Source organism: Podarcis raffonei, chromosome W (assembly GCF_027172205.1).
Source record: "Podarcis raffonei isolate rPodRaf1 chromosome W, rPodRaf1.pri, whole genome shotgun sequence".
NCBI classification, from domain to species: domain Eukaryota; kingdom Metazoa; phylum Chordata; class Lepidosauria; order Squamata; family Lacertidae; genus Podarcis; species Podarcis raffonei.
The window spans coordinates 18,499,430-18,643,608 of NC_070620.1; positions in this window are offsets into that span (position 1 = coordinate 18,499,430).

The following is a 144,179-nucleotide window of genomic DNA, read 5'->3' on the forward strand; positions in this document are numbered from 1 at the left end:
TTTTTTTGATTTTTTTATTAAAGGATTTTTTTTTATAACAACAAAAACATAACAATACAATACAATAAACACAACAAACAAACAAAAACAGACAAAAAAACAAGTACAATTTCAGATCTTGTTTTCTTGTACCTTACTTCTCCGACTTCCTCATGCCTCCCCTTTCTGTATTCCAATTTCTAATCATTTATTCAGCAAATCTTCCCTTATTTTAATTTAGTTTGATCTTACTTATTCTCCTTATCTTATCCATTACTAATAGTAACCATTTATTTTCTAATCCAACATCATTTTAACTTTCATTAATTTTGTAATATTTCTTTAAATAGTCCTTAAATTTTTTCCATTCTTCTTCCGCTGCTTCTCTTCCCTGGTTTCGAATTCTGCACGTCATCTCTGCCAGGCCCATGTAGTCAATCACCTTCATCTGCCATTCTTCCAGGGTGGGTAGATCTTGTGTCTTCTAGTACTTTGCAATGAGTATTCTTGCTGCTGTTGTAGCATACATAAAAAAAGTTATATCCGTCTTTAACACCCCTTGGCCGACAATACCCAAGAGGAAGGCCTCTGGTTTCTTAGGGAAGGTATATTTAAATACCTTTTTCAGTTCATTATAGATCATTTCCCAGAATGCCTTAATCTTCGGGCACGTCCACCAGAGGTGAAAGAATGTGCCTTCCTTTTCCTTACATTTCCAACATTTATTATCAGGCAAATGGTAAATCTTTGCAAGCTTGACTGGGGTTATGTACCACCTATAGATCATCTTCATAATATTTTCTCTTAAGGCATTACATGCCGTAAATTTCATCCCGGTGGTCCATAACTTCTCCCAGTCAGCAAACATAATGTTATGACCAATGTCCTGAGCCCATTTAATCATACTTGATTTGACCGTTTCGTCCTGTGTATTCCATTTCAGCAGCAAATTATACATTTTTGACAAATTTCTAGTGCTGGATTCTAACAGTTCAGTCTCCAATTTTGATTTTTCCACCTGGAAGCCAATTTTACTGTCCATTTTAAACACTTCATTTATTTGATGATAGTGCAGCCAATCTCTCACTTTCCCTTTTAATTTCTCAAAACTCTGCAATCTCAGTCTGTCCCCTTCCTTTTCCAGAATTTCCCAATATCTTGGCCATTTAGACTCCATATTTAACTTTTTAACTGCCTTAGCTTCCATTGGCGACAACCACCTTGGGGTTTTGTTTTCCAACAAATCTTTATATCTAGTCCAGACATTAAATAGTGCTTTTCTGACAATATGGTTTTTAAAACCTTTGTGTGCTTTAACCTTGTCATACCACAAATATGCATGCCACCCAAAGATATTATTAAAACCTTCTAGATCCAAGATATCTGTATTCTCAAGAAGTAGCCAGTCTCTTAGCCAGCAGAAAGCTGCCGCTTCATAATAAAGTTTAAAGTCTGGCAGGGCAAATCCCCCCTTTCCTTTGCATCCGTTAGTATCTTAAATTTTATTCTGGGCTTCTTGCCCTGCCAGACAAATTTAGATATATCTTTTTGCCACTTCTTGAAACAATCTGTCTTGTCCATTATTTGCAATGCTTGGAACAAAAACAACATTCTTGGCAATACATTCATTTTTATAACCGCAATTCGACCTAACAAGGAAAGCTTCAAGTTTGACCAAATCTCCAAATCTTTTTTCACTTCTGTCCAAGTTTTTTCAGTTATCTTTAAATAAATTCACATTCTTAGCTGTCATATTTACCCCCCAAATATTTCACTTTTTTAACCACAGTTAACCCTGTCACATTCTGAAACCTTTCTTTTTCAAACAATGTTAGATTTTTCTCCAATACCTTAGTCTTTAACTTATTCAATTTAAATCCTGCCACTTGACCAAACTCTTGGATTAGTTCCAAAACTCTTTTCGTGCTAGCTTCTGGCTCTTGTAATGTAAGTACCAGGTCATCTGCAAATGCTCTCAATTTATATTGTTTAGCTCCGACCTGAACCCCTTTAACCAACTGGTCCATTTCTTCACCTAGCAGGGGGTTGACCTGGCTTGTGTGATGGAGACCTGGGTGTGCGAAGGGGAAACAGTTACCTTACGAGAGATGGCGCCCCCGGGTTTCTCCGTCCTCCACCAGTCGTGGACTGTGGGCCGGGGGGGGAGGGGTGGCATTATTAATCCGGGAAGATTGTTCTTTCAGGGCTCTACCATCGCCATCAATCCCCGGCACTGAATGTGTTGGCCTAGTGTGGGGCTCCGAGGTGAGCTTGGCTGTCTGAACTGAAGGAGGCAGTGGTGCGCCCGCTCTTAAAGAAAACATCATTAGATCCCTTAGATCTATCCAATTACCGCCCGGTTTCAAATCTTCCATTCCTTTGTAAGGTGATTGAGAGAGCGGTTGCTGAACAGCTTGGTAGGTTTCTGGATGAAACATCGGCTCTTGATCCATTCCAGTCCGGCTTCCGCGCTGGTCATGGGACCGAGACGGCTCTGGTCGCCCTAACAGATGATCTCCGCAGGCAGCTGGATCGAGGCGGGTCGGGGCTGCTGATTCTTCTAGACCTGTCAGCAGCCTTCGACATGGTCGATCACGAACTCCTGGACCACCGCCTTGCCGACGTGGGGATCCAGCGCACAGTCCTTCAATGGCTGCGCTCGTTTCTCTCTGGTCGGGGACAGAGGGTGGCGCTTGGGGGGAATTGTCATCGCGCCACTCCCTGGTGTGTGGAGCGCCTCAGGGTGCGATTCTCTCCCCAATGCTTTTTAACATCTTTATGCGCCCCCTCGCCCAGCTTGTCCGGAGTTTTGGGCTGGGTTGCCATCAGTATGCCGATGACACCCAACTCTATCTATTGATGGGTGGCCATCCTGACTCGGCCCCAGACACACTGACCAGATGTCTGGAAGCTGTGGCTGGATGGTTACGTGGGAGCCGGTTGAAGTTAAATCCTTTGAAGACAGAGGTCCTGGCTGGGACGGGGCGATATGGGATTGAGGGGGTCAACTCCCATCTCTTGTGGGGGTGCAATTAGTGCCAGCATCATCCGTTAAGAGTTTAGGTGTAATCTTCGATACCTCCCTCTCTATGGAGGCGCAGATTACAGCTATAACAAAGGCGGCATTTTTTCATCTCCGCCAAGCTAAGCAGTTATCTCTTATCTCTCTCGCCCTGACCTAGCCACTGTGATCCACGCGACGGTCACCTCCAGACTGGATTATTGTAACTTGTTCTACGTGGGGCTGCCCTTGAGACTGACCCAGAAACTCCAGCGGGTGCAGAATGCCGCGGCGAGACTCCTTATAGGGTCTTCGCTGCGAGATGACATTCATCCGGTACTATACCAGCTGCACTGGCTCCCGGTGGAGTACAGGATCAGGTTTAAGGTGCTGGTTTTAACCTTTAAAGCCCTATACGGCCTAGGACCCTCGTACCTATGGGACCGCCTCTCCTGGTATGTCCCACAGAAGAACTTACGGTCTGCAAATAAAAACAACCTGAAGATCCCAGGCCACAGAGAGGTTAGGGTGGCCTCAACTAGAGCCAGGGCTTTCTCGGCCGTGGCTCCAATCTGGTGGAACGCTCTGTCACAAGAGACTAGGGCCCTGCGGGACCTGACATCTTTCCACAGGGCCTGTAAGACAGAGCTGTTCCACCAGGCCTTTGGTCAGGGTGCAGCCTGAACCCCTCCTCTGGCAATCTGCACAGAATTTTGCTTAATGGTTGCCATCAATTTGATTTTAATTAATTTTTATAATGAACGGTTTTTAGAATGTTGGATTATTTTGATTGTTGTTAGCCGCCCTGAGCCAAGCTTCGGCTGGGGAGGGCGGGGTATAAATAAAATTTATTATTATTATTAAAGGACAGGGGTCTAAAATTATACAGATTTGGCCAGTGCCCTAAGAAGAAAGAACATTTTCTTCAGGTGGGAGTTTCCGGAAGGACTATCTTTTAAATTTCAAGGAAGGAAACAAAGAATAACAACTGTCGGAGAGAAAGATTTCTGGAGAAAAACACAAAAGAACTTGGATTAGAAAGTTCTTCATCAGGGGCAGGGCAGTGGGCCCCTAACAAATCAGGATGTCTTTGAAAATCTACTCCTGGAATGTGAATGGTCTAAATTCACGTTTTAAGAGGAATCAAGTTTATCATGTACTGGCAAGACAGAATTTGGATATAATTTGTTTACAAGAAACACATGTTATAAGACTCCATAGGAAAATTCTCCAAAATAAGAAACTTGGGCAGGAATTTATTTCATCTGACAAAGTGAAAAAAGAGGCGTGGTTTTTTACGTTAAAGAAAAATGGAACCCCAAATTGTTTAAAGATGAGGAAGGGAGGTACATTGCAGTTGAAATTACGGCACAAGGCGATAAATTTCTTTTGCTGGGAATTTATGCACCAAATGACGGCAAAGTGGAATTCTTTAAGAATCTGGACTTAAAACTCATGGATTATATGGATTACAAATTGATTTTAATGGGAGACCTGAATGGAGTAGCATCAACATTAATGGATAAAACACAGGGTCAGAAAAATCCAAGTTCCGGCAGACTACCAAAGATTTTCTTTGATATGACTGATAAATACGATTTGTCGGACATATGGAGGCTACGAAATCCAATGGAGAGAGATTTCACTTTTTTCTCAAATTTGAATCAATCTTTCTCGAGAACTGACTATTTATGGGTATCCAGAGATTTGGTTCCTAAGGTTACTAAAACAGAAATTTGCCCTAAGACTTGCTCAGATCATAATGCAGTGGTTTTGGAGATGAAATTATACCTGCAGTGTTCCTTTAGATGGAGGATGAATGATGAGTTGTTGAGGAATGAACAGATATTAGTAAGGCCCAAAAGACTCTAAAAGACTATTTTGAACTAAATATGAACACAGAGGTTGAAACAAGAGTCATTTGGGATGCAAGTAAGGCAGTAATGAGAGGTTTCCTCATACAACAGAACTCGATAAGGGAAAGATACAGAATGAGAAAAAAGAGAAAATTCTGGCTCAAATAAAAGACAAAGAGAAGAGTTTAAGATTAATGCCGAAGAGTCAACAGATTCCAAAAGAAATTAAAGCATTGCAGATTCAATTTTCTCAAATTATTAACCAGGAAATAGAATGGAAAATTAAAATGATGAAACAGAGATTTTGAATCTGCGAATATTGTTGTTGGCTTGGCAATTAAAAAAGAGACAGAAGCAAACTACTATTACAAACATTGTATCTGATGGAAAATCTATGGAAAACCCTGCAGATATAAGGAAATGTTTTCTTTTTTATTAAAAAAATGATATTTATTAATGTTTCAAAAAAGGTTACAAAAATAAGAAAAAGAAAAAAGAGAAAATACAAAATACAGAAAAAATAAAAACAATTAAAAACAGATCAATCTTTTCATGTCTTATCTTTCATTTGCTTGTTTCCCTGACCTCCTCACACCTCCCATTTTTGTATTCCGATTCAATTAGTTATTTCAGCAAATCCTTACCCTCTTTGTTTTTAACTTAGTCCAATATCTTAATATATTATAACTTTAGATTCTCACCTGTTAACAATCCATTTTTACATACTCCTTTATAACATTGCTGCTAAAACCACTTAACTTCATTCCAACATCATTCTAACATTCATTAATTTTGCAATATTTCTGTAGATAGTATTTAAATTTCTTCCAATCTTCTTCCACCGACTCTTCTCCCTGGTTTCGGATTCTGCCAGTCATTTCCGCCAGTTCCATATAGTCCATCACCTTCATCTGCCATTCTTCCAGGGTGGGTAGATCTTGTGTCTTCCAATACTTTGCGATAAGTATTCTTGCTGCTGTTGTAGCATACATAAAGAAAGTTCTATCCTTCTTTGGCACCAATTGGCCAACCATGCCCAGGAGAAAGGACTTCCGGGTTGGCGCCATCGGTAATGGCGGATTCCCTCTGACTCGGAGGGACCAGCTCTGCGGGAATCGGGTCTGTACCGCTACGGCGAAGCGGAGACCCTTCAAAAATCACAGGCGGGTGAAGCCTGTGAGCGTGGGACTCGGCGGGCACCTTTTGCGCCCCCCCCAACTCGCAAGGAAACCCGACTACGGGCTCCGGAGCGAAGCGGGGTGAGCGGCGCAGTGCTGTGAGTCAACTGCTTCTTCCGCGGAGCGAAGCCGCACAGCCGTTACCGGAGAGCGCTGACTTTTTCCTGTGACAATTCGACTACAAAAGCAACTACCCATGAGTAGGATAATTCAAAAAAGGGAAGGGGAAAAAAAGGTCTAATTTGGCACCAAAACGGGGAGGCATAAACAGGAAGTCCGCCTTCCGTTTTCTGTAAATAGACTAAAGCAAAGAAGTTGTAAGCTAAAGCCTCGGAGTTAATCAGAAAGGACCAAAATTCCAACATCAAAACAAAAACAAAACAAAACTCTCCTGGTTGCAGGAGAGGAGGGGGGAGAGGCTTGAACTATATTTGCCTGCAAGAGAGAGGGAAGGAAATTAAAATCTACTGCTTAAAACCTGGGAACAATGGACAATAAGACTGCCGCATTGTGAAATGCACTGTTTGTGAATAGAGTACTTTTTGACAGCTAGCTCTGCAAGGGAGATACATTGTTTCTGGCTGTCTCCTCCTGATCTTAGAAAGAAGGGGAAGCAATTGAAAAGTAACTGAAATTGAAATTATTTTAGAAGCCAAATTGTCCCAAGAAGAAGCCGTTGCTGGAGAACGCTGCCTTCTTCTTGGGACAATTTGGCTTCTAAAATAATCATCCATGAGTACTTAAACTTGGAACAATTGGACTTTAAATAAGGACTTGCGAGCAGAAAGGAATTGGTCTTAAAAATTTATTTCAATTTGGCACTGAGACGGGAAGGTCTAAACAGGAAGTCAGCCTTCCGTTTCTTTGTAGACTGAATAAAGCAAAGACAACGTAAACTAGAGCTCAGAAAATCATCTCTAAAGGATTGGCTTTCATCATCTAAAATTGTTGAACCCCTCTTCGGTAGCAGGACAACCTGCAGAAGTTAGTTTAAAGTAAAGTAACTTTCCATCGTCCTGATCCTGGAGCGGGGTGTCAGGACTGACGTTTGAAGCTCATTGACCAGAGACAATTTTTTTTTGACAGATAGCCAAAAGAAGAGAAACATAGTGATTCCACTGTTTCCTTCCGCATTTTAAAGGAACAAATATTGACAAAATATCTCCAAAAAAAAGAAACTTTGTTGTTAGATTTGTCCTCAAAAGAAAGAACAAATAGAAGTTTCCCCCCTAGAGGGAGACTGTGAAACTGTAACTAATTCCAGGGAGCTTACAGCTGTCACAGATTACAATCGTGGGAATAGACTTGTGACCTTGTAGGACAATGTATTCAGAAGCTCTGTTGTGCGCTTTTTATAAAACAAATGCCCTACTGGAACAATTACATGAGAAGATGAATTTGATGACTGACTCGATCAGAAATTTTAAACAGGCAGTGGGAAATTTTAAACAGGCAGTGGGAAATTTTGATCAGGCAGTGGGAAAATATATGGAGCCCACCCAGGAATTAAATCAGGAGTGTGTCCTGACAGAACAGATGAGAGAAGAGGATGCTGCTGAATCCTGGGCGCCAGAGATGGAGGGACCTGCGGACCTGCAGGAACATGAGCTTTTGGACTTGACAAATGAACTTGGAAAAAACCAGACTTGGGAAGATAAAGCTTGGACTGACTTGGAAATGGGGGGTTGGATTGATCCCCCTGTGCAGGGATGTTTGGACTTCCCGAGTCTGGCAATGGGCCGTGAGAGGTTTGGAGCTGTGGGGGCTCTCAATTTTGGAAGGATTTTGAAACATGTTTTTAAATACCACACGAAGTTTAGTTTGGACTATAGAAAAGGGGCTGATTTGTGGAAAAGGGTCAAAAACATTACCAAGCTGGAGTTCCCACGAGTGAAAGGAGAATATGAAGAAGAGCCGCGGAAGGGACATGGAAGAGACTTAAGGGCCTCGGATATAAGGTTACCAGGTTAATGCGCCAGATCAATGGGATAAAAAGGACTGACAAAACCCGGGACCAGGAGGAAGGGACGCTGGATGAAGATTGGATTGTCTTTATTTCTTGGATTGTCTTTATTTCTTTTTTTGGTTACTAGGATTGTTTTATAAAATTGATGAATGTTAGAAGGATGTTGAAATGAAATGGCTTGGCCCTAGCAAAAATGTTTAAAGAATTAGGAAAGAATATTATGGTTATCAGAAGTTGGTAAAAATAAGACTTAAGCTTTAAGTTTGAAGGTTTTCTACAAGATAAGATGATAATAGATTAAGGCAATGCAATGAAAGATTAGGATAAATAAAGAGGGAAAGGATTTGCTGAACTAATAAATTGAATTGGAATACAAAAGAGGGAGGTGTGAGGAGGTCCGGGAAATAAGCAAATGAAAGATAAGCAAAGGAAAGATGGAAGTGTTTTTAACTATTTTTATTTTTGTATTTTTCTTTTTTTCTTTTTTCATTTTGTAACACTTTAAAAACCTTAATATGGCAGATGGAAAAGAAAAAGTAGATTTGCTCCAAGACAAAACAACGAGGTCTGGGAAATCTTGGCAGCGAAGAGCATCAACATCTGGCCCTTCTGCCTCATCTGCGGCTGCATCTACACAATCTAAGTCAAAAGGTATGTCATCCGGAGACTTCCGGGTTGGCGCCATCGTCTAATGGCGGATTCCCTCCGAGCTCCAGAGGGAATCTGCTCAACAGGGGTCGGGTCCTGCCGCGGCGGCGACGCGGGGACCCTTAGAAACCACAGGCGCTGAAGCCTGTGGACCTGGTGACTCGGTGGGCACCATTTGCGCCCCCCCGACCCGCAAAGAAGCCTTTTTAAAGGCTTCGGAACGGGGGACGGGAGTGGCGTGGTGCTGAGAGTTCGACTGCTTCCCCTGCTGAGTGAAGCCACAAGCCATGGATGGAGAGCGCTAACTTCTTCCTTTGAACATTTGGATCAAAAGTAACGACCCGTGAGTAACATGGTAACTGGACTTAAAAGGGAAATTTATTTCTGGGAATTCGGCACGATCGGGCAAGGTGTTTAAAAGGAAGTCAGCCTACCCGCCTTGTAAACATCGTAAAGCAAGGATTTTATTACTAAGGTTGTGAGAATGCCTTTCTTTTTGTGGAAAAGAGCAATTAACTTTATATTGGGCCAATTTAAGTGACTGTGCTGGAGGATAAGAGCTAACATTGAGAACGGAATTCACCCCTCCCCCAAACCCGGGAGCGATCGGGGAGAGAGCCTGCGGAAGAGGTTTATAGATTTTGACAGCTGTCAAACTAGCTGTCAAAGTTGGGGGGAAAAAAGGAGAACTGTGTCTCTGCTGTCTTTGCTGGTTACATTTGATACGATTTGGTAACAAATTGTTAAAAATAAAGAAGAAAAAGTTAATTTGTCATTAAGTAACTAGAATCCCTCTAGAGGGGGTTCAGGACATTACAAAAATGGCTGTAAGTGGAAAAATACTGGCTGAACTGGAAAAGACCTTCCGTCTCTTGGGAAAACTACAGGAGCAGACAAATGTTTTGACTATGAATGTAATAACAATGAAGGGAACAGTAAATAAAATTGCTGAACCTGGAAAGGATATGATTCAAGCTCCTGCAGATGAACAGGGAAGTGTTGTTGCTGATCCAAAAGTCCTTACAGCCAAACAGGAGAAAGAATCTGAGTCATTTGAGGTGCCATTTAAAGAGGAACATGAGAAAGAAGGAGGCGCTGTGATGCTGCAGACTAAAGAGAGCCAGAGGCCTGTTAAGTTGGAAATAATGGAAAATAAGAACATGATGATGAAAGTTTGGTTGGAAGTGAAGAATGGAAATTGGAGAGATCTCCTCTTATGGGGATCTGAAGACATATGGAATATAAATATGGCCAATGTAGAATTTGGAGCCTTTGGGACATTTGGACTTATGAGAAGTAAGAAACAAGATTTTGGCTTCACTGTTAAATATGGAGGTCTGGCTGGAAGAAATATGGACCTTATTGGAACAGAGCCTCTTCGAGATTCGGAATTTAAAATAAAGGACTATCAAGAAAACCGGCAGAGAGAAATTGAGAGAGGGTTAAGTGCCTCGGATGTGAGATCGCCAGGCTGAGTTCGGATGGACTGATGGACTTTGGTTGGGGATCGAAACCGGGAAAGGGGGTGGTAGGGCTTCGGGAATCCAAAGGGTGTAAAAATATAATTCTGTTTTAATTAAGTTGGTTTTTGCCACTAACATAAAAATGGGGATTTTGGGGAGAGATTTGGGGCCGACCTTAGTAAAAGATTGTTAAGAATAAGTGTTGGTGTATAAAGACTGAGATTTTTAAGTTAAAATAGGTTAATTAAATTGATGGGGGAATTTAGGAAAAGTATTTTAAGAATAAGTTTTGAAATATAAAGATTGAGGTTTAGAAGTTAAAATTGATTAAGTAAATTGAATTAGAGGAAATAAGGTAAAGTGGGGGGGATAAAAATTGCTGAGCTAAAAATTGGAATTGGAATACAAGAAGGGCAGGTGTGGGGAAGTCAAGGAAATCGGGTATGGAATGTAATTAAGGTAAATGTTTTCAACTGTTGTTTTTTCTTCTTCTTTTCTTTTTTTCTTTCTTTTTTTTCTTTTCTGTTTTTCTTTTATACTTTTTTTTTGAAAATTTAATAAACATAATTTTTTTTAAAAAAGGTATGTCATCCGAAGAAGTTTTAGCACTTGCATTAGGTAAAATAAATGAATCACTGGAAAAGTTAAGTAAACAAGTGGTTGAAGCATCAACTAAAATTGATCAAAATACTATAAGCATTAATAATTTGGGACAAAAGGTGAATACTAATACAGAAACTATTGAGAAATTGCTACAGGAATCTACTTTGACTCGACAGACCGCTGAAGAAGCTAAGGAAAAAGCAGCTGCCGTAGAGGAGAAGATACCAGTCATACAAAGGCAATTTGAGGATCACAGGTCGACGCTTTCTATGATTGAACTTAAAGAGAAACAAACGAACTTGAGGATCAGGGCTGTGCCTGAATTAGAGAAGGGCAGCCTGACAGACTTTCTTATGCAGGAATTTGCAGACTTTTGGGATTTGGATTTGGAGAAAGAAGAATTCAAGATAGTGAGTGTTTTTAGGCTTGGAAGAGGGGGGAAGAAGAACAGGGTGAGAGACTGTCTGTTTACCCTCCGAACAAAAGAGGAGAGAGACAAAATTTTGAGCCTGCACTTTCAGAAGACCTTGGAAATACATCAGTCAAGAGTGGAAATATTTAAAGATATTCCGAAACACCTTTTGGATCTTAGGTCCAATTACGGAGACTTGGTTGCCCTGTTGAGAAGCAATAGAATTGTTTTTAGGTGGGAATTCCCCCAAGGCCTATCTTTTAGCTTTAAAGGAAGAAAGATAAAAATAAGATCAGTGGACGACAAAGAAAATTTTTTGAAAGATCACGGAGAAGATTTGCAGAAAGAATCTGGAGAAGAGCCAAGAGCATTGGACAGAGAACCGACAGAGGACCAGAACAAAAAGCATTGGACAGAGGATTATCAAAAAGAGGAATTCTAGACATAGCAAGATTACCCTTTGGATTGGACTGCCCAGAGAAAGTGACAATAACACCACCGACAGAACAAGAACAAACACTTGGTGCAGTTGGAGGAAAACCAGAGTAACTACATCATGGCTCTGCAACTATTAAGCTGGAATACTAATGGACTTAACTCCCCTCAAAAAAGGAAAAGAGTCTTTCATTTATTAAAAAAGGAACAATTGGACTTGATTTGTCTACAGGAAACACACGTGATAAGGCTACATAGAAAAGTATTGATTAATAAAAGACTAGGCCAAGGGTTTATTTCATCGGATAAAGTTAAAAAAAGGGGAGTAGTGATCTATGCAAAGGAGAGCCTATCACCGAAATTTATATTTAAAGATGACCAAGGAAGATTTGTGGCAATTGAAATTCAACTACAAGGAGAGAAATTCTTGATAGTAGGAGTTTATGCACCAAATGAGGGAAAATCAGATTTTTTAAAAAAGTTGCATGAGACTCTGATGGACTATTTAGACTACAATGTGATCATGATGGGGGATATGAATGGAGTGGTATTGTCAGGGAACTGCCATCGGAGCCTAGGGTGGAGGTAAGGCTCCCTGACGATGCAGGAGAAGGAACCAGCAGGGAGAGAGAGAGAGAGCTTCCTTGGAGGAAGGAAATAGGAGGGACACCAGGAAGAAAGAGGAGGCTGCGGAGGGAGGGCTCCAAGACTCTTCCACAGAGAGCAGCAGGGAGAGCCCAGGACCTCCGTTGGGTACACCCACTCTGCGCAGGAGACTTCCGCGCAGAGAGGCTAGGCGGAGACTTGGAGTGAAGGAATTTTTATGTTGGAAGAAGTTCAGAAAACGCCCACTAACGGATTCTGCCAGTGACTGAGACAGTCATGGAGAAAGGGCTGTCCAGCCAGGGAAAGGTTTATCCAGGCAACGCTGTCTAGAGCTGCAGCACCCTTTACGCACAAGCAACCCCCAATTCCCTTTACAGGTATCTACAAATATGGACAAGGCACAGAGACAGGTAGTTACTAAGGATGGCAGACTACCAAAAACCTTTTTTGAAATGACTGACAATCTGGATTTAGTTGATATCTGGAGAACAAAGAACCCCTTGGGTAGAGAGGGAACTTTCTTCTCTGAAGCCAAAATGACATGGACAAGAATTGACCAAATTGGGGTAACTAGAGGACTGGCTCCAAAGACAAGAAAAATGGAAATTTGCCCTAAAACTTGCTCCGACCATAATGCTGTGAAGATGGAGATGAAACTAACACCAATTGGCTCTTTTAGATGGAGGATGAATGACACCTTGTTTAGGGACGAAGAAGTGACTAAGAAGGCTCAAAAAACCTTGAGAGATTATTTTGAGATAAATATGAATACTACTGTTGAAAAAAGAGTAATTTGGGACGCAAGTAAAGCGGTTATGAGAGGGTTTCTGATTCAACAGAATGCAATAAAGAAGAGAACTCAAAACGAGAAGAAAGACAAAATTTTGGAGAAAATAAAGGAAGGTGAGAAGAAATTGAGAGCAAAACCAAAGTCGCAAGAGATCTTGAGAGAAATAAAGATATATCAAGTTCAATATATGAAAATGATGAATCAGGAAATAGAATGGAAGATTAGACAGATGAGACAAAAGACATTTGAATCGGCAAACAAGTGTGGGAAATTGTTGGCTTGGCAATTGAAAAAAAGACAAAAATTAAATACCATTACAAATTTGGAAGTGGAAGGAAAGAATATACAGAATCCAGTGGAAATTAGAAAATGTTTTCAGAGGTATTTTAAACAACTATATACACAATAAAAGCAGAATGAAATGGACATTGATAAATTTCTGAAATTAAATGGACTACAAAAAATTTCCCAAGAAAATAAATTAATGCTGGACTACAAAATAACAGAGCAGGAGGTAGAAGGGGCCATTCAGAATATGCAATTCAGTAAATCTCCAGGACCGGATGGACTGACTTCTAGATATTACAGAACTTTGAAAGATTGGTTAATACAACCTTTAAAGGAAGTCTGTAATGAAATACTGGAAGGGGAAAGGGCACCAGAGTCGTGGAAGGAAGCGTATATCACATTTATACCAAAATCAGAGACTGAAAAGACGCAGCTTAAGAACTACCGTCCCATATCATTGCTCAATGTGGATTACAAAATTTTTGCAGATATTTTGGCTAAAAGATTAAAAAAAGTATTAGTGGAAGAGATACATAAAGATCAAGCAGGCTTTCTCCCGGGCAGACACTTGTCTGATAATATGAGAAATATAATTAACATTTTAGAAAAATTACAAGTGAATATTAATACCAAGGCAGTTTTGATATTTGTGGACGCGGAGAAAGCTTTTGACAATATTTCCTGGAGTTTTATGAAGAAGAACCTACAGGGGATGGGGGTTGGTCAAGGTTTTGGAAATGGTATAAGTGCAATATATTCTGAGCAAAAGGCCAAACTAGTTGTTAATAATGTGGTGACGGAGGAATTTAAGATAGAGAAAGGGACACGACAAGGTTGCCCAATTTCCCCATTGCTTTTTATTTCGGTCCTAGAGGTCCTCTTAAATATGATGAGAAGGGACCAATTGGTTAAGGGTATACAAGTCGGATTTTTTTTTACAAGATGGCGACGGAGACAGCAGCCTAGTCAGACTCCTCTGCTTTTAACTAAGCTTTTAAGTAGTTTTTAGCCACCTCCTGGTTTTAAACTCTCAGTTTTAACGTTTTACTAGCTGTTTTACTACCTCCTCGCTTTGTTTCTAGTTTATTGTTTTATTGTTTTATTGTTTTATTGTTTTATTGTTTTATTGTTTTATTGTTTTATTGTTTTATTGTTTTATTGTTTTATTGTTTTATTGTTTTATTGTTTTATTGTTTTATTGTTTTATTGTTTTATTGTTTGACTGGAGAACGGCGGGGCGGAGCAGTGGGTCGAGGGAAGCCACTTTCTACCCCCGAATAGCGATGCCCCAAGCTCGCAGAGAAAGCACCTCGCTCTCAAGTTAAAGAAATCTGGAGCATAAAGTGAAGTCTGGGAGCAACAAGGAGAACCCGGAGAGAAAAAATTTCGTGGAGTTCAGCTGACAGCCGAAATCAGCACAGACGCAAAGCTATATGCAGAGAGGAAAAAGGAAAGTGAGTTGCCCTAGCGGCCATTGTTTCTTTCCCCCTACTAACTTTTTAAAAAGTAACTTTTTAAGAAGATACACTGAGTGTTTTATCATTGTTTTAAGTGATAAGGAAGGCTAATAGCTGAAGGAAACCTGCTGTGAACTTTTACTGCAGCTGAGCATTGTAGCATGTTTATTATAACAATAAAGAAATAATTTACAACTTTAAAGAAACAATGGTGATGACCAGAAGTGGTTGCAAAACCTCAGGCTTTTCTCTGAAGGCTGTAAGACCCACCTTTAAAAGAACCACTCTAAAGAATGCGCAAACAAAAATCACTCGCTTCTACATGAACAAAGCAAAATGTGGAACAAATGAGGAAACGACTGAAATGAGTGAGAACAAGAACGAGAAGGGAAGAGAAATTCTACTCTCTCCTACCAATCTCTCTTACAGCCATAGTGAAGGACTGGTTATGCAAAGAAAGGAGTGTACTAAAAGCAGTGATAAAAGCCTGAATATATTGGAAGCAACACAAAATATCCTCGATACAGCCGATGAGGCATCCCCGAAACTGAAAGCCAAATCCCAAGTTCCCCCCGAACCATCGTTAGATCAAAAAATGGAGGAACTAATGTTAAAACAAATTTCGGAATTGGCCTCGGGAAATATTAAACCTTCGAAAAACTCTTATCCTCATTCCCATGAGACAAATGAAGAGGGTCTCTCAATCATCAAATGGCTAGTGCTCCTTACTGAGGACATTGAATCCATAAAGTCCTACCTGGACATTTGCACAAAAATTCTTACCATCATGGCTGACTCCTGTAAAACTTTCTGGAGAAAACCCGTCGGAATGCCTGCAGAATCGGAAAGTAATCATGGCCTCGCCTCCACCCTCTGTAGGAGTGGCCCATTAAGGAAGGGTAAGAAAGCCTGCAGAGCTAATGATTGTGAAAGAAGATCCATAGTTGTAAAGAATGTTAAAAAAAGTAAAAACATAAAAAAATTTAAGACAGTGCATTATAAAAAAATGGTTTTTAAAAAGCTTTTTAACCTACTTGAGAGCACAACAGCCTCTGGGACTAGAGGGAACCTGGTGAAGTCTTTAGCCAAGAAGTCAGTTAAACAGGATTTGCCCCCAAACGTCCGTGCTGATAAAGCTCTGGATTGTCTAAAACCTTCAGCGCATGCTCCACCACCAAGCTCTAAGCAAGATTTATTGCCCCAAGACCCATGGTCCTACGTTTTAACCATAGACAACTCCAAATCCAAAAGGAGAGCATTCCAACAAATAAGAACTGGAAGCTGGTGTTGCTTCAAAACAAGCTTGTTTTTTCAAGCTATCCTAAGCCTCCAGGATTTATATCACAAGAGGATCGCAAAGTCCATTTACTGAACTTCCTTAAGGCATACATGCCAGGTACTTTGAGTAATCCCTCGGAGTTGGACAAAGTGGAATATCTATATTTTGATGGCTTGCTTGCCAGGGCGGTGGTTACATTCCATGATCGGAGATTGGCAAAACTGATATATAAACACAGAGAACACCTAAAGACAAGTGGTGTAAAAATATCAAGATACTTTAAAAATGAGGCCTCTCCTATCCCACTATTCCCCAGTCCTGCAACCTTGACTGCAGCACCTCATCAAAAGGCTGAATACCACACTTTAATTGATATAAAAGCCAATGAGGACTCGCCTAATCACCACCCAGAGTTACTTACTAATGATCTTCAAAGACCAGACTCTCCTGGGACTTTATATGAGGCGAACCAAGGTAACGGGTTCGAAAGTTTTGAAAATAACTTAATTAATTCCTACTGCGCTCTCCCCCAAGAAACTCAGAACAAAATACTCTATAGACTGAATAACCTTCATTCTTGTCTGACAAATCTGATGAAGGACCAACTGGGACCACACAACCAAAACATATCTGATTATGTCCCAGATCAGGCTTCATGCTTCTATCGTCACGAGCTGGATTTATGGGTCGGGAAACCCTCTGTCACCCCAGGCCAATTGGTTGTTGCGGAGATGAATCCATCCTCTCAGATCTTGGAATCGAAACGCCCCTCCTATAACCCAGCTCGCATGCAACCCATCTCAGAGGCAAACCTGGTCACTACATTAGCATGGGATAAAATGAGAGAATTAAATGAGACTGAATTGGGCCCCCCAAATAAAGTCCCCAGCATGGGTGCGCCAGGTTGCAATCTTAGCATTCCACCCTCCTCAAATGTGAGCATACTGAATACATCTTTAAACATCATTGAATTAGCATCTGAACTATCTGAACCCGCTGAAAGGGCTAATAGTAAGAATCAGAGGAACTTGGTGTGACATCCGGAATGCACCACGCATACCTCACTAGCACCCTTAAATCAAAGATCTCTCCAAACTCTTTCTATTATGTCCTGGAATGTAGCTGGACTCTCATGTAAATTAGCTGATTCTGATTTTATAAATTTTCTTGAGTCTTATGATATAATACTTCTGCAGGAAACCTGGTCTCTTAAACCTTTAAATATTCCTAATTTTATTACTTATAATTTACCTGCTACTAAAATGTCAACAAAAGGTCGCCCTAAAGCTGGTTTGATCTGTGGTATCAAACAGTCTTCTAACCTTAAAATTAATTATATCTGAAATATTGGACAGTATGCACAACTGTTATCATTTTCCATTGTTTACAGGGAAATTCTTCTTTTAAATATATATTTTCCTCCCTTAGAGTTAGAAATTAGACCAGATTATGGTTGGAATATAGTCTCTGAAGAGTTGTATTTAATACGTAGTAAATCTCCAAATATCCCCCTGATTGTAATGGGAGACACCAATGCTCGAATTGGATCAGATAATACAGCTCTCTATAAACACTATGTCTCAAATCTAGCTGAAGATGCCCCACTTCCATTGAGAATAGGGAGGAATTCAAAGGACATCATTATTAATAAAGCGGGAGGAAAACTCTTAAAATTGGTTTTAGAATTTAACCTCTCATTTTTGAATGGCTCAATGTGGCCGGATATTCCCAGAAATTTTACCTTCAGCTCCAAAAGGGGTAGGAGCGTAATCGACTATTCTCTAGTTTCCGTTGAAATGTTAAATGAAATTGCCTCTTTTACAGTTGTACCTCGCTCAGAAAGTGACCACTTCCCAATAGTTTTAGAGATGTACAGGAATCCTAGAAATAATGATATTAGTCCTCTTATTAGTATTGATAAGACTATGTATGCCAAAAGAGTTTATATAAGTGATAAAAATAGGGAGGATCTATTAGCAGTATTTGAAAATAACCCAGTTATTCTCGAACCCGTGGCTAACCAAAATTTGATGCCCTTGGAGGATAATGATTGTTATTATAAGACTATCCAGGAATTATTTTCTTCTTTTTTAGACCCTCAGTTCAGCAACAAACCTTCAAATAAGTATAACTGGTTTGATAAAGATTGTATTAACTATAAGAAAGAACTTAGAACTTGTCCAAAAGAAGCCTACATTACCAACTCTCAAGGTCTCTGGAAGACTTATTTTGAAATGAAAAAAGCTTTTAAGAACATGCTCCTGGAAAAAAAATCTGAGTTCGCACTACCCAAATGGTCTAAAATTGTTACTGCATTAGAAATTAAAGATACCAAAACTTTTTGGTCACTTCTCTCAATAAAAGATATCACTGATTTCCCTAATATAAGCGATGAGGCTTGGATTTCACATTTTACTGCTGTTTTTTATGATCACCAAGTTTGTAAAAAGGAAAATTTTAAATTTTCTCTGGCAAAAACCACACAATTTCAAATTACTGTTGAGGAGATGAAAAGGATAATCTTTTCGTTTAAGCAAGGGAAATCACCTGGTATGGATGGCATTCCAATAGACCTGTTGAGATTAGATGTAGAATGGTGGGCCAATAAACTTGTACCGCTTTTTAATTCTATCTATCACTCAGCTCTTGTACCTAAGTCGTGGAACAACTCAATAGTGGTACCGATCTTTAAAAAAGGTGATAGGAATTGCCAAGAGAACTACAGGCCTATAAGTTTGTTACCATGCATAAGTAAAATCTATGCCAAATCTCTGCTTATTAAATTGGAAGAATGGATGCTGACAAAAGGTCTACCTGGTAAAGAGCAGGCTGGTTTTAAGGCAGGCTCGTCAACTCTTGACCAGTGTCTAGTGTTAAATCATCTTGTGGATAAATATGTCATGAGAAATAAACGAAAACTCTTTGTGGCATTTGTGGATTTAAAAAGAGCCTTTGATTCGGTCGACCGCAATAAACTATGGACTAAACTAGAACACCTTGGTATCGACCCATACCTACTTACACTGATTCAAAGTTTACATTCTAATAACCAAATATATGTTAAAGTATCAAAAGAGGGTAGACTTGCAGGTCCTATTCTGAATAATCGAGGAGTTAGGCAAGGCTGTATCTTGGCCCCTACCCTATTTAATCTATTTCTATCTGACCTACCATTATTTCTTCAAAACGCAACCACTCATACTCCTTATTTAAACAATAGCCCACTCTTTTTATTACTTTATGCAGATGATGCTGTAATTATTTCACTCTCTGTTTTGGGTTTAAAAAAATTATTTAAGAGTTTCTCAAACTACTGCTCTCTCAATAATCTCAAAATTAATTATGATAAGACAAAGATTATGCAATTCAGAAAGAGAGGGAACCCAAAAGGCTGTATAATTAATGGACATCTAATACAGGAAGTTAAGCACTTCAATTACCTGGGAATCACATTCAAAAATAATATGAATTGGAATACACATATATGTGCTGCAATAGCTAAGGCCAAAGTGACAGCCCACCATATTAAATCCTATTTTTTTTCTCCAGTAGGAAACAGATTTATTCCAGCTGTATTGCAAGTGATTGACATGAAACTCTGTGCCCAACTTCTATACGGCACACCAGTGTGGATTTCAGGTGACCTCAAGAGGTTGGATAAATATCACGCATCCCTTTTGAGGTCATTATTAGGACTTGCAAACTCTGTAAAATATGAAACAATATGTTGTGAGCTGGGAATACTGCCTTTATCAGTAAGAGCATGGCTGAGGACCTTGAAATATTGGATCTTCCTCCATTATAGAGCCCTATCCCCTAATACTATACTTTACGATCTTTTAAGTGATAGTGCAATCTACAATCTATCAGTGATTTGTAGGAGAAAACTGGATTCGATAGGGCTCACTCTAACTGATTTTGAAATCTCTGATCCCAAAGATATATGGGAAATTATCAGGAAGACCCTCACAGAAAAAAGTGTTCTCGCCATGCTTGAGGTTGCAAAGCACAGCACCTGCTCTCCTATCCACCTAAATCTCCCTTTGTGTAGAGATTTCCAAAAGGGATACATGACAAATCTGAAGAAACATGAATCGTGTAGGCTGTTTATGTTGGCCAGATTTAACATGTTTCCCTCGGCGGTAGTGAGAGGAAGATACTTAGCTATCCCAGAATCAGAGCGTCTCTGTAAATGCAGAAAACAGGAACCCGATACTCTAGAGCATATATTCTTTTCCTGTGATTTTGGCAGCTATGCCAGAAGACAATTATTTGAGGCCCTAAAATTTAATAGACAGTTTTTTACACAACCAACTGTTCAGGACCTGCTGGCGGACAGCGATGATCAAATTACTTTAATAGCGGCTGAATTTTTAAGTGCTGTCCATGAAGAAAGAATGGGCCATGATAAAGAGACTTAGTGCTTTTTAATGGTAGGTGATGTTGCTGTGTTGTATTATATTATTTATGTACATTGATTTATTTTTTGGAGTTAAGAATAGGACTGAGATAAATTGTGTTCGCTGAGCCCGTATTTTATACAGTCTGTATATGATGTTTGTTTGTTAATGTGAGGTGTGATATGCCTAATAAAGGTATACAAGTCAGAGCCAAACAGTACAAATTGAAAGCATTTGCAGATGATTTAGTATTGACATTACAGGAGCCAGAATCTAGTACTAAAAGAGTATTGGAACTGATTCAAGAATTTGGTCAGGTCGCAGGATTTAAGCTGAATAAGTTAAAAACCAAGGTTTTCGAGAAAAATTTAACAGTGATTGAGAGAGAGAGGTTTCAGAAGGAGACAGGTTTAACATTGGTTAAGAAAGTGAAATACCTGGGGGTTAATATGACAGCTAAGAATGTGATTTTTTAAAAAGATAACTATGAAAAATGCTGGACGGAAGTGAAAAAAGATTTAGAAATATGGTCAAATTGGAAGCTTTCATTGCTAGGCCGTATCGCTGTAATAAAGATGAATGTATTGCCAAGAATGTTGTTTTTGTTTCAAACACTGCAAATTCAGGATAAAATGGATTGTTTCAAGAAGTGGCAGAGAGATATTTCTAGATTTGTCTGGCAGGGCAAGAAGCCCAGAATAAAATTTAAAATATTAACGGATGCAAAAGAAAGAGGTGGATTTGCCCTGCCAGACCTTAAACTTTACTATGAATCAGCCGCATTTTACTGGCTGAGAGATTGGCTGCTTCTTGAAAACACAGACATTTTGGATTTAGAAGGTTTCAATAATGTATTTGGGTGGCATGCATATTTGTTGTATGATAAGGTCAAAGCACATAAAGCATTTAAAAACCATATTGTCAGGAAAGCATTGTTTAATGTTTGGATAAGATATAAGGACCTACTTGAAAATAAAACCCCAAGGTGGTTGTGGATCGAGGGCCCGACCCCCGCTATGTGAAATAAACACACAAGGACACGTGATATAAGGTTAATGGGCAAGAAAAGGCCACAACTTTATTGATTACAGCAGTGAAAAGGTATTGGCTTAGGCATTGGATGACTATAGGAGGTGGGTTTATTCAACAGTAGGTGGAGCCTGTTGATGCTAATCCAACTATAGGCTCACCCCCTGATGTCACCGAGGGTCGTGCCATGGCCTCCCGCCAAGCAGGCATCGGACGGAATACACGACCGCCAGATTCCTTTAACGGAATAACCCACGGTAGATAGCATAGGCGATGGCCACACCTAGCCCTTGACACACATGAATCCAATGCCTAACCGCCACCCGAGCCGCAAAGGGGCTCGCCGCCAATACCCTCACAGCTGCAACCAATCCCTAATGCTACTAATGACGCTGTCCAACCAGATGTCATTCCCAATGTCTGTTAGATGAACTCAGTCATTCCGGTACATGGCTTGTTCGCCGATCCGGATACGGTCATGATAAATGACTTGGCCATACATAAAGCGTACACAACGGGCTACCGCCTGGTTCAAGAGTTTCCTGGTTTTTTCAATGGCCATACAGCTCTGCGCACCGCGCCAAGAAGGAGGACCAGAACACCATTGTTCTGGGGCACCAGGCCGCGATCGCCTCCAAGTCTCTCTTTATATTCCACAACAAGTCCACGCTTCTCCTATTAGCAAGGTCATTCTCTCACAAGTGAATGATAAGGATGTCAGGAGGGCCAAACGTGGCTACTCTGTCAATCCGCAATGGTATAAGCTCTTCCCAACGCATGCCGCGTCTCGAAAACCAGGAAACTCGCATCCCAGGTGGCAAACCAAAATGATGGGTAAGGCCGCAGCTGACCGCCCGAACGCGGGCCCAATGGACTATACTGTGGCCACAAATCCACACACTTCACCTGGGAACAGCTGAGGACGAAAGGAAAAGGGGAAAACGGGTAAGTAGATTCAACATAGCGGAGGATATACTAGCGGATATACCCTTTATAAGCATTGGATTTCCATCGGCCCATTTCTTTAAACTTGTCCGCAGGCGAGCCCAAGCGCGCAGCAGTTGAGGCAGCGCCGTCCTAAAGGAGTGGGCAGCACAATCCCGGGAAGCTAAACCGCAAGCATCAATAGCTTTGCGGAGTACTCTTGTGAATTGGTGTCTCAATAAGGGGGACCCGTCTTCGTGAATCAAAAGCGGACCTTGGCCAGGCGGTCTGAGGCAAAGATACCGCCTAGTGTCCTTTACCGGGCATGGGCCCTGCTCCCCCAGACGCTGTGAGTTTAAGAAGGACACCCCTACCGGCCTGATCAGTTTTGGATTGACATTTCCGTACCATCATGCTCGTCTCGGACAGCTGCACGTCTTCCGTAAGGAGGCCACGCATTAAACCATTTGCACCACCTTCAACTACAACCTCGCCCACTCTTAGGGCGGCAAAAAAGCGATGGCATATGCCGAGGAAAAGAGGCGGGCCTCAAACCGGGACCAACAGATTGACCTAAGTTTTTTTTTTTTGTTTTGTTTTGTTTTTGCGTATTTGAGAGAGCAACCCGTAAGAAATTGGCTTACGGCCCTCGGCCGGTTGTAACCTGCCCCAGCCTTCGATAGCTCTGCGGATCAGGAAGTCACTGCATGGATCGGAGGAGAACGTGGCCTTAGCGAAGAAGCTAATGGCAGCTACATGTATTTTTAAGGTTTTAGGCGCACGTCCTAAGTCATCGAGGTGTGAAAGGTATTGCAGAACGTAGTCAGTGGTGGGCGACACGTTAGGCGAAAGCCCAGATGTCCCAGACCTGAAGCCCAAGAAATCGCACCAGGCCTTCTTGTAAAACCTGAGGGTGGAGGGTGCGACAGACGCTAATACTCCCTTAATCACCTTGCGTCTCCAACGTTCCACAGGTGCTCCGGAAAGGGTTCGGGCAACAGCTGTGCTCGAGGTGCCAGCGACCGGAAGCGAGACATAACCGCAGGAGGGAGGAGACCCTCTCAGACCGGGATGACTGCCTCGCTAGAATGTTCACCACTGCCAGGTTGTTGGTTCTGAAGCACACTCTGCGATTTTGGAACTCCTCCGTCCAGATATGCACGGCCACTACTATTGGAAAAAACTCGAGAAAAGTGAGATCCCGCGTGATGCCCTTGCCCTGCCACCCCGTTGGCCAATGTTGGGCGCATCATCGACCCTTGAAATACAAGCCAAATCCCAGAGAGCCTGCTGCATCCAATTGGACCTGAAAATCTGAGGACAAGTTAAGGACATCCTGCCATAGGGACACTCCATTATAGTGTTCCCAAAAATGTCGCCCAAACCTCCAGGTCGGCCTTAACTGTCTTTGAAAGACGGACTCTGTGGTGTGGGTGCTTGAGACCCACCGAGAGCCTGGCTAGGCGGGCACAGAAAGGGCGTCCAGGGGAAACCCCTCTACAAGCAAAATTGAAACGGCCTAACAGGGGTTGTATCTGTCTGATTGTATCTGTCTGAAATGACCTAACAGGGATTGTATCTTTCCTAAGTGTGAGGGTAGCATGAATTAATTCCTTAAGGGTGTCAATCTTCTCTTCCGGTAAGCGGAATGATTGGGCAACTGTATCCAGCTCAATACCCAAATACGTGAGGCACGTAGTCGGACCTTCCATTTTTTTCCGGCTGCTAGGGGAACACCCTGGTCCTGAAAAGGCCCCAAGCAGAGAGGCGCATTCCCCAGTGTTTGGTTTCCCCACGAAAAGAAGTGTGTGACCCCATTGGCGTTAGTTCGGAATCGTAGGGCCCAATCCAAGAAGGTGCTAAATGATTCAAATGCCGAGCAAGCTACTGAGCAGCCCATTGGCATAGCCTTGTCAATGTAATACTTCTCTTGGAATTTGAAACCCAGCAGCCAAAAGTCCTTGGGGTGCACTGGCAAAAGGCGAAAAGCCGATTCTATATCACTTCAATTGAGCAAATTGGTCAAGCAGGCCAGGCACTGTTTAGAACCGCCAGCCTGTGTCTTTCCCTTTTAACTTAAGCCTTTATTACCAGAGGACACTTTAGCCCAGCCGGCCTAGTTCCGTATTGATTAAACCGACCACACTTGGAAAGAAATCAGATTCAAACCACTAATCCCTAATGGCAAATGAAACTGGGATCAATTGTTTATTATTTATGTATTTTAAAAGGGGTCCTCTAGTCCAGCCCCCTACAAGGCAGGAATCTTTTCCCCAATGTGGGGCTCGAACCCACAACTGTGAGATTAAGAGCCTGATGCTCTACTAACTGAGTTAACCCCGCTGCTTCAAATCTATAACAACTCAATAATGGACAGAGTTGTATTACCTTTCCGCCCCAAAAAAGGACGTGAAAGATACTAAACAAACACCGGCCTTTATGAACAAATAACCCAAATCACTTACCATGAATTAATGTATTCAAGTAAACTGTGCTGGGCGTAAGGCAACAAAATTGCAATGAAATAATTAAATTATTATTATTATTATTATTATTAATGAATTCAATTTATTCTATTCTATTCTATTTATTTATTATTTGTTTGTTTGTTTATTTATTTATTTTTGGTGTGCAGTCAACTGCGTTCGGTTCAATAGACTTGCCCCTAATGACTACGCCCAACTTCGGAAATAAATTGTAGAAAACAAGCTAATTAAAATGACCGTGCCAACATCAATTAATGAATGTATTAGATTAGCTTTGGTTAGTGATTGCTTTGAATTGCAATGAAATAATGCACCAAGCAACACTTGTGCTGTGCTGAGCTGTACCCAGACCAGTGTAACTTCAGTGCAATAAAGCCAAAAAGTACAGAAAAGCTGTGAAAACTCACGAAGACAAGGTTCCTAGTTCAAATATACAACCCCCCCCCACTGGTCACGAGGTCACGAGGTTACCATAAAGGGGCACGCCGCCTTTTACTAATATACCCGAAAACTTAAATAAGCTGTATGAAACGTCAGTTGGCTACTATGAAATGATAGATGTATGAGCAGCCACTTGGTTTCCGAAGCACTATATAAATCTTGCCGCAAAGTAACAAACCGAGGAGTGGATGCTGCGAAAAGTAACTGGGACCTAGTCCGGACTGGCTCTGCCCTGGTGCTTACACCCGCCCTTGTTGGTTGAGAGTCACCAGAGAGTGCAACCGAGGTGCCGGGAAGGTCATCCCACTGAGAAGGAGGAGGGCTCTCTGGAACAACCTGAGAATAGGCTCCACTCTCTGGATTGTATCAGGAATGGCATCAGCGGATGGGGGTGGGCTGGGCTTTTGATCGGGAAAACGTTGCTCATAATCATCCATAATTGACCTAAATGCCTTGAGAAAATGGGAAATGGGCTTTTGGTTATAATTCCTTCCACGTAGCCCCCCGTGATGGATTTCCCGTCGCATTACGTGCTGTTTCTGATGCGTGCTTTCTTTAGGGCACCATGAGCTGTGTTGTGCTGTGATAAAGTGTAGTTGTTATTTAACGAGTTGGGTTGTTATTTAATATTTATTTATTTATTTTACTTTTTTGTTATTTTATTATTTATTTTATTATTATTATTCATTAATATTTATTACTTATTATTGTTATTTATCATTATTAATATTTATTTATTACTTTTGTTATTATTATTTGTTCTATTATTTATTTATTTTATTATTACTATCGTTAAAATGATCAATATTATTACCAGCAATCAATTAATCACTTGATTGTAATGTTAATATGTAATTACTGTACAACCAATAGCGTCCACAGCAAGGTAGATGAATTCAATATTAAACAATTGTTATTAGTTCCTCAAGTAACCCCCAATGAAATTGTATCTATAACTTAGTTTTAATATTACTGTTATCAATAGCTCACTGCCACTGGAGGCAAATGATTAAGCTGAATGTCAGTGAACTGCACTGTTGAAGCTATTTAAAATATAATAAATTGTATTTGCTTCCTCCCTCCTTTATTTATACTGTATATAAATTGCCACTGAGGCAGATGTGCTCAGAAGCTTACTTAATACAATAAATTGAATGATCTGAAGGCATTGAGGAACTGCGAAATGGGTTTGGGTTTATTATTACGACGGTTGCCATCTGCAATGTGTGCTGGTACTGCACCCGTGCGCTTCCTCTTGTAAAATGTGCCTACTATTTATTTCGTCACTAATTATTTTATTTTATTTTAAATTTAATTTTCATTTATTTATCTATATTTTTAATATTAATTATTATAATTTTTTATTTTTTATAATTATAATTACTTATTATTATTTATTATTATTGTTTTATTTTATTTTATTATTGTGGTTATTTTTAATTAGTATTAATATCACCAATCAATTAATAGCTTGACTGTAATTAAATGTCAGTATACAATTATTGTGCATCAATAAAGTTCAAAGCACGGTTGATGAATTAATTATTAATCGATAGTATCTCAATTAATAGCCAATGTATTTATAGCTATGAGTAGAAATTACTATTATCAATTGCTCCACGTAACTGCTGACAAAATGAACAAGCTATACGTCACTTAACTGCACCGCTTGTATTTATTTATATTTGTTAAATCACAACCCAGCAAGAGTTCAAGCAGCAGCGCTCAGCACCTGGCTCCAAGGAACAATCCCATACACAAAGCAACCCCAACTGCAGTCAAACAGAATTAGAAGATAATTGCCTACAATAAAAAGTTGCCCCTTTTAAATGATAGGCAAATCTAGGTGCAAAGCATTGCCAAGTAATCAAACAGAATTGAAAATAACTGCTTACAAGGGGATGCTCAGAAGCTGCAGCCAAATTAAGAGAAAAGGAAATCAATAAGATTCCAGGCCCACACCAGCGGCCCTCTGAAAAGGAGGGGTGAGGTTGCTCTTAAGGGGAAACTTACACCAAACAAAAGAAACTTTGCCAAACAAAGAAAGTAAATTTTTTGCCCACAAGGTCGGCTCCAGACCAGTTGATGGAAATAAAGGTGCTTAAATAGACAAAAGACTGTAATTGGTCAAACTGCTGGTTAGTTAAACTGACAATGCAACTAGAGCTGCTGAACTGCCCGGTGCTTAAAGACAATGCCTCACAATCTGCCGGTCACTCAAAGAACAATCAAGCCTGCCCAGCATTTGAAAAAACCTGTCTGGTAACTGTGATGACTCAGGCAAGAAGCAAAGGGAAATCCAAAAATGCCTTATTATTTATTTATTTATTTATTTATTTATTAAGGTTAATGTGATGTATCTCTTTCCTGAAAGGGTGGGGGGTGTAGGGAGGGAGGAGGGGTGGAGGGAGGAGAAGGAAAGCGTGGGGGGGGGAGTTTGGAGGGAGGAGGGGTGGAGGGAGTAAAATGAAGGAAAAAGTTTGAAGAAAATGAAAATAGCTGTCCTTTACAGTGAGCCAAAAAGGAAGTGGAAATATAAACCGTGAGTTAACCTGGACTTTTTAGTAAGGTACTATAAGCCAAAACCTTTTTTGTTGTTGTTGCTTAAAAGCAGTTTTCTTTAGGGAGCCTGTACTGGCAAATGCAGCCAATGACAAGAACCAGGCAAAGGCACACCTTCAAAGGTTCTAAACGTATAAACATGCAGTGCTGAGGAATGGTTCCCTGATCATAAACCCTGAATTGTCCACCCCAAGCCCTGCCGTATTTCTTCCCCCAAACATCAAGCGATGGCTTAGAGGGGTGGCTTAGAGAAACCAAGAGGGGTGAGGTTTAAGTGCACAATGTATTCCAAGCCCCAGCAGCCTTTAAATTTTACAGTGGGCTCCCGATTTAAGTGGTACCAATGGAAGGGATGGCAGGGTAAATTAAACCCACGCTAGAAGAGTAATAATCAATAAACGGCAGGCACAAACACACGCTGCAAACACACACACACGACTTAAAATTGGAGAGGAGCCCTGAGGATCATCTAGTCCAACCCAAGCAATGCAGAAATATTTAGCTGTCCCATACAGGCTCTCAAGGACAATGGAGGGGAAAAACACATAAGCACCCTGGCCAACAAATTAAATGTAAGGCAAACCCACTCAGTCACCCAGACCAGCCATGCAATTGGACAGGCAAGGGCAATAGAGGGGAAAACATACAAGAATCCTGGCCAAAATGGAAGGAAAGCGAGGAGACGAGGGAGAAAGAAAGATGGAGCCACACTCACACTCAGACCTTGCTGGGGGCACGTGCTGGGCACAAACAAATCAAGCACCAGGAGTGGGGGGAAATAGAAGGTTAAATGTAGGTTTTTACACGGAAAAGAGAACACAGCAAGGCAAACCTGGATGCCTGGGTTTTTAAAAGCAGTAAAGCAATGAGCGCATGCAAGCCTCTTAAAGTTAAAAGGCATGCAAGGAACCAGACCCCCCTCCCCCGACTCCAAACCTCATGGCTCTTCTCTGCTAGCTGATGACTCGCTGCGGGACGACAACGACTGAGGAGGCGGAGGAGCTGGAGCCGCAGCATTAAGCTGCTAAACACGCCCCCCGGAGACACCTGGTTGGCTGCCTCCGGTGGGCGTGGGCACCAGCCAGGTGAGGAGGGGCGGGGGCTAAGGCCCCCGGCCAGGGGCGGAGCTCGGGCTCCCGCCCACAACCACTCCCCTCTCTTCCAGGGAGGAGAGTCTTTGTCACCGATGGAAGCGAAGGCTCAAAAAAAGCTCAATATGGAGGCCAAATGGCCGAAATATTGGGAAATGCTGGAACAAGAGCGAGATAAATTGAAGTTGCAGAGCTTTGAGAAACTAAAAAACAAAGTACGAGATTGGCTTCATTATTATCAAATAATGGAGGCATTCAATGCGGATAAGAAAATAGGCTTCCAGGTGGAAAAATCAAAATTGGAAACAGAACTGTTAGATCCCAAAACCAAGATTTTGTCAAAGATGTATAACTTGCTGTTGAAATGGAATACTCAGGATGAAATGGTGAAATCTGCTATGATTAAATGGGCACAAGATGTTGGAAATGTTTTCAGAAATACTTTAAACAGCTGTATAAAAAAGGTAAAGAAGATAAGGATAAAACTGAGCAATTTCTTGTGGCAAATGAAATGCAGAAAATTCCTGAGGATAAAGGTTCCTACTAAATGGCATGATTACAAGATAGGAGGTTGAGATGGCAATAAATAAGATGCAGTCAGGCAAAGCCCTGGGACCGGATGGTCTTTCTGCAAAATATTATAAAATATTGAAATATTGGCTAATTCATCCATTGGCAGATGTGTGTAATAAGATTCTAAGAGGGGACAAAGCTCCCAAAACCTGGAAAGATGCATTTATCACTCTGATTCCAAAAATAGATCAAGATAGATCCGATGTAAAAAATTATAGACCAATCTCATTACTTAATGTGGTTTATAAAATCTTCGCAAACATTTTGGCCAATAGATTAAAAAAGGTTCTATCAAATTATATACATAAGGACCAGGCAGGATTTCTGCCTGGGAGACATATGAAAGATAACATTAGAAATATAATTGATATAATAGAAAGGTTGGAAGTGAAAAGAAATTGTAAAGCAATGTTAATGTTTATTGATGCTGAAAAGGCCTTTGATCATGTTTCTTGGTTATTTATGATGAAAAACCTAGAAAGAATTGAGGTTGGCAAGGAATTTTTTAATGGTATTAATGCTATTTTGAACAAAAAGCAAAAATCATAGGTAATAATGTGGTCTCAGAGGAAATCAGAATTGAGAAAGGAACCAGGCAAGGGTGCCCGCTTTCCCCTCTGCTATTTATTTCTGTTCTGGAGGTTTTGTTAAACATGTTGAGGAAAGAGGAGGAGGTTAAAGGCTTTGTAGTAGGATCCAAGCAATATAAATTAAAAGCCTTTGCTGATGACTTGGTTTTAACTTTACAAAATCCAGAAACCAGTGCAGTAAAAGCACTGGAGCTGATTCAAGAGTTTGGGCAGGTAGCAGGATTTAAATTAAACAAGAACAAAACCAAAGTTTTAGAAAAAAAACTTAGATAATGAGGAAAGAAAAACCCTTTCTGAAAGGACAAGCCTTGTTTCTGTGAAAAAAGTTAAATATTTGGGTGTGAATTTATCGGTAAAGAATTTGAATCTTTATAAAGATAACTATGAAAAATTATGGAATGAAATCAAGAGAGATCTTGAGGTATGGTCAAACCTAAAACTCTCATTGATGGGCCGAATATCAGTGGTTAAGATGACTGTATTGCCGAAGATGTTGTTCTTATTTCAAGTTTTACCAATCATTGATAATGTTAAATGTTTTAAAGAATGGCAGAAGGTATTGTCTAAATTTATCTGGCAGGGGGGGAAACCTAGAATTAAATATAAATTACTTACAGATATAAAAGAAAAAGGGGGCTTTTCCCTGCCAGATTTGAAGATATACTTTGAAGCTGCTGCCTTCTGCTGGATCAAGGATTGGATTCAATTAGAGAATGATGATGTGTTAGACTTGGAGGGACTGGATAATCAATTTGGATGGCATGTATATCTATGGTATGACAAGATAAAGGCCCACAGGGGTTTTAAGAATCATGTAATTAGAAAGGCATTATACAATGTATGGACTAGATACAAAGATCTCTTAGTAAGAAAAACACCAAAATGGATTTCACCAATGGAAGCACAGGCCCAAAAAAAGTTAAATATGGAAAACAAATGGTTGAGGTATTCAGATTTGTTGTTAAAGAATCAGGAAGGTTTTAAATTAAAACCATTTGAATAAATTAAAGATAAAGTGAATTGGTTGCAATATTATCAAATTAACGAATTATATAAGATGGATAAGAGAAATGGTTTTGCAACAGAAAAAACCAAATTGGAAACGGAGTTGTTAGATACTAATGATAAGAATATGTCTAAAATGTACAGTTTGTTGTTGGAGTGGCATACAAAGGATGAACAAATTAAATCGGTCATGATTGATTGGGCAAGGGATGTGGGACATAATATAATGATGGAGGACTGGGAGAGGCTATGGAGGAAAGGGGTTAAGTTCACTGCATGTACGATGTTAAAGGAAAACATTATGAAGATGATGTATAGATGGTACTTGACCCCTGTAAAACTAGCAAAGATTTATCACAAAAGTGATAATCTTTGTTGGAAATGTAAAGAAAAGGAAGGTACTTTTTTCCATATGTGGTGGACTTGTCCCAAGGTGAAAGACTTATGGGAGAAGATTTATAATGAACTGAAAAAAATGTTGAAATATACATTTATTAAGAAAACAGAGGCCTTTCTCCTTGGAATAACAGGTTTAGAATTGCCCAAGAAAGATGTTAAATTATTTTTGTATGCCACAACGGCTGCTCGAATATTACTTGCTAAAAATTGGAAAACACAAGAACTACCAACAGTGGAAAATTGGCAGATGAAGATGATGGACTTTTTGGAGCTAGCTGACCTGACTGGAAGAATCCGTGACCAGAAAGAAGAGGAGTTTCAAGAGGACTGGAGGAAATTCAAGGACTATTTGAACAAATATTGTAATATAAAAAATTATAAATTACTTGAAAGAAACGAATAGGCCTAGGACAAATTAAGTTATAATTAAATAAATGGGATTCAGAATGTCAAGAAAAGTGAGTAAGATGACTATACTTGGAAATTGTTTTAGTTTAATAATGATATTGGAAAGCTGTTACTTTTAAGTTACAAGGAAACTCAGAAGGGAGGGATTTGAGGAAGTCAATTAAGATGTTTAGAAAGTTGGATTTGTGAAGAATTAAGTTTGTTATTATTGTCTATTTGTTTATTGTTCCACCCTTTTCCCCCTCCCTTTTTTTTCTCCTTCTCCTTTTCCTTTTCTGTTTTTGTGCATCATTTTGCTTTGTGGTTTGTGTTATTACGGTGGAAAGTTTAATAAAAAATTATTCAAAAAAAAAAGAAAAAAGATTCTGCACTGGTTCAGAGCTCAAGTCCCAGCCCAACTGATGCACAAGCATCGCAAATTGCGACCAGTAATTGCAGACAGTCAAACTGCCTTGTTTCAAAGCTGGTAATTGCTGCTGAGTCACATCAGTCTGGCTTTCATTAGTAAACATGGCATCCATAGCCTCATAAAACTTCCCCAGGTCCCAGAGTGCATCCTTATCGGTGGCAATAAGGGGCCTCACCCATTCTCTAGCCGCCCCTTCCAAGTGACTGACCACAAAAGCAATTCTCTGTGCATCGCTGGCAAATTCACTTCTCTGCAAATCCAGGGCATATCTAATCTCAGTCTTAAAGCCCAAATACTTCTCGGGGTTGCCATTGAACCTACTGATCAAGGAAAGTACCTTTCTCCCCACCGGAGCAGTCCTCCCCTCCTGGTCCTGGCTCCTGCGCTCCTCCAGTCTAATTCTCAATTCCTGTGTGTGCTGTTCCAACTCCTCATTCCTCTTCTTTAGAGCTGTGAACTGCCTCTTTGCCTCCTCATCCATCACGCCACTGTCTCTCTCCCTCGCAAGCAGCCGGCAATGACTTCTGAATAGCTGTCAGAACGGAATGTGGATGCTTGCGAATATAACAGCCCGGGACCCCAGCCTGTCTTTTACAGGATTTATTGAGTGCAAAACTTATGTACAGTGCAGAGGTTTAAAAGCATGTATGCCTCAATCACTAGCAGTATCCGGAAGTGGTCCTAGCCTGTTCCCCCTCCAGCAGAAAACCCCCAGAAGCCCCCCTCTTCTTTTCCTTACGTGGAAAACTAAGCGACAGAAACTGCTTTTTTCTCTTTGGTAGCAGCCTTTGGGCTTCTCTCTTCTCTCTCATCTTCCATGTCTCCTGAAAGTTTCTCCTCCCCCGACTCTGACGAAGTGCAGCTGCTCAGCAGAGGGGGAGGCTCTCTGTACATTCCTGTCTCTCCCCCCTCCCTTGCAAACCGATCCCTGACATGTGCTCTTTTAAGTATGACCAACATTTGATGCAACCCATTATGAACATGCTGCCAACACTTTCACTGGGAGTCCCCCCCCTTGATCCACCAAAAGCAACTGCAAGAAAAAGGGTGGGCCACAGAAAAATAAACTTTAAATGAAACTTCAAACTCACTTTGTAGAACTTCCTGAGGTTTTCCTTCTGGGTCTGTGGTTAATGACTGTCAGCACTCTGGCAATGGATTTGCGAACCACCCGGCTGCAAGGGGCAGAAAGAGAGACTTATGGTTCAGTGCAAAGCAGAAGTTTTTCCAACACACTGGACACTTAAAATTCTTTAAAAAAAAAAAGATTTATTAGAGTTTAACAGATACAAAAAAAAGAAAGCACACAATCAAAGGTTACAAAGTTTCAAAAATAAATGAAAAAAGAAAGAATACAATAAAAAACACCAACAATACATCAGAACATTAAAAAAGAAAAAAAAGAAAAACATTTAAAAGGCAAAAACATTTAAAAAATGAAAAAGAGGGGGAAAAAGAAATCAGTATTTTCATGTCCTTATCTTTTCTTTACTTATTTCCTTGACTTCCTCACACCTCCCTTTTTTGTATTCTAGTTCAATTAGTTGTTTCAGCAAGTCCTTTCCCTCTTTCTCAAATTTAGCTCCATAATTTGTTTTAATGCAATTTAGCTTTGCATTTTACACCTTTACCCATTATCAATCTATACTTACTTAATTCTTTATAACATTTCTGCTAAAGCCATATAACTTCTTTCCAGCATCCTTCTAACATTCATTAATTTTACAGTATTTCTGTAAATATACTTTAAATTTTTTCCAGTCTTCTTCCACCAACTCTTCTCCCTGGTCTCGGATTCTGCCCGTCATTTCCGCCAACTCCATGTAGTCCATCAGCTTCATCTGCCATTCTTCCCTGGTGGGTAGATCTTGTATCTTCCAGTACTTTGCAATAAGTATTCTTGCTGCTGTCGTAGCATACATGAAAAAATTTCTATCCTTCCTTGGCACCAATTGGCCGACCATGCCCAGGAGAAAGGCCTCTGGTTTCTTCAGGAAGGTATATTTGAATACCTTTTTCATTTCATTATAGATCATTTCCCAGAATGCCTTAATCTTCGGGCATGTCCACCAAAAGGTGAAAGAAAGTACCTTCAGTCTCCTTACATTTCCAACATTTATTATCAGGCAAATGATAGATTTTTGCAAACTTGACTGGTGTTATGTACCACCTATAGATCATTTTCATTAAGTTCTCTTTTAAGGCATTACATGCCGTAAATTTCATACCAGTGGTCCATAACTGTTCCCAGTCAGCCATCATAATGTTATGTCCAACATCTTGTGCCCATTTAATCATAGCAGATTTCACTGTTTCATCTATAGTATTCCATTTCAACAGCAAGTTATACATTCTTGACAAATTCTTAACTTTAGAATCTAACAATTCTGTTTCCAATTTTTATTTTTCCACTTGGAAGCCTATTTTTTTATCCACATTATATACCTCCATTATTTGATAATAATGGAGCCAGTCTCGCACTTTATTTTTTAGTTTTTCAAAACTCTGCAATTTTAGTTTGTCTCCCTCTTGTTCCAAAATTTCACAATACTTCGGCCATTTGGCCTCCATATTGAGTTTTTTCTGGGCCTTTGCTTCCATTGGTGACAACCATCTTGGGGTTTTTCTTTCTAACAGATCCTTATATCTTACCCAAACGTTAAACAGTGCTTTTCTAACAATAGGGTTTTTGAACGCTTTATGTGCTTTAACCTTGTCATACCACAGATATGCATGCCAACCAAAAACATTGTTAAAACCTTCCAAATCCAACACGTCCGTGTTTTCAAGAAGCATCCATTCTCTCAGCCAACAAAATGCGGCTGATTCATAATAAAGTTTAAGGTCTGGCAGGGCAAATCCACCTCTTTCTTTGACATCTGTTATTATTTTAAATTTTATATGAGGCTTCTTGCCCTGCCAAACAAATCTGGAAATATCCTTCTGCCACTTCTTGAAACAATCCATCTTATCCAAAATTTGCAATGGACACTTAAAATTCATTTCTGCTGAAGGATAACACACAGTCAGACGAGTATCTACTTATTTTTCCTCTTTCCAACCTCTTCCATGGCAACACTAGGGCTCTCCCAGTTTGTTTTGGGCCCCACTCATCAAGCAGGCCACACGCTGGATCTGATCTTTGGTGTTGGCATAGATGTGATCATGCTCCCCCCCTGTGGAAGTGCCATGGTCTAATCACTATGCTCTGAAAGCCAAGAATGACTTCTCGCTCCTCCCCTGCGAAGGCTGATGGATCCTGATAGATTCCGTTAGGCCTTGCAGGTCCCTGCTCCTCCTGGCAACTCATTAGATGACCTTGTCGAGGACTGGAATAACCGGCTCTTGGCGGCCATCGATAAGATCACGCCTAAGCACCCTCTGCGACCCCATCAAAACCAGACCCCTGTTGGGATACTGCCAGGGAGACAAAGTCCATCAGGGCCCCCAAGCCGGCTGCCGGACGTTCCATCGATCTCCCGTAGTCACGCAGTATCAGCAATTAGTGACACGAGCTCCAGAAAATAGCTTGCCACATTCCAGGGCTGGTGCACACTCTTATCAGCAGATAATGCACAGCAGAAGTTGCACGCAGGAGAGCATATTTACAAGTTTATTCAGCATTGGTCAGAACAAAGAAAAAACATGACCGCCTGCTTCAACGTTCAGGCACGAAGAGAGAACGAAAGCAAAGACACAATAGAAACATCCTGTGAAACAGGAAATACACAGGCTGTGACACAAACATCCTGCTCCCTTTTAAGGTGGAACGGAAATATCCTAACAGCCCCTTGGTTTACTGAGGAGCTCCGGAAAATGAAGCGGGATCTCAGATGGCTAGTGCAAGTATTGTTGGCTATTTGCAGTTTAGTTGCGCTGCAGAAAGCTTGCTGGGGAGACCACGCATTAAAAGAAACTCAAAAATAACTTTAACAAGGTTTTAATAATAAAAACAAAAACTCCTTTTACACTAAATATATCAACAAGCATGACCCAACCACCAACCCATCCCCCAGGGTACTGAGAGAGCTAGGTGCTGCTCTTTATATACTATACCCAATTGCTGACACAGCTTAATTAACACAACTTAGCAGCACCTGCTATACTGTTCCACAGCTGTAAACCTGGGTCTCGTTATTTGCTCTGGCCCTTAAAGACATACACATCTTGTGGAACAATAATGAACCTTCACATTTAAAGAGACCATTCAACATTTCCCCTGCGGTTCATTATTGTGGAACAAAAACATAAAGCATATTTTGTACATGTCTTTCATGTGTAACCTTTGGAAGTGCTTTAGTAAAAATGTTGGCAATTTGATTGTCACCTGGAACATATTGAAATACAATTATTTTGTCAGCAATTAGCTTCTTTACAAACTGTAAACATAATCTTAAGACTCTAGTGCGCTGTGTATTGGTCTCTGAACATTTCATTTATTCATTTATTACGGCCATAGGCCCATACAGGTAAAAACAACGCATAAATGACAGCTTGTGCCGTAGGGGGGGGGAAAAAAAGCAATCGCTAAAACACCACTATAACAATAAAATACTATAAGATGGAAAGGCATACTACGCCTTAATTAGCTTGTAGTGCTCCTTGGCGTCGCTTTTGGGAAAGGACAGCGACCAGGAACCTAGCCACCTTCAGGGTCGTGTGGGTATCCTTGTCCTGCAAGATTTGGGCAAGGTGGAATTTTGGTGGGGTACCCTCTAGTTTCTGTATGATTGATCCCAACAAATTTGCCCGTGGCACATTGAACAAGGGGCAAGTGAACATAATGTGCTGGAGCGACTCCGGCGTCACCTTATCACATTCACACACGGCGGGGGCTTGGCCCTTTGAGAATCTATGTCTCAGGACATTGGAGGGAAAAACGTTAAACCTCGCTTTGGTGAAGGCCAGTCTATGGGCAACAGTCGAAAGGGAGGAGAGGTATGATGGAACGCTGTAAGTTAAAGTGATACCAATGTTCTGGGGCGAGCAAACACCTCCCCCCAGCGTATAATTTCGCTGTAAGTCGATGTCATCCAGTCTTTGGCGGATCAATCTTTGAGCAGTGATTTGGTCTAGTTTTAGGGAATCTGAGGGAGAGATTCCATAACTCAGGAGTTTAGCATGAATTCTACTAGTCCAAAGGCTAGAGAATTCATCTCGCCATAAGCATTGGACAAGGTAATGGTTTGGTAATCTATGCCACAATGATAACCAGTAATTGAAGACTTGCTTCCACAGACAAGTTTCTAAGGATGCAATCTTCAATTCTAGTCGCATGGCTGCGTTGCTTACGCACAGGGGGAGCATTAGGAGCCGACGTAGGAATTGGCTTTGCAGAGTCTCAAGGGGAGCAAGATCTGTCATCACGGCCCAGAGCGGGGCAGCATAAGCAAGCACGGCAACCACTTTTGCCTTGAACACCTTTAGGGCCGAGGGAACATGTAAAGCTCCGTCTGAAAAGAAGAATCGGAGGAGCGCATATGACAAGGTTTTGGCCTTGTTAAGTAGGTGTTGAATTTGAGCTTTCCACCCCAAATTGTATTGAAAAATAACTCCTAGGTATTGAAATTTTAGGACTTGCTCTATTTTTGCTCCACCAAGCTTCCATTTGTATAATCTCCGGCTTCTGGAGAAAATCAGAATCTTGGACTTAGCATGGTTGATTGTTAATTGATTGAGTTGACAATACGTGGCAAAGATCTTCAGAGCTCTGGTTAGTCCAACACGTGTATAAGATAGAATTACCGCGTCGTCCGCATATAAAAGGAGTGGGCAGCAGTAATCCGCTAGTCTAGGCGCGTGTGTACTTGGAGATGAGTTAACTAGGGGTGCTCGCACGTCGCTGATGAATAGGTTGAATAGGCAGGGAGCCAATATACATCCTTGGCGCACTCCCTTGTTTATTGGTATCGAATTTGTGAGGTCGCCCGCAGGAGTGAGTCTCACTCTGGCAAGGGTACCTTCGTGGAGCTGGCTTATGAGCCATAAGAGTCTTCTATCAATGCCCTGTTTCGCAAGTTTCTCCCAAAGAATATTTCTAGGAACGCTGTCAAAGGCTGCCTTTAGATCTAAGAAGGCAGCACAGAGGTAGCCCCGGGGAGGAGAGGAGTACTTCCGTGCCAGGTGATAAAGAACTATCGCATGATCGGTTGTAGAGCGTTTAGTTCTGAACCCTGCTTGTTCGTGGCCAATCTGGTTAGTCTCGTCTACCCATTGCAATAATTTAGTCAGCAAAAAGCTGGCATAAATTTTCCCTATGATCGAAAGGAGGCTGATGTTACGGTAGTTTTCCAGCTCCGTTGGAGAACCTTTTTTATGAATTGGTACTATTATGGCCTCCTTCCATATTTTGGGGATGAGACCAGAAGCATTGATTGCATCGAAGGTTTTGGCCAAGATGCCGGCCCACCATTTTGGGTGTAGTTTGATGGCTTCAGCAGGGATCAGGTCGGGCCCAGGGACTTTGCCCGGTTTCAGCTGAGCTATTAACTTGGCTATTTCGTCAGGATCGGTGGGAGGCCAAATAGGTAGGTGGGTAAACAGGTGCATCAGATGGTCGGAGGGAGCATCTGCCTGTGAGAAGCATTTCTTCAGGAACAGTTCCCATGTCGGTGCAGAGATGACTGCCCTTGGGGAATTCCTCCCCCTTCTGTTAATCAAAGACCAGAATTCCCTGGATCTGTGTGGTTTTGAAGCAGTAATCAAAGCCTGCCAACGATTATGTTGCCACTCACGCTTGGCAATTTTCTGCGTGCGTTTGTAAACTTGCTTGGCTTGTGCATAGCTAGCTGGCAGAGTAGATGCATCGGAGGTCTTGTATACATTATATATAGCACGGAGGCGCTGTCTTGCTTGTTTGCACTGAGAATTATACCAGGGGGCACCGTAAGTATACTCGTTTCGATTTAAATTTTTGGGTGGTAACCTGAAGAAGGACGTAAGCTCAGTCATATGATGGTAGAAGCGCTTCAACACTATGCTATGCTCGTCTGAGGCAGAGCCTATGTTGGGATGGGGCCCGAGGATTTCTTTTTGAAAGAATTCCAGAAACCTTTGAGCCTGTGTCTCCGACCATTTGATTCCTCTTACTTGGAAAGATTCGTTGGTTACCATCTGAGTCGCATGTCTATGAGCCTCCAGCTGCCAGTTCAGGGAAAGCTTAGCAACAAGGGGAAGATGATCACTAAATTGTACATTCTCGATCTTAAAAGTGGAAATACACTTAAGTAGATCCCTGGAGACCAACAGGTAATCGAGGACGCTGTTTGATTTAACGCTCAGGTGAGTGAAATCCTCTGGAATATCGGGGAGGCATGTGCCATTTAAGGGGACCAAATTCAAACGGATGGCCATTTGATAGAGGAGTACTCCAGCCTCATTTGCTCTGTGGTCTTTAGAAGTTCTCTTCATGGTGTGTTCCAGGTCATAATTATCAAGGTTTGGGGTAACCCACCATTTAGCTTTGGTCAGCGAGTCCCAGTTTGCTGCTGTACGGGCATTAAAATCGCCACCTATTATGGCCGGGGTGTTAGGAAACTTAACATAGCATGAGAGCAAATGCTCTTCTAGCGAGCCCCATTTAGAGCCCAGTTCGAGGGAAGAACCCCCAGGTGGCAAATAGACATTTGTAACTAGGAGCGAGATCTTTTCCCCCGCAATCAGCCCGGTAAGGGCGTAGGGAGGCAAGGCCTGTACTAGAGTAAATTTAGAATGTAGGTTGAGGGAGATGCCTATTATTAGGCCCCCTTTAGGGCGGCCTCCTTTCAGGGAGGGGCAGGCAGGGAGTTCTAGAAGCTCAAAGCCATTTAGGACAATTTTCTCTACTTCCCACGATTCTTGGAACAAGATGATATGAAACAGGTTGATATACTCCAAGAATTCTGGCTCATGTTTTTTTCCCCTCCAGCCCGCAATGTTCCAGCTGAGGACTGATAGGGGGGGAGTTCCTGTTGTGTTCAATTCGCTGTCATTTCAGGGAGAGAAGTGGGTCCTTTGGAGGCAGGGCAGACCCCACAAAAAAGTCAGTTATTTTACTTTGCATGGCAGGCACCTGCTGGAGGTACCTAATCTTGAAGTTGGTAGTAAGGTGTTCAGACTGGGGCAACAAAGCGGGTCTCTCGCTGGCTAACCCAAGGGTAGCCACTTCAGTAGGAGACTCCACAAGATTTGCTGAGACTGCCCCACCGCGAGGTCTAAAGGTCGCCAATGAAACCATTTGATTTATATGTCCGGCCGGGTCTTCAGTCAAATCCGGGTCATTTTTTGATGTAGGTGGAACACTCCCCTGACCTGATGCTAGCGAAGGTACTGGGGATGCTCGACGTACAGATACCGTTTGTATGTCGGGTCTATGCCGCTCAGGGGAATATGAGGACTCCAATTCTGGCATTGATGGATTAGATGGTAAGGAATTGTTTTGGTGGAAGGGACTCTGAATTACACTCTTCAGCGGGGGACTCTTGGAGGGCGAGTCAAAATTTATCAAGAGTTGGGATGAGAGGCCAACTTGTGAGGCAGAACCTGGGTCTGCCAAGCGTCGATGGGCTTTGCCCACAAGTGGGGGAGGCATGGGTTTAGGAGCTGGACTGAGATATGGAAGACTTCCTGCTTCCTTAAAACACGACTCCGAAAAGCTGGCAAGGTTATCCTGAAAAGTGGGCAGGGCTTTTCCGTTCTTCTGGACATATATGAGCTGGTGATTAAGTACTTCTAATCTATCAATTATTTCTTGTTGTTCCCTCGGTGGAAGGTCGCCAAAGGTGGCTAAAAGCTCTCTTTCCTCCGGCGGGGTCAGAGAATTACTTGCGCCAGTGGATTCCTTTAGAGCTCGTGGGGACGTAGGGTAACTCCAGTTTCGGTACGAATGGATATCCTCCGGAAAAGGAGGCTCAATATCCCGAGGTGCTCCCGACCTCTCCGACAGGGTCCGCTCCGTGTCGTAGCCGGCAAGTAGAAGGGGATGGATCATGCTGTCCATAAAAACTCTTGTTGGGATGATATCATACCTAGCTAAGAGTGATTTCTGCCTGATGATAGCTGAAGGGATCCTTGGAGAGTAAAACGCAAGCATCACTCTCTGTTGCCTGAGGTGCTGGTTCAAAGGTAATACTGCAATGAGATCGCATTGTGTGATTTCTATGTTTAGGAGATTGCTTAGTTGCTTTTTAACCCCACCCAGGGTGAGCCACCTTGCTGACCCTACCCCGATATTTAGGCAGATTTTCTTAGGTTGCAGGGACAATGCTTGATATTTCAGTGCAGGATTTGGTTTATATTTAGGGATCTCACTTCCTTTTTTGGTTGAGGGTAAGGTCCTCTGGCACTTCATTTCCCCCGTATCTACAGTTGGTTTAGACTTTGACCAGAGGTTATCAATTTTCTGTTCAAGGTTACATAGCTGGGAGGATAGCACATCAATCTTCTTGAATATGCAATTAAGGGTTCTGACCACAAGATGGAGATGTTCATGTTTTTCTTGTCTAGCGCAGTCCTCGGCTCCAGCGTCCTGCACCACCCCCAGTGGGAAACTCCCTCTTCCTCCGAGCTTGCCGTCCGCAGTTTTAGTCTGGGGTAAAAATAATTCCTCTGGAGTTGACGTTGTTTCTGGAGACATTAGAGGGTAGAAACGGTTCTGAGTTTTCACCCTATAGCAGTGATCAGTGGGGACACTCCATTTGCCAGACGCGGGGGGGTCGGTTTTTTATTGTTTAGTTCTTGGGGAGGGCGAAGCCTCGTCACAATCCCTTCGGCGTTTGCCTTGGCCCATCGTTGTGAGTCTTTTAAAATAGCAGTGCTTAGAAGGTAATAAAAGTGGTAAAAATAGAAATACAACCGGATGTGGGCCGACGGAAAGCCAGTGAGTCGAAGGCTGCTTCCAAGGCTGCCGGAGAATACAGTTATCTGCTCATTAAAGCTGATTTACGATGCAGGCTTTACAGTTATCGGTAATGTGAACTCCTGGCATGGGCTCCAACACCCTGGTACAATCTTCAGCAAGAGCTTGAAAGGCTGGGAGCCGCAACACAAAGTTTAGGGCGGATTCGAAATGAACTCCGGCAAATGCGTCTTACCTCGTCGCCATTTTCCCACAATGGTCTCTGAACACAGGATAGCGAGTCCGCTCTGGGAATCAAGGTAAACTTTTACTGGTAGTGTTACTTGCATCTGTAGATCTGCAAATACTTGCAGATACCATTCTATATCATAAGTGGCCTGAATGCATGCACATAATTCACTCTCCGTTGTGGAGAGACAAATAATGGTTTGCGTCTGGGACTTCCATTCAAATGGACACCCGTTATAACAAAACACCATACCAGACACATCCCTGCAATTATTTTGTTCCACTGCATGAGATGCATCACAGAAAATTTCAAAACCTTTGTCAATACTTGACGTAAACTGTAACCTATAATGTTTGGTATGTTTAAGGTACATTACCACTCTCTTAAGAGCAGAGAAACATTGCATAGTGGGCTTTTCCACAAATTTTGCCAGAAAGTGAAAAGCATAAGTTATATCTGGTCTCGAGATTCTTTGAATGAAATTTAGCTTGCCTATAGCAGAACGATACAAAGTTTTGTTAGGAAATGGCTTATCTTCACCTGTAAAGGTGAAACCACACGCCATAGGCGTTTCCTTCCCATTTGCATTTTCTAAACATAGCATTTCAACAAGATCATCAATTTTTGCAGTTTGATGAACCAGAAAAGATCCATTTTTGCCTTTCTCAATTTGCATGGATAAGTAATTTTTAGCTACCTAATTCCACCACATCAAATTTCTTCTGTAACTGTGATACTACCTGTTCATATTCCTGTTTAGTTTTTGTAGAAATTAACACGTCATCTACATACACACATATTTTTGTTACAGAGTTTGCCCTTTCTTTTATAAACACACAATTGTCTGCCTTTCCTTGCCAAAAACCAATATCCAGCAATTCTTTTGCTAAAGTTTGGTGCCAATTCCTTCCACTTTGGTGCAGACCATAAAGGGATTTATTTAATTTGCATACCAAACCTTCAGCGGCTTCTATGCCTTCAGGGACACACATAAAAAATTGTTCTTTTAAATCTGCAAACAAATATGCAGTTTTTATATCTAAATGATAAACAGAATGTCCACGTTGTGATGCATCTTTTAACAAAAGCTTAACTGTTTCATATTTTACACTTGGTGAATAGCACAAATCATAATCTTCGCCTGGAATTTGTTGAAAACCCCTAGCAACTAATCTAGCCTTGTACTTTATGACTTCATTTTTGTCATTCATTTTAACTCTATAAACCCATTTTGAATCTATAAGTCTCAGATCTGGGGTTTGTGGTACAAGAGACCAAGTGTTATGCTCTTTTAAAGAAGCTATCTCAGAGTTCATAGCTTTATACCAATTTACAGCTTGGTGCTTACGTAAATTCCGAACATCATTGTAGCTTTTTGGCTCAAAAACCACCTAATTGGCATACACAGTATTAAAATGTTCATCTGCAAAACGTTGTGGCTTCTGTCTCTTTCTTTCTGAACATCTCAGTCCGGAAGGAGAGTCAGATTCCTCAGACTTAATGGGACTAAGTAAACTACTAGTTTCAGGTTGTAAATCATTATTGTCAGACTGAAGAGATGCCTGTAGGCTAAGCTCACGGTCAGAAAACTCAAGAGAACTTAACCTCCCCTCGGGTGTCTGTAACTTTAAATCATCAAACAAATTATCAGATTCAACAGGCTTTTCGTCTTCTTCCATTAATTCAGAATCACTATTATTCCCTGCTGCTGCTGCTTCTTCCTCATTATTATCTATACCGTTAGTATCTTGGAAAACAGCAACCCCATTCCAATTTACAGTTTGTATCATGCTTCTGGTAATATGAAATTTGCCAGTTGCTGGGACGTAAATTCTGTACGCCCCCTGCTGGTAGCCCATTAATTTTCCCTGAACACTACGCTCACCCAGTTTCTGCTTAGTGGGATAATGCATAATTACATCTGAACCCCAAATGCGTAGGTATTTCAGATTAGGGCGCTTTTTAAACAACATATCATAGGGGGTGACATCTAAACCAGAATGATAACTACGATTTTTAACATAGCAAAAAGCATTGAGCGCTTCAGCCCAAAAAACCTCGGGCAGATTAGCATCGTGCAGATATGTTTTAACCCCTGCCTGCAAGTCACGCTGCACAACTTCAACAAGCCCATTTTGCCAGGGACTTCGGGGGCAAGATAACTCATGAGTAGTCCCCTGCGCTTCCAGGAATTTCTCAAAATCCTCAGAAACAAATTCCCTGCCCCGGTCAGAAAACAGGTTCTTAATAGGTTTGTTAAAATGCGTTTTTACCCAGCTGCAAAAAAACTTTGTACTTCTCAAATGCTTGTGACTTTTCAGCTATTGCACAAGTCCAACAATATCTACTATATTGGTCTATCAGTGTAAGCCAGTACTTAGAACCTCCTAATGATGATGGGAGTGGCCCAACTAAATCACAATGTACACGCTCAAATGGCTCAGTTACTTTCCTATCTGAGCACCTACCCTTGCGTGCAACCTTAATCTTATTCTTGCAACAGGATAGACATTGCATAAAGAATTTACATGGTTTTAAGTTGAGGCCATTAACAATATTCTTTGTCTTAATTACATCAGCAAAATTCATATGTCCTAGAAGTATGTGTGCCTCATGGACGCATCCGGAATGTGGCCTTACATTCCTCAACCCCTGGCTTGACTGTGCTGCTCTGCAATTTATAGGCGATTGTGAGTAGGTGCAAAAATACAGTCTATATAAACCATCAGAGTCCCGGGCATACAATAGACGTTTGTTCCCATCAAAAAATTCACACATTGACTTTAAGAAACGCACAGTTATGCCTTGACGAGCAGAACACCTTACTGACAATAAATTATCTACTGACGGGCAGTAAATGCAGTTCGCTATTGTAATGTTTAAAGAGTCAAGTTTAACAGTACCCCTGCCAAGCGACTGCAAGACTTGTGAACTGGCTAAATGTACATTACCAATTTCCTCTTTGAAAGAAATAAACAATCTTCAATCGTTGCAAATATGCTGGGATGCTCCAGAGTCCACAATAAAAGAATTCCACTTGGCACCTTTAATTCTTTTACGATCTGTTGTCCGAGCGTAAAAAGCTCGTGGCTTATTTCTGTCTTTACGATACGATGTCGGCTGCTGGGCTGACGACTGTGATTGACGAACAGAAACAGACTTGGGGGGGGGGCCGCTAGGGGGCACATTGGAAGATGGCCGACAATACCATCTCTCCGGCTCACACGAGATAATTAAGAGGCTGTAATGGGAGTATGCAGCCTCCCTCGTTACCCCAAGAGAATGGGGAACGCTGCCTTGCCTGCTGTGCCCATATTTCACCCCCAGATTCGAAAGGGGGTGAGGGCATTAGGCAAGCGATGATCAGGAATAAGGACTGCTAACTAAAGGGATCTCTGGGAAGAGGAGCGACGGGCTGGACTAAATAATAAATCAAGAAGAGGAATAAATCAAGAAGATCGGTATGTTGGAGCGAGACTGAAAAGGAGGGGGGGAACCTTCTTTTTTTGTCTTATGTGAGTACCCAATAATCCCCCCCAAAAAAAAGAATCGTTGCAATTACTGATCACAAGCAGGAGAAATAAGAACTGTGTGGAAATTAGTTACTATGCAAGGACATGGCTTATGGGAGCACTGGGAAACGAAAGTAAGTCCTTTGTGCTATAAAAAGAGATTTATCATGGCAGGCTTGCCTGCAGGAATCCAGGGGGAGGAGGACTATGGCTGTTACTATGTTGGAGTGTGGGTTCGGCCTTAGCAGGGCCCCCTGAGAAAATTTATGAGGGAGCGGCGAGCCTGGGGAGATCAGGACAGACTGTTGGAATGTTTTGTACAGAGGTGTTGAAATGGCGTCTGTCTACTTTTATGGCTCTTGGACGAGTGTAAAACCCACACAGGAAATAACGATGTTTGTCTTCAACCCGCTTGTGGAGATTATCAGAGATCACAAAGAAAGGGGATAACAACAAGAAGATGAGGAAAACAACAAAGAGAAGATTGAACAGAACTGTGAATATTATTTTGACAGAACTGTGTAATTAAAGCAGAAACAAGAGAGATGATTGGATCCCTTTCAGAGCTTTGAAGCATGGGTACCCCCAACAAAAATTTAAAAAAATTTGGCTGTGTAATTTGGAATTATTGTTATTTGGAATTAATGTGCTGTGATTGGCCTGTTAATAAAAATTATTAAAAAAAGAAAAGAAACAGACTTGGGAGTACTTTGCTTTCTTTTGGATCTGCAGTCCTTTGCAAAATGTCCTTGCTTATTGCAGAACCAACAACGCTTGGCAGCTTTAAATGCCGTTGTATCACCACAAGTTTGCATATTGTGTTCCTCATTCTTTCTGGAAATAGGAGTGCTTATCGCGCAAGCCTCCCTTCTATCCAAATCGCCCATTAATCTTGCCGTTACCCCTTCCACAGTTAATTGTGCTGGTGGAACGGCAGATATCTGGCTAGCTACACCATCAAAGTCCTCATTAAGGGAACAAAGAATGATAAAAACATACTGAATATCAGGTATCTCCATGTCCCTTCGAATCAATTCACCGCTTATCGCCTCCAGACGTCTCAAGTGTGCCTCCAAATCACCACCAGGCTGCAACTTCGTCTGGTACAGCTGCTTGAAAAACATCAATGCAGCCGCTGACTCTTTTCTAATATGTACTGCTGCAATACTGTCCCACATTTCTTTGGCAGTTTTCTTATTCCTTATATGGACTACTTGCTGGTCGCTGACTGCCAAATTAATTATCGCCCTGGCTTTCGCATCTCCTTTTGACCAAGCATTAGTCACAGGGTCAGGAGGGTCATCAGTTACATAGGTCCACACTTCTCTAGAGGTCAAAAGCGCCTCCACCCGAAACGACCATAAACTATAGTTCTCATCTGTCAGCTGTGGGAAGGTCAGAGCTTTCTCAGCATCTGGAACTCTTCCAGACCCACAGTAACATGCCAACAGGAGAAGGAGTTTTCAAACCTTTCTCAAAGTCCAAAAATATGCAGTCATCCACTCAGCAGCTGGGCCCATAACTGATAGATTCCGTGAGGCCTTGCAGGACCCTGCTCCTCTTGGCGACTCATTAGATGACCTTGTCGAGGACTAGAATAACCGGCTCTTGGCAGCCATCAATGAGATTGCGCCTAAGCGCCCTCTGCGACCCCATCGAAACCAGGCCCCTTGGTTTACTGAGGAGCTCCGGAAAATGAAGCGGAATCTCAGATGGCTAGAGCGAGTATGGCGACGGACTCATGACAGAGCTTCAAGAACATCATATAGGATGTTTATGAAAGAAATCTTACTTCGCAGCTTCTATTGCATCCACTAGCTCTCGCCCGGCACAACTTTTTAGAATAATTAGGTCGATAATGTCCTTAGGAGGACAACCAAATTTAAGCACAAATTCGACTCACAGCTGTGAGGCATTCGCAAGCTTTTTTGCGGAGAAAGTCCTGTTGCTCTGCCGTGGCCTCCCTGCCAATTTATCGTATTTTTCGCTCTATAGGACACACTTTTTCCCCTTCAAAAATGAAGGGGAAATGTGTGTGCATCCTATGGAGCGAAGACGCCATAGCCCCGAGACCCTCTCCCGGCTGGAGCCTCTCCCGGCTGGAGCCTCTCCCGGCAGGAGCCTCTATAGCCGCGCGTCACCTCTCCAGCCGGGAGAGCGCGCGTGGGGCTAAAGAAGCACCCCGCGACCCTCTCCCGGCTGGAGAGGTGACGCGCGGCTATGGCAGGAGCCTCTATAGCCGCGCGTCACCTCTCCAGCCGGGATTGCGTGTGAGGGGCTAAAGAAGCACCCCGCGACCCTCTCCCGGCTGGAGAGGGGACGCGCGGCTATGGCAGGAGCCTCTATAGTCGCGTGTCACCTCTCCAGCTGGGAGAGCGCACGCGGGGCTAAAGAAGCACCCCGCGACCCTCTCCCGGCTGGAGAGGTGACGCGCGGCTATGGCAGGAGCCTCTATAGCCGCGCGTCACCTCTCCAGCCGGGAGAGCGCGCGCAGGGCTAAAGCAGCCCCCCACGACCCTCTCCCAGCTGCAGAAGTGACGCGCGGCTATGGCAGGAGCCTCTCCGCTGTGCCTTTCCGCTGCTACCTGACCTGCTCTTTGGGGCTGGTGGTGGGCTTCCCCCCGCCAGCCCCAAAGAGCAGGTCGAAAGGAACCTGAAGCCTGGAGAGCGAGAGGGGTCGTTGCCCTCTCGCTCTCCAGGCTTCCAAGGTAGCCGCCTGAACGCACCTTAAACGGCACTTTGTTTTAGAGCGGGGAAAAAAAAAGGGGGAAAATTCTCCCCCTCTGCGCAGCACCTCCTGCCACTTCGCTGAAGGGGAGCTGGGCAGAGAGGGGGAGATTTTTTTTTTCTTGTTCTCCCCCCTCTAAAACAGGGTGCGTCCTATTGTCCGGTGCATCCTATGGTGCGAAAAATACGGTAGATACAGTGACAGAACTGGAGGCCCCTCGACTGTCTTCGGGTCCAGTGTTGGACCATTTCGATCAGATACTCCCTGCTGATGTGGATAGATTCCTCCAAGCTGGCAGGCCCACCACTTGCCTCCTCGATCCGTGCCCATCTTGGCTGATTAGGGTGTGCCCAGATGTCGCGCGGACCCCCCTGCTTGAAATTATTGATTTGTCCCTTGGCATGGGGACATTCCCAGGGGAGCTGAAGGAAGCAGTGGTCTGTCCACTCTTAAAGAAAACTTCACTAGATCCTTTAGACCTATCCAATTACCACCCAGTTTCAAATCTTCCATATCTGGGTAAGGTAATTGAGACAGTGGTTGCTGAACAGCTTGGTAGGTTTCTGGAGGAAACATCGGCTTTAGATCCATTTCAGTCCGGGTTCTGTCCTGGTTTTGGGATGGAGACGGCTCTGGTTGCCCTAACAGATTATCTCCGTAGACAACTGGATCGAGGCGGATTGGGATTGCTGATTCTTTTAGATTTATCAGCAGCCTTTGACATGGTCGATCATGATCTTCTGGACCACCGCCTCGCCGACGTGGGGATACAGGGCATAGCCCATAAATGGCTGTGCTCTTTTATCTCTGGCCGGGACAGAGGGTGGCGCTAGGGAGGGAGATGTCATTGCGCCACTCCTTGGTGTGTGGAGTGCCGCAGGGCGCAATCCTCTCCCCGAAGCTTTTAACATCTTTATGCGCCCCCTTGCCCAGATTGTCCAGAGCTTTGGGCTGGGTTGTCACCAATATGCTGATGACACTCAGCTCTATCTGCTGATGGATGGCCACACTGACTCAGCCTCGGACACACTGACCAGATGTTTGGAAGCTGTGGCTGGATAGTTTCGTGGGAGCCGATTGAAACTAAATCCTTCAAAGACAGAGGTCCTTTGGCTGAGTCAGGATGGTATGGGGATGAGGGACCAACTCCCTTGTCTTGCGGGGGCCCAATTAGTGCCATTGTCTTCTGTTAAGAGTTTGGGTGTAATCCTTGACGCCTCCCTTTCCATGGAGGCACAGGTTACAGCAACAGCCAAGATGACATTTTTCCACCTTCGCCACGTCACGCAGTTGGTGTCAGAGCCTCCGCTACAACAGAGCTGATAAAGCTCATGCTCCGGTCGAGTACTTCGGAATCGCCTCCGACAATACACTAGGTAACAATTTTTTACTTTTTGAATGTTGTCTAGATTTCTACAAGTGATTTAGGGTATTTTTGCACTGCTGAATCAGGAAATGGCATCCGTTTCTCTCCATCAGGTCAGGTTTACTGTAAACTGAATGGTGGGCATTGATAAAGGTAAGTACACGTAAATTGCATGTTGCTTCATCATTTTTCAAACTTCAGGGCTTGAACTTCCATTTCTTGGAACTCCTGGAATGCTCAGCGGCAGGGAGGTCTCTCTTCAGAGTCCAACAGTAGTCAGCCATCATGACTGCGTCCCAGCGACCCTGATACCTGGTCTCCATCTCTTTCATGTCCTGATGGAATCTCTCCCCCTGCTCGTCACTCATTGAACCCAGGTTCTCAGGAAACCGGTCCAGATGTGAAAATAGGTAGTGCATCTTGACGCTCATGTTGCAGCCCAGGTTTCTGAAAGCAGTCAGCATGTTGTTGACAAGTTCTGCGTAGTTTCTGGCCTTATTGTTGCCAAGAAAGTTCTTCACTACCAGAACAAATGCCTTCCACGCTTCCAGTTCCACTTCGTTCATTGAGTTTCTGAACTCTGAATCTCTGATGAGCTGACGGATCTGAGGACCGTCAAAGATGCCAGCTTTCATTTTCTCCATGATCAATCCTGGAAAAGCCTGGCACAAGTAAGTGAAGCAGTCACCATCCTTGTCCAGAGCCTTGGTGAACTGCTTGATTAAGCCGAGCTTGATGTGCAGCGGTGGGAAGAGTATTCTGTCTCTGTCCACCAGAGGGTCATTGATGACGTTCCTTTCTTTGTAAGGCACCAATTCCTCCCGCACAGGCCAGTCCTTCTTCGTGTAATGCTGAGCACGGTCCCTACTATCCCACAGGCACAGAAAACATGGGTACTTGGTGAAGCCAGACTGTTGTCCCAACAAAAAGTTCACCATCTTCAGGTCAGCACAAATAAACCACTTATGCTGATTATAACCAATTTTCTCCAGCACATACTTCACCGCTTCCTAGTTCTCCTTCAGTGGACTCGAGTGAGCCAGGGGTATAGAGGCAAACTGGTTGCCGTTGTGTAGCAGAACACATTTCAGTGATCGCTTGCTGCTGTCAATGAACAGTCTCCAATCTTTGGGTTCGTACTGTGGCACTCCAAGCTTGAGCAGAAGCTGCGCAATATCTGCACAGTACACCAAGTCCTTCTCTTCCGAGAAAAAACGGAGGTACTCTTGATGCCTGTTGCGGAAGAAGCTGACGCGAGCACTGTCAGAGAGGAGGTTTTTTCCCTTCAATCTGGATGCCAACAGTTCAGCAGAGTCCTTTGACAAGCTGAGGTTGCGAACTAGATCATTCAACTCCTTTTGGGAAAATGGATGTGGAGCATCATCTTCAAGAACCACTTCTTCTTCTTCTTCATGTCCTTCAACACTGGAGGCATCTTTGTCACTAATGTCAGGAAGTTCTCTGAAGATAGGCACTGGAATTTCATCACAATGAGCTACAGGACGACGTGCTGATTGAAGATCAGGATACTTGAGGCTGCTCCGGTTCTTTCTGTTGGTCCCAGCCGCACCAATTTATGGAAGATTTCGAGGTTTTATGACTTCAAACTGATCGCTTTTCGACATAATCACCCAGAACTATCGGACCTGAATACTTCTTGTCATTAAAATAATCATTTCCAATCAAAACAATTATTCGAAATGGCATTTTACCCCCACCAACTTCTTCTAAAATGCTCCACACAAGCGTACATGTGAACAAAAACGTAAAAAAACAACATGTGGCCATAGCTCAAAAACTTGACCTGATTGAGGAAAACTGATGTGATTTTTGGATTCAGCGCATCAGATTCGTCCTAAATCAACTGAAAAAACGCAGACAGCAAATTTGTTGTTGACCAGTGTTACGACCTGAGCCTCTGATGGGCCTCTAGGGACATTTCCCTATTCAGTAGAGAATCAAAGCAGCAGAAGTGACGTGATTTATGAGCTACATCGCTATGCTTTATTTTCCTAACTACGCAGACAGAAAAGAAAACATCCTCTCTCTGTGAAAGGCAGAGAGCAACTGGAAAACAAAGGAACAGGAAAAAATAACATCACATCCGTCTCCCATCTTCCATGAGACTTCCGACAGTATGGAATGTCTGGAATGCAAACAGAGTCTCGCGACTCCAAAGCAACTGCACAGTGGCACAAAAAGAAACTAATAGTTGGTCCCTTACCTTTCCCGCCCCGACCTGGCCACAGTGATCCATGCGACGGTCACCTCCAGGCTTGACTACTCTAATTCACTCTACGCGGGGCTGCCCTTGAAGCTGTCCCAGAAACTCCAGCCGGTGTAGAATGCTGCAGCAAGGCTCCTCACGGGGTCTCTGCCATGGGAGCATATTCACCCAGTGCTTTTCCAGCTGCACTGGCTCCCGGTGGAGTACAGGGTCAGATTTAAGGTGCTGGTTTTGACCTTTAAAACCCTTCACGGCCTAGGACCCTCGTACCTATGGGACCGCCTCTCCCGCTATGCCCCACAGAGGACCTTAAGGTCCATAAATAGCAACACCCTAGAGGTCCCGGGCCCTAAGGAAGTTAGATTAGCCTCAACCAGAGCCAGGGCTTTTTCAACACTGGCTCCGGCCTGGTGGAACAGTCTGTCTCATGAGACCAGGGCCCTGCGGGATCCGATTTCTTTCCGCAGGGCCTGTAAGACAGAGTTGTTCCGCCTGGCCTTTGGCTTGGAGTCAATTTGATTCCCTCCCCCTCTTTCTTTTTTCCTTTCTCCTCCTGTGATGAGGCTGCATTTTAATGTTTTAATGTTTTAATGTTGTATTTTAATCTTGTTTTCTAAGTTGTATTCATTCAACTTGTTTTTATTATTGGTTGTTAGCTGCCCTGAGTCCGGCCTTGGCTGGGGAGGGCAGGGTATAAATAAAAATTATTATTATTATTATTATTATTATTATTATTATTATTATTATTATTATTATCCATTTTTCTTTCGTGTTGTGTCTTTTAGACTGTAAGCCTGGGGCAGGGACTTCTATAAACCCATGTGTTAGCCTTGTCAGCTAAAAAGGTAAGTGGGTAAAATGGCTTCAAAGTAGTGCTGTACTAATGAGTTGTGGTGTCAGTTACTTGGGTGGGCCAACCCAACCTATTCAGCTTAAGAAACGGGTGAATCCAATGGTCCATTTAGCAATCTCCTATATTCAGCAGTGACCAACCCAACTTCATAGGGAGAAATCAAAAGCAAGATGAGTCTTTGCCCTCAACACCTGGTAATCAAAGGTGTACTGCTCCTGAATACAGAAGCTAAATTTAGCAGTCAGAGCTACTCACTGAGCAGAGGTCTGCCTCCATGGGTGCAGATACATCATACATATAATGCCACTTTAATTGTCATCGCTTCCCTTTCCCCAAATAATCCTGGGAACAGTAGTCTGTTGTGGATACTGAGAGTTGCTGGAAGAGCCTTAGTAAACTACAGTTTCCAGGATTCTTTTTTTTTATAATAATATTTATTAGTTTTCCAACAAATTAAACACAACACTACAAAAAACCAAAAAAGAAAAAAACATACAAGAATACAATACAAAAACAAAACAAAACTGCAAAACACTAACATACAACTAACAAAACAAAACAAAAACCATTTAAAACACAGTCCAATTTCAACATTTTATCCTTCTTTCACTAATTTCCACGACCTCCTCACACCTCCCTTTTTGTATTCCACTTCTATTAATTGTTTCAGCAATTCCTTTCCATCTTCCTCTATTTTCTATCCTATAATTGTCTTAACACATTCTAACCTTATTTTTCCCTTTAATGCTCTGATAATCTATTTATACTTAATTCTTTATAACATTTCTACTAAAGCCGTATAACTTCATTCCAACATTTTTCTAACATTCATTAATTTTACAGTATTTCTGTAAATAGTCTTTAAACTTTTTCCAGTCTTCTTCCACCGACTCTTCTCCCTGGTCTCGGATTCTGCCAGTCATTTCCGCCAATTCCATGTAGTCCATCAACTTCATCTGCCATTCTTCCCTGGTGGGTAAATCTTGTGTCTTCCAATATTTCGCGATGAGTATTCTTGCTGCTGTTGTTGCATACATAAAGAAAGTTCTATCCTTCTTTAACACCAATTGGCCAACCATGCCCAGGAGAAAGGCCTCTGGTTTCTTCAGGAAGGTATATTTAAATACCTTCTTCATTTCATTATAAATCATCTCCCAGAATGCCTTAATCCTTGGGCATGTCCACCAAAGGTGAAAGAATGTACCTTCAGTCTCATTACATTTCCAACATTTATTATCGGGCAAATGATAGATTTTTTGAAGCTTAACTGGTGTCATGTACCACCTATAAATCATTTTCATTACATTTTCTCTTAGGGCATTACATGCCGTAAATTTCATACCTGTGGTCCATAACCGTTCCCAGTCAGCCATCATTATGTTATGTCCAACATCTTGTGCCCATTTAATCATAGCTGATTTCACCGTTTCATCCTCACTGTTCCATTTCAACAGCAAGTTATACATTCTTGACAAATTCTTAGATTTTGGATCTAACAATTCTGTTTCCAATTTTGATTTTTCCACCTGGAAACCAACTTTTTATCCAATTTGTATGCCTCCATTATTTGATAGTAATGGAGCCGATCTCGCACTTTGTTTTTCAATTTTTCAAAGCTCTGCAATTTTATTCTCTCTCCATCTTGTTCCAGAATTTCCCAATATTTCGGCCATTTGGCTTCCATATTGAGTTTTTTCTGTGCCTTTGCTTCCATTGGTGACAACCATCTTGGGGTTTTCCCCCCTAACAAATCCTTATATCTTATCCAAACATTAAACAATGCTTTTCTAACAATGTGATTTTTAAATGCTTTATGTGCTTTTACCTTATCATACCACAAATATGCATGCCATCCGAATACATTGTTGAAACCTTCTAAATCCAACACTTCAGTATTTTCAAGAAGCATCCATTCTCTCAGCCAACAAAAAGCAGCTGATTCATAATAAAGTTTAAGGTCTGGCAGGGCAAATCCACCTCTTTCTTTCTTTTCTTTTTTTAAAGGATATTTATTAAGGTTTTCAATTTTTTATACAAACAAAAAGCAAACAAAAAGATTAAAAAAGACATATAGTTCATAATACAATCTTTTCAGTAACATATTTCTCTGACCTCCTCATACCTCCCCTTCTTGTATTCCCTTTCAAATTATTTGTTCAGCAAATCCTTAACTTAAAGCATTACAGCTTATAATATCACCTTATTTTCTATCCAAACCCTTTTTTTCCTTCCATGTTCCTTTATATCATTACAGCTAGAAACCACTCAATTTCAATCCAACATCATTCAACATTCCTTAATTTTACAATATTTCTGTAAATAGTCCTTAAATTTTTTCCAGCCTTCTTCTGCCGACTCTTCTCCTTGGTCACGGATTCTGCTCGTCATTTCTGCCAATCCCATACAGTCAATCAGTTTCATCTGCCATTCTTCCAGAGTGGGTAGATCTTGCGTCTTCCAATACTTTGCGATGAGTATTCTTGCTGCTGTTGTAGCATACATAAAAAAAGTTCTGTCCTTCTTTGGCACCACTTGGCCGGCCATGCCCAAGAGAAAGGCCTCTGGTTTCTTCAAGAAGGTATATTTAAATACCTTTTTCAATTCATTATATATCATTTCCCAGAAAGCCTTAATCCTAGGGCACGTCCACCAAAGGTGAAAGAATGTACCTTCATTTTCCTTACATTTCCAACATTTATTATCGGGCAAATGATAGATTTTTGCAAGCTTGACTGGGGTCATGTGCCACCTATATATCATTTTCATAATATTCTCTCTTAAGGCATTACATGCCGTAAATTTAATCCCGGTGGTCCACAACTGTTCCCAGTCAGCAAACATAATATTGTGTCCAACGTCTTGTGCCCACTTAATCATTACAGATTTAACCGCCTCATCCTGGGTATTCCATTTCAGCAGCAAGTTATACATTTTTGACAAAGTCTTAGTTTTGGATTCTAACAATTCTGTTTCCAATTTAGATTTTTCCACCTGGAAACCAACTTTCTTGTCCGAATTGTAAACCTCCATTATCTGGTAATAATGAAGCCAATCTCGCACTTTATCTTTCAATTTCTCAAAACTCTGCAATTTCAGTCTGTCCCCTTCTTGTTCCAAAATTTCCCAATATTTTGGCCATTTGGCCTCCATGTTAAGTTTTTTCTGAGCCTTAGCCTCCATTGGTGACAACCACCTTGGAGTTTTATTTTCCAATAGATCCTTATATCTAATCCAAACATTAAACAGTGCTCTCCTGACAATATGGTTTTTGAAAGCTTTGTGTGCTTTAACCTTGTCGTACCACAAATATGCATGCCACCCAAATACATTGTTAAAACCTTCAAGATCCAAAATGTCTGTATTCTCAAGAAGCAGCCAGTCTTTCAACCAGCAGAATGCTGCTGATTCATAATAAAGTTTGAAGTCTGGCAGGGCAAATCCACCCCTTTCCTTTACATCAGTTAATATCTTAAATTTTATTCTAGGCTTCTTGCCCTGCCAGACAAATTTAGAAATGTCTTTCTGCCACTTCTTGAAACAGTCCATTTTGTCCAAAATTTGCAATGTTTGAAACAAAAACAACATTCTAGGCAATACATTCATCTTTATAGCTGCAATTCGACCCAACAAGGAAAGCTTCAAATTTGACCAAATTTCTAAATCTTTTTTCACTTCAGCCCAACATTTTTCATAATTATCTTTAAACAAATTCCCATTTTTAGCTGTCATATTAATCCCCAGGTATTTCACTTTCTTAACCACAGTCAGTCCTGTTTCATTCTGAAACTTCTCTCTTTCAATCGGTGTTAAGTTTTTCTCAAGAACCTTAGTTTTTAACTTGTTCAATTTAAACCCTGCAACCTGACCAAATTCTTGAATTAATTCTAAAACTCTTTTGGTACTAGATTCTGGCTCCTGTAGTGTCAAAACTAGATCATCTGCAAATGCTCTCAATTTGAACTGTTTAGCTCCGACCTGTATGCCTTTAACCATCCGGTCCCTTCTAATCATATTCAGCAAAACCTCCAGGACCGATATAAAGAGCAGAGGGGAAATTGGGCATCCCTGTCGTGTCCCTTTTTCTATCTTGAATTGTTCCGTAACCACATTATTTACAATTAATTTGGCCGTTTGTTCTGAATATATTGCACCTATACCATTCTCAAAACCATGGCCTACCCCCATACCCTGTAGGTTCTTTTTCATAAAACTCCAAGAAATATTGTCAAAGGCTTTCTCCGCGTCCACAAATATCAAAACTGCCTTAGTATTTATGTTCACTTCTAGCTTTTCCAAAATGTCAATTATATTCCTCAAGTTATCAGAAAGATGTCTTCCCGGAAGAAAGCCCGCTTGGTCCTTATGAATCTCCTCAATCAGTACTTTTTTCAGTCTCTTAGCCAAAATGTCAGCAAAGATTTTGTAATCCACATTTAATAAGGATATGGGACGGTAGTTCCTAAGTTGAGTCTTTTCAGTCTCTGTTTTTGGTATTAGTGTAATATAGGCCTCTTTCCACGATTCTGGTGCCCTTTTCCCTTCCAAGATTTCATTGCAGACTTCCTTCAATGGTTGTAATAGCCACTCTTTCAAGGATCTGTAATAGCTGGAAGTCAACCCATCCGGTCCTGGAGACTTGCCTACTTGCATATTTTGAATGGCACCTTCTATCTCCTGGTCAGATATTTTACAGTTCAACATAAGTTTGCTTTCTTGTGAAATTTTTTGTAATCCATTTATCTTCAAAAATCGGTCTATGTCCATGTCATTCTGTGGCCCTTGTGCATATAATTGTTTAAAATATTTCTGGAAGCAGTTTCTAATCTCAATTGGGTTATGTATATCTTTTCCTTCTACTTCTAAATTTGTAATAGTATTTAATTTTTGTCTTTTTTTCAGTTGCCAAGCTAGTAGTTTCCCACATTTGTTCGCTGATTCAAATGTCTTCTGTCTCATTTGTTTAATTTTCCATTCTGTTTCCTGATTCATCAATTCCATGTATTGTACCTGAAATAACTTTATTTCTTTCAAGATCTCCTGTGACTTTGGCTTTACTCTCAGTTTTTTCTCTCCTTCTTTTATTTTCTCCAGAATTTTATCCTTTTTCTCATTTCGGCTTCTCTTCTTTATTACATTCTGTTGAATCAGGAACCCTCTCATCACGGCTTTACTGGCATCCCAGATTACTCTTTTTTCAACATTAGTAGTCATATTTATTTCAAAATAATCTCTCAAAGTTTTTTGGGCCTTTTTATATACTTCTTCATCTCTAAATAGAGTGTCATTCATCCTCCATCTAAAGGAGCCGGGTGTCATTTGCTTCATCTCCATCTTTACTGCATTATGGTCTGAGCAAGTTTTAGGGCAGATTTCCACTTTTTTTCTCTTTGGTGCCATTCCTCTAGTAATCCAAATTTGGTCAATTCTAGTCCAAGTCATTTTAGCTTCAGAGAAGAAAGTTCCCTCTCTCCCTAGGGGGTTCTTAGTTCTCCAAATGTCAATCAGGTCCATATTGTCAGTCAATTCAAAAAAAGTCTTTGGTAATCTACCATCTTTGGTGATTACCTGTCTTTGTGCCTTGTCCATATTTGTGGAAACAACTCCATTCATATCCCCCATTAAGATTATATTATAGTCCATATAGTCCAGAAGAACTTCATGCAACTTCTTAAAAAATTCAGATTTCCCCTCGTTCGGTGCATACACCCCTACAATCAGAAATTTCTCTCCTTGAAGTTGAATTTCAATAGCCAAATATCTTCCTTGTTCATCCTTAAAGATTTGTTTCGGTGAAAGTTTCTCCTTTGCATATATCACAACTCCTCTTTTTTTGACCTTGTCAGATGAAATAAATTCTTGTCCCAATCTCTTATTAATAAGTATTTTCCTGTGTAGCCTCATTACATGTGTTTCCTGTAGACAGATCAAATCCAATTGTTCTTTTCTTAATATGTGAAAAACACTTTTTCTCTTTCGATGGGAATTAAGTCCATTACAATTCCAACTTAGAAGTTGCAGAGCCATAGTGAGTTACTTGCTCTTCCCACCAACTGCACCAAGTTGTTCTTCTTCTGTCGGTGGTGTATCTTTCCCTGGTTCAGGAAGTCCAAATGATAAGTTTGCTATGTCCCCAATTCCTTTTTCTGATGCAGTTGGCTCCTCTCCAGCTTCCACCCCCTTCTGTAGATCCTCCTCGTGGTCGTTCAAAAATTTGTCTTTATCATTCACTGTCCTTATTCTTATTTTCCTTCCTTTGAATTTGAAAGATAGGCCTTGGGGGAATTCCCATCTAAAGAGAATTCTATTTAGATAGATAGATAGATATCATTTATTACGGCCATAGGCCCATACAGGTAAAAACAACACATAAGTGACAGCTTATGCCGTAGGGGGGGGAAAACAAAAACAAAAAACAGTCGCTAAAACACCACTATAACAATAAAATACTATAAGATGGAAAGGCATACTACGCCTTAGTTAGCTTGTAGTGCTCCTTGTCGTCGCTTTTGGGAAAGGACAGCGACCAGGAATCTAGCCACCTTCAGGGTCGTGTGGGTATCCTTGTCCTGCAAGATTTGGGCAAGGTGGAATTTTGGTGGGGTACCCTCTAGTTTCTGAATGATTGGTCCCAGCAAATTTGCCCGTGGCACATTGAACAAGGGGCAAAAGAACATAATGTGCTGGAGCGACTCCGGTGTCACCTTATCACATTCGCACACGGCGGGGGCTTGGCCCTTTGAGAATCTATGTCTCAGGACATTGGAGGGAAAAACGTTAAACCTCGCTTTGGTAAAGGCCAGTCTATGGGCAACAGTCGAAAGGGAGGAGAGGTATGATGGAACACAGTAAGTTAAAGTGATACCAATGTTCTGGGGCGAGCAAACACCTCCCCCCAGCATATAATTTCGCTGTAAGTCGATGTCATCCAGTCTTTGGCAGATCAGTCTTTGAGCAGTGATTTGGTCTAGTTTTAGGGAATCTGAGGGAGAGATTCCATAACTCAGGAGTTTGGCATGAATTCTACTAGTCCAAAGGCTGGAGAATTCATCTCGCCATAAGCATTGGACAAGGTAATGGTTTGGTAATCTATGCCACAATGATAACCAGTAATTGAAGACTTGCTTCCACAGACAAGTTTCTAAGGATGCGATCTTCAATTCTAGTCGCATGGCTGCGTTGCTTACGCACAGGGGGAGCATTAGGAGCCGACGTAGGAATTGGCTTTGCAGAGTCTCAAGGGGAGCAAGATCTGTCATCACGGCCCAGAGCGGGGCAGCATAAGCAAGCACGGCAACCACTTTTGCCTTGAACACCTTTAGGGCCGAGGGAACATGCAAAGCTCCGTCTGAAAAGAAGAATCGGAGGAGCGCATATGACAAGGTTTTGGCCTTGTTAAGTAGGTGTTGAATTTGAGCTTTCCACCCCAAATTGTATTGAAAAATAACTCCTAGGTATTGAAATTTTAGGACTTGCTCTATTTTTGCTCCACCAAGCTTCCATTTGTATAATCTCCGGCTTCTGGAGAAAATCAGAATCTTGGACTTAGCATGGTTGATGGTTAATTGATTGAGTTGACAATACGTGGCAAAGATCTTCAGAGCTCTGGTTAGTCCAACACGTGTATAAGATAGAATTACCGCGTCGTCCGCATATAAGAGGAGTGGACAGCGGTAATCCGCTAGTCTAGGCGCGTGTATACTTGGAGATGAGTTAACTAGGGGTGCTCGCATGTCACTGATGAATAGGTTGAATAGGCAGGGAGCCAATATGCATCCTTGGCGCACTCCCTTGTTTATTGGTATCGAATTTGTGAGGTCGCCCGCAGGAGTGAGTCTCACTCTGGCAAGGGTACCTTCGTGGAGCTGGCTTATGAGCCATAAGAGTCTTCTATCAATGCCCTGTTTCGCAAGTTTCTCCCAAAGAATATTTCTAGGAACGCTATCAAAGGCTGCCTTTAGATCTAAGAAGGCGGCACAGAGGTAGCCCCGGGGAGGGGAGGAGTACTTCCATGCCAGGTGATAAAGAACTATCGCATGATCGATTGTAGAGCGTTTAGTTCTGAACCCTGCTTGTTCGTGACCAATCTGGTTAGTCTCGTCTACCCATTGCAATAATTTAGTCAGCAAAAAGCTGGCATAAATTTTCCCTATGATCGAAAGGAGGCTGATGTTACGGTAGTTTTCCAGCTCCGTTGGAGAACCTTTTTTATGAATTGGTACTATTATGGCCTCCTTCCATGTTTTGGGGATGAGACCGGAAGCATTGATTGCATCGAAGGTTTTGGCCAAGATGCCGGCCCACCATTTTGGGTGTAGTTTGATGGCTTCAGCAGGGATCAGGTCGGGCCCAGGGACTTTGCCCGGTTTCAGCTGAGCTATTAACTTGGCTATTTCGTCAGGATCGGTGGGAGGCCAAATAGGTAGGTGGGTAAACAGGTGCATCAGATGGTCGGAGGGAGCATCTGCCTGTGAGAAGCATCTCTTCAGGAACAGTTCCCATGTCGGTGCAGAGATGACTGCTCTTGGGGAATTCCTCCCCCTTCTGTTAATCAAAGACCAGAATTGCCTGGATCTGTGTGGTTTTGAAGCAGTGATCAAAGCCTGCCAACGATTATGTTGCCACTCACACTTGGCAATTTTCTGCGTGCATTTGTAAACTTGCTTGGCATGTGCATAGCTAGCTGGCAGAGTAGATGCATTGGAGGTCTTGTATTCGTTATATATAGCACGGAGGCGCTGTCTTGCTTGTTTGCACTGAGAATTATACCAGGGGGCACCGTAAGTATACTCGTTTCGATTTAAATTTTTGGGTGGTAACCTGAAGAAGGACGTAAGATCAGTCATATGATGGTGGAAGCGCTTCAACACTGTGCTAAGCTCGTCTGAGGCAGGGCCTATGTTGGGATGGGGCCCGAGGATTTCTTTTTGAAAGAATTCCAGGTACCTTTGGGCCTGTGTCTCCGACCATTTGATTCCTCTTACTTGGAGAGATTCGTTGGTTACTATCTGAGTCGGATGTCTATGAGCCTCCAGCTGCCAGTTCAAGGAAAGCTTAGCAACAAGGGGAAGATGATCACTAAATTGTACATTCTCGATCTTAAAAGTGGAAATACACTTAAGTAGATCCCTAGAGACCAACAAGTAATCGAGGACGCTGTTTGATTTAACGCTCAGGTGAGTGAAATCCCCTGGAATGTCGGGGAGGCATGTGCCATTTAAGGGGACCAAATTCAAACGGATGGCCATTTGATAGAGGAGTACTCCAGCCTCATTTACTCTGTGGTCTTTAGAAGTTCTCTTCATGATGTGTTCCAGGTCATAATTATCAAGGTTTGGGGAAACCCACCATTTGGCTTTGGTCAGCGAGTCCCAGTTTGCTGCTGTACGGGCATTAAAATCTCCACCTATTATGGCCGGGGTGTTAGGAAACTTAACATAGCATGAGAGCAAATGCTCTTCTAGCGAGCCCCATTTAGAGCCCAGTTCGAGGGAAGAACCCCCAGGTGGCAAATAGACATTTGTAACTAGGAGCGAGATCTTTTCCCCCGCAATCAGCCCGGTAAGGGCGTAGGGAGGCAAGGCCTGTACTAGAGTAAATTTAGAATGCAGGTTGAGGGAGATGCCTATTATTAGGCCCCCTTTAGGGCGACCTCCTTTCAGGGAGGGGCAGGCAGGGAGTTCTAGAAGCTCAAAGCCATTTAGGACAATTTTCTCTACTTCCCACGATTCTTGGAACAAGATGATATGAAACCGGTTGATATACTCCAAGAATTCTGGCTCATGTTTTTTTCCCCTCCAGCCCGCAATGTTCCAGCTGAGGACTGATAGGGGGGAGTTCCTGTTGTGTTCAATTCGCTGTCATTTCAGGGAGAGAAGTGGGTCCTTTGGAGGCGGGGCAGACCCCACAAAAAAGTCAGTTATTTTACTTTGCGTGGCGGGCACCTGCTGGAGGTACCTAATCTTGAAGTTGGTAGTGGGGTGTTCAGACTGGGGCAACAAAGCGGGTCTCCCGCTGGCTACCCCAAGGGTAGCCACTTCATTAGGAGACTCCACAGGATTAGCTGAGACTGCCCCACCGCGAGGTCTAAAGGTCGCCAATGAAACCATTTGATTTATATGTCCGGCCGGGTCTTCAGTCAAATCCGGGTCATTTTTTGATGTAGGTGGAGCACTCCCCTGACCTGATGCTAGCGAAGGTACTGGGGGTGCTCGACGTACAGGTACCGTTTGTATGTCGGGTCTATGCCGCTCAGGGGAATATGAGGACTCCAATTCCGGCATTGATGAATTAGATGGTAAGGAATTGTCTTGGTGGAAGGGACTCTGAATTACACTCTTCAACGGGGGACTCTTGGAGGGCGAGTCAAAATTTATCAAGAGTTGGGATGGGAGGCCAACTTGTGAGGCAAAACCTGGGTCTGCCATCCGTCGATGGGTTTTGCCCACAAGTGGGGGAGGCATGGGTTTAGGAGTTGGACTGAGATATGGAAGACTTCCTGCTTCCTTAAAACACGACTCCGAAAAACTGGCAAGATTATCCTGAAAAGTGGGCGGGGCTTTTCCGTTCTTCTGGACATGTATGAGCTGATGATTAAGTACTTCTAATCTATCAATTATTTCTTGTTGTTCCCTCGGTGGAAGGTCGCCAAAGGTGGCTAAAAGCTCTCTTTCCTCCGGCGGGGTCAGAGAATTACTTGCGCCAGTGGATTCCTTTAGAGCTCGTGGGGACGTAGGGTAAGTCCAGTTTCGGTACGGATGGATATCCTCCGGAAAAGGAGGCTCAATATCCCGAGGTGCTCCCGACCTCTCCGACAGGGTCCGCTCCGTGTCGTAGCCGGCAAGTAGAAGGGGATGGATCATGCTGTCCATAAAAACTCTTGTTGGGATGATATCATACCTAGCTAAGAGTGATTTCTGCCTGATGATAGCTGAAGGGATCCTTGGAGAGTAAAACGCAAGCATCACTCTCTGTTGCCTGAGGTGCTGGTTCAAAGGTAATACTGCAATGAGATCGCATTGTGTGATTTCTATATTTAGGAGATTGCTTAGTTGCTTTTTAACCCCACCCAGGGTGAGCCACCTTGCTGACCCTACCCCGATATTTAGGCAGATTTTCTTAGGTTGCAGGGACAATGCTTGATGTTTCAGTGCAGGATTTGGTTTATATTTAGGGATCTCACTTCCTTTTTTGGTTGAAGGTAAGGTCCTCTGGCACTTCATTTCCCCCGTATCTACAGTTGGTTTAGACTTTGACCAGAGGTTATCAATTTTCTGTTCAAGGTTACATAGCTGGGAGGATAGCACATCAATCTTCTTGAATATGCAATTAAGGGTTCTGACCACAAGGTGGAGATGTTCGTGTTGTTCATGTCTAACGCAGTCCTCGGCTCCGGCGTTCTGCACCACCCCCAGTGGGAAACTCCCTCTTCCTCCAAGCTTGCCGTCCGCAGTTTTAGTCTGGGGTAAAAATAATTCCTCTGGAGTTGACGTTGTTTCTGGAGACATTAGAGGGTAGAAACGGTTCTGAGTTTTCACCCTATAGCAATGATCAGTGGGGACACTCCATTTGCCAGACGCGGGGGGGGTCGGTTTTTGATTGTTTAGTTCTTGGGGAGGGCGAAGCCTCGTCACAATCCCTTCGGCGTTTGCCATGGCCCATCGTTGTGAGTCTTTTAAAATAGCAGAGCTTAGAAGGTAATAAAAATGGTAAAAATAGAAATACAACCGGATGTGGGCCGACGGAAAGCCAGTGAGTTGGAGGCTGCTTCCAAGACTGCCGGAGAATACAGTTATCTGCTCATAAAGCTGATTTACGATGCAGGCTTTACAATTATCGGTAATGTGAACTCCTGGCATGGGCTCCAACTCCCTGATACAATCTTCAGCAAGAGCTTGAAAGGCTGGGAGCCGCAACACAAAGTTTAGGGCGGATTCGAAATGAACTCCGGCAAATGCGTCTTACCTCGTCGCCGCTGTAAATCAGAGCCGCTTTTGCTTGATTGATTTAAACTTCAGTCTCCTCTCTCTTCACCCCTCTCTGCCGAAAACTTCTTCTTCACCTCTCGGAGTGTAGTTACAGCAACCCGAAGCCTCGCAGCCTCGCAGCTTTCCACTCTCGCCGCTTTCTTTCAGCCTCAGGTGGACGTGAGACTGTGGAGAGACCTGGCGAGCGAGTGACGGGCGGACAGGGCAGCGTCAAGGCTGCTGCTGCTCTAGGCAAGTAATTAAAACCAATTTGCCGTAGGAGTCACAGGCTTTCAAGATTAATGGTGTCGTCTATTATTCCTTATTTGCAAAGCGCTGACTCATCCGGCACTTTCTCTGCCCTCAGCTCAACATTCTTCTGCTCGCAAGCTCCAAGTTAAAAGAAACAGTTGTGATTAAGAAAAATAAGATTAAGAAAAATAAAATACTTGGTCTAAAGCAAGTTAAAACGAGATAAAATCAATTAAAACTCAGTTAAAATTTGTGGAGCTCTGGAGCTGACTGCCTAGCCTGCCGCCATCTTGACCGGAAGCCCAGAATTCTATTTCTTCTCAATAGGCCCGCAAGATCTCTGTAGTGGGCCCTAACATCCAATATAAGTTTGGGTATGTCCTTGAAAATCTCCACAAAAGAATCTTCAATTTCCAAGGTTCTTTGATACTGTAGATTCAAAATTTTGTCTCTTTCTTCTTTTGTTCTTAAGGTAATCAGACAGTCCCTTGCTCTGTTCTTTCTTTGTCTTCTGCCAATCCTAAATGCACTCACTATCTTAAATTCTTCCTTCCCCAGGTCTTTTTGCCAGAAGTCTGTAAATTCCTTTGTAAGGTAGTCCTCCAAATTGTCCTTCTCCTTTTCCGGTACTGCCCTGAGTCTTAAATTCCTCTCTTTTCCTTGCAATTCGATCATAGACAATGTCAAATCATGGTCCTCAAGTTTCTTGTATACCGGTGGTATCTTCTCCTGGGCAGCAGTTGCAATCTCCTTAGCTTCCACAGCTAACTTCCGAGACGAGGCCGATTCCTCCAATAATTTTTCAATGGTCTGTGTATTAGAATTGACTTTCTTTCCCAGTTCATTTATACTTGTAGTGTTCAAATCAATTTTTACTGAGGCCTCAGCTACTTGTTTGTTTGTCTCTGCCACCTGTTTATTTGTCTCTGCAACCTGTTTAGCTAGATTTTCCAGAGATGCATTAATTTTACTAAGTGCCTGGGCCAATAGATCTTGTGATGACATAGCCTTTGGCTTTAGTTGCGAAGCCGCAGCTCCTACTGAACTTACTGCTCCGGATGTTGAGGCCCTTCTCTGCTGAGCGATATCTGTTTTGTATTGTCTACCAGACCTGAGAGTCTTTTCCTGCGTCTGTTCTATCTTGCCCTTCTCATCTGCCATAGCACTTCCATAAACAGTCCAAGGTCAGTCTCACGCCTAGTCACTTTGTTTTGGAAAGGAATTTTCCAGGCTCAGTTGTTTAGTAGCTTGGTACTTGCTACAACATAATCTCCTCTAGGGGGACACACTTCCAATTTCAATTGCAACAAATAAAGTCCTAGTAGATCCCCTTTGTTCTCTAAAAATACATAGTTTCAATCAAAAGTTACTTTTTAGTCCAAATCCGTTCTGAAAGCAATTGTATCCTTTCACAGAGTATCAATATTCTTTACCCTTAACACTTTGACAGCTGTCAAACGCAGTCCGTTCCCAGGTTTTAGAGGCAGCAGATAAAACTTTACTTCTCACCGTCCTTGCAGGTAATTAATGCTCAAAATTCTCCCCTCCACCCCTGCTAACAGGAGGGGGATACTTCTTTTTTGGTGGTGGATTTAAGATCTTTAAAAAACGTCTTTCAAAGTTACAGCTTTACAATCTCTTTGCTTTGCTCTATCTACAAGCTGGGAGAAGCAGACTTCCTGTTTATACTTCTCCCGTTTCGGTACCAAATTTAAATCGTTTTTTTTTAATTTTAGCTTCTTGCTCTACTCACGGGTAGTTGCTTTCAGTCCCAATTGTCCAGAAAGGAATCGGTGCTCTCCGACCATGGCTTGCGGCTTCACCCCGCGAAGAGGGTAGATGACTCTCAGCTCCGCGCCGCTCACCCCCGCTCCGTTCAGAAGCCTTTAAAAAGGCTCCTTTGCAGTTGGGGGGGGCGCAAATGGAGCCCGCCGAGTCTCCAAGCTCACAGGCTTCACCGCCTGTGATTTCTTCGGGTCTCCGCTTCGCCGCAGCGGCCAGACCCAAGCTTCGCGGAGCCGGTTCCCTCCGGAGCTCAGAGGGAACCCGCCATTAGTCGCTGGCGCCGACCGGAAGTCTCTAAAATCCACCTCTTTCTTTAGCATCAGTTAATATTTATTCGAGGCTTCTTGCCCTGCCAAACAAATCTGGAAATATCCTTCTGCCACTTCTTGAAACAATCCATCTTATCCAAAATTTGCAATGTTTGAAACAAAAATAACATCCTTGGCAGCACATTCATTTTTATCACAGCAATTCGGCCTAGCAACGATAACTTCAAATTTGTCCATACTTCTAAATCCTTTTTCACTTCGGGACTTCCGGTCAGCGCCAGCGCTTAATGGCGGATTTCTCTCGGAGCTCCCGAGAGAGATCTGCTTCGTGGGTTCGGGTCCGGCAGCTACGGTGGAGCGGGGACCCTCAAAAATCACAGGCGCGTAGCCTGTGAATCGGAGACTCGGCGGGCACCTTTGCGCCCCCCCCGATGCTGTGAAGGAGCCTTTTTAAAGGCTACGGAACAGCGGAGGGTGTGTGGAGCGGTGCTGAGAGTCGCTTTCACCCAGCCTGCGAAGTGAAGCCGCGTCGCCATTAGCGGAGACCGCTGATTTCTTCCGGTGAATTGGACTAACAAGAACCAACTTTCCGTGAGTAGGATTGAACTTTAAAGATTAATTGGACGTTAAAATTAAGGAAATTGGGCACCGAGACGGACAAGCACTAAAAAGGAAGTCTGCTTTCCGTTCTGTAGCAAGATCAAAGCAAAAGGCATTCAAGCTGTAACTTTTGAAAGGAGATCTTGGGAATTAAGGAATCCACCACCAAAGTAAAGAGAGCTCCCTCCCCGAAGGCAGGAGGGGGGGGAAAGAAAATTTTACAGTATCTTCCTGCCCTTTTAAAAAAAAGAATTTGGACTGTTTACCGCTGCTCTTAAACCTGGGATCGGACTGCCGGAGAAAAGGAAACCGGCTAAGGACTGTTGCTACATGAAGGTAAAAAAGTAACTGAGATATTGACTTTGGTTACTCTCAACTTAGAAACATTTTACTTTGTTGCACTGCAAAGTTATACGCAGGACACTATTGACTTGGATCTTTTAAAAATATTTGAAAGGGACTCGGAGGGCTTTTGTTTGTTTTTGGAAAGTGTGGGACTGATTTGAAGGTAAAGAATTTGTTCTGCGCCCTCTAGAGGACTTGTGAATAGTTTCAGCAACAAGTGGATTTTAAAACTTGAGAACTTTTGCTTGACAGCTTAGAAGTGTGGGAATGACCTTGAGTGAAAGATTTTGTTATGGCAGATGGTAAAGAGAAAGAGGACTCACAAGAAACAACTCTGAGATCTGGCAGACAATACAAAGTTGATCTTTCTATGCAAAGAAGGGCCTCTGTATCAGGAGCCTCTGGAACTGCAGCTGTCCCAAAGGCAAAAGTGAAAACTATGTCTTCAGAAGAAGCACTTGCTAAAGTTTTGGGGAAAATAAATGACTCTTTGGAGGAACTAAAAAAGCAAGGAGCAGAAACTAAAGTACAAGTTGCTGAAACAAATAAGAAAATTGAAGAAATCTCTGGGAAAATTGATTTAAACACAAAAAGTATAACTGACCTTGGAAATAAAGTGAACTCTAATGCAGAAGCAATTGGGAAACTATTGGAGGAATCATCTACAACACGAAAGATAGCTGAGGAAGCTAAAGAAATTGCAACGGCTGCTGAGGAAAAGTTTCCACCGGTGTTTAAGAAACTTGATGAGCATGATTTGGCACTTTCTATGCAGGATATGCAACGGAAGGAGAGGAACTTAAGGATTAGACTTGTGCCGGAAAAGGAAGGAGATAACTTGGTGGACTTTTTGACAAAAGAATTCTCTGACTTTTGGAAGCAGGAGTTGGACAAGGAAGAATTTAAGATAGAGAGCGCATTTAGATTGGGAACAAGGCAGAGGAAGAATAGACCCAGAGACTGTCTAATAACTTTGAGATCAAAGGAGGAGAGAGATAAAATACTGAACCTGCACTACCAAACAACCCTTCAAATTGAAGATTTTCATATTGAGATTTTTAAAGATATTCCCAAAAACATTCTAGATGCAAGAGGTTTTTACAAGGACTTGGTGATACTGCTGAAAAGGAACTACATACCATTCAGGTGGGAGTTTCCTCAAGGCTTGTCTTTTAAATACAAGGGGAAGAAAAGAAGAATAAAGACAGTGAGTGATAAAGACAAGTTTTTAGGAGAACACGAAGAAGACCTACAGAAGGAGGCGTTTCCGGGACAAGGGCATCCTTCAAGCAAGGGACCACTAGATACGGATACGGAATCACTGACAAAAGAGGAAGAGCAATTGGGAGCTGTAGGAGGAAAGAGTAAATAGCCCCATCATGGCTCTGCAACTTCATCTGGAATTGTAATGGACTAAATATCCCCAGAAAAAGAAAAAATATATTTCATACCTTAAGGAAAGACCAATTGGACTTGATTTGTTTACAAGAGACCCACGTGACAAGAGCACATAGAAAATTATTGATAAATAAAAGATTGGGACAAGAATTTATATCTTCAGACAGAGTAAAAAAGAGAGGAGTGGTGATCTGTGCAAAGGAAAGACTGCAACCGAAACAAATCTTTAAAGATGATCAAGGAAGATATTTGGCAATTGAAATTCAATCTCAAGGAGAAAAGTTTTTGATAGTGGGAATCTATGCACCAAATGAGGGGAAAGCTGAATTTTTTAAGAAGTTGCATGAGACTTTGATGAACTACATGGATTACAACTTAATTGTGATGGGAGACATGAATGGAGTAGTTTCAACAAATATGGACAAAGCACAAAGACAGGTAGTTACAAAAGACGGAAGACTGCCAAAAACTTTCTTTGAAATGACTGACAATATGGACTTGATTGACATTTGGAGAACAAAACACCCATTAGAAAGAGAGGGAACCTTCTTTTCTGAAGCCAAAATGACATGGACACGGATTGACCAAATTTGGGTGACTAGCAGTATGGCGTCGAACATAAAGAAAGTGGAAATCTGCCCAAAAACCTTCTCCGACCATAACGCAGTAAAGATGGTGATGAAGCAAACAACAACTGGTTCCTTCAGATGGAGAATGAATGACACCTTACTTGGAGATGAGGAGATCTGTAAGAGGGCCCAAAAAACTTTGAAAGATTATTTTGAAATCAACTTGAGGACTAAAGTAGAAAAAAGAATAGTATGGGACGCAAGTAAAGCCGTGATGAGAGGATTTTTGATACAACAAAATACACTAAAGAAAAGAAGCCAAAATGAGAGGAAAGAGAAAATCTTGGAAAAGATAAAAGAAGGGGAAAGGAAACTAAGATCGAAACCAAAATCGCAAGAGATTTTAAGAGAAATCAAATTATATCAAACACAATTTATGGAATTGATGAATCAAGAAATAGAATGGAAAATTAAACAAATGAGACAAAAGACTTTTGAATCTGCAGATAAATGTGGCAAGTTATTGGCTTGGCAAATAAAGAAGAGACAAAAACTCAACACGGTAATAAACTTAGAAGTGGATGGAAAGAACATATTCAATCCAGTGGAGATCAGGAACTGTTTTCAGACCTACTTTAGACAATTGTATACACAAGGGCCGCAGAAAGAAAGGGATATACAACAATTCCTCGAGAAAAATGGGCTGAAAAAGATTTCTCTGAAAGTAAGACAATTTTGAATCAGGAGATATCAGCACAAGAAATAGAAGGTGCCATCCAAAGTATGACGCTGGGCAAATCTCCCGGACCGGACGGACTGACTTCCAAATATTACAAAGTTTTGAAGGAAGGGTTAATACAACCTTTGAAGGAAGTCTGTAATGAGATTATGGAGGGGAGAAGGGCACCCGATACGTGGAGGGAGGCCTACATTACACTTATACCAAGGACAGAGACTGAAAAGACCCAACTTAAGAACTACCGACCCATCTCGTTACTAAATGTGGATTACAAAATCTTTGCTGATATTTTAGCAAAGAGATTGAAAAGAGTTTTGATGGAGGAGATTCATGGGGACCAAGCGGGCTTTCTCCCGAAAAGACATTTGTCGGATAATGTAAGGAATATAATTGACATTTTGGAAAAGTTGGAAGTGAATATAAACACTAAGGCAGTTTTGATATTTGTGGATGCCGAGAAAGCCTTTGACAATATATCTTGGAGTTTTATGCTGAAGAACCTCCGGGGGATGGGGGTAGGCCAAGGGTTTGAAAATGGTATAGGTGCAATATACTCTGAACAGAAAGCAAAATTAATTGTAAATAATGTGGTTACAGAAGAGTTCAAGATTGAAAAAGGGACACGTCAGGGGTGCCCTATCTCCCCACTACTTTTTATATCGGTCCTGGAGGTTTTGCTTAACATGATTAGGAAGGACCAGTTGGTCAAGGGGGTTCAGGTCGGAGCTAAACAATATAAATTGAGAGCATTTGCAGATGACCTGGTACTTACATTACAAGAGCCAGAAGCTAGCACGAAAAGAGTGTTGGAAATAATTCAAGAGTTTGGTCAATTGGCAGGATTTAAATTGAATAAGTTAAAGACTAAGGTATTGGAGAAAAATCTAACACAGTTTGAAAAAGAAAGGTTTCAGAATGAGACAGGGTTGACTGTGGTTAAAAAAGTGAAATATTTGGGAATAAACATGACAGCTAAGAATGTGAACTTATTCAAAGATAATTATGAAAAAACTTGGACAGAAGTGAAAAAAGATTTGGAGATTTGGTCAAACTTGAAGCTTTCCTTGTTAGGTCGAATTGCAGTTATAAAAATGAATGTATTGCCAAGAATGTTGTTTTTGTTCCAAGCATTACAAATAATGGATAAGACGGATTGTTTCAAGAAGTGGCAGAAAGATGTATCTAAATTTGTCTGGCAGGGCAAGAAGCCCAGAATTAAATTTAAGATACTAACGGATTCAAAGGAAAGAGGGGGATTTGCCCTGCCAGACTTTAAATTGTACTATGAAGCGGCAGCTTTTTGCTGGCTAAGAGATTGGCTACTTCTTGAGAATACAGATATTTTGGATTTGGAAGGTTTTGATAATATTTTTGGGTGGCATGCATATTTGTGGTATGACAAGGTTAAAGCACATAAAGGTTTTAAAAACCATATTGTCAGAAAAGCATTATTAAATGTCTGGATTAGATATAAAGATTTGCTGGAAAGTAAAACCCCAAGGTGGTTGTCGCCAATGGAAGCTAAGGCAGTTAAAAAGTTAAATATGGAGTCTAAATGGCCAAGATACTGGGAAATTTTGGAAAAGGAAGGGGACAGACTGAGACTGCAGAGTTTTGAGAAATTAAAAGGGAAGGTGAGAGATTGGTTGCACTATCATCAAATAAATGAAGTGTTTAAAATGGACAGTAAAATTGGCTTCCAGGTGGAAAAATCAAAATTGGAGACTGAACTGTTAGAATCCAGCACTAGAAATTTGTCAAAAATGTATAACTTGCTGCTGAAATGGAATACACAAGATGAAACGGTTAAATCAAGCATGATTAAATGGGCTCAGGACATTGGTCATAACATTTTGTTTGCTGATTGGGAAAAGTTGTGGACCACCGGGATGAAATTTACGGCATGTAATGCCTTAAGAGAAAATATTATGAAAATGATCTATAGGTGGTACATAACTCCAGTCAAGCTTGCAAAGATTTACCATTTGCCTGATAATAAATGTTGGAAATGTAAGGAAAAGGAAGGTTCATTCTTTCACCTCTGGTGGACGTGCCCGAAGATTAAGGCATTCTGGGAAATGATCTATAATGAACTGAAAAAGGTATTTAAATATACCTTCCCTAAGAAACCAGAGGCCTTTCTCTTGGGTATTGTCGGCCAAGGGGTGTTAAAGACGGATATAACTTTTTTTATGTATGCTACAACAGCAGCAAGAATACTCATTGCGAAGTACTGGAAGACACAAGATCTACCCACTCTGGAAGAATGGCAGATGAAGGTGATTGACTACATGGGCCTGGCAGAAATGACGAGCAGAATCCGAAACCAGGGAAGAGAAGCAGCGGAAGAAGAATGGAAAAAATTTAAGGACTATTTAAAGAAATATTACAAAATTAATGAGAGTTAGAATGATGTTGGACCAGAAAATAAACGGTTACTATTAGTAACGGTTAAGACAAGGAGAATAAGGAAGATTAAATTAAATTAAATTAAGGGAAGATTTGCTGAATAATTGATTAGAAATTGGAATACAGAAAAGGGAGGCATGAGGAAGTCGGAGAAGAAAGGTATAAGAAATTAGGATAGGAAATTGTACTTGTTTCTTTGTTTTTGTTTTTGTTTGTTTGTGTATTTGTTGTGTGTATTGTACTGTAATGTTTATGTTTTTGTGGTTATAAAAATTCTTCAATAATAAAAAAATAAATAAATCCTTTTTCACTTCAATCCAACATTTTTCATAATTATCCTTAAATAAATTCAAATTTTTAGCAGTCATGTTAACCCCTAAATATTTTACTTTTTAAACCAATGTTAGCCCTGTCTCCTCCTGAAACTTCTCTCTCTCATTCACAGTTAAGTTTTTCTCTAAAACCTTGGTTTTCATCTTATTCAACTTGAAACCTGCAACCTGTCCAAATTCTTGAATCAGTTCCAATACCCTTTTAGTACTAGGTTCTGGCTCCTGTAAGGTCAATACTAAATCATCAGCAAATGCTTTCAATTTATACTGTTTAGCTCCCACCTGTATACCTTTAACCTCTTGGTCCTTTCTGATCATATTTAGTAGAACCTCTAGGACCGATATAAAAAGCAATGGAGAAATTGGGCAACCTTGTTGTGTCCCTTTTTCAATCTTAAACTCTTCTGTCATCACATTATTCACAATTAATTTTGCCTTTTGTTCTGAATAAATTGCACCTATACCATTTTCAAAACCTTGTCCTACCCCTATCCCCTGTAAATTCTGTTATGATATTTCCGTTCCACCTTAAAAGGGAGCAGGATGTTTGTGTCACAGCCTGCATATTTCCTGTCTCGCAGGATGTTTCTGTTGTGTCGTTGCTTTCGTTTCTTCTTGTTGCCTGAACATACCGATGCAGGCGGTCATGGTTTCTTTGTTCTGACCAACGCTGAATAAACTGTAAATATGCTCTCCTGCTGTGCATCTTTCGCTGTGTGAATTCTGCTGATAGAGTGTGCACCAGCCTAAGAATGTGGTTATGTTTTCTGAGGCTTCGTGTCGCTAATTGCTGATACTGCGTTTCTACGGGAGATCGATGGATCGTCCGGCAGCCGGCTTGGGGGCTATGATGGACTTTGTCTCCCTGGCAGCATCCCAACAACAGGTTATGGGCCCAGATTCACGGCACTTACAGGAGAGTAAGACTGCGACAGACTGCTGAAAGGTATGTGTTGGAAAAGCGAAAGCAGAGGCTTTTCTGAATGCCGGCAAGAGTCTCTGATGTCCGGCTGGTCTAATTGGCCTGGGAGCCGAGCCACAGGCATCGTGATTAATGAGCTGCCGAGATAAGACGGCTTTGAAGGCATAAAGGCTCATGGCTAAAGCAAAAAAGCTGGAATGGAGTTTTTCCAAGCTTCTGAGGCCACTGAGTGCCCAAAGTTAAATCGGCACAATTATCAGACCTGGGCAAAATGGTGTGAGAGTTTGCTGCGTCAGTTTGGAGTCTGGCATACTGTGTCTGAAGCCCTTCCAGTTCCTCTGACAGAGAAATGGAGAGCCCAGAATTTGAGGGCCATAGACGTAATAGTCTTGTCCGTCTCTCTGGAGGACATAAAAATGCTAGCTAGAAATACGACGGCACGTGAGATGTGGAATGCTTTGAAAGCTGCCCATCTGCCAATCATCCCAGCCCAGAGTTTGACTGCATCGGAGGTCCTGGCTGTTTCCCAGAATGCAAGTGAATGCAGGGATGCTGAGGGCACCGGTTGCAAGCTGCAGGGGGAGCAGACTGTCACATCATCCCAGGCAGCATTCCAGCCTCCAGGGGGAGCCAAGGAGTCGGCAGCTGAGAGCTCTGTTTCTCGTGAGAACCAAGGTCATCGCCTTTGCAGAAGCAGGAAGGCCAGAGGTAAACAGAGCAAGATGCCTGCAGATGGCCCGAAGCAGAGGGAGGGTGAAGAGCCCACGCGAATGGAAAACAAGGCTTTGTTTGCTGGCACAGCTTCACCAAAGGCTAAAGGCAACTCTGATGGCCAGGAGCAGGGGGGCAAGCTGCAAAAGCCCACGCCGGTGGAAAACAAGGTTTTGCTTGCTGGAAAACCTGCTCCAAAGGCCAAGGCCAGGTTTGTTGTTGACTCTGGTGCCAGTCGCCATCTTTCAAAAGACCGCCACCTGTTTATCTCCTTCACACCTCAAGATGGTGAGATCCACCTGGCTGATGGAAGGACTTTGCAAGTTGCAGGAGTTGGGACTGTGAAACTTGCAAGTCTGCAAACTACCATCAGAGATGTACTTTTTGTTCCAGGTGCTGCGGACAATTTGCTTAGTGTCCCACAGCTTACTGGGCGTGGTTTTGAGATATCCTTCAAGAGGAGCGTCTGTGTCATCAGGAAAGGCAAAGAGGACATTTTGCATGCAAAGTTTATGGATGGCTTATTCTGTATAACTTATGATGACAGTGCTGTTGCTGTGTCTAATGCTGATTCTTGTTGTGTTGCACAAACTAACAAAGTTCTTCATGCAGGATGCATTCACGATGCACATCGAAGATTTTGTCACTTGTCTTGGCAGGCGCTGGCCAAGATGTCTGGGTTGGTTGAAGGTTTGAACATCAAACCCTGTAAATTTCACATGAAATGTGTACCTTGTGCAGAGAACAAGGTGAAGGTTGCTCCAAAAGGCAAGGAGTCTAGCAGGCAGGCTTCCAAACCCTACCAGCTAGTGCACGCAGACCTGGTTGGTCCTCTTGCGCCCTCTTTGGGTGGAGCAAGGTACTTCATGATTCTAATTGATTCTTTTTCCAGGTACATTCATGTGTTTATGCTCGAGCAGAAATCGCAAGCATTTCCTAGGTTCAAGGCATTCTGTGCTTGGTTGGAGAATGCTCACGGTAAACGTATCGGCTGTCTGTTTACTGATCGAGGCGGGGAGTTCACTTCTCAGCAGTTTGAAGCTTTCCTGACTGAGAAGGGAATCCAGCATGACTTGTCAACGCCTAGATCGCCATGGATGAATGGGCTTGCGGAGCGAGCAAATCAAACGTTGCTGCAAGGACTAAAAACCTTGTTGCATGATGCCAACCTCCCTGAGAAGTTTTGGGGGGAGGCTCTATCGAGTTTTGTTTATTCTTTTAACAGGAGACTGTCATCACCTATTGGTTGTACTCCCTATGAGAAGATGTTTGGTAAGAAACCTAACGTCAAGCACATGAGAATCTTTGGTTCTGACATGTGGGTACACACCCCACAAAGCAACAAGCTTGGGAAGCATGGGGCACATGGTTTGTTCATGGGGTACGAAAAAGGTGCATACAGAGTATGGATGACTGACTCTAAATCCATAAAGTTCACAAGGAGTGTTGAGTACAATCCTAAGTGGGGGGGGAAATGTGGGAATTTTCCAGAGTTACCCAGAGGAAGATGTAGGTGATGTGAAGAAAGCAGATCATGCTGAGAAAGCTGAGGAAACTGAGGATGATGATGATGATGATGATCAGAGTTCGGATTCCAGTTCAGTGGGCGGCGCTGCTGCTGGTGTCAGTGACAGTGATGACACAGCAGACTACAAGAGCGCAAAGGCCTCAGTCAGACCATCTGATGCGTCTGACAATGAACTGGAAGAACCACTGTTCACCATTGGTCACTTTTCTCCTAAGAATGAGGAGATGAGTCCAGAAGACTTGCGTCTGGTTCGCAGGTCTGAAAGGGCGACCAAAGGCAGACCTCCAAAGAGATTTGCTGATGAGTTTGCTAAGATGGCAACTGCTGTTCTTAGTAGCTCAGAGAAGGTGTGGTAACCTTCAAGCTTCAAAGAGGTTCAAGAGTTAACCTCTAAAGATGCTGAGCCTTGGCTTAATGCCGTGAAGGCTGAAGTTGATTCCTTGAACAGGAACCAAACTTGGGAGCTGGTACCGGTAGTCCCAGGAATGAGACTGGTTGGCAGCAAATGGGTCTTCAAGGCCAAGACAGACCAGAATGGCAAGGTTGTCAGACACAAAGCCAGATTGGTTGCCAGAGGTTTTTCACAGGCACCAGGACAGGATTACCACGAGACCTACTCGCCCACCCTCAAATATGAGAGCATTCGGCTGATGCTCAAGATCGCTGCGGAGGAGAAAATGCATGTTTACCATCATGACATTAATACAGCTTTTTTGTACGGGATTTTGGGGGAGGAGCTGTACATGCTTCCACCTGATGGAATGCAGATACAGAAGGGAATGGTCTGTAAACTGCGGAAATCCTTATATGGTCTCAAGCAGAGTGCCAGGTGTTGGAACACAAAACTCACTAAGACGTTGCTTTCTCTAGGTTTTCACCAGGGCAAAGCTGATCCGTGTGTGTTTGTCAAGGAGGAGGGGCAAAACAAACTGTATTGTTTATGTTTTGTTGATGATCTTCTGATGTTTTGGAAGAATCAGGCTTTCTACCAAAGCACCCTAGCTCAGCTGAAGGATCACTTTGACATGAAGGATCTTGGTGAGGTATCCAACTATCTTTCTCTGCAGGTGGAGAGGGACCAAGCAGGTAATTTTCTGGTACACCAAACACAGAAAATTGCTGATGTATTAACCAGGTTGAATTTGGTTGAAGCAAACCCAGCAGACACACCGATGGTGACAGGTTACCAGGTAGATAGTACTGCTGAAGCGTTTTCTGACACAATGCTGTACAGATGCATTCTAGGCAAGTTGAATTTCATTGCTAGATGTTCAAGACCTGACATAGCTGTAAGCACTAACCTGCTTAGCAGACATGCTAACAATCCTACTGTTCAGGATTGGGAAGCTCTGAAGCGCATAGCCCGCTATTTGAAAGGGACTATGCACTACAGGCTGAGGTTCACCAGTCAGAAGACTGGAGGTCTTGAAATCTTTGCAGATGCGAGTTTTGGAAGTGACACCACGGATGGTACAAGCACTTCTGGAGTATGCTACATGTACAACCACTGCCTGTTTGACTGGCTGTGCAAGAAGCAGACGACAGTTAGCCTAAGTTCCTGTGAAGCAGAACTCAATGCTCTGTCATTTTCACTCATGGATTGTGAATGGTTGATGCAACTGTTTAAGGACATCGGGGTTTCTGTGAAATGTCCTATACAAGTGTATCAAGACAATAGATCTTGTTTGGCTTTGCTGAACTCGGAGAGTTGCAAGCAAAGAACTAAGTACTTGCAGATTAAGCTACATCGTGCAAGAGAGTGTATTCAGAAAGGACTCATTCAGGTGTCCTACATGCCAGGAAATGAAATTCCTGCTGATCTGTTGTCTAAGGTTGTTAACAGAGAACAACTTAAGGTTTACGTACAAAGGTTGCAATTGGGTTGAACCACAGGTACTACAGGTTACACGGAAAGGGGGAGGATGTTATGATATTTCCGTTCCACCTTAAAAGGGAGCAGGATGTTTGTGTCACAGCCTGCGTATTTCCTGTCTCGCAGGATGTTTCTGTTGTGTCGTTGCTTTCGTTTCTTCTTGTTGCCTGAACATACCGATGCAGGCGGTCATGGTTTCTTTGTTCTGACCAACGCTGAATAAACTGTAAATATGCTCTCCTGCTGTGCATCTTTCGCTGTGTGAATTCTGCTGATAGAGTGTGCACCAGCCTAAGAATGTGGTTATGTTTTCTGAGGCTTCGTGTCGCTAATTGCTGATACTGCGTGTCTACAGGAGATCGATGGATCGTCCGGCAGCCGGCTTGGGGGCTATGATGGACTTTGTCTCCCTGGCAGTATCCCAACAAATTCTTCTTCATAAAACTCCAAGAGATATTGTCGAAGGCTTTCTCTGCATCCACGAATATCAAGACTGCTTTAGTATTGATAGTCACTTGTAGTTTTTCTAGAATATTAATTATATTCCTCGTATTGTCAGACAAATGTCTGCCCGGGAGAAAGCCCGCTTGGTCTGTATGAATTTCTTCTGCTAACACCTTTTTTAATCTTTTAGCCAAAATATCTGCGAAGATTTTGTAATCCACATTAAGCAGCGATATAGGGCGGTAGTTCTTGAGCTGTGTCTTTTCAGAATCTGTTTTCGGTATAAGTGTAATGTAAGCTTCTTTCCACGACTCTGGTGCCTGTCTTCCTTCCATTATTTCATTGCAGACTTCCTTCAATGGTTGTATTAACCATTCTTTCAAAGATCTGTAGTATCTTGAAGTCAAACCATCTGGTCCTGGAGATTTGCCTAATTGCATCTTTTGAATTGCCCCTTCCACCTCCTGATCCGTTAGCTTATAGTTCAACATTCTGTTTTTCCTGAGAGATTTTACGTAGTCCATTCATTTTTTAAAATCGGTCAATATCCATTTCTTTTTGCTTCTCCTGTGTATAAAGTTGCTTGAAGTATCTCTGAAAACACTTCCTGATCTCCACTGGGTTCTGTATATTCTTTCCTTCCACTTCCAAATTCGTAATGGTATTGAGTTTTTGTCTTTTTTCATCTGCCAGGCCAACAATTTTCCACACTTATTTGCCGATTCAAAAGTCTTTTGCCTCATCTGTTTGATTTTCTATTCTATTTCCTGGTTCATCAACTTCATATATTGTGTTTGATATAACTTTATCTCTTTCAGGATCTCTTGTGACTTTGGTTTTGCTCTCAGTTTTTTCTCTCCTTCCTTTATTTTCTCCAGAATTTTATCCTTTTTTTCATTCTGAGTTCTCTTCTTGATTGCATTTTGTTGTATTAGGAATCCTCTCATAACCGCCTTACTTGCGTCCCAAATTACTCTTTTTTCCACTGTGGTATTCATATATATCTCAAAATAATCTCTTAGAGTTTTTTGGGCCTTCTTGGTCACCTCTTCATTCCTAAGCAATGTATCATTCATCCTCAATCTAAAGGAACCAATTGACGTCAATTTCAATTCCATCTTCACAGCATTATGATCAGAGCAGGTTTTAGGGCAAATCTCCGTTTTGCAGATCTTCGGGACCAGTCCCCTGGTAACCCAAATTTGGTTGATTCTTGTCCAAGTCATTTTAGCCTCAGAGAAAAAAGTTCCCTCTCTTCCCAGAGGGTTCCTCATTCTCCAAATATCAACTAAATCCATACTTTCAGTCATATCAAAAAAGGTTTTTGGTAGTCTACTGTCAGGGAACTGCCATCGGAGAAACAGGAGGTGAAAGGGCTCACAGAGGCTGAGAGAGACTTATCCGCTGAGGAGGGGACCAGCAGGGGGAGAGGAAGAGCTCCAAGGGAAAGTGAGTCGGAGGGAGGGCTCAGAGACACTTCCAGCGAAAATAGCGGGGAGGTTTCAGGACCTCCCATAGGGACACCCACTCCTCGCCGGAAACTGTCACGCCGAGAGTCCAGAAGATGCGTTTCCGTTAAGGAACTTTTATGCTGGAAGAAGTTCCGTAAACGCCCACTGATGCCAGGATTGGTGCAGAAGTTTGGGGGGGACCCCAGGAACTATCAAGCCTTTAGGACAGAGATGCAGTATGCTCTCAATCTGCAGTTTGACGACTTTCCCGACGAGGCATCGCGAGTGGCGTTTGTGGTTGGCCATCTCGAAGGGGGGGTTGAGAGACTGGGTTAGACCCCTGATGGCAGGGAATAGTGAAATGCTGAAGGACACGAGGAAGTTTTTTCGCGCCATGGATTTGATGTTTTCCAGCGAGATTGAGCAGGGACTGGTGCGCAGACAGTTGATGGCTTGTAAACAGGGGAGCCGATCGATTCGTGAGTACTGGACTGAGTTTACCATGCTGATACATAAATTGGGGTGGGACCTATCGGCGGAACCCATTCAAATGCTTTTCGAAGAGGGGCTTTCTTCGGCGGTGAAAGACGAACTTTCCCGGGCGCCCAGGGCGGAGTCTATGGACCAGCTGACCAAATCAGCGCTGACCATTGGAGCGCGCCAGGAGGCGAGAGCCTTGGAGAAGCGGGAGGGGAAAGGAGAGCGTTGGAGGGATTTCCGCATTCCAGAGATTCCGGAGCCAAATTTCCCGCCAGGAGAGCCGATGGAAATTGGAACAGCGCGCGCGCGCGCAGTTTCAAATCCCAGTGAAGGGCGGAAGAAGGAGGGGAAGAGCACCAAGAAATGTTATCTCTGCCAGCAGCCAGGTCACTTTGCCAGATTCTGCCCGCAAAGAAAGGAATGGCAAGGGATGGCGGGAGCTGTTGGGGGGAAGGAGGAGGGAGTCCAGGAGCCAGTAAAAACCAACGCCTGGCTGCCATCGTCAGGGCACAGCAGCCAGGCCAAGGAGCAGTAAAAGTGCCCACGCCGGAACCTCCAAGACCAGCCCTAGTGATAGAGGTGTTGCTAGAGCTGGCAAACGGACACCCACTAAAGACAAAGGCGCTATTGGACTCAGGCAGCTCCTGTAATTTTATGAGTAAGGAGTTTGCAGCTGAACACCAGATACAGATACTCCCTTTAAGTAACCCCCTGCAGGTGACCACGATCGATGGGAGGGAGCTGTTGGGAGGAGAAGTTAGCCTACAGACCGTCCCAATGGTTATGAGGGTGGCCAGGCACACCGAAAGGATAGCGTTCAATGTGGCCACCCTGGGAGGGGCTCCCGTTATTTTGGGAATGAGCTGGCTAGCGTTGCATGATCCGCTAGTGGGCTGGCATCAGAGAGTGGTCTCCTTTGGGTCAGCACATTGCCTGGAACACTGCAAAGAGGGAAAGGCAAAAGCCTTTCTAGCAGGGACGGAAGTAACGGACAAAGGGAAGGTGCCCAAACAATACGCTGACCTGAGCAAGGTCTTCAGCGAAAGGGAAGCAGATAAACTACCACCGCATAGAGCCTTTGACTGCCAAATCAACCTGGTCCCTGGAGCCCAGCTCCCAGTGGGCAAGCTGTACGCCATGTCAGACAGGGAAATGCAGGAGTTAAGGGAGTTTATTGATAAAAACCTGAAGAGAGGCTTCATCAGAGAGTCCAGAGCGGTGGGGGGCAGCCCAGTGTTTTTTGTGGACAAAAAACACACGGATAAACCCAGACTTGTAGTGGACTTTAGAGCCTTGAATGCAGTGTCAGAACCAGTGGCTTTCCCCATGCCCAGAATTGATGACATTTTGACCAGGGTGAGGAAGGGAAAGATATTCACTAAACTGGACCTGAGAGGGGCATACAACCTGATACGGATAAGGAAAGGGGATGAATGGAAAACCACCATGTTCACCCCTTTGGGGGCTTTTGAATATTTAGTTATGCCCTTCGGATTACAAGGAGGCTCAGCATGTTTTCAATCGTTCATGAACCACGTCCTGGGACCTCTGCTCTACAAGAATTGCGTGGCCTTCCTAGATGACGTGTTGATATATTCAGAGAATGAGGAGCAGCATGTAAAGGATGTCAGGGAAGTGCTGAGCCAACTGCAAGCAAACCAGCTGTGGGTGAAATTGGAGAAGTGTCAGTTTCACACCAAGGAGGTGGAATTCCTGGGGTACCGCTTGTCGGACAAGGGATTAGCCATGGATCCAGGCAAGGTCCAGGCGGTGCTGGAATGGAAGACACCGAAAACGAAAAAGGATGTGCAAAGATTCTTAGGGTTTGGGAACTTTTACCATAAGTTCATCAAGAACTTTGCCCACTTAACGGCTCCCATCACGGACTGTCTCAGCAGCAAGAAGAAAGTTGTTTGGACGGCAGAGGCGGAGCAAGCATTTGAGGAATTGAAAAGGGCATTCGCTTCGGAAGAACAGCTCCTGCATGTGGATTTACAAAAACCAATGAGAGTGGAAACTGATGCATCAGACCGGGCGGTGGGGGCGGTGCTTCTTCAGCTGGGGAAGAATAAGTCGGAGTGGAGACCGTGTGCCTTCTTTTCGCGTAAGCTAAACAAATCCGAGAGGAACTACACCGTATATGACCGAGAACTACTCGCCATTCACGAAGCGTTCCGGAGATGGAGACATTTACTAATTGGTGCACAGCATAAGGTGCAAGTGTGCACGGACCACAAGAATTTGGAATATTGGAGAACGGCACGAGTGCTCAACCAACGACAAGTGAGGTGGGCCCAAGAGTTCTCCAAATTCCATTTTGAAATTTGCTATGTGCCAGGTCCAGAAAACATCAGAGCGGACGCTCTCTCACGCAAACCTGAATATTTGGAGGGGGAGGGAGCACCTGAAGAGAGACATATCATCCCAGAGGACCGCTGGGTGTGTGGGGCGGCCTGGGTGGGGCAAAGGGAACTGGTAGAGGGAACGGTGAATGATGAATACGCCCAGAATAAGCTCAGAGGTTTAAGGAGAGAGGGAGAAGACCCCAGAGGTTTTGAAGAAAGAAACGGGGTATTGTATTACAAAGGGGCACTTTATATACCCGAAGGGGAATTGAGGGGGAGAGTACTCAAACAGCTGCACGACAACCCCACAGCGGGGCATTTTGGGCAACACAAGACCATGTGGTTGGTGACCAGGGAATTTTGGTGGCCCAAGGTGAGGGAGGATGTACGGGAGTATGTAAGAGGGTGTGACCAATGCCAGAGAGCCAAGGGAGAAAGGCGGGCGCCGGCGGGGTTATTAGAACCGTTACCCACACCAGAACGACCGTGGGAGGCGGTATCGATAGATTTTATGACTGATCTGCCGAAATCCCAGGGGAAAACCGCCATACTGGTCGTAGTAGACCTGTTAACTAAGATGGGCCACTTTGTAGCTTGCTCACATGCAGTCACGGCGGAAGAGACAGCGAAATTGTTTGTAGAACACATTTTTAGGCTCCATGGCACCCCCTTGAGGGTGGTCTCCGACAGAGGGAAACAGTTCACGTCCAGGTTCTGGAGGAAACTTATGAGCTTACTGCACGTAGAGGTCAATTTTTCGACTGCCAGGCACCCTGAGACCAATGGGCAGGCGGAGAGAGCAAACGGTATCCTCCAACAATACCTGAGGTGTTATGTCAATGACAGAGAGAACGATTGGGTCGAAAAGTTGGCGCTAGCGGAATTTGCCTACAATAATGCGGAGAATGTGTCCACCGGGATGAGCCCCTTTTTGGCTAATTATGGGTGCCACCCCAGGGCGTTTCCAGGGGGAGGAGGGGAGAGATGGAGTGTCCCGGCCGCCGAACATTTTGTAGAAGAAATGGAAGCGATCCATCGTCAACTCCAACTCAACTTAGAAAGGGCCAAAGAAGAATATAAGAGGCAGGCAGACAAGAGCAGAAGGGAAGGTGAAACCATTAGGGTGGGGAGTCAGGTCTGGCTGTCAACCCAAGGGTTGCCGTTCAAGGGGGGTTGCAAGAAATTGAGACCCAAAAGATTGGGACCATTTGAGGTCATTCAACAGGTCAACCCAGTGGCTTTCAGACTCCGGTTACCGAACCACATGAAACTGCACCCAGTATTCCACAGGTCATTACTGTCACCATATAGGGGGGAAGGTGAAGGGGTCTCCACACGGGGGCCAGTCTTAGAAGAAAGGGAAAGCAGCAACCATGTGGCGGAGATCATCGACTCCAGGTGGAAGGGTAATCAGGTGGAGTATTTGGTCGCGTGGGAAGGGGAACCGGAGTCGGAAAACACCTGGGTGACGGCAGAGGAGGTCAGTGACGAGATCTTGATCGAAACTTTCCACCAAAGGTTCCCCAGGAAACCTCAGCCAGTAGCGAGGTTCCGGAGGGAGTACTTTGGCACCACCGACGAGGAGGAGGAGCTGGAAGGATTCAGGGAATCAGAGTTGGAAGAAGGTACAGACTCCGATGAGGAGGAGTACTTAGAAACCGGAAACAGCAACCGGTGGAGGGAACTGTTCGAAACTTCGGAAGATGAGGGAGGTTCTTTCAGGGGTTTTGCTCCCTCGCCTCCCGCAGAGGAGGGAAGGGGAGGTGGATGTCAGGGAACTGCCATCGGAGAAACAGGAGGTGAAAGGGCTCACAGAGGCTGAGAGAGACTTATCCGCTGAGGAGGGGACCAGCAGGGGGAGAGGAAGAGCTCCAAGGGAAAGTGAGTCGGAGGGAGGGCTCAGAGACACTTCCAGCGAAAATAGCGGGGAGGTTTCAGGACCTCCCATAGGGACACCCACTCCTCGCCGGAAACTGTCACGCCGAGAGTCCAGAAGACGCGTTTCCGTTAAGGAACTTTTATGCTGGAAGAAGTTCCGTAAATGCCCACTGTCCGATTCTACGAGCGACTGATGGAGCCATGCTTAAGGAGCTCCGTCACAGACATAGGTTTGTGGACTTAGCCAAACTCTGAGGGACTAGGACTTTATGCACAAGCAGCTCATCATCCCATCACATCTACCATCTTTGGTGACTACCTGTCTCTGTGCCTTGTCCATATTTGTAGACACCACTCCATTCATGTCTCCCATCAAGATCATATTATAGTCCATATAGTCCATCAAAGTCTCATGTAGCTTCTTAAAGAACTCTGATTTTCCTTCATTTGGTGCATAAATACCTACAATCAGAAATTTTTCTCCTTGTAATTGAATTTCAATTGCAACGAATCTTCCTTGATCATCTTTAAATATGAATTTTGGTGATAGGCTCTCCTTTGCATAGAGAACCACTCCTCTTTTTTTAACTTTATCCGATGAAATAAATTCTTGGCCTAATCTTTTATTATTCAATATCTTCCTGTGTAGCCTTATCACATGTGTTTCTTGTAAAGAAATCAAGTCCAAATGCTCTTTTTTCAATAAATGAAGTACTCTCCGCCTTTTTTCGGGGGAGTTCAGTCCATTAACATTCCAACTCAAGACCTGCAGCGCCATCATGTGGTTACTTTGGTGCCCCCCCCAACTGCACCCAATGCTTGCTCCTCTTCTGTTGGTAGTGATGATGGCACGTTCACTGGGGGGTCCAATCCAAAGGATAATGTCGATATATCCAATGTTCCCCTTTTTGGTGATCTTCTCTCCAATACTCTTTGCTCTGGTCCTCTATCTGGTGATCTTCTGTCCAATGCTGTTGGCTCTTTTCCGATTCCCTTCTGCAGATCTTCTTCGTATTTAGTCAGAAACTTTATTTTATCTTCTATTGATCTTATTTTTATTTTCCTTCCTTTGAAGCTGAAAGATATTTTGGGACGTCTTTAAGAATTTCCACTCTTGACTGATGTATTTCTAGATTCTTCTGGTAGTGCCAACCCAAAATTTTGTCTCTCTCTTCTTTGGTCCGGAGGGAAATCAAACAGTCTCTTATTCTATTCTTCTCTTTCTTCCCTGCTCTTCCAAGTCTAAATGCCTTCACAATTCTAAACTCTTCTTGATCCAAATCCAATTCCCAAAAATCAGCAAATTCCTGTGTAAGAAAATCTATCAAACTGTCCTTCTCCAATTCCGGTATGGCTCTAATCCTCAAATTTGTCTGTTTTTCTTTAAGTTCAATCATAGCAAGCTTCACCTTATGTTCATCAAGTTGACTCTGCAGGATTGGCACTACCTCTTTCTCCAATTGAGTTATTTTGCAATCAGCTGCTGCTGCCTTCTCCTTAGCTTCCTCCGCAGTCTGTCGTGTCAAAGTGGATTCCTGTATCAATTTCTGAATGGATTCTGTATTAGTGTTCACTTTTTGTCCCAGGTTATTTATACTTTCAGTTGCAGTATCCACTTTCTTATTAAGTTGTTCCAACGCGGCATTTATCTTACTTAATGCAACTGCTAGAGTCTCTTCTGTCGACATTCCTTTTGGTTTAAAATGTGCTGATGCAGAAGCAGCAGTGGCAGAAGTGGCTGAGGGGCCTGATGTTGAAGCTCTCCTGGGTTGCTGCCAAGTCTTACCGGATCTCAATGTTCCCCCAGCTGCTGGCTGTTCTGTTTTTCCCTTTTCATCTGCCATAACACTTGACAAATTCAAGGTCAGCTCCAAAGTCTCACAGTTTCTTATCTTGTGACTGGAAAATCCCCTGGCCCAGCACTTTTAAAGTAACCAGTTTAAAAAGCTTCCACTAGGGGGAAACAGTTTCTATTTGTAATAGTCAGTTAGTATCCTCTTTCAAACACCAGTCCGGAATTAGTTTCAATTTTTCGATACTTTAACTCCTTTTTAGTAACAGCCGGAGACAATAGAAACAGTGTATTTCTCTTACTTTGCTAGCTGTCAAAGAACGTTCTAAGCGCTGTCAATGAACATTCCAAACATCGGTCCTGCTAGCAGCCCGTTTCCAGGGTCAGAGTGGCAGTATTTTTACTCTCCTCACTCACTCTCGCAGGTATACTCTGTCTTCAACTCCCCCCCCCTTCTCCTGCCACCAAGGGGGGGTTTTATACTCTTTTCTGATGGAAATTTAGTCTTTTACAGAAGGCTTTCCAAGACTTTAGCTTGCAGCCTTATTGCTTCCGTCTATTTACAAATGGTGAAGGCGGACTTCCTGTGTTAGACCTCCCCCGTTTTCGATGCCAAATTAAAACTTTTAAAGTCCAATTCTCCCTCTTCCGCTCTACTCACGGATAGCTCTTTGAAGTCAAATTGTCCACAGGAAAAGGTCAGTGCTCTCCGGCAACAGCTATGCGGCTTCGCTCCGTGGAAGAAGCAGACGATACAAAGCACCGCGCCGCTCACCCCACTTCACTCCGGATCCCCAAAACCGGGTTTCCCCGCGAGTAGGGGAGGCACAAAAGGTGCCCACCGAATCCCACGCTCACAGGCTTCTCCCGCCTGTTATTTTTTGCGGGTCTCCGCCTTCGCTGTGGCGGTCAGACCCAATTCCCACGGGGCAAATTCCTCCTGATCAGAGGAATTCCGCCATTATCCAGAGGCACCTCCCCGGAAGTCCCAGTTTCCAGGATTCTTTGGAGTGGTGTAAGAGTGCTTTATATGTATTGTGTGGATGTGACCCATCAATTTGTACCAGTCTGAAACAGACACTCTCCCTGCTGCTCTGAGAGGCTGCCAGTTATGCATAGAAACATTAAAAGCTTGGCAGTTAGGGTTGGGGGGAGGCAGCAAATTTAATCTCTGTGTGAAAACGACAAAGGGAGGGCTGCAAGCTTCCAACGCTGAAAGGCTCTGCTTACAAATATCAGGCACCCAGGTCCCCAAAATGTCAGGGCTTGTAGCACAGCTGTGGTGGTGAACTCACATCTTTGAAAGTTTGGAGGTTGCTCCACCAGTCACCTTGGCGACCCGCAGCTGAGAGAGTTCCACCTTGAGGTCATCTAGCTGCTTCAGCAGCTCTTCCTTCTTCTTCCCTTGTAGGTCACGGGCTTTGATTTTGGCCTAGGAACAAGATTAAACATGGAATCAGAGCAAGACAAATGAGTTCACTGGGTTGTACCCAGTTCTACTCAGAGCAGAATGTGTTTAACTAAGGTCCATTCATTTCAATGATCTACTGTAAGTAAATGCAGTCAATTAAGGCCGCTCTCAGTTCTGTCCTTGAAATACCACTGTATAAAATCTTCTTGAGGACCAAAGTTAAACTGCATACCACAATAAAAACAGTTTTTTAAAAGCCCTTTCAAGTTTAAAAAACCCTCAAGTTGTTGGGAATTATCTGAGATACGTGGTGCTATTTCCATGGAGTTGTAGGAAAATGCCTATTCCCATCACAGAGCTAAAACTCTCTCTGCTCCCCAGGGCAAGAGGGACTGACTGTTAAACCACTCTGGGAATTGTAGCTCCAAGAGGAAACAGGCCTAACAACTCTCATAACACTTAACATACTACAGCTTCCAGGGTTCTTTGGGGAAAGGCATGACTGTTTAAAGTGGCTTTAAAAGTATACTGCATATGGGGCCAAACTACACACTAGTATTACTGATCCCTGCCATCCAAATCAGCGAGGGGCTTTCAAGGCGGCTCATTCTGCTGTCTCAGGCATACAGGACATGAATTCTGTGGTCACCCCTGTATATGGGGTGGTGAAATACATGCATTTCCAAAGGAAGCATTCTGTGCTCCCAGTTACACATTATGGTGCCCTCCAGATGTTCCACTACCACCAACCCTAGCAAACATGCCCAATGGCCTGGCATTTCAGGAGTTGCCCCAGAATATCTTCAGGGCATCATAGTGGCTACAGCTGCATTAGAAGGTCTAGCTTAGGATAACTGGCACAGCACACACTTAGATACACCAGATAAGATGTGGAACAATATTCTCTTAACATGAATTAGTAACACACAGTAAGGAACAAAGTTTGGATAAGAGATGTGCGAAAAACAGAAAGGCATTAACTATAAAAAAAACCACAACGGCAGAACATGGATATACTCTAAGCTACCTATAACATTACACAATACATCCTGCTCTTACATCTCAGCCAGAGTGAAAATCAGCCCACAGATGTGGCAGAACTGTGTAACAGACTACCTTGGAAAGTGATGGAATCTCTCTGGTGGCTACCTGGTGTCTATACAGACACCAGGTAGCCACCAGAGACCTGGAAAAGCTGGAAATGTTGGGTAACTGAACCTGAGACCACCTGCAAGTGTGATAAGAATTTTAAAGTTACAGAAAGGTAGCCGTGTTGGTCTGCCATAGTCAAAACAAAAAAATTTTTTTTCCTTCCAGTAGCACCTTAAAGACCAACTAAGTTAGTTCTTGGTATGAGCTTTCGTGTGCATGCACACTTCTTCAGATACCTGAAGAAGTATCTGAAGTATCTGAAGTGGTATCTGAAGAAGTGTGCATGCACACGAAAGCTCATACCAAGAACTAACTTAGTTGGTCTTTAAGGTGCTACTGGAAGGAAAAAAATTTTTTTGTTTTAAGAATTTTAAAGTCTTAGATATATAAGAAATGTTCATAAATGTACCAACCAAGCACATACATAGATCAGCACAGGAAGACCGACCTAAAACCACTTTTGATTCCCAAACTGACCAAATGTTTTCTCTGCAAGGTCAAAGGAAAATGGAAAAGCCTCCCCATTGTCTTTTCCTTCACAAATTCTGTCTTAAGGGTATGTCTGTCTGTGTTTGAATAGGGTGTGAGCCTGTGACCTGGCTCAGGAACTAAGTATTTATCATTACAAAAGACTGGCCAGGCTCCCCAGGCAATCCAATCAAGTGACCATTAAAGAGGTAACCTGCCAGACAGGAGATAAACAACGACAGGAGATAAACAAGGGACTCAGATTTCTGCTGTAGACCGCCCTTTCTGTGATGTATGTATGATGTTTGTGGGGGTGGTCTTGCGCTCCAGGGCAGGGAATTTAAAATGTCTATATAAGGGCAGGCACACATTGGTTCTGGGGTCCTCCTCCTTTCCTGCATGTGAGGGGAGCACCCTGTTGACAACAGATCAATAAAGATCAGGCTTGCTAGCAGCTTTGCTTCTCAATATTTTCTGGTTGGCCTCTGTTATTTTCTCCTACCAATAGGGAACCCATGTAAGTGTCGGGAATCAAGCCTTTATCAGGAGAAACTGGCAACTCTCCCATGCACCCGGCTTGATCTCCTGTTGACCTCCCTGTCTGCATTTCCCCAGCAAGATCCAGGCAGAGGTCGCGATAGGCGATCCTCCTCAGCGTGAGAAGGATACACCCCTCTTTCCTGCCCCCCAGGCAGGGGAAAGAGATAGACAGAAACGTATTTACATGCCTTTATTTCTGTCTTTGCAGCGTTACAAAAAACATGACTGCTCTCTTCAAATTCCGTCAGTCGAGAGAGAAACTCCTCCTGTACTTCCTGTACAGCTCATATTACACTCTGAGCTAATTCCGGTGCTTCGCACTGTGAATAGACTGTCCCTCTGTTTCCCACGGAACAGTCCCAACATTCCCATTATGTTTTGCTTTCAAGCTACCAGCAGCTCACGGGTACATTGCTTCTATATCGTAACAGTAAGGACTCTATACGGGCTCTTGGATACCCCATAAGAGGAAAAGGGCAGGTGGATTTTTGTTTACAACACAAATAGCACCTCTGTTCCACCACTCAGTTTTGGGCCACACATGCTTTGAATTGATGCTGCAGACATGCAAACTAAAATAAACTACTAAAGACAATCGGAGACGCTGGACGGCATGAGTGTTACAGTTGCTTGAGCAGTCACCTTACAGATAACACTCAGACTCCTACAGGCTGGAGCAGAAGAAGCGATGGGCAAATTCCATCCCCTCCTTTCTGAAACACTGTCAGCAGATTCTTGCAATGGGAGGTGTCAGGGATCGTTTTGCAGGGGAGGGGGGGAAGACAGGAATGTACAGTGAGCCTCCTCCTCTGTTGAGCAGCTGTACTTTGTCAGAGTCGGGGGAGGAAAGGCCATCGGGAGACACGGAAGATGAGAAAGGGAGGAATCCAAAGGCTGCTATCAGAGAGCGAAAAGAGCAGTCTGCGTCACTTAGTTTGTCACGGAAGGAAAAGAAAAGAAGGGGGGGGCTTCCGGGGTTTCTCTGCTGGAGGGGGAACAGGCGTGGGGCACTTCCGGATTCTGCTAGTGATTGAGACAGACATGCTTTGAAAACCTCCGCACTGTACATAGTTTTGCACTCAATAAATCCTGTAAAAGACAGGCTGGACTCCCGAACTGTTATCTCCGCAAGCAGCCATTAATCTTTCTGACAGGAGGGGTGAAATATCCACATCCTCCCCCTTTTCATGCCAACCATTGCAGAATCTAACATAACTGCAATTTATATACATACACCGAAAGTTGTTCCTTTTTAACAACTTTGGTTAAAATATCTGCAGGAATCTCTTTCCCTGGCATATAAGACACTTTTACAATACCGTTTTGGATACATTCCCTAGCTCGATGAAGTTTGATCTGCAGATACTTCGTCCTCTGCTTGCATCCTTCTGAGTGGAGCAACGTTATACACGCTTTATTGTCCTGATAACCTTGAACAGGACAAGTGACCTTTACTTTTATATCATCAAACAGTAGCTGTAACCACTCTATGTCCATGAGGGAAAGAGTTAAGGCGTTAAGTTCTGCTTCGCAAGAACTTACTGTTGCCTGCTTCCTACAAGACCAATCAAATAGGCATTGATTGTACAGATAGCACACACCTGATGTGCTTTTGCCATTAATTGTGTCACTGCCAAAACTGGTGTCGGCATAGATTTCAAGACCTCCAGATTTTTGACTAGTAAGTCTCAGTCTGTAATCCACAGTTCCTTTTAAATATCTCGCTATTCATTTCAGCACTTTCCAATCATGAACTGTGGGTTGGTTCGCATGTCTGCTGAGCAGATATACACTCACAGCAATATCTGGTCTTGTACACCTTGCTATAAAACTGAGTTTGCCTAATACACTCCTGAAAAGTGTTGTATCAGGAAAAACATCAGCATCAGCATCATGTTGATAACCTGAGAGAATGGGGGTGTCTACAGCATTGGCATCGCTCAGGTTCAACTTTTCAATGACATCAGTGATTTTACGTGTCTGACGCAGCAAAACATCACCTTGTGCATTTCTCTCTACCTCTAGTGAGAGATAATTGCTGACTTCTCCGAGATCTTTCATATCAAAATGCTTCTGCAGCTTTTCTAGAGTGCTTTTGTATATATTCTCATTCTTCCACAAAAATAATATATAATCTACAAAGCAAATGCAGTAGAGCTTGTGCTGATTGGACTCTTTCACAAAAACACAAGAATCAGCCTTCCCTTGCTGAAAACCTAGGGAAAACAGCACTTCAGTCAGCTTGGTGTGCCAGCATCATGCACTCTGTTTTAAACCATACAGGGATTTTTTCAGCTTACAAACCATTTCCTGTTTTATCTGCACACCATCTGGCGGTGACATGTAGATATTCTCAGTGAGAGCTCCATACAAAAATGCAGTATTTACATCATGATGAGAAATGGTCATACCTTCCTCAGCAGCAATTTTCATCAACAGCCTAACACTCTCAAACTTTACTGTTGGTGAATATGTCTCATGATAGTCCTGATCAGGTATTTGAGAAAAACCTCGTGCCACTAGTCTGGCTTTGTATCTGACTATTTTTCCATTCTGATCAGTTTTTGTCTTGTAGACCCACCTGCTATCAACACACTTCATGCCTGGTTCTGCTGGAACCAATTCCCAAGGTATCATTTTGCTTTAGGGAATTTAACTCGGCTTTCATGGCATTCAGCCAAGGTTTGGCATCCTTTGCGGACAGATTTTGAATCTCTTTGTAGTTGGCTGGTTCAAAAACTGCACCAGAGTTGCTAGTAACAGCAGCTTTAGCAAACTCTTTGGAGAACCGCTTAAGTGGTATGGCCTTAGTAGTTCTTTCAGATCTATGCAAAACTCTCTGATCCTCTGGGTCTGGTGTCTCCTCCTCCTTGGGAGAATGACGACCTAATGTAAATGAAGGTGCTATGTCTGAATCAGTGTCAGACTCATCTGAGGCTTTTGGACTTTGATAATCTGTGTCATCATCAGAATCTATGTTGCCATCAGCATTATCATCAGCAACAACAGAATCTACCTCTTTCTTAACTGCTTTTGCACCATCATCATCTGAGATGGGATGACATTGAAAAATGCCAACTCTGTCCCATTTTGGATTACAATCCATGCTTCTGGTCAACCTAATCGCCTTTGTGTCAGTGATTAGCACACGATAGGAACCTTTTTCATAACCCAGAAAAATACCGTGTTCACCACGTTTCCTCAATTTGTTGTCCTGCAAAGTGTGCACCCATACCTCTGACCCAAATTTTTTGAAATGTTTTACATATGGCTTCCTTTTGTAAAGCATTTCATATGGGGTGCAATCAATAGCGGACTGATATCTACAATTGTACACATAAGAAAAACAGGATAAAGCCTCGACCCAAAAGGGATTGGGTAGGCCCGAATCGTGCAACAGAGTTCTTATACCTTGTTGCAAGGTTTGGTTCACTCGTTCACACAAACCATTTTGCCATGGAGATCTGGGCATGGCAGTAATGTGCTCTATGCCCTGTTCAGTAAGAAAACTCTCAAATTCTTCTGAACAAAATTCTCCACCCCTATCAGTAAACAAACAATGTATGTTCTCATTGTGTACATTCCTAAGCCATGCACAAAATTGTCGAACCTTAGGGAAAGCTTCAGATTTCTTTTGCAGCACATAGACCCAAACATATCTTGAATGGGAATCTATCAGCACCATGAAAAAATGTGAGTTGCCTCTAGAGAGCGCTAGAGGTCCCACCAAGTCAGCATGTATGACTTCATAAGGTTTCTTGGCTTCTCTCCCAGATTTTACACCTTTGGGAGCTTGCTTAGCCTTATTTTCAGCGCAAGAAACACATTTCATGTGGTAAGGACAATTTTTCAGTTTCATGCCCTCAACCATACTTGGCATTTTAGCTACTGCCTGGAAATGCAAATGACCATAAAGACGGTGGTACTCATGAATACATTGATCATGCAGATTCTTATTCTTATCTACAGAAATGTTACAGCATGTCTTCTCAGTTGCTTCAGCAGCTGTACCTGTAACAATAGGCAGTTGATATAAACCATTAACACATTTGGCATACAGAATGAGCTTGCCATCTCGACGAATTTCACAACGAGATCCAGCAAAAAAAACATTGAACCCTTGATAATCAAGCTGAGAAACACTCAAAAGATTGTCCTGAAGATGAGGATACAGGACATTCTTAATTGTTGCATTAAGGCTCTTTAAAAACACAGTTCCTTGAGCCAAACTTCTGAAAACAGTTCCATCTGCCTGATGAATTGCTTTCTCTTGCTTCTCAAGATGAACAAAGATATCCTTATCTTTAGCCATGTGGTTGGTACAGCCAGAGTCTATGACAAAAAAAACTCCACCCACGTTGATTGGAGCAGCGTGAGATCAAAGCCTTTGATGTAGCTGGCCCTTGGGGATTTCGTCCTCCTCCCCCTCTGCCTTTGAAGTTGCCCTTCTTCTTTGAAGTTTTCTTACACTGGAAACTCATATGGCCTTGAGCTCCACATGAAAAGCAACGCCGCAATTTTAGAGCTTTAGCAGCACTTTCACTTTCCCCTGCTGGAGACTTAGGCACATTTTCAACAGCATTGTCCCAGCTTTCTCTAACAGCCTGTCTGCGACCCCACTCATTCAAGAGCACGCTATACACATAATTTTCTGTTAGCCGGTCAGAAGGCATGGTAGAAATTTGGGCAGCTGTACCATCAAAAGAATCATTTAGGCTATTTATCATAAACATTGCAAACACAGTCTCTGAAATATTCAGGTCTTGCTGAACAAGGTCCTGTCTGAGGCGTTTTAATTGGGACAGATGGCTGGGCAAATCACCATCTTTCTTTAATTGCAGCCTGCATAGCTTCTTGAAGAAAATCACGCTGGAGCCAACACCTTGTCTCAAATGCATATCTCTCAGTTTATGCCAAACAGCCCGTGCAGTCTCTTGACCCTCTACGTTTACCAACAAGTGGTCTGAAACACTCAAAACAATTGTCCCCGGGCTCTCATGTCTGCAACATGCCACTCAGGCCATTCATCTGCATCCTCCTGGGGGGGGTCATCTTCTATGGTGTGGAATAGCTTTTCCCTCTGTAAAAGCGCTTTCATTTTGACCTGCCACGTTGGATAGGTCTCGGGCGTGAGGAGAGGAAAGGATAGAGCCATCTGGCCGGAATGTGCACAGGCCATGTCTGCTATTAATTAAAGCAAGACACTTCCTTACGTGCAACACAAATAAAGCCTTGGACTCCTTCAGCCACTCTCTCCCCCACTCAGAGCGCAATTAACAGGCAAACAGGGACGCTATCTTCTTTTCTTGGCAGCCAGCAACATACATCCATAAATCAAGCAGCAGCAGCAGCGTGGAAAACAGCTCCAGAAACTCTGCTTCTAGGCACCGCAAATAAATCCAACATGCAGCTTCTGTTCTGCCATCTGGCATCTGCATCAGAAGCCACTGGGCCCCATAACCGATGTCAGCTTCGCCTTTGAGCCAGTGCCAACGACTGGGCTCAATCTCTTCAGCCCCGACTGGGCCAGGCAAGCTGGGAAAGCACTTCCAGAGACCTTCCACTGCAGGGAGCAGGTCTAAGTGCAATGGACTCACAACTTAGAGCTGTGAGCACCAAACTCAGATCCAAAAGTCAGCGGAGCACAGCAGTGTATGAACCACACGAACGACGGTTCTGAAATATAACTTCTTTTATTCTTCTACAGCTACTGCAAAACTAAAATAAACTACTAAAGACAATTGGAGACGCTGGACTGCATGAGTGTTACAGTTGCTTGAGCAGTCACCTTATCTCTATACAGATAACACTCAGATTCCTACAGGCTGGAGCGGAAGAAGTGATGAGCAAATTCCATCCCCTCCTTTCTGAAACACTGTCAGCAGATTCTTGCAATGGGAGGGGTGAAATATCCACATTGGCTCCATCCGGATGTTTCGGACTACAACTCCACCTGTTTGGGGAAAGCTGTTGTAAGCTTCTGTTTATTGCACTCCACTTCTTCACAGGCATTTCCATCCTAACAGGGGTGGCCCATCCCATTTCGCCACCTGCGGTGAAACGGAAATATGCCGCTCCCTGCCCCCTACTGCTGCCCCCACCCCTTCCAATGCCACTGGAATGCCATCTCTCCCACTTGCTCAGCTCAGGGAGAACCAGGGTGCTCCTCCAGGTGTTGCTGTTCATCTTCTCTGCCCTGTGGTGGCAGGGGGGGTTACAAGTGGCAATGCTGCGCACCAGAACACCTTGGTCTCACCCGCGAGAGGGGGGCATTCTGGCAGTGGCAGAAGTGGTGGGGCAGGCAGGACTACACCTCTTGCTCTTCTGCTATCCGAGGCAGGTGCTTTACCTTTCCTCATTGGCGGGTAGGTTCTTCATCCTGAGCTCCAAGCTACTAGAAGGCCTTGTTATTTTTGCACACTGATACTGCTACTCTTTTGGAGATGGTCTCAAAAATAAAACACACATGATGATGATACAATGTAATCATGAACATTATCTTCAGAAATCAATATTTAGCATTTTTCAACTAGCAACTGTTGACATGCATCTCAAGATCATTGTCTCCTTGGGAATTTGTCATGCATCTGTTATGATATACTTAGCAGGAACATCTAAAATGGCAATATGCAGTCTGATTCTGTGTGTATCATTTCATTGGAATTGAGTTCTACTGAACATTACTCTTTACATGGGTATGGGGGGGGAACACCTCAGGCATGGACTTCCGGTCAGCGCCAGCGCTTAATGGCGGATTTCTCCCGGAGCTCCCGAGAGAGATCTGCTTCGTGGGTTCGGGTCCCGCAGCTACGGCGGAGCGGGGACCCTCAAAAATCACAGGCGCGAAGCCTGTGAACCGGAGACTCGGCGGGCACCTTTGCGCCCCCCCGACGCTGTGAAGGAGCCTTTTTAAAGGCTACGGAACAGCTGAGGGTGTGTGGAGCGGTGCTGAGAGTCGCTTTCACCCAGCCTGCGAAGTGAAGCCGCGTCGCCATTAGCGGAGAGCGCTGATTTCTTCCTGAGAATTGGACTAATAAGAAACAACTTTCCGTGAGTAGGATTAAACTTTAAAGATTAATTGGACGCTAAAATCAAAGAAATTGGGCACCGAGACGGATAAGCATTAAAAAGGAAGTCTGCTTTCCGTTCTGCAGTAAGATCAAAGCAAAAGACATTCAAGCTGTAACTATTGAAAGGAGATTCGTGGGAATTAAGGAATCCATCACCAAAGTAAAGAGAGCTCCCTCCCCGAAGGCAGGAGGGGGGGGAAAGAAAATTTTACAGTATTTTCCTGTCTGTTTAAAAAAGAATTTGGACTATCTACCGCTGCTCTTAAACCTGGGATCGGACTGCCGGAGGAAAAAAAACCGGCTAAGGACTGTTGCTACATGAAGGTAAAAAAGTAACTGAGATATTGACTTTGGTTACTCTCAACTTAGAAACATTTTACTTTGTTGCACTGTAAAGCTATATGCAGGACACTATTGTTTTGGATCTTTTAAAAATATTTGAAAGGGACTTTGAAGACTCGAAGGGCTTTGGTTTTTCTCTTTTGGAAAGTGTGGGATTGATTTGAAGGCAAAGAATTTATTCTGCGCCCTCTAGAGGACTTGCGAATAGTTTCAGTAACAAGTGGACTTTAAAACTTGAGAACTTTTGCTTGACAGCTTAAGAGTGTGGGAATGACCTTGAGTGAAAGATTTTGTTATGGCAGATGGTAAAGAGAAAGAGGATTCACAAGAAACAACTTTGAGATCTGGCAGACAATACAAAGTTGATCTTTCTATGCAAAGAAGGGCTTCTGTATCAGGAGCTTCTGGAACTGCAGCTGCCCCAAAGACAAAAGTGAAAACTATGTTTTCAGAAGAAGCACTTGCTAAAGTACTGGGGAAAATAAATGACTCTTTGGAGGAACTAAAAAAGCAAGGAGCAGAAACTAAAGTACAAGTTGCTGAAACAAATAAGAAAATTGAAGAAATCTCTGGGAAAATTGATTTAAATACAAAAAGTATAACTGATCTTGGAAATAAGGTGAACTCTAATGCAGAAGCAATTGGGAAATTATTGGAGGAATCATCTACCACACAACAGATAGCTGAGGAAGCTAAAGAAATTGCAACGGCTGCTGAGGAAAAGTTCCCACCGGTGTTTAAGAAACTAGATGAGCATGATTTGGCACTCTCTATGCAGGATATGCAACGGAAGGAGAGGAACTTAAGGATCAGACTTGTGCCGGAAAAGGAAGGAGATAACTTGGTGGACTTTTTGACAAAAGAATTTTCTGACTTTTGGAAGCAGGAGCTGGACAAGGAAGAATTTAAGATAGAGAGCGCATTCAGACTGGGAACAAGGCAGAGGAAGAACAGACCCAGAGATTGTTTAATAACTTTGAGATCAAAGGAGGAGAGAGATAAAATACTGAACCTGCACTACCAAACAACCCTTCAAATTGAAGACTTTCACATTGAGATTTTTAAAGATATTCCCAAAAACATTCTAGATGCAAGAGGCCTTTACAAGGACTTGGTGATACTGCTGAAAAGGAACTACATACCATTCAGGTGGGAGTTCCCTCAAGGCTTGTCTTTTAAATACAAGGGGAAGAAAAGAAGAATAAGGACAGTGAGTGATAAAGACAAGCTTTTAGGAGAACACGAAGAAGACCTACAGAAGGAGGTGTTTCCGGGACAAGGGCATCCTTCAAGCAAGGGACCACTAGACACGGATACGGAATCACCGACAAAAGAGGAACAACAATTAGGAGCTGTAGGAGGAAAGAGCAAATAGCCCCATCATGGCTCTGCAACTTCTAACCTGGAATTGTAATGGACTAAATATCCCCAGAAAAAGGAAAAATATATTTCATGCCTTAAGGAAAGACCAACTGGACTTGATTTGTTTACAAGAGACGCACGTGACAAGAGCACATAGAAAATTATTGATAAATAAAAGATTGGGACAAGAATTTATATCTTCAGACAGAGTAAAAAAGAGAGGAGTGGTGATCTATGCAAAGGAAAGATTGCAACCGAAACAAATTTTTAAAGATGATCAAGGAAGATATTTGGCAATTGAAATTCAATCTCAAGGAGAAAAGTTTTTGATAGTGGGAATTTATGCACCAAATGAGGGGAAAGCTGAGTTTTTCAAGAAGTTGCATGAGACTTTGATGGACTATATGGATTACAACTTAATTATGATGGGAGACATGAATGGAGTAGTTTCAACAAATATGGACAAATCACAAAGACAGGTAGTTACAAAAGACGGAAGACTACCAAAAACTTTCTTTGAAATGACTGACAATATGGACTTGATTGACATTTGGAGAACAAAACACCCATTAGAAAGAGAGGGAACCTTCTTTTCTGAAGCCAAAATGACATGGACACGGATTGACCAAATTTGGGTGACTAGCGGTATGGCATCGAGTATAAAGAAAGTGGAAATCTGCCCAAAAACCTTCTCCGACCATAACGCAGTAAAGATGGTGATGAAGCAAACAACAACTGGTTCCTTCAGATGGAGAATGAATGACACCTTACTTGGAGATGAAGAGATCTGCAAGAGGGCCCAAAAAACTTTGAAAGATTATTTTGAAATCAACTTGAGGACTAAAGTAGAAAAAAGAATAATATGGGACGCAAGTAAAGCCGTGATGAGAGGATTTTTGATACAACAAAATACACTAAAGAAAAGAAGTCAAAATGAGAGGAAAGAGAAAATCTTGGAAAAGATAAAAGAAGGGGAAAGGAAACTAAGATCGAAACCAAAATCGCAAGAGATCTTAAGAGAAATCAAATTATACCAAACACAATTTATGGAATTGATGAATCAAGAAATAGAATGGAAAATTAAACAAATGAGACAAAAGACTTTTGAATCTGCAGATAAATGTGGCAAGTTATTGGCTTGGCAAATAAAGAAGAGACAAAAACTCAACACGGTAACAAACTTAGAAGTGAATGGAAAGAACATATTCAACCCAGCTGAGATTAGGAACTGTTTTCAGAGCTACTTTAGACAATTGTATACACAAGGGCCGCAGAAAGAAATGGATATACAACATTTCCTCGACAAAAATGGGCTGAAAAAGATCTCTCAGGAAAGTAAGACAATTTTGAATCAGGAAATATCAGCACAAGAAATAGAAGGTGCCATCCAAAGTATGACGCTGGGCAAATCTCCAGGACCGGACGGATTGACTTCCAAATATTATAAAGTTTTGAAGGAAGGGTTATTACAACCCCTGAAGGAAGTCTGCAATGAGATTATGGAGGGGAGAAGGGCACCCGACACGTGGAGGGAGGCCTATATCACACTTATACCAAAGACAGAGACTGAAAAGACCCAACTTAAGAACTACCGACCCATCTCGTTACTAAATGTGGATTATAAAATCTTTGCTGACATTTTAGCAAAGAGACTGAAAAGAGTTTTGATGGAGGAGATTCACGGAGACCAAGCGGGCTTTCTCCCGAAAAGGCACTTGTCGGACAATGTAAGGAATATAATTGACATTTTGGAAAAGTTGGAAGTGAATATAAATACTAAGGCAGTTCTGATATTTGTGGACGCCGAGAAAGCCTTTGACAATATATCTTGGAGTTTTATGCTGAAGAACCTCTGGGGGATGGGGGTAGGCCAAGGGTTTGAAAATGGTATAGGTGCAATATATTCTGATCAGAAAGCAAAATTAATTGTAAATAATGTGGTTACAGAAGAGTTCAAGATTGAAAAAGGGACACGTCAGGGGTGCCCTATCTCCCCACTACTCTTTATATCGGTCCTGGAGGTTTTGCTAAATATGATTAGGAAGGACCAGTTGGTTAAAGGGGTTCAGGTCGGAGCTAAACAATATAAACTGAGAGCATTTGCAGATGACCTGGTACTTACATTACAAGAGCCAGAAGCTAGCACGAAAAGAGTTTTGGAAATAATCCAAGAGTTTGGTCAAGTGGCAGGATTTAAATTGAATAAGTTAAAGACTAAGGTATTGGAGAAAAATTTAACACAGTTTGAAAAAGAAAGGTTTCAGAATGTGACAGGGTTGACTGTGGTTAAAAAAGTGAAATACTTGGGGATAAATATGACAGCTAAGAATGTGAATTTATTTAAAGACAACTATGAAAAAATTTGGATAGAAGTGAAAAAAGATTTGGAGATTTGGTCAAATTTGAAGCTTTCCTTGTTAGGTCGAATTGCAGTTATAAAAATGAATGTATTGCCAAGAATGTTGTTTCTGTTCCAAGCATTGCAAATAATGGATAAGACGGATTGTTTCAAGAAGTGGCAAAAAGATATATCTAAATTTGTCTGGCAGGGCAAGAAGCCCAGAATAAAATTTAACATATTAACGGATGCAAAGGAAAGAGGGGGATTCGCCCTGCCAGACTTTAAACTGTACTATGAAGCGGCAGCTTTCTGCTGGTTAAGAGATTGGCTACTTCTTGAAAATACAGATATTTTGGATTTAGAAGGTTTTAATAACATCTTTGGGTGGCATGCATATTTGTGGTACGACAAGGTTAAAGCACATAAAGGTTTTAAAAACCATATTGTCAGAAAAGCACTACTAAATGTCTGGATTAGATATAAAGATTTGTTGGAAAACAAAACCCCAAGGTGGCTGTCGCCAATGGAAGCTAAGGCAATTAAAAAGTTAAATATGGAGTCTAAATGGCCAAGATATTGGGAAATTCTGGAAAAGGAAGGGGGCAGATTGAGACTGCAGAGTTTTGAGAAACTAAAAGGGAAAGTGAGAGATTGGTTGCATTATCATCAAATAAATGAAGTGTTTAAAATGGACAGTAAAATAGGCTTCCAGGTGGAAAAATCAAAATTGGAGACTGAATTGTTAGAATCCAGCACTAGAAATTTGTCAAAAATGTATAATTTGCTGCTGAAATGGAATACACAGGATGAAACGGTCAAATCAAGTATGATTAAATGGGCTCAGGACATTGGTCATAACATTATGTTTGCTGACTGGGAGAAGTTATGGACCACCGGGATGAAATTTACGGCATGTAATGCCTTAAGAGAAAATATTATGAAAATGATCTATAGGTGGTACATAACCCCAGTCAAGCTTGCAAAGATTTACCACTTGCCTGACAATAAATGTTGGAAATGTAAGGAAAAGGAAGGCACATTCTTTCACCTCTGGTGGACGTGCCCGAAGATTAAGGCATTCTGGGAAATGATCTATAATGAACTGAAAAAGGTATTTAAATATACCTTCCCTAAGAAACCAGAGGCCTTTCTCTTGGGTATTGTCGGCCAAGGGGTGTTAAAGACGGATATAACTTTTTTTATGTATGCTACAACAGCAGCAAGAATACTCATTGCGAAGTACTGGAAGACACAAGAGCTACCCACTCTGGAAGAATGGCAGATGAAGGTGATTGACTACATGGGTCTGGCAGAAATGACGAGCAGAATCCGAAACCAGGGAAGAGAAGCAGCGGAAGAAGAATGGAAAAAATTTAAGGACTATTTAAAGAAATATTACAAAATTAATGAAAGTTAGAATGATGATGGACTAGAAAATAAATGGTTACTATTAGTAATGGTTAAGATAAGGAGAATAAGGAAGATTAAACTAAATTAAAATAAGGGAAGATTTGCTGAATAATTGACTAGAAATTGGAATACAGAAAAGGGAGGCATGAGGAAGTCGGAGAAGTAAGGTATAAGAAATTAAGATTTGAAATTGTACTTGTTTTTGTTTTTGTTCTTGTTTGTGTATTTGTTGTGTTTATTGTACTGTATTGTTATGTTTTTGTGGTTATAAAAAATTCCTTAATAAAAGTTATATTAAAAAAAATAAAAAAAAAGAACACCTCAGGCATGGAGTGGGGCAATGTGGCCCTCTGGGCCTCTCTCTCTGCTCCTCAGGCCTCTCAGACCATACACCCTATTCAAAGCACAGCTCTCCCCAGCCTCATTGAGTTATTTGGCCTGGCTGAATGTGACCTTAAGAACATAAGAACAGCCTGCTAGCCCCAAATCTGTAACATTGTGTATTTTTGTGTTTGTATATTGTAAACTGCCCTGTGATACTTGGATGGCAGGCGGTCTAGAAATTTAATAATAAATAAATCCCACCTCTGCTTGAGCAAATTTGCTTAGCGTTGAGGATTCTAACAGGAAGACTACATGAGCTTTCTCACAGCCCAATCCATGTGGATAACATCAGAAGTCATTTATTTATTATTTTATTTGTTAGATTTAGATTCCACACTTCATCAAAGGATCTCAGGGCTGTTTACAATATAGAAATGCAAGATCATGATGATGCGGACAACACTGTGGCATGGATGCACGCAAGATGTTGCACTGAGGCTGCATCTCTAGACTGCACTAATGCAACACGGCTAGTGCTCACTGTCAGTGGGTAACCAAGGTGTTGTAGGAAAATGGGGGGGGGGGGTTGGCTTTTGCTGCCCAACTCTCCAAGGGACATGCATCACAGGAGGCAGTCTGCAACAGAAATTTGAGTGTGGCTTCTCTCCTGGCTGCCAGGATACCTGATAATGTTTTGCTGATTGCATTACCTGGGCAGCCTGGCCATTCTTTTGTGATTGTAAATACTTTTGTGATTGTAAATACCAGCTCCTGTCAACCTAGCAGTTCAAAAGCACGTCAAAGTGAAGGTAAATGGTGTTTCCGTGAGCTGCTCTGGTTTTGCCAGAAGCGGCTTAGTCATGCTGGCCACATGACCCGGAAAAACTGTCTGCGGACAAACATCGGCTCCCTTGGCCAGTAAAGCGAGATGAGCGCCGCAACCCCAGAGTTGTTCACGGCTGGACTAAACTGTCAGGGGTCCTTTACCTTTTAACCACTAAACTAAGCTAAAGGAGCCAATGGCTTGACTCAATATAAGGATTTTTTTTCTACATTCCTCTGTTCCTCGTTTTTTTCTTTCTCTGTTTCTCTCTTTCTTAACTTTTGGAAGGGGACAGTCTTCTGGACATGGAGATGCGTTATGAATTTATTTATTTACCATGATGTTTATTAAATGTTCAAATTTTACATTTCAAATTAAACATCTTTTATTATACCATACGTTCATTGACTTCCCACACCTTCCAAGGTTCATTTAACTTATCCACCATTCCTGCACATCTAAATATATCCTTCTAATTTAATTTTCCTATCTTACATCAGTTCAAAATATTTATACTGTTGAATTACTTTAATACTGCCAGTGTTTTTAACCGTGCACAATTATTTTCAATATACTCAACAAAAATTTTATACTCCTCTTTAAATACCTGTTCTTCTTGTTCTCTTGTTCTACTTGTTAGATCTGCTAATTCTGCATATTCTATTATCTTAAGCTGCAAATCTTCCTTACTAGGGACCTCTCTCACTTTCCAATTTTGGGCTAACAAATTCCGAGCCGCTGTTGTAGCATACATGAATACATGTTCCTGTAATTGGTGATACTGTAGCCAGTCAGTAACTTGGCTCCTTACTTCTTCCTTTTTAAAAAAATATAATTTTTATTAACAGGCCAATCATATCACATCAATTCCAAATCACATTAGTTCCAAATTATACAGCCAATTTTTAAAAAAAAATTGTTGGGGGTACCCATACTTCAAGCTCCAAAAGGGGTCCAAACATCACTCTTGCTGCTGCTTTAATTAAACAGCTCTATCCAGTTCTGTCCAGATAGTCTCTTTGTTATTTTCTCATCTTCTTGTTATTATCATATATTCCTTTCTTTGTGATCTCTGATAATCTTCACAAGCGGGTTGAAAACAAACATTCCTGTGTGGATTTTACACTCTCCAAGAATCATATTTCATAAAGGACAGACACCATTTCCACACCTCTGTAGAAAATTCCCACAGTCTGTCCATTGATTTCCACAGGCTTGCCAATCTATATCTCAAAGGGCTCTGCCAGGTCAAGATCACATTCCGATCACCATACATTCACATTCCGCTGACCCTGGTCCTCCTCCCCCTCGTCCATCTGTGCACAAGCCTATCTTATTTGTAACTGCGTCATAAAGCTTTCTTTCCATTCCTCCATGTTTCCACCAGTCCTGTCTTTAATCAGTAATTGCTTTCCACACAGTTCGTATTCTCCTGCTTGTGATTAATAATTTGCAACGATTCTTCTCTCTGGAGGGGAGGGTTAATTTTTCCATGTTTGTCAATAGCTCTTTTTCAAATTGAGGAGCTTTGGTCCAAAAAGCAATTTTTCTTATCTAATTTAAACATATCATGTAATTGGTGATACTGCAGCCAGTCAGTGACTTGGCTCCTTACTTCTTCCAGTGGTTTCAATCTGGGTTGGCTAAGGGGTCCAGAATACTCCCTTCAACTTCCTCCTGGTTTTCTTCCCCCCACCAACGTGTGCATGCCTCAGCATTCTATGCCACCGAGCATACTCACACCTCTTTGTGCTGTTTTGGGGTTTCTCTACCCCCCCCAACCCCCAGATAATCTTTTTATACTTCTTCAAAATTTGAGGGGCCCCCCCAAGCCTGTTCTTGTGCATGGTGGTTACCTTTCGGCTGCAAATGGACTCACACTTGGGATAACTGAGTTCACTAAATTAGCATATCATGATTATAAAGATATCAGATTATACTGTACTATATATGGAAAATCCCACACCCATCCCACGCAGTCATTCCTCCCTGCTGTTCGCAGGAATGATCACCACCACCACCATCATATACATTTATTACCCGCCCTTCACCACCTTGTCCCAGGGCAGGTTACAACAACTTTTTAAAATATCAAAAGTTAGATATCAAAATTGAAAAGGAAAAAAAACCCCGTTAAAACAGATTAGCAGGGTACGTTAAATCTGCCTCTCCTTTCAGAGAAACGCCTCACTTTGTCCTCAAGGTGGCGCTCTGTGACACCCCCCCACCCGTCCCCACCTCCCGCTTCTGCCTTCTGAGGGCGAGTGCCTGGAGACCTAGAGAAGGCCAATGAAGGCACAGGAGTGGCGCGGTAGAGGCGGGCCAAGCGAGGCCGTGCCCAGGTTAGGCTGAGGTGGAGGCATCGCTCCCTTCCAGCCTAGAGCAAGCGAGGGAGGGAGGGAGCAGCCGCCACCGCCACCACTGCCGCAGCTCCATCCTCGCTCGGGATCGTAGATGGTGAGAGGGGCGGCTCGCCAGTCCCGCACTGGCCCGGCCTCCAGGTAAGCGACGCGTGGGAGGTGCCGAAAGTGGAGCTGGTGTGGGGTTGGTTGTGGGAAGCGTCCCTTTCAGCGAGGTTTTTTTTTGGGGGGTGTAAGATGGGGGCAATGGTGAGGGGCAGTGGGATTTCTGGTGCATTGGGGGTGTCTAGGGCACAGGGCGTGTGGACGTGGTGGGGCTGAGGAGGGGAAAGGGTGGTGCGGGGGTTTTGAGAGGGAAAAGGGCTTCCCGATGCCTTGAGGGTCTGCTGGGAGCTTGTGGGGCTCAGGGCATGTGGAAGTTGGGGGGCTGAGAAAGGGAGATGGCGAGGCGTCCGGGGCATGAGAAGGGTGAGAATGGAAGGGCTGCCTGATGGACTGGGAGTTGTCTGGGCAGGGACTGAGGCGCCAGAGTTGGGCATGCGGAGGCTGGAGGAGAGAGCGGGCATGGGGAGGGGTATGGGGAGGGCTTTGGGGGTATGGGAGGGTCATCTGATTTGAGGGGTGTTGCCTAGTGGGAGGGGGTTAGATACGTGAGAGTAAGGAGTGGAACATTATCATGGGCTGTGGGCTATGTTAGGGGATTGTATGCTAACATGGGGGGCGTGGGGAGGGGTCCAGGGTTACTGAAAGGAAGCTTGGGGTCTATAGAGTGAATGGCAATTGAAGGCTGAGATGTGGGGGGTGGGTTGGGGCAAAAGGGGTATAGTGAGGAGTTTTGGGGTATGAGATGTGTGAGGGACGAAGGGCTATTGGATGGATTGAGGGTTGTCTTGGGATGTGTAAATTAGGGGTTGAGCTGGTTTGCGGGCTGTGCTGAAGGTTTATATGCTGAAATATGGAGGGGCTTGGCTTAGGCATGAACAGGGGTAGAGGAGTGAAGGATAGGGGCAATGAGAGGGGCCCTCACCTTGAGGGGCTGAGTTTTGGGGTGTCTGGAAAAATGTGGGTTGAGTTGCATGACTTGGGGGAGCATAACTTGGGGTGGTGAGGTTCCTTTTAGGGGGGTTGTGTGCGAGTTAGAAGTAGAAGAGTGTGGTAGGTTGGTGATTGCATTTCACTTTTTCCTATGGCCCCAGGCATAACAGGAACATGGCCCCAAAAAGGTGGCTTATGAGAGAATATGGCCCTCACATTTGGGGTCTGTCTGCAGAATTAGGAAGGGTTTGGGGTATGAAGGGATGTTGGTAGAGAAGTGATGGGTTGGAGCCTAGGGAGAATTGGGGGTTGAGGAGCCAGGAGTAGGAAGTGGGAGAAGGCACCAGAAGGGTTAGAGTTGTTTCATGGGTTTGGGGTATAAAGGGTGAGTAGAGGCTGAGTTGAATGGGAAGTACATTTTTAATGGGTTGAGGCTGCCTTGGAGGTTTGTTTGGGTTGTGTAATATTGGGGATTAGAGAAGCGTGTGGGTGCTGGGAAGAGTTAGGCGGTTGGGGTAGAAAGGTATGCGGGAGTGGGTCAATGTGGTTAGTTCAGAGATTTGTGGTATGAGAACTCTGGATATGGGGGAGTGGGGTTGGAAGTTGGGGGCAGAGGTGTTGGAGGTGTTGGAATAACTGTACTGTGAGGGATTTGGATTGAGAGTTTAATGTTTGGGGTGTTGTTTGTATGTGACAGGTGGAATTTATGCAATGAATTATCCTGAATTTGCAGTGGAGAGGATATAGACAGTTTGCTTTGTAGGACAGTTGAGAACAGGAGGCTTGGGATGGGACCATTGAAGATACAGGCTTCATGCGGATGCTGGTGGTGTTGGTAAGGTGATGGTCAATAGAAAGATTTGGGTCATAGGCATGGTTGGTGGGCAGTCGTTGACCTTGAATAAGTGTAGGATGGGTGCCAAGCTGTGGAGGATACTGCTTTAGGTGTCAGTGTCATCGGCCAAGGAACAGTCCATCTTTGGGTCAAAGGTGGGTGACATATATTGAGTGGAGGAAGATTGTTGCATTGGGTGCAAGGTGAAGTGACCTATGAATAGGTATGGGCACTGATGGGTAAAGAGCTTGGAGTCCTCAAGAGGGGTGGCATGACTGTTACCCAGTGCCACCTGGAGCAAAGTCACTACAAAATAGGGGCAATGTTCTTGTGGGCTAGGAAAGGTGTAAGTGATCCATTCTTTGCTTCTCTGTGTAGAAAAGACTCCAAATAAGGGTGACATCTGTCTCATGGGAGCTGTAAGATCTCCTAAGGAGAGAAACCTTTTGCTTTGCACCTATTGATCCCCATTGCTCTCCAGTGCTTAAGATGTCTTTGAATGTAATGTTCTGTCAAACGCAGGTGTCAGCGCTGCCCAAGGTCCCAGCTCACACAAGACCAACGCTGCTTCTTGCTCAAGTTAAAAAGTCTTTATTGAAGTTCAGTCTCATTTCCAGACGCGCAGCGCGCAACGCTACATCTATCCATCAGACCGTAGAAGTCCCATCTGAATCTCCTCCCCCCTGACACCAGCTTAAGATTCTAGCCTTACTCCACCTCTTCCTCTGTTCCTTCTTCCTCTGGGTCCTTCTGCTAGTCGGAGTCTCAGCCCTCCGAGATTCTTCTGACGCTGATTCTCCCGACTCCTCCCCCCCTCTCTTTCGGGCTTTAGGACCTGGCTCCCAATCCGGGTTTTCTGCTGTCCCGCGCTCCTCCACATTTGAACTTGGCGCGCGCGCGCAGCCTCCCACTTTCCTTCTGACCGTTACACTTGTGTCACTGCTCCCCCTTTCGGGGAGGCTAGCTGGACCTGGCCTTCCCTCCGTCTCCCCACTCCCCGATGGAGGAGAAGCTGGTCCTGACTCACGTGACTCTTCCCCCCCACTGTGCTCTGGCGGGGGAACTGGCCCTACTCCTCCGCTACTCCTTTGGGACTCCCCTCTGGTTCCTTGTTTATGGATCGTCCCTCCTGGGATTCGCCTCGCCCTTACCATAGGCGCCCCCTCCTGGGAATCTTCTGATTCGCTGGAGAAGCTCATGGAATCTCTCGGTCCACTGTCATATTCCCCTACGCTCCCCTCTGATTCCTCTCCTCCGCTCTCTATTTGCTCTCTCCCCTGCTCTTCTGCTCCTGAGCCTCTGACATCCATCCCCCCCTCGAAGCCCCCCCTTCCCCCCTCCCCCTCTTCGGGTGTGGGTTCCAGGTGCTCCAGCGCTGGGGGTGTGAGTGCTGGCTTCCGTTCTCTCCCCCTGGTGTGCAACCGGCCAGCGGGATCAGGCCCCCCCACGATGGGTTCGTCGACGTCGACTTCCCTTCCTCTGCTTCCATTTCTCTGCTGTCGTGCTCAAAACCAAGATCCTCCCCCCACACGTCCATGTCCACATCTCCACCCGGTCCCTCGGGTGAGGCTGTGTGCAAGGGCCCCCTCAGCAGTTCCCTGCTCCACCCCACTTCTGGTTGAGTGTCCCACCAATAGGAGCGGTCCGTGGCAAACCCCGAGAGCGACCCCTCCGGGGAGCTCATCCCCTGCGTCGGCTCCTCATCTGAGGAGAAACCCTGGAACGTGCTGGCTGACAGTGTGGGTGTGAAAAGCCAGTCGTCGAAATACTCCGCCGGCATGGGTCTGTGTGGGAAGATCGAATGGAACTCGTCTTTGAGGTAGTGCTCCTCCACGGCGTAGCACGGCAGCCACTCGTTGGCGCTGGCCGGAGTACCCTCCCTGGCGAGGAGATATTCAACTCCCTCTTCCCCCCATCTGGAGTCCAAAATCTGCGTGACCTCGTTGAGTGGCGTCGCCCTCTGCGGTCCCTCCCCTGTTGGCGATGGGCTACGTGGGGCTGGTGCGGTCCCTGGCGCCTGAAACCTGTGGGGTGCCTTGTAAGGCGTGAGCACTGACCTGTGAAAGACTGGGTGCATTCTGGAGCCCTCCGGGAGTGTCAACCGGTAGGCCACTGGATTGATTTGTGCCGCGACCTGGTAAGGTCCCAGCTGCTTGTGTCCTAGCTTCCTCTTAGCTAGCGTTCTGGCCGGCACTGCCTGAGCTGCTAACCAGACCCAGTCCCCTACCTGTATGTCTTCCCCAACCCTCCTGTGCCTGTCTGCCTGCATCTTGTAAGCGTGTTTCGCGAGTTCCAAGTGCCTTCGGAGTTGCTCATGGACCTCCTGTAACTCTGCGGCTAAGTGCTCTGCCCCCCGTGGCTCCCCCTCTGCCTCGGTCTCCAACCCCGGGAAGGTTCTGGGGTGGCGCCCATTGTTGGCGAAGAACGGTGTCACCCCTGTAGACCCGTGCTTCGTGTTGTTGTAGGCAAACTCGGCTAGCGGTAGGTAGTCCACCCAGGTCGAGGGCTGTTAATTGGCGTAGCATCGCAGGTACTGCTGCATGATGGCGTTGACCCTCTCCGCTTGTCCATTGGTCTGCGGGTGTCGTGCCGACGCTAAGTTGATCTTGACATTCAGGATGCCCAGCAGCTTCTGCCAGAAGTTCGAGATGAATTGGCGGCCCCGGTCGGACAGGATGGACCGCGGCAGGCCGTGAGCTTTGAAAACGTGGTCTATGAACAGCTTGGCGGTCTGTTCCGCTGTGGCCACCTTCGCGCACGGAATGAAATGCGCCATCTTGGTGAAGAGGTCTACGACCACGAGTACCGCTGTTTTGCCGCGCGAACTGGGCAGATCTGTAACAAAGTCCAGGGCCACTTTCTCCCATGGTTCGAGCGGCGTCTGCAGCGGTTCCAGCAGACCCGCCTGCTTCCTGTGTACTGGCTTGGCCCTTTGGCAGGTGTCACACCTGGAAACGTAATCCGCAACTTCTCCCCGCACCTTGGGCCACCAAAAGTCCCTGGTGACTAATTCCGCCGTCTTGTCCTTGCCGAAGTGCCCAGCGCTGGGCGCGTCGTGCAGCTGCTGCAAGACTCTCGCGCGAAGGTCGTCTCCCGGTACGTAGAGAGCCCCTTTGCGGAGGAGTAGTCCGTCGCGTATCTGGAACTCGTCGTCCCTCGCTGTGCCGTTTCGCACCTCCTCCATCTTGGTTTGCGCAAACGAATCTGCCTGTAGCGCGCGACGGACTGCGTCCAGGTCCACTGCGGCTGAAGCGCACGCCCACACCTCTGGTGCGAAAATGTGTTTGGCCGCTGCCGGTGCCGCTTCCTCGAGATACTGCGGCTTCCTGGATAGCGCATCCGCCATGACGTTGCTGTCTCCCGGGATGTATTCTATCCGGAAATCGAAATCTGCAAAGAACTCCGCCCAGCGGATGTGTCTCTGGTTCAGGAACTTCGCCGTGCGCCAGTACTCCAGGTTCTTGTGGTCCGTGCGAACCTGCACTGTGTGTCTGGCTCCGACGAGGAAGTGCCGCCACGCCTTGAAAGCTGCATGAATGGCCAGCAACTCCCTGTCCCAGATGGTGTAGTTCTGCTCCGACGTGCTGAGCTTCCTGGAGTAGAATGCGCACGGTCTCCAGTCCCCTTGCAGATCTTGCTGCAACAGGACCGCCCCCACCGCTCTGTCCGAGGCGTCCGTTTCAACCCTCATCGGTTTGCTGGGGTTTACGTGTAGCAGTTGTTCTTCGGACGCGAAGAGACGCTTGAGCCTCCGAAAGGACTGCTCCGCCTGGTCCGTCCAGGTGAACTTCTTCTTCTTGGAGCTGAGGGTGTCCGTGATGGCCGCCGTCTCCTTCGCGAACCCCTTGATGAACTTGCGATAAAAGTTGGCGAAACCGACGAATTTCTGGACCTCCTTCCGGTTGCGCGGGCTCTTCCAATCCAACACTGAGCGGACCTTGGCGCTGTCCATGGCAAGTCCCTTGTCGGACAGCTTGTAGCCCAGGAAATCCACCTCTGTCGTGTCGAACTGGCACTTCTCCAGTTTGGCGTAAAGTCTGTGCTCCCGTAGTCTCTGCAGGACCTCCTTGACGTCCTCCTCGTGCGCCTCCTGCGAGTCCGAAAAGATCAGGATATCATCTAAGAAGCAGACACACTTCTTGTAGAGGAGTCCCGCTAGCACGTGGTGCATGAAAGCTTGGAAACAATGGGAGCCATTTTGGAGACCAAACGGCATGACTCTGTATTCATAGGTTCCTAAAGGCGTAAACATGGCTGTCTTCCACTCGTCGCCCTCCCGCATGCGTATAAGGTTGTAGGCCCCTCGTAGATCCAACTTGGTGAAGATCGGTCCCTTCCTCACCGTCGCGAGCAGGTCGTCAATTTTGGGCATGGGGAATGCTGTGGGCTTTGTCCTGGAATTGATGATTCTATAATCCACTATGAGCCTCCGTTCGGGCGTGTCTCTCTTCTTCACGAAAAACACGGGACTGCCCCCCACTGCTTTGGATTCCCGGATGAATCCCCGCTTCAAATTGCGATCTATGAACTCCCTGAGTTCTTGCATTTCGTCTTCAGACATGGAGTACAGTTTCCCAGTCGGCAGCGTCGCCCCTGGCAGGAGGTCAATCTTGCAGTCGTAGGGTCTGTGGGGAGGCAGCTTGTCTGCTTCCTTCTCGCAGAAGACTTCCAAAAAGGCCTTGTACTTGTTGGGCACCGCTTGCACCATGCCTAGGTGTAGCTGCGGTGCATCCTCTTGCCCCTCCTCTTCCTGGCAGGTCTGGATGCAATGCGCTGCGCAGTAGGAAGAGCAGAAGGTCAATTGCCGCTGGTACCACGCTAATGCCGGGCTGTGCCTATCCAGCCAACTCATGCCCAACACTATGGGCGTGTCCGACAGGTGGGTGACGTTGAAACTGATGACTTCACGGTGGTTCCCAATTTGCATCACCAGAGGCGGTGTCTGCTGTACCACCTCTCCTCCCAGTATCTTCCTGCCATCTACCGTGACAACATTTAGGGGCGTCGTGGCTGGCAGGAGTGCTATGCGATGCTGCTTGACGAAGTCCAACCCTACAAAGTCTGCGTTGCTACCAGAGTCAATGGTAATAGGGACCTCCAGGGTGAGCCCATCGGGCAGCTGGAGCGATGCAGTGAGTTGCACCACTGGTTTGGGTGGGAGGGGGTCTGTGGGCTGCAAAATCTCTGGGGACTGCTTCACTGACTCGCCTGGTTGAGCCCCAGTGCCTCCATCTCCAACCAGGCGTCGCCGTTTCCCTGCTGCTCTACTCCCTGCTGAGTTGCTCCTTTAACAGTTGCTGAGGCTGCAGTGTGCTTCTGGAGCCTCTGGGGACACTCTTTGGCCATGTGCAGTGCACTGTCGCAGATGTAACACTTCCTGCTCCCTCTAGGAGCCTTCGCCTTGACTGCTCCTGGTGTTTGGGCTCTGCTTGCTGTCTGAGCCCTTGCACCTCCGATTTCCATTGGCTCCTCCCCCCTCATCAAAGCAGGCGTGGACTGAGCGCGCTCTGCCTCTCTGGGTAGGAAGGGAGTCATTCTAACTGGCGTGTTTGCTCTCCGCCCCTCCTCCTTGCTCCACGGGCGTTCTTCCAGGCGCACCCCAATTGCGAGCGCCCTTTGCACTACTTCTGCTGTATTTTGGGGTCTCTCCCCCCTCGCCAGCTCATCTTTTACGGCTCCATTCAGCCCCTCCCAGAATAGATCCCTGACAGCAGCTGAGTCTTTCTGCCAGCCCAGCACATTTACTAACCCAAAAAAGCGGGAATGATACTGGCGCACCGTTGCTTTTCCTTGCCTCAATCCATGCATTTCCCTTCTAGCGACATCCACATCCACCGTTGATTTAAAGCAAGCGTCCATGGCTTCAATAAAAGCGCTTGAATCTTTGAGGGCGGGGTCATTTTCGCGTAACAAGGTTCGCAGCCACGACTTAGCTTCCCCATGCAGATGAGTGATTATGAAACCCACTTTCTCCTCCTCATCTCTAAAATCTTTCCGAAGCAAATTGATCGCGAAAACTACTTCTGCTCTGAAGTTAGGCTACTGCTGCAGGTTCCCGTCAAAATGGGTCACAAGGCTCGCTCCCCTTTTCCCGAGGCCAACTCCCTCCGGCTTGGCTCCCAGCTGCCCCTCCTTTCCCCATTTGTCCCACCTGGCTTGCAGATCCTGGCAGAGCGCAGCTGTGTCTTCTTCTTTTTTCTTAGACGCAGCCAATTCTGCGTAGAGCGTTGACACCACTTCCTGCAATTGCTTGACTCTTTCCTCTGTAGTCATCTTTGCCTATCTTCGTGAGCTTGCAGAGATTTTTTGAGATGGGACTTACTGTCAGCGCTGCCCAAGGTCCCAGCTCACACAAGACCAACGCTGCTTCTTGCTCAAGTTAAAAAGTCTTTATTGAAGTTCAGTCTCATTTCCAGACGCGCAGCGCGCAACGCTACATCTATCCATCAGACCGTAGAAGTCCCATCTGAATCTCCTCCCCCCTGACACCAGCTTAAGATTCTAGCCTTACTCCACCTCTTCCTCTGTTCCTTCTTCCTCTGGGTCCTTCTGCTAGTCGGAGTCTCAGCCCTCCGAGATTCTTCTGACGCTGATTCTCCCGACTCCTCCCCCCCTCTCTTTCGGGCTTTAGGACCTGGCTCCCAATCCGGGTTTTCTGCTGTCCCGCGCTCCTCCACATTTGAACTTGGCGCGCGCGCGCAGCCTCCCACTTTCCTTCTGACCGTTACACTTGTGTCACTGCTCCCCCTTTCGGGGAGGCTAGCTGGACCTGGCCTTCCCTCCGTCTCCCCACTCCCCGATGGAGGAGAAGCTGGTCCTGACTCACGTGACTCTTCCCCCCCACTGTGCTCTGGCGGGGGAACTGGCCCTACTCCTCCGCTACTCCTTTGGGACTCCCCTCTGGTTCCTTGTTTATGGATCGTCCCTCCTGGGATTCGCCTCGCCCTTACCATAGGCGCCCCCTCCTGGGAATCTTCTGATTCGCTGGAGAAGCTCATGGAATCTCTCGGTCCACTGTCATATTCCCCTACGCTCCCCTCTGATTCCTCTCCTCCGCTCTCTATTTGCTCTCTCCCCTGCTCTTCTGCTCCTGAGCCTCTGACAGCAGGCAAGTATGTAAGCTGTGATTGTGGAGGTGGCTGTTGGGTGTGCTCGTCTTGGGTGGAGTGGGGTTGTCGTCCTGTCCTTGTTTGTCCCCGCAGCCCTCTGTCACTGCCTTCTCTCTCTCCCCCCCCCCCCCCGCTCCAGAATCACAGGCCTGGCAGAGAAGCCCCATTGCAGATGCAAAAGAAGGTAAGAGGATGGGCATCTTTCCTCCAGACCCTTCCCCAGTTTAGTGCTGACAGGTTCAGTAGCCTGCATTGATCTTGATTTCCCTGTTACTGTAGCAGTGCCTTTGTGTGTGTCTGTTCAGAAACTTGCTGGAATATAATGGTGCCCGGCACGCTTCTCACTGTGCCGATTGACGTCTTGTGCCGATAGAAATCTTGAGCTCGCTTTCTCAGCTCTTAGCAGAGTAAAACAGAATATCGCAGCAGCAGAAAAGGTGCCTTGTGTGTGTATAATAAAACAGAGACTGCACACCGGCTTCGTGCTAATCTCTAACAGTCTTTAATGAGAAGAAAAACATCGTAAATCAGCCCGGCGAGAGAGCAGACATCCTCACGGCTCTCAGCCAAAAACGAAAGTAAACTCACACACAAAGAAAGATTCCCGTATGTGAACAAAACCACGCCTCAGAATATGAGACGCCACACAGAACTGTTTAACCCTGTAAGTTCTGATTCTCCTCACACGCCCTCTCGTCTCGCATCCTGAGGGAAACTGTGAGTACAACTCACCCCAAACACAACCCTTCATAGAACTCCCCGTGTCGCTGGAAGCTCAAGGGTTTAGTAAACCCATCAGCTAGGTTCTCCCGGCTCAAACAATACTTGACCTGCCTGGACACTCTGACATACATTCTGGAAACATATGTCCAAATGCTTGGTTCTGGACTTAAACTGTCCAGATTCTGCCAACTTAAGACAAGGTTGATTGTCTTCCCAAACAGTGATGGGTAAGCAACAATCCCCACAGATCTCTTGGACCAAGCACCGGTAGAAGTCCAACTCCCTGCACAAAACAGACAACGCACTGAACTCAGCTTCAGTGGAGGAAAGTGCAATAAGACTTTGCTTCCAGGACTTCTACCCAACCAGAGATCCCCCAAACTTTATTACCAGCCCAGACAGAGACTTCCGGTCTCCAAGAGATGCCCAATCGCTGTCACTCCAGCACGTAAGTCGTGCATCACCTTCAGCTGACAACGTGAGGCAAAAATCTTTGGTATCCTGCAAATACCTCAACGCTCTCTTGATGCCTAGCCAGGCATTCACACTGGGCTTTGTAGCCTCCCTGCTGAGCAGATTCACAGCAAACGCTGTGTCTGGTTTGCTCCACTGAGAGAGATACAACAGACTCCCTAGCGCTGACTGAAACACCTCAGGATTTTGGAACTCAGAATGCTCCCCAAGCTGACTGCCCTTCACGTAGCTTGTCTCCATGGGCATTCTGACCCCTGCACAGTCAGACATCCGGAACTTCTCAAGCAACTGCTCAATCTTGCCTTTCTGACTGAGCAAAAAACTTCCGTTCTCAGACCTGTCTATCCTAACACCCAGATAAACCTGAACGGGACCAAGGTTTTTGAGCTTAAACTGCTTACCAAGCTCTTTGGTACAACCTTGCACCTGTCTACCTGTCTGTGCTGCGTACAGAAGGTCGTCCACAAACACCAGGATTGCCTCCTGTGTCTCTCCTGACCCCTTCAGGTACAGGCAACTGTCTGCAAGACTCCTCCGGAAACCCAAACTTTCCAGAGCTTCATTCAGGCACATGTTCCAATTTCTGGCCGACTGCTTCAAACCATAAATAGACTTGTGTAGCTTCCACACAACACCTGGCTCATTGCCCTCAAACCCTGGATGAGGTAACATGTACCGATCCTCCTTCAGATCCGAGTTCAAATAAGCCACGTCCACATCAAAGTGGTGCACTTGGTGCCCTCTTTGAGTAGCTACTGCTAAAAGCACACGCAAGGTCTCACTCCGGGAAGTAGGAGCGTACACTTCGGTGTAATGCAACCCCTTCCGCTGTGTGAACCCTCTGGCTACTAGCCTAGCCTTGTACTGTGGTTCTCCAGACGCTGTGGGCTTAATCCTGTAAACCCAACGACAGCTCACGGCCTGCTTGCCCGCTGGCAGCTTCGTGGTGGAGAACACCTGAGAACTTCATTGAGTTCAACTCCTTTCCCATTGCCTCTTGCCATTTCCTGGCTTCTGCTTCAGGCAACTGTTGAACTTCCTCAAAACTCTCTGGTTCGCACTGCGCTAAACCAACCCACACGCTGGTGACCTCAAACCTCTCAGGTGGTACCCCCTTAGTAGTGTGTGTGGTACATCTGAGCACTGTCTCAGGTGCTCCCTCTGACCCACTGGGGCCAGCTAGTGTGTCCTTGTCTTCAGAAGACTCCCCCTCTGACTTACTGTGTCTTCTGGCCTTCTGCACTTGACTAACAGGAGACGAAGGCTCACTTTTGGGCTCTCTTTTAACAGCCTGCGGAGATGCCCTTTCCTGTTCCTGACCCTGGTCAGAGACCCGATCCTCAGCAACAGGTTCCGCTTCTACCTCTCCCTCCTCAGCAGAATCAGACAGACACTCTGAGAGAACATCAGGATTCCCATGGATCCGTGTCCACCCACTCTGCTCACAGAACTCAGCACTCCTGCTGACTAGAATCCTGGACTGATCACCTTCTGGATAGGCAAACATCCACCCTTTTGTCCCAGGCTCATACCCACAAAAGTGTGGGAATGTTCAGGGGTGCAGGAGAGGATATATTGTGAGATTATATCCTAATCCAACTTGTGCTAACAAGTTCCCAAAATATCAGCAGAGTTTATGACATTCCCCTTTAAGTTCACAACGGTAATGTCTGCACAGGTTCACTAGAACCTCTATAATAATTACTCTGGTAATTTCCCCTTTTGTTCCCTCTTAAAATACAAGACACGACACAGTCTTTATAAAAGTATAAAAGAGTTTACTCACGTTCTGTTCACAATATGATCCCAGAAGGCAGACAGGCTTAAAAAGGTAAAATACGTTGGCACGCATATATATGGTATGAAAAGAAGAAAATTCATAAAGGGTTTGAAAACCACATCTTCCGAAGGTCATTGATAAATGTATGGGACAGGTATAAAAATTTGTTGGAATCTAAACTCCCCCACTGGATTTCACCTTTAGAAGTGATGAGCGTAAAAAAGATTAATATGAGGGGGAGGTGGATAACATACGGAGAATTGACAGTTAAAGAAGGGGGGAAATGGAAAATGAAACCCTATGAAGAAGTAAAAGAATTTGTTTATGATTGGTTGCATTACTATCAGGTCTGTGAAATGTTTAAAAAAGATTGTAAAGTGTATGGATATGGAGAAAAAGAATCAAAATTCCAACTAGAGGTATTGAATAATGAGTATAAAAATCTGTCAAAAATGTATAAAATGTTGCTGGAGTGGTATACAAAAGATGAAGAGGTTAAATCGGTAATGATACATTGGGCCAGAGATTTTGGTTATAATATACAATATGATGAGTGGTCAAAATTATGGAATGAATTACTAAAATTTACGGCATGTACTGCGCTAAAGGAAAATATAATGAAAATGGTATACAGATGGTATATAACACCAGTAAAACTAGCTAAAATGTATAAAACATGTAATAAGTGTTGGAAATGTAAAGAAAAAGAAGGGACATTCTATCATATGTGGTGGGAGTGCAAAAAGGTGAAAGGCTTCTGGGAAATGATATATAATGAATTGAAAAAGATGTTGAAATATACGTTTATTAAGAAACCGGAGGCCTTCTTATTGGGATTGGTAGGAAATGAGATAAGTAAGAAAGACTGTAAACTTTTCCAATACGCAGTTACAGCAGTGAGAATACTTCTGGCCCAAAAATGGAAACAGGAAGAAATACCGATGGTGGAAGAATGGAGATTGAAACTGACTGATTATGCAGAATTGGACAAACTAACAGGGAAGATTCGGTATCAACGGGACCAAAAGTTTATCGAGGACTGGGGAAGATTTACAGATTATCTGAAAGGCATATGTGATGAACAGACAACGTTTGTTGGTTTTCAAGAGATTCTGTGAAAAATAGAGGAATATTGTTAAAAAGAGAATAAGATGAGGGAAGGAGATGTTTAAAGGCAGTGCTAAGTTAAGAAATGCATTAATAATATAGATGTAAACGAAAGCTCGGCAGAGGAACTGAGGGAAGTAAAAAAAAGAGATGAATGTGTGATAAAATGTGAATTGATTGTATAAAAATTGTTTGTTTTTTTGGGAAAATGAATAAAAATATTATTTTAAAAAAAGGTAAAATACATTTAGAATCTATCTTATAGAAAGATAGTCCTTTCCTCCTCTCTTGGCTGAGAGCTTCTTCGAAGGAAGATGGCAGAGAGAGAGATATGGCTGCCTGCCCTGTGCTTTTATCATTTACCTGCACAGGTGAGGCCACACCCACCTCTGTTCACATGCGGAGGAAGTCCGTCCCAGGAAGTTTACCTGTTTGCTGGACAGACACCCCTCCCCATGTTCTAACATGTACACTCTAGGAATGTTGTCATTGACTGCTCCTGTGTTTTACATCCCACAAAAAGATCATTTTCCTGGACCTCGGGTCACCTTTCTTGCGTTGGGCCTTTGGCACAAGCACCCAAGCTTCGCAACCAAACACATGGAAGAAATGCACCTTGGGCTTTTTACTGTGTAGCAGAAAATAGGGTGTGTCCCCTACAACAGAGCTATAGGACCTGTTCAAAGTGAAGCTGGCAGCTTTCCAAGCTTCAGCCCAAAAACACTGAGACAAGCCAGAACCATTGCATAACTGACCTAAGCGGGACGATTAAAAACTGTGTGGAAATGAATTATCAACCAAAAGTTTGGCGTATGGAGATCCGGAAAAGAATAAGGGCTTTTGGAATGGCGCAGCAATAAAAAGGGAGTCGCCATGTTGGCAGGTTCTGTTGAAAGACTGATGACTGAGGAGGAGGAAGCTATGGATCTGTTTTTATATGGGATTTCTGGCAGAACCTCCTCAGAAGACTGAGAAAGGGAGTGACAGACCTGTGAAGATTAACGAGTAGACGGCAAGAGTGTGTTTATTTATGGGAAGTGATGAAAAGCGGCAGCCGTCTGAATATGACCCTTGGATGAATGGAAAAATCCACACAGGACTACAATTGGTTTTAACTCGCTTGTGGAGACTATCAGAGGTCACAAAGAAAAAGGAAAAATATATGAAAACAACAAGAAGAGATGTGGAAAACAACAAGGAAGGATTGGATAGAATTGTGAACATCATTTGGACAGATTTGTGGACATCAAAGCAGCAGCAACAAGATGATTGGATCCCTTTCGGAACTTGAAATATGGGTACCCCCAACAAAAATTTAAAATTTGGCTTTGTAATTTGGAATTAATGTGATTTGATTTGATTGGTCTGTTAATAAAAATTATTTTTTAAAAAAACAAAAAACGAAAACACTGAGGCAAGCCAGCATCATACAGTAGCGCTTCAGCTGCCTCTTGTAGCGTTCTGTTCCTACGCTCCGCAACGCCATTCTCCTGAGGAGAAAAAGCAACCGTCAACCTGTGACGTATCCCCTTCTGGCGAAAGAAAGTCAGCAGAGCAGACCCGGTGAACTCTCCTCCTCGGTCACTCTGAAAGCTTTGTACCTTGGTGGAAAACTGTAGTTCCACTGCCGCAACTCAGTCTTTGATCAGCGGCGCTGCCTCGCTCTTGTGTTTCAGCGAGAAAATCCAGCCATTTCTTGAGAAATCATCTGTCAGCGTGAACGCAAACCTGGCTCCGCCCAGACTTGGCACTGGCATGGGTCCACAAAGGTCTGCATGGACTAGCTCAAAAGGCCTTGTGGTTACCCTGCACCTTTTTACCTTTGCTCTTTTGCATGCCCTGCAATCCAGGAACTTATCACATGCCTTCATCTTGCACCCCTCAGTGCACTCTGGCAGCTTCTGGATATATTTCCAACAGCTGTGAGACATTCTCCTGTGCCACAAGTGGGCACACAAATCATGTGTGGGAATGTTAGCACACTGCGCCTGTGCTGTCTCAGCGTCCCCCTTACCTTCCAGAGGTGTCTTCAGAACATAGAGCCTGTTCTGACATTCAACACTGACCAGTTGTTTCCCACCCCTGGAAATAGAGCAGACATCATTTTCAAAACAAACCTTATAGCCCTCCTTTACAAGAGCAGATACAGGTAAAATACAACACTGCATTCCTGGCACAACGTAGGCTTCCAGCTGTGCCTGTAAAAAAGAAACAAACACATTCCCAACAGTGGTTAATTGTCTCTGTGTACCCTCTGCAAGAGTGACTGTTTTCCCAGTTGAAATAGCCCTGCAGTTCCACATTTCACCACTAGATGGCATCAGATGGTGGCTGGCTCCTGAGTCGATAACTCAACGCAGCACGCTGCCCTCACTGGAGTTGTCCTTTATGGTTGCCATGGAGGCAGCAAGGTGATAAGAACCGTCCTTCTCACTTCCTCTGTCACGTCCTCCCTTCGCATTCCCACGCTGGCCTTCTCTCTTAGACTGGCTACCATGGAAACCTGGCTGGCTGCCACGAGGACTTGGCTGACTGCCATGGGAAGCAACCTTGGAGACATCCTGCCCAGCCTCTCTGGCTCTCCTCGGACAGGACCGACGCAGGTGTTCAACAGACCCGCAGACAAAGCAACGACGAGTGGAAAAAGCCTGAACCGTGCCTTCTGGCTTGCCCCCCCCCTCTGCTACCGGCAGGGCACCCTGAGCCAGCTCAGCCCTCTCTGAGACGACGTTCTTCCTCATCACACAAACGACCAGTCACATACTGCAGCGTAAGATCTGCTGGATTCATAGATTCCAAAGTTAGATACAAATTGTCATAGCTTTTGTGCAGAGAGCTGAGCAAAATATAAACTTTCAATTCCTCAGTAAAGTTGATTTGCAACAGTCTCAGCTTGTTGAAAACAGAAAGCATCTTAGTCACATGCTGTCTGATGCTATCACCAGGACGCAGCTTAAGCTCAAACAAGCTTCTGGTGGTGTAGATCTTTGCCCCAGCTGTGGTCCTGTGGTGCAATCTCTCTAGTGCCTGGTAGGCCTCCTGGGCAGTCTCAAGCCCCTCCACCAAAGGTAGCTGTGAGCCCTCCAAACTGAGCACTATAGCTCCCAGGGCTTTCTGGTCCCTCCTCTGTGAGGCATGGGCAGCTGCAACGACTGCTGCTGCAGCTCTGGCTGGGGCGTGTTGTGGGGGCCCTTGAGTCGCCTCCCACAGACCCTTGGCTACCAGCCAGGCCCTCAGCTTCCTGCAGCACTCTTCCCAGTTGCTCCCATTTAACTTCTCAAAAGGGACAGTGAAAGATTCCTGGCCATCTGCCATCTTCTCCCCCGGGGCTGAGCCTACTCACGTTCCGGCAGCTCCTCTTGGCACCCGGTCCTGAAGATGAGATCTTCCCCAGTGAACTTCGCTGCCTCAAACGTTGCGCAGGAGCTCCAGCTGGCTTCTCCCACACACACAGGCACGACGTGGCAACAGCTTCCACAGCTTGAGCCAAAAGGCTGGTCCATAACCTGTTCAGAAACTTGCTGGAATATAATGGCGCCCGGCACGCTTCTCCCTGTGCCGATAGACGTCTTGTGCTGATAGAAATCTTGAGCTCTCTTTCTTAGCTCTTAGCAGAGTAATGCAGAGTATAGCAGCAGCAGAAAACGTGCCTTGTGTGTGTATAATAAATCAGAGACTGCACACCGGCTTTGTGCTAATCTCTAACAGTCTTTAATGAGAAGAAAAACATCGTAAATCAGCCCGGTGAGAGAGCGGACATCCTCACAGCTTTCAGCCAAAAACGAAAGTAAACTCAAACACAAAGAAAGATTCCCGTATGTGAACAAAACCACGCCTCAGAATGTGAGACGTCACACAGAACTGTTTAACCCTGTAAGTTCTGATTCTCCTCACAGTGTCTCTGTGTGTTTGTTTGTTTGTTTGTTTGTTTGTGTGTGTGTGGTGGTTGGGGGTTGGGCACAGAAAAGATGTTTGGGGTTGGTTTGAAAAATTGAACTGATAGGTGAACAGGTTCTGTTTGTTTTCCTGTTGCCGTTGCCCTGGAGAAGATAAAGATGTCACTGCACCCTTTGACTGGCTCTTAATTCTAAACGGGGTTGTAACTGCAGAGAGAGATTTTACTTAGTGCTAGTTACAGGAAGGTAATTAATTGCCTCACCCCTCAAATCTTGAGGAGGAATCTTTAAAAGGGAACAATCCATCTTCTTGGATGTATGCTCCCCCCCCCAAAAAAACCTACTCAAGGGAGTGTGTTTCTGTGTTTCTGTACACTCATTTCTGCATCTCTGACTTAGAAGAGCCTTGTCTGGAAATGTACACTGCAGTCATATTGGCTACACTTCCTGTTGGCTTCCCATTCTTCACTCTAGGGATTTAATTTCTGTACCAAAGCATGACTCCCTGATGTGTAGCAATGGGCTTATTCCACAGGTTTTATCTTCCCCCCCCCTTTTAAAATACGTGTTGTAAACAGCCTCTGGCATGTAAGACTCTCGAGTGTTCTGGAGTCTCCCTCCCTCCCTCCCTCCCTCCCTCCCTCCCTTTACCTACTGCTGGAAAAACATACCTTCCACCCCAGTTACTGAAATGACATCAGGTCCTTGCATGCATGCATGTGAATCAACACTTCCTATGTGAGCTCTCTACTGAGCGCTGGTCTGCTGGCTGGCTGCACTCACAGACTTGCCCTTTTTGTTGGTGTCTGGATTGCTTTGCAAAAGAAGAAGAGAGGCAGCTGTGGGCAACGGCTGAAAAATATTACCCCAAAAAATTGTGTGTGATGCATGCTGTTGTGAACTGGGGTAGGAAAGTCTGTTGGGCAGTGTATGCTGTGGAAAGGCTTGAGAAGTTTCCAGCCCCCCTCCCCTCAGTCTCTGCTATTTGTCAGGAAACCTTGCCTTGCATTCCTGGAGTGCTCTGCCATAGCTGAAGAGCTTTAGGTAGCAGGTTTGTGTTCCCTCCCACCCCACCGCCATTTGAGCAGGATGCTCTCTCTGTGTATCCACAAAGGTGTAGAAAGCAAAGGGAATCTTGAAGGGTTTGCAGGTGTGTGTGTGTGTGTGTGTGTGTGTGTGTGTGAGAGAGAGAGAGAGAGAGAGAGAGAGAGAGAGAGAGAGAGAGAGAGAGCGCACACTGTGTCTGTGAGGAGAACCTGAGCTTACAGGGTTAAACAGCTCAGAGTGTGCGTCCTGCCTACTGTGGGGCGGAGAGACTCTGCATCACTTCCGAGAGTCTCAGTCCTTTGTTCTCTTCTGCTTTCGCTTTTACGTGAAGCAGACGTGTCTCACGATGCTGCGTGCTGTGATAGACAATGGATAGCTTTGCTGTAAATAAAGTTGCTTTTAGATTTATAGATTCAATCAATAGACTTTATTGCATTAGCCGTGTGGCCATAGCATGATATACATAGAAATAACAACATAAAATGGGGGTGGGGAGGTAAAGGTGGATATCGTCCTGTGCAAATACTTACAGGAAAAAAAAAAGATAACAGAAGCGACAAGGGATTTAAAACATCGAGTGACCGATAATACAAAAACAAAAAGACCAAAAAAAAATAATGCTGAGGGTGGAGGCGGATCGTTAAAGGGGTCCTTCAGCTCCTCGGATTTGTCCTAGCCCCATTGACCTTGTACAATAAAGCTACTTGGAACTTCGTTCGATTGTGCACCGTGTCGACTGCAGCTGTGGTGTTGAAAAGAAGTTAGTGCCGCTTTCCTCTTCATCACACTGAGCAGGAAGTTAGCTGTCATCTCGGTAATCCAACAATCAGAATCCTGCAAAAAAAGGGACACTATCCAGGGCTGGATTGGGAGATGAAGCTTGTTCATGAGAGGAGTTAAAAACCGAGATCTTTCATCTGTCCAGTTGGGACAGAAGAGCATTACATGATCCATAGTCTCCAGAGCCGTGTCATTACAGGTGCATGTTCTGTTTGCGATGGGGACTCTGGAATAACGACCCGACAGAACTGCTGTAGGAAAACAGTTGAGACGGGCACAGGTATAGGCCCTTCGCTTAGCCTCCGAGGAAATTGTGAAGCAGTATAGAGGGATCCCTTCAGGGGGAGGAATAGCTAGGGCTAGGCCTGAACACGGCCCTCTTGCATCGGCAGCTGTATTAGAGAAGTCAAGTTGCTGTAGCTTCTTTTTAATTGAAGGTAGAGCCGCCGGACTGATGCACTCTAATTTAAGAACAGTTTTGCAATTCAGATTGAAAAGAGAGCGGAGTTTGAGGTTAATTGTAGTTTTCCAAGGGGAATTATGAATATCTCTTAGGATCAGATTGGAAAAACCACCTCTAATTCGAGCATCCGATGCTAATAGATGGGAGCTATAGGAAATGGCTCGACTCCATGCTCGTTTTACAATTGAGGGCTGGGCGAACTCAAGTCGTAGGGCTGCACCTGAGACGCATCTCGGGACACCGGAAAGAGATCTCAGAAACATATGAAGTGGGCGATCCAAGTTACCTGATATTGCTGTAGTCCATACTTCACAGCCATATAATAATTTAGGAACAACTTTGGCATTGAATATTTGAATTGCTGCTGGAAGGTGTTTGCCGCCCTTCTGGTGGTAAAATCGGACAATGGCATTGGAAGTCGTGGTTGCGGCGAGAAAGGCAGATTGTAGATGGGTGGTCCAGGAGAGATTATAAGTGAATATTAAGCCTAGATATTTAAAGGCTTTTACCTTTTCTAAGTAGCCACCTGTGATCTTAAGCGGCTCCAGCTTGAGTTTGCGGGAACGAGTGAAGTGAAGGACTTTCGGTTTTTTATAATTAATATTAAGAGCTTCCGCCTTACAATAGGCGATAAATGCATTAACTGCATTTGCCAGGTCCGCAGCTGTTCTGGATAAGATGACGGCATCATCTGCATAGAAAAGGGAAGCAACGGGGTGACCTGCTAAGTGAGGAGGATACTTAGTTGCTAGCTTCAAGGGGGAAATTGCATCATGAAGATAGAGATTAAACAGCAAAGGGGCCAAGAGACAACCTTGTTGGACGCCCTTGGCCGTTGGGAATGGAGTGGTAAGGGAGCCGTTGGGACCACTTCGGACGCAAGCTGTGGTGTTTGAATAAAGGGAAATAATTAGGGAGAGGAGGTGCGGATCAATTCCCAGATGGGCAAGTTTGGACCATAATCTCTGCCTAGGAATGGAATCAAAGGCGGCCTCCAGGTCCATGAAGGCGGCAAATAGGTGGCCTTGCCTTGGTGCGGAGTATTTACTGGCAAGGTGATAAAGAGTTAGACAGTGGTCCATGGTTGATGCTGACTTTCGGAAGCCAATCTGTTCTAGCGGTAGAATGTTCCTCTCCTGGACCCATGAAAGAAGTTCTTCCAGTAAAACAGCAGCAAATATTTTCCCCGGAATAGATAATAAACTGATGGGGCGATAGTTCCTAGGGATGTTTGGCTGGCCGCCTTTGAAGATCGGAACTATTATAGCTTCTCTCCAGGAGTCGGGGATGTCTAGGGCGGAGGAGATAGCGGTGAATACAGGAGTCAGCTGTTCGCTCCACCAAAGAGGATCAGTCAGGAAAAGGTCCAACGGAACCATGTCTGGGCCGGGGGCCTTATTCCTTCGCATGGACGTTGTGATGTTGAAGATGCGAGTTGGAGTAAAGTTTATTGAAGAAGTGGGACTAAGAGAACAGGAACAGAAGTCCGACGGGGGGTGAAAGAGATCCGTAAGATGATTTGGAGAAGCGAAACTGGTTGAATAATAGGCAATCCATTCATCAGCGGAAATCTGGGTAGCTGAATTGAGTGGTGCCGAAGGTCTAACTAAGGAGCGGGAGTCATGCCTCTCTACAGCCGAACGAAGAGTGGACCATGCCTCAAGGATGTGCTGCTGTTTCTTACAGTGAATCATGTTTCTGTATGTCCTTTTAATATCTATGAGCTTTGCACGGGTTTGGGGGTCGTTGGAAAATTTGATGATTCTGACCATTTTCCTAATTCGCCTTCTTAGGGCTTTACATTCCTTGTCAAACCAAGGTGATTCAGAAAGGAGGCGTTGATGGGTAGGCGAGGTGGTGGTTGTGTAAGTTGTTGAGAAAGCATCAATTAATTTCCGGTATAGGTCAGCGGGCAGAATTGGGTCAGAAGGAACTACAGACATATCGAATGATTTTTGTATGTCCAGGGCAAGAGAGGAACTGAGGCTTGTCCATTTCTTTGTTTTGTATACAGGGTGGTTTTGTGCTGTGGAACTATAGTTTGAGGGGGCTGAAAATGGCTCTATTAGGTTTAACAATAGAGTCAATGGAAGGTGGTCACCACCAAAATATTCAGCCACTTCCATTTTTGTAGAAATTGAGAATAGCTCCGGCGTCAATAAAATGTAGTCGACAACACTGGTTCCCCGGGAAGTGATGCACGTTAACTGCTGCGAGGACATGGGAGTGATGTTACCATTTGCGGTGCACAGATCGTTTTCCATGGCCAATTGGGCCATCAGCCTCCCCGACGCATTTGTTATAGGATCAAGAGAGCATCTGTTTCCCCAGGGGGGCTGCAGGGGATTGTCCAAGAGTGCTGCGAGAGATAATATATCATCGTCGTTGGGACCTATTATTTTAGTTATTAGCACCTCTGTGTGAGATTCTGTATCATGCACACTGAAGCACAGAAGCACAGAAGACTGCTTTCTCTGAACGCTGCCGGGCTCTGCTGTTTGCTCAGAGCATCGGAATGCGGACTGTGAAGCAGAGACCTGGCGCAGCTTTGGAAGCGGGCCAGACGCCAGGCTTATCTGGGCAATAAATCAAGTCTACAGTGACTCCTCTGGAGGTGGAGGCGGCAATGGGGTGGGGGGAAATGCAGTAGATGCTTTTTGAAGGTTTTATTATTAAGCAGATGTTTTGCATGGATTCCTAGCTGCCACTCACCTTCTCTTGCTCCTTCGCCCACCTCTGCTTGATGGCACTGTTGATTCTACAAGTGGCTCGGGTTTCTGCATCTTATTTTCTTTCAAGTGTTTTTGTTTTTTTTAAATAATAATTTTTATTAATTTTCAATACAAATATACATAAATACCATATCAAAAATTTATCACAAATTTTCCCTTTTGGACTTCCCTCAGCTTCTCTGTCAATCATCCGTATTCAATTTTTGGTTACGCATTTTCTAAATTTGATATTGCCTTTTAATATACCCTCCCAATCTTATTTACTTTTTTACAATACTCCTCCAACTTTCACAGAGCTTCTTGAAATCCCACAAGCATTGTTTGTTCATCACATATACTTTTCAGATATTCTACAAATTTTCCCCAGTCCTCGATGAACTTATGGTCTCGTTGATATCTAATCTTCCCAGTTAGTTTGTCCAGTTCTGCATAATCCATCAGTTTCATTCTCCATTCTTCAAGGGTCGGTAGTTCCTCCTGTTTCCATTTTTGGGCCATTAATATTCTCGCCGCTGTCACTGCGTATTGGAAAAGTTTACAGTCTTTTCTATTTATTTCATTTCCTACTATTCCTAAAAGAAAAGCTTCTGGTTTCTTTACAAATGTGATTTATGGCGTGATTTATTTGTAGCTTTACCAGCCCCCGGGGGTCCACACGCTTCCTCTGCGCGACTCTCTTCTCCCGGGGCTCCTCCGGTTTCAGCAGAGTGTAAACACAGCGTAGAAACAGGAACACAGTTGCCGTGTGTGCGTAATAAATCAGGCTTAACGCACGGTGTCTCCTTTATCTTACTTTAAGTCTTTATTCTCGTAGCAAAACAAACATCATAACTCTCCTGGTGACAAAGCACACATCCTTGCTCCTCTCTCGCAACGGAGCAAAACACACACTGAGAGAGACACAGTAAAACACTCCCCTCAGTATTCTAAACCACGCCTCAGAATGTGAGACGTCACTCAGAACTTCTTAGCCCTGTGAGTTCTGATTCTCTCCACACCCCTCTCGTATCACTTTCTGAGAGGAGTTGTGAACACACATTTACAGACCTCTGAATGTTCAACACCTTCTCCACTGCCTTTCGCTCCTTTCTGGCATCATTGTCAGGCACCTGTTGAACCTCCTCACAAATCTCAGGTTCGCACTGTGCGAGACCAACCCACGCATTTGTGACCTGAAACCTCTCAGGTGGAATTCCCTTTGTTGCCCGAGATGACCGCCTGGGCACAAACTGGGGTGCTCCTTCTGACCCATTGGGGCCAGCAAGTGCGTCTCCTTCATCAGACGACTCCCCCTCTGACTTGACACGTCTGTGAGCTTTCTCCATTATGCTAACAGGAGATGAGGGCTCACTCTTGGACACTCTTTTAACAACCTGTGGAGACGCCCTACTCTGTTCAGGGCCCTGGTCCCCACCAGCAGGTTCAGCCTCTGGCTCTCCCTCCTCCTCAGATTCAGACAGACAATCTGAGTGAACGTCAGGGCTCGCTTTGCGCCTTGCCCAACCATCCTGCTCATAGAACTCAGCATGTTTACTGATCAGAAGCTTGGTCTGATCACCTTCTGGATATGCAAATCTCCACCCCTTTGTCGCAGGTTCATACCCACAGAAGATCATTTCCTGGTACCTTGGGCCACCCTCCTGCTGCTGAAACTTTGGTACAGGCACCAAGGCTCTGCAACCGAACGCACGAAAGAAATGCACCTGCGGCCTCTCTCCGTTGAGCAAGAAATACGGGGTGTCACCTACCACTGAATTGTAGCACCTGTTCACCGTGAAATTGGCCGTCTTTACCGCCTCCCCCCAAAAACTTTGAGGCAAACCAGAGTCACACAGTAGAATCTCTGTTGCTTGAACCAGAGCTTTACTCCTAAGCTCTGCCACGCCACTCTCCTGAGGAGGAGTCACCTTGTGACGTATCCCTCTCTGGCGAAAGAAACTCTTTAGAGCAGACCCAGTGACCTCTGAACCTCGGTCACACTTGAACCCGTGCACCTTGGTGGAGAACCTTAGTTCCACCTCTGCAACCCAATCTTTGATCAGTTGCGTTGCCTCTTCCTTCGTTCTCAGCGTGAACGCCCATGAGTTCTGCGTAAAATCATCTGTCAGCGTCAGCAGAAACTTGGCCTTGCCCAGACTTGGCTGTGGCATGGGACCAAAAAGGTCTGCATGTACAAGCTCGAAAGGCTTTGTGGTTACTCTCTCCACCCTGGGATAACTATATCCCTTGTTCTTGGCTTTTCTGCAAGCCCTGCAATTCAGAGGTTCACCACATTCTCTTACCTTGCACCCTTTGGTGCACTCTGATAACATCTGAATGTCTTCACAGGAACCATGTGACATTCTCTTGTGCCACACGCAAGCACATGAAACATGAGTGTGACTGGTGGCTTTCCCAGAATTCCCCTCACCCTCCAGAGGTGTTTCCAGAACAAAGAGGTTGTTCTGATTTCTCTCAACACGTGCTAGCTGCTTCCCCCCTCTGGAAATTGTACAGACATTCTTCTCAAAACAAACCATATACCCCTCCTGTAAGAGACATGGTACAGATAAAAGACAATGTTTTATCCCTGGCGACACGTAGACTTCCAGCTGCGCCTGCAAGAAAGAAACAAACACGTTTCCCACATTAGTTACACGTCTCTGTGATCCATCAGCAAAACACACTGTTTTCCCAGCTGAAACAGCTCTGCAGTTCCTTATCTTGACACCAGGTGTCTCAGTGACTAGATGCGTATTAGCAGCAGAGTCCACAACCCAACGCAGCACTCTCTCCTCACTGGAGCTGTCCTTCGTTGTTGCCTTAGCAACAGACTTCCCGCTGCCCCCGTCCTTGGGGCCTTTGCAGGTGTTCTCCAAAACTGCCATCGAAGCAGTTAGCTGATAAGCACCTTCTTCCCTCTCTGAAGCATGTACTATCTGCGGCTTCCCACGCCTGCCTCCTCTGCTGGACTGGTTGCCATGGAAACCCGGCTGGTTCCCATGGGAAGCGACCTTGGAAACATCCTGCCCTGTCTCCCTTGCTCTCTGTGGGCAGTTGCGACACAGATGGTCAGGGGAATTGCAAACAAAGCAACGGCGAACGGAAAAAGCCTGAACGGAGCACTCCGCTGGTCTGGCCCCTCTGCAACCTGAGGAGCCGCCCGAGCCAGCTTTGCCCTCTCTGATACGCCGTTCTTCTTCATCCCCCAAACGGCCTGTCACATACTCCAGCGTCAGCTGTTGCGGATCCATCGACTCCAGAGTTAGACACAGATTGTCATAACTCTTGTCCAGAGAGCTGAGCAAGATATAAACTTTCAGCTCCTCCGAGAAATTCACTTGCAACAATCTCAGCTGGTTGAACACAGAAAGCATCTCAGTTACATGCTTCCTGATGCTGTCCCCAGGACACAGCTTCATCTCAAACAAGCGCCTGGTGGTGTGTATCTTTGCCCCAGCTGTTGTTCTGTGGTGCACTCTTTCCAGTGCACGGTAGGCCTCAAAAGCAGTCTCAAGCCCTTCAACCAATGGCAGTTGCGAACCCTCCAGACTGAGCACTATAGCTCCCAGGGCCTTCTGATTCTTTTTCTGCGACGCGTGAGCGTTTGCAACGTCCGCTGCCACTACTCCGGCTGCTGGTTGGGGTAATGGAAGCTGTTGGACCGCTTCCCACAAACCCTTGGCTACCAGCCAGGCCTTTAGCTTCCTACTCCACTCCTCCCAGTTCTTGCCGTCCAACTTTTCAAAAGGGACGGAGTACGATTCATGGCTGTCTGCCATCTTCTCCCCCCGGGGCCCAGCCTACTTACAGTAACAGCAGTAGCACCTCCCGGTTCGGCAGACCAGATCTTCCCAGCGAGCCCTCTGCCTCAAACGTAGGCACAGCTCCAGCTGGCTTTAGCTGCAGTCTTGCGTCTTCTGCGTTTCCCCAGCGTCTCTTCAGCTGGCCGCACACACAGGCACGAACTTTGTTTATCTCTGCTTCAAAGCGTTTGCTGATAACCCCATAACCTATGGCGTGATTTATTTGTAGCTTTACCAGCCCCCGGGGGTCCACACGCTTCCTCTGCGCGACTCTCTTCTCCCGGGGCTCCTCCGGTTTCAGCAGAGTGTAAACACAGCGTAGAAACAGGAACACAGTTGCCGTGTGTGCGTAATAAATCAGGCTTAACGCACGGTGTCTCCTTTATCTTACTTTAAGTCTTTATTCTCGTAGCAAAACAAACATCATAACTCTCCTGGTGACAAAGCACACATCCTTGCTCCTCTCTCGCAACGGAGCAAAACACACACTGAGAGAGACACAGTAAAACACTCCCCTCAGTATTCTAAACCACGCCTCAGAATGTGAGACGTCACTCAGAACTTCTTAACCCTGTGAGTTCTGATTCTCTCCACATATATTTCAACAACTTTTCCAATTCATTATATATCATCTCCCAGAAACTCTTCACTTTCTTACACTCCCACTACATATGGTAAAATGTCCCTTCTTTTTCTTTACATTTCCAACATTTATTACATGTTTTGAACATTTTTCCCTAATTTAACCGGTGTAATATACCATCTATATACCATTTTCATAACATTTTCCTTTAACACAGTACATGCTGTAAATTTTATATTTTCCTTCCATACTTTTGCCCAGTCATCCAATTGTATATTATATCCAAAACCTCTGGCCCAATGTATCATAACCAACTTTACTTCCTCGTCCTTCGTATACCATTCCAATAGCATTTTATACATTTTTGACAAAATTTTACAGTCATTATTTATTATTTCTGTTTGACATTTTGAGTCTTTTTCTACAAATCCTTTCTCCTTAAGATCTTTTTTAAACATTTCATTTACTTGGAAGTAATGCAACCAATCATATACATACTTTTTAACTTGTTCATAAGATTTCATTTTCCATTTTCCTCCTTCTTTAACTATCAACTCACCGTATGTGATCCAACTCCCTCTCATATTGATTTTCTTTACACTCCTAACCTCTAATGGAGATAACCAGTGTGGAACTCTTGGTTCTAATAGGTTTTTATACCTATCCCAAATTTCAATTAAAGCTCTCCGGAAGATGTGGTTCTCAAAACCTTTATGATTTTTCTTCTTCTCACACCATAAATACGCATGTCATCCAAATCTGTTGTCAAATCCTTCCAAATCTAACAATTCTGTATTTTCTAATTTTATCCATTCTTTCAACCAACAGAGACATGACGCTTCATAGTATAATTTCAAGTCTGGCAGGGCGAAGCCTCCTCTTTCCTTCGCATCTGTTAATAACTTAAATTGAATTCTCGGCTTCTTACCCTGCCAGATATATCTTGAAATTACTCTTTGCCATTCTTTAAAAATCGCTGTCCCCTTAATTATTGGAATAGTCTGAAACAAAAATAACATCTTTGGAAGTACACTCATCTTAATCGTTGAAATTCTACCCCAAAAGGATAATTTCATCCTTCCCCACCCCTCCATGTCTTTTTTTATTCCATTCCACACCGGTACATAATTATTTTGAAACAAATCAATATTCTTGGGAGTAAGCCATATTCCCAAATATTTCACTTTCCTCACCACTTCTATCCCTGTTTGTTGTTGTATTGTTTCTAACATACTTTGATCCATATTTTTTGCAATTATTTTGGTTTTTTTCTTATTTAATATGAACCCTGCCACCTGTCCAAATTGCTCTATCTCCTCTAAAATTTCTTTTATACTTTTTGTCGGTTCTTCTATCATTATTACCAGATCATCAGCAAAGGCTTTAACTTTATATTCATTCTGACCTACTGCCACCCATTTATTAATTCATTCTGTCTGATTGAACTTAAGAAAACCTCCAGGAGCAGTATAAATAACAGTGGCGAAAGAGGACATCCCTGTCTTGTACCCTTAGATATCCTTACTTCTTCCATAGTCACATTATTTACAATCAGCTTTGCTCTCTGTTCTGTGTATATTGCTCTTATTCCGTTGTAAAAGTCTTTTCCAACACCCATATATTCTAAATTTTTTAACATAAATTCCCATGTTATGTTATCAAAGGCCTTTTCTGCATCTACAAACATAAGAATAGCTTGTTTCTCATTCCTAGCAGTCAGATACTCCAAAGTATTAATTATATTTCTTATATTATCTTTCGTCTGCCTGCCTGGAAGGAAACCCGCTTGATCTTTATGAATAATTTCCTGTAATATCTTTTTCATTCTTTTTGCTAGAATTCCTGCAAAAAATTTATAATCTGTATTTAGCAATGATATCGGTCAGAATGGGAAACCTGACCAGGTACAGAAATAATACTTCCAAATCCAATTTTAAACTTTCCAGAAGTTTATAATTAATTTTTGTAATCCAGCCAAATCTTTGGAAACAAAAGAACAGTGAGAAATAAGTAGCAACCAATTTATAACTGATCTTCTTGCCACCAATTAGGCTAATCCTCATATAAACACTTGTAATCCCTTTATAATCCAGTTATATTCCAATTACCGCATTTTTCGCCCTATAGGACGCACCAGCCCATAGGACGCACCTAGTTTTTTGGGGGGGAAATCAAGGAAAAAATTTTGATTTCCCCCCCCAGGTTTGCGCAGCCATCCCCAAGCTAGAAGAGGGAGACGGAGCGCTCCGTCTCCCTCTTCTGCCTTCAGGGACAGCCTCCCTAGCCTCTGTGGGGCAGCACACTCCGCTGCCCTGCAGAGGCTTTGCGCAGCCATTCCCAAACTAGAAGAGGGAGACGGAGCGCTCTGTCTCCCTCTTCTGCCTTCAAGGACAGCCTCTCTAACCTCCGTGGGGCAGCGGCTTGCCCCGCTGTCCCCCGAGCTTATGGGGCTGGCAATGGGGAGAAGCAAGCTTGCTTCTCCCCCCCCCCAGCCTCCAGATCAGGTCCGGGAATAGCGGGGTGGCGGCGCTCCGCCTCCCTGCTATCCCGCGAGCTTGTGAGGCTGGCGGGGGGAGAAGCAAGCTTGCTTCTCCCCCCCGCCAGCCTTCAGATCAGGTCGGGGAATAGCGGGGTGGCGGCGCTCTGCCTGCCCGCTATCCCCCGAGCTTGTGTTCTGGCGGAGGGGGGAGAAGTAGGCTTGCTTCTCCCCCCCGCCAGCCTTCAGATCAGGTTGGGGAATAGCGGGGTGGCGGCGCTCCGCCTCCCCACTATCCCCCGAGCTTGTGGGCTGCAGGCTGCAGGCTGCTGCCCGCAAGCCTGCGGGACCTCCCCTGGGCTTGCAAGGCTTGCGGATAGCTTCCTGAAGCCTGGAGAGCGAGAGGGGTCGGTGCGCACCGACCCCTCTCCCTCTCCAGGCTTCAGCGAAAGCCTGCATTTGCCCCATAGGACGCACACACATTCCCCCTTCATTTTTGGAGGGGGAAAAGTGCGTCCTATAGGGCGAAAAATACGGTATGCTTCTGCGAAGTCATCTAACCAAAATTAATCCAATTGTATTTTTGGAAATTATTCAAATCAAAATTAATCCACAAGTAGTACTTTCCAAATAATCAGTTGTAAGCCCAATAAGTAAAAAAAATATAATAGAATAAAAAATAAACTGCAGATCCTGTGTACTTGAGTAGGAAAAAAAGAAAAAATATAAAACCAAATTATATCCTGGTGCAAAGATATTATTTCCAAAGAGAAAATCCCAGGGCGACCAAAGATTAAAAAATAAAAACTAATCTTTTCCAAATATATTAAAACCAGAAATCAAGAAAAATCAAGCAAGAAAAATCAAGCAGAAAAAATCAAGCAGGAAAAACAGAAAAACAAACAAACTGTAATATCCTTCTATTTCCACTAGGGGCCCGGATCCAAAGATGGGGGGGGGGGGTAAACTTAAAAGTTTCAAAATTCTTTAAACCTCACACAAAGCCAAATATTAATAATAGTGGCCAGGTTCATATAATTAGTTTATAATAGCTGTTCAAAAAACAAGCCAAAAAGTAGTGATTTTCCTTCTTTTTCCAACGTTTTCCTCAGTCGTAGCTGGTAACTTTGATCTAGGAAAAGTAACAATGGAGTTGGAAGTTCTCCCTCCGTTGCGCAGTTTTTTTAAAAAGTGAAACTGAAAAGATTCTTTAGTCTTATCTTTTCTCCCTCCGTTACATCAAAAACCTTAAAGATTCATAATAGTAGCTTCTGCTCCCCCCTTTTTACTTTAGCAGTCTCTTTATAACACTGTAACTCTTAAAAAGTTACTTCTTAAAAAGTTTCTGGGAGAGACGGAAACAATAGCCGCTAGCGGTAACTTACAACCATCTCCAGCTCTGCATGCGTTGCTGCGTTGAAACTGATTTCAGATGACAGCTGACCCCCGTAAATATGTTTTCTTTTATTTCCAAATCCTTCCTTATTTTATATCCATCAAATATAGCCAATTTGGGACCGAATTTCTTGCGTTTGAGAATCAAGCGCTTTCCTTGCAAGCTCGGGGTTTCGCTTTCCGGAGATAGTTAATGGCTTCCCTTTGCCAGCTTCTCCACTCCGCCGTACTCTTCGCTCCTGTCAGGAGTTACCTGACGGCCGGGTGGTTAGCGCTTCGGCACCAGTGGGAACCTGAGACTCTGGACACCCACCAGAGCTTAAATTAGGGGGCTACTGCACCCTGTAGCACCCCTTTTCTTCTCCAAAAAGCACGGGATTCTCCCCCTGGAAAATCCCCGTTTACGACGGGATCGCGCTCAACCAGAAGTCCTATTTCCTTTCAAGTGTTTGCTGTGTAATGTTACTAGCAGTTTTCCAGCACTGTCAGGTTGAAAATTATCTTTGGGCAAAATTGTTAAGATTATGAGCATTGGGAGCTGTGCTGTGCTGGTGCTCCAAGAACTGAGCTGAACCTCCTGTAGTTTTGCAGGTGCAATTTATAGATTTGAGGTTTGGACCCTTTTACATGTGGCCCAAGCAGAACTCCAAGAGGCCATTGTGGCGTTCATACGGAGTCCCCAGTCATCTCACAGACTATTAACCCGTACACCACTAATCCGCTGCCACCAACCAGGTCCTCCCCGGTAAATCACTTAGTCTCAGTCAGGTTCTTAAGTTAACAAAGAAGAGTGTAGTTTATTGCAAAACACAAATAAACTTTAACTGCATTCCAAACGTTGCTACTCTTTACCTTCTTAGTCTTATTTTATTCTGTCTCTAACTCTTCTACCTCCCCTCACACAAGAACCAACTGCACTAACTGTCTCTCTATTTCCAACTGTCTGCCAATTGCTTTCCCAGCTGCCTTTCCCAACCAACCAACCAACCCACTAAAACCAACCCTCGGGCTAAGCCCTTTTATAAACAGGTAGGCTCGGCCTCTGGCTTTTCTATTGGTCTACCTGTTAACTCTTTCTCTCCCCCTGTACAGATATTTTCAAACGAACGGGCAAATGCCACAGCCATCTTGTGAATTCTGTTGCGAAAAAAACAGATTGCCCAGTGAATTACATGGGAATGCAGGCAGGTCTGTATTCTGGAGCTTTGCTAAGACACTGGGCTCTGTTTTTCTGTACCTGGTCAGGTTTCCCATTCTGAAATTTGTATATTGCCTGATGTGCAACTAATTGAGCTTTTGTACAGCCTAAGATCATAATCCTAAACCTCTGGCCATGTAGCTCATCTGCAGTGCATTATAGGATGTTGGTGGTGGGGAAAATCTCAATGGTAGAGCAATAATTATAGAATCATAGAGTTGGAAGGGACCCCAAGGGTCATCTAGTTCAACCCCCTACAATGCAGGAATCTCAGATAAAGCATCCCTGACAGGTGGCCATCCAACCTCTGCTTAAAAACCTCTAAGGAAGGAGAGTCCACCATCTCCCGAGGGAGTCCATTCCATTGTCAGACAGCTCTTACTGTCAGAAAGTTATTTCTGATGTTTAATCAGAATCTTTTTTCTTGTAACTTGAAGCCATTGATTCATGTCCTACCCTCTGGAGCTGTATAAAACAAACTTGTTCCATCTTCCATGTGACAAGCCTTAAGATATTTGAAGATGGTTATAATATCTCCCCTCAGTCTCCTTTTATTCAGGCTAAACCTACCAATTCTTTCAACCATTCCTCATAAGGCTTTGTATCTAGACCCTTGATCGACTGGTTGGGCTGACCAAAGCAGAATAGAGTGGTACTATGACTTGATCTGGACACTATACTTCTGTTGATGCAGCCTAGAGTAGCATTAGCATTTTTTGCTGCTGCATTACACTGTTGACTCATGTTAAGCTTGTGGTCCATTAAGAGCCCTAGATCTGATTCACATGTAGTACTAGTAAGCCAGCAGTGTTAGAAACTGAGATAGAAAAGCTAGGAGCCAAATGGCTCCTGGAAGCTGGGTTACAGGGGTAAAAGCAGAATGGCTAGTCACCCCCCCCCATGCAGCACCACTTTCTATTTATTTTTTTGAAACACATGAACCAATACACAATTCACATCAGTGACACGTTGTTAATAACACATTTTTAATAGCAGTTCTTAATTTGACACCACAAACATAAATGGGGCTCAGCCTCAGCAATAGTGGCTAACCGTAAGTATTTATAAATACTTGTGTGTGAGAGAGAGAGAGAGAGAGAGAGCGCTCAATATGTGTCGCAGCTTCAGCAAGTACTGCAGTCACAGTTAAATATGCCTATTATACCAAACTTATTAGAAAGCTACTCCCAAAATAAGGAAGGGGGGGTTGCGGGTTCACACCCACCAACATCCGCACGGGGCTGACTTCGGCCCTGCGTGATCTGGGGAATCCTCAGGCCGCGTCAGCCCCAGGGCCAGCCAATTGGCTGGCTGCTGGGGCGGGGCCTGGGTCACTTAAGGTCGGTGCGGCCCAGGATCTCCCCTTTGCGTCCTTGCCCACAGCTGCGGTTTGGTCTTCTTAGTTCTCTGTGCTAGTTTTCATTGCTGTTTTGCGGTTGCATTTGATCTTGCCTTGTATTTTGCAGGTTTTTGTTGCTGGTTTTCTGGCGAGGATCCATCTTGCAGTCTGGAAGCTGTGGGTGCCTCTCGAAACGTTGCGCTCGAGCTGGCCGGCTCGTCCCCTTTGCGCGCTGTTCTCCCGGTCACCAAAGGGATCGCGCTCTGCTGAGGTCCTATTGCTGAGTGCCGATGGGTTTTTTCTTATCATCTTCAATTCTTGAGGCTTTGCTGGGTACGCCAGCGCCGAGGCTCCTTGGGCACTGTTTGCCAGACTTCGCTCGGCTTCTAAGCCTCTGCCGAGTCTCCTTTCTGCAGTGGCTTGCTTGGAATTCCCCTTTGCCATCCTGGGATCGCCCTACTACCTCGCTTCCCAGTTGCAAGGACTCGAACATTGGATCCACGGTCGTGAGCTGCAGCAGCGCTCACAGAAGGTTGGAAAGATCGGAGATAGCAAGCGGCGGGGGAGGCTACGGACTCGAAAGACCTAGTGCGGTTTTAAACGGCGCCGGGGCGCACCGGGGGCTGGCAGAGGTGCTGCGCTTTTCCGATCACACTCGCTTTTAGGTAGCTTTTAGCCCATCGGGCTGGCTAGCGGCTGAAGGGGTTCCGCTTATCTGGGAGTGAGGCCAGCTGTGATTAGCGCTGCTACGGTAACATCTCGGTTTCCCTGCGTAACGCAGGAGCTTAAAAACACACGCTGGGGATCAAAAGGGGGCTTTTTACAAGTGGCTTTCAATTTTTTCCCTTGCTTCCAGGGTTCTTTTACTGGTTGCTCTAGTGGTCGCAACGTTCAGGGGTTGTGTGTGCTGAGCGGAGCGCTGGCGGTTGCCTAGGTTGCAGACGCTTGCGGCCGCCATTTCGAACGGACCACGTGGTCGCTCTATAGGGGCCATTTTAAGTGAGGCAACTCTCTGCCTGTCATTCGATTGTTTCTTTAACCTTAAGGGTTACATAGTGTTAGCCATCACAGTTACTTTGTGCGCGATTAGGGCTACACTTTCCAGCGTCGCTGGCAATCTGCCCTTACAGCGTCGTGTCCACTGGGGGATACTTTGTGCCTATTTTCGGAGCTGTGCAGCTGTGATTAAGCTTCTTCGGCATCACTGCGTGGTTGTAGCCTTCTACTTTATTCAATCCATTCATCCAATTTATTCATTTAATTCATTGAAATTTGCTCCAACTGCTGTCATTTGCATTTCATTTAAAATTTATTCCTACAACTTTTATTCATTTAATTCATTCCAACTACTTAATTGATTTGAACTACTGTAAAGTGCTTTTGATTTAACATCATTTGCTATTCTGGTGGTGCGGGAGGCACAACTTGCGCACCACAATTCAGAGGGCGCCTTAAAATACTGATTAATTCATTCAAGGCTATCCATTCAGTGCCATCTTACAAGGGTAATTCATAAGTGTAGGCTTAATTCGTAATCTATAAGGTATTTCATAAGGTTTATTTGGGTGCTCTGAATTCATTTAAAGTTTATTTTACAGTCAAGTTCTCATAGGGATTAATTCTTAAAAGCAATTCAGTTCTGCTTATGGTATACATTTCACTGTTTACGTTTGAGTGGTCCTGTCTCTGGGTTGCTGTGCCTTTTTAAGGGAGTTACCGGCTTATACATTTCACTGTTTACGGTGATTTATTTTGCATCCAGCTGTGGTCTAGGCATGGCTAACAGGGCTAATTCTCAGGCTCCCCAGGCAGGGCCTAGTGGTGCTCAAACTCCCGCCATACCTTGCAACCCTCAAGCTATAGCTCAATTTCTTTCTGCTATTGAAACTTTTTATCTGCAATGCAGGCCAGCGACTGCTGGTGCTTCCTCATCAGTGGCGGCCTCACAGGACTTTATCCCGAACAACCTTCGCGCAGGATCTTCAGGTTCCGCTCCCAGCATGGCACAAGCTGCCGGCGGGTCTGGCAATCGGCCTCAAACACAATCTCAATCTTCGCGTGCTCAGAAATCGAAGTCCGGTGCTGCAAAGGCCAGCACGTCCGGGGCAGGCTCCAAACCATCAAGACTGGGCCGCTCTAACTCTAACCAGCAGGTGACCGATATTCCTAGTGTATTTCAGGATTCACCATCTCAACCCATTCCTTCCGAGGGTGTGTCAGGGTCTTCCTCAGAGGAGGAGGTACCTCCTCAACAGTCAACATCGGCATCTGGTGACCCAGCCCCTGAGGGCAGGGGTACCAAGGGAGGAAAGAGAAAGGCTAAGAGGAAGCATACCTCCAAGAAGAGTAGGAGAAGCGACCCGTCTGATTCAGAGGATGAAACAGGTACTTCTTCATCAGAGGGTGATAGCGATGCCCCCATGGAGGGCTACTGGGGGGAAGGAGAGGATACTGGGGTCCCCCTGTGGATTCACGAGAGGAGGGCCAATTCACACCGAAAAACCTTTAACGGTACCCTGGAGTGGAAGGGTGGTGCGCTAGTGGAAGATGTTAAAATCTCTACTAACTTGTCTACTGATTTCATCTTGGGTAACCACCTTTTGAAAAAGAAAAGGACTAAGATACTTAATGGTGACTACATAGATATGTTTACATTGCTACCACCAGCCCAAATGACGGGGAAAGGGGAGAAAAAGCGGTATTACGGGAAGAAAAGGCATAGGCCACCCCGGGCGGAGCGCACCTTTGAGAACTGGTTTAATGGGTTCCAGGTCTTCATGGGCGTGGTTGTGGGATGTTATCCCAAATGCGGGTTACATGTGGCTGCCTACATGGCGCATGTCAGAAGGGCCCGTGAATTGGCGGGGGAGGAAGCTGCTCTAATGTATGATGAGGACTTTCATAGAAATGCCTCTTTGTTACCGACCACCCGCTGGGACCTGAGGGACCAGAACTACTGGATGGAGCACGTGGGTCCCTACATTGAAAAGAAAACGCAGGACCCTGCTAAATCCAGTAAGGTGGACACAAAACGTAGTAAGCAATGTTGGGATTTTAATAGGGGAGCCTGCCAACGCCCATCTTGTAAGTACCTGCACGAATGCGAAAAGTGTTTAGGTAGCAATCCAGCAACAGCGTGCTATAAGAGTAAGCAGCAGCCCTTTCGGGGCGGCAGGGGTCAGCTCCATCAGGGAAACCGAGGTGCCCCCGCAGGTACTCCTGGACCCTCCCAGAGCACAGCAGGCAATCGCTACTAATTTGTCCCTCGCGCTAGCCTACTCCACCATCAAACTACAACCCCTAAAAACTCTCCTAGATTTATATCCTAACAGGCAAGCCGCACTTCACCTATGGGAAGGGTTTTCCCACGGTTTTAGAATACCAGTCTTATTCACACCCAATTCCAGAAACCCCCCCAAACAAAAGTCAGTAATGGATAGGCCTGACATTGCCATAAAAAAGATACAAAAGGAAATCTCAGCGGGAAGGATAGCTGGCCCATTTTCTGAACCCCCCATAGATCAACTTCACATTTCACTGCTAGGCATCGTGCGCAAAAAGGCCCCCGGAGAATTCTGGATGATACATAACCTAAGGGTGCCTCAGTTAATGATGCAATCCCTCAGGAACTGTGCTCAGTAAAATATGCATCTTTCGATCAGGCGGTAAAGCTTGTTCGCAGTTCTTGGCCAAGTGTGACATTGAATCGGCCTTTCGCCTTCTTCCAGTCCACCCTGAGGATTATTGCTGGTTGGGTTTTAAATTTGAAGGGGCTTATTTTATAGATAAAGCCATGCCCATGGGTTGCTCGATTGCCTGTGCGGCTTTTGAGACATTTACCGTATTTTTCGCCCTATAGGACGCACCGGCCCATAGGACGCACCTAGTTTTTTTGGGGGGAAATCAAGGAAATTTTTTTTATTTTTATTTTTATTTTTTAAAAAAAATATATATTTATTGAAATTTTCAAAAAATAAAAAAGAAAGACAAAAAAGAAAAAAGAGAGAAGGGGAAAAAAAGAAAAAACAGCAATTGAAAAAGTTTACATTACTTACTTTCCATACCCAAATTCCTTGACTTCCCCACACCTGCCCTTCTTGTATTCCTGTTCCAATTTTTAGCTCAGCAAATTTTTGTCCCCACACTTTACCTTGTTTTCTCTGATTCATTTTAATTAACCAATTTTAACTTATAAACCTCAATCTTTATATTTCAAAACTTATTCTTAAAATACTTTTCCTAAATTCGCCCCATCAGTTTAATTAACCCATTTTAACTTTAGAACCTCATTCTTTATACATCAACACTTATTCTTAACAATCTTTTTCTAAGGTCGGCCCCAAATCCCTTCCCCAAAATCCCCATTTTTATGTTAGTGGCAAAACCAACTTAATTAAAACAAAATATATTTGTACACCCTTTGGATTCCCGAAGCCCTACCACCCCCTTTCCCGGTTTCGAACCCCAACCAAAGTCCATCAGTCCATCTTCAATCAGCCTGGCGACCTCACATCCGAGGCACTTAACTCTCTCTCAATTTCTCTCTGCCGGTTTTTTTGATAGTCCTTTATTTTAAATTCCGAATCTCGAAGAGGCTCTGTTCCAATAAGGTCCACATTTCTTCCAGCCAGACCTCCATATTTAACAATGGAGCCAAGATCTTGTCTCTTACTTCTCATAAGTCCAAATGTCCCAAAGGCTCCAAA